The sequence below is a fragment of the Narcine bancroftii genome, chromosome 5, assembly GCF_036971445.1.
Source record: "Narcine bancroftii isolate sNarBan1 chromosome 5, sNarBan1.hap1, whole genome shotgun sequence".
Taxonomy (NCBI): domain Eukaryota; kingdom Metazoa; phylum Chordata; class Chondrichthyes; order Torpediniformes; family Narcinidae; genus Narcine; species Narcine bancroftii.
The window spans coordinates 43795195-43939373 of record NC_091473.1 but is presented as its reverse complement, the minus strand read 5'-3'; the positions used below and the strand labels follow the sequence as shown (position 1 = coordinate 43939373).

The 144179-nt window shown below is 43.4% G+C and overlaps 3 protein-coding genes across 3 annotated transcripts; 1 reads left to right on the top strand and 2 right to left on the bottom strand.

The window, feature by feature from the left end:
• The first annotated feature begins 29609 nt into the window (after positions 1 to 29609).
• Positions 29610 to 67994, top strand: oxtra (oxytocin receptor a). The gene is made up of 2 exons (XM_069937288.1): positions 29610 to 30550; positions 65709 to 67994. Exons 1-2 carry the CDS (start codon positions 29650 to 29652, stop codon positions 65972 to 65974), a joined length of 1167 nt encoding a protein of 388 aa, XP_069793389.1. The 5' UTR covers positions 29610 to 29649; the 3' UTR covers positions 65975 to 67994.
• A 2258-nt stretch (positions 67995 to 70252) lies between these two features.
• On the bottom strand, positions 70253 to 90597 carry cav3 (caveolin 3). The gene is made up of 2 exons (XM_069937289.1): positions 90334 to 90597; positions 70253 to 75058 (listed from the first exon to the last, which is right to left on the bottom strand). The coding sequence occupies exons 1-2, from the start codon at positions 90442 to 90444 to the stop codon at positions 74717 to 74719; spliced, it is 453 nt and encodes a 150-aa protein (XP_069793390.1). The 5' UTR covers positions 90445 to 90597; the 3' UTR covers positions 70253 to 74716.
• A 22417-nt stretch (positions 90598 to 113014) lies between these two features.
• On the bottom strand, positions 113015 to 134902 carry LOC138762667 (caveolin-2-like). Its single transcript, XM_069936268.1, has 3 exons — positions 134639 to 134902; positions 118312 to 118499; positions 113015 to 113463 (listed from the first exon to the last, which is right to left on the bottom strand). Exons 1-3 carry the CDS (start codon positions 134777 to 134779, stop codon positions 113313 to 113315), a joined length of 480 nt encoding a protein of 159 aa, XP_069792369.1. The 5' UTR covers positions 134780 to 134902; the 3' UTR covers positions 113015 to 113312.
• Positions 134903 to 144179: the final 9277 nt, after the last annotated feature.

Here is a 144179-nt window from a genome sequence, read left to right as displayed (position 1 = left end):
TTGTGGGAAAACCTAACCAGGGTCCTTCAGTAACTCCATGGCAACCTATTCCTGTTTTGGGGCACACTTAACTTGGGTTTTTGTGCATTGTGTGGGTCCCCTGCCTAAAACAAAAGCTGGGAATCAGTATTTGTTAACAATTATATGTACGGCATCCAGATTTCCAGAAGCTCTATCATTGAGGAATATTAAAGCAAAAACAGTTGTAAAAGCTTTGGAAAAAAAATTCAATTTCTGGGTTACCTTAAGAGACCCAGAGTGATCAAGGAACTAACTTCATGTCTGGGTTGTTTCAGTAGTTGATTTATGAGTTGGGAATTAAACAGATCACTTCATCTGTGTACCATCCTGAAACTCAGGGAGCTTTGGAAAGATTTCATTCTACTCTTAAAAATATGATGAGAATTTATTGTCTGGAGAATGGAAAAGATTGGGATGAAATTATTCATTTATGGTTATTTGCAGCAAGAGAGGCTGTGCAGGATTCATTAGGTTTCAGCCCTTTTAAAATTGTGTTTGGACATCAGGTTAGTGGACCTTTAATGCTGATAAAAGAACAGTGGGTTAATGAGGATGTACAGTTGGGCTTGCTGGATTATGTTTCTAAATTAAAAGATCGGTTACAAAAAGTGTGGACTTTGGCTCAAGAGAATTTAGAAATGGCTCAAGGTAAAATGAAGAGTTTATTTGACAGGAAAGCTCAAGTGAGGAATTTCAAGACAGAAAATTGTGTTAATTTTGTTCCCAACACATGACAATCCTCTTAGAGTGAAATTTTCTGAACCATACAAAGTGAAATCAAAACTAAATGATGTCAACTATGTTGTTAACACTTCAGATCGTAGGAATAAAACTCAGTTTTGTAACATAAATATGTTAAAAGCTTATTATGAGGATAAGGGTAGTGGAGAACAGTCTGTGTCAGAGGTGTTGGTTGTTGACAGAGTTGAGGAAGTTATAGATCATAAGAATATGAAAACAATCTTGTGAGGGTAACCTTAAAGAAACCATGGTTCCTGTGCACCTGTCTAACTCAACAATTTTGGAAAATCTGAAGGAAAAGTTTGGCAATCTTAAATCACAAGAACAGAAGCAGTTTCTTGTATCAAAAATTTTATGTGTATATATAAATATATATATATATATATATATATACATAAACCGGAAACACTAAATCATTAAATTCTTTATAAAACTCTGTTGTAAACCCATCCTCTCCAGGAGATTTCCCTTCAGGCATTGATTGCAATGCTTCTTTAAGCTCTAAATCAGTAAATAAACTATCTAAATCTTTAATATTCATCTCATTCAACGATTAGGGTTAGCAGTAGCAAGAAAATGTATAGCTGTTACAAAGAAAAATTATATAGAGTTGAATATACAAAGATGGCATAATGAATTACAATCATGTTTATACATGGAAAAAAATAACCTATAATTTGTGAAATAATTATTCTTTTTTTTTTGTACAGAGATATGTACAGAGTTGGGATACCAAGCAGTCAATATTAAATACCCTGAATTTTTTTAAGGCTCCGAGGGGGGTGTGGTGGGGTGGGTTGGGTTAAATGAGGGGAGGAGGGGGAGGGGAGTTTTGCTTTTCTTTGTATTTTATAATTTTCTTGGTTATCTTTATAGTTTTGTAAAATCTTTAAATAAAATTTACAACAAAAGAACAGAAGCAGAGGAAGCAGTTGCTTTTGAAATATGCAAATTTGTTTCCTGATCTGCCAAAAAGGACAGAAGTGATTTGTCATAATGTGGACATGGGAGGAGCAAGTCCCATAAAACAACAACCATTTAGAATAAACATTCAGAAGAGTAAAATCATGGATCAGGAAGTTGAATATATGTTGAAAAATTATATTATTAGACCTTCAAACTCAGATTGGAATTCTCCTTGTATTCTGGTACCTAAAAAACAGATGGAACTGTTAGGTTATGTACAGATTACAGGAAGGTTAATTCAGTAACTAAAACAGTTGCTTATCCTATTCCAAGAATAGATAACTGTATTAATAAAATTGGGAAAGCTAAATATCTTACTAAGGTGGATTTGTTGAAGGGTTATTGGTGAGTGCCACTAACAGATAGAGGAAGGATTGTTTCTGCTTTTGTGATACTATCTGGTTATATGAATATAATGTGCTACCTTTTGGCATGAAAATCCCCCTGCAACATTCCAAAGGACGATTAATTCGGTAATCAAAGGTTTGATACATACAGATGCTTATATGGATGACTTGATCACAAAAACTGACACATGAGAAGAACATCTGAGGGAATTGGACAAATTGTTTGCAAGATTATCCAAAGAAAACTTAAGCTAAAAGTGAATTTGGACATGCTATTGTGACATATTTAGAACATTTAGTTGGTCATGGCAAAATTGCACCTATTCAAGAAAGCAGTGAGGTTTTTAGGATATTATAGGAAATTAAACAGAAATTTTGCTGTTTTTTAACCAATTTTTGAAGGGGGAGAAATTTGTGTGAACAAAGTTTTGTCAGAGAGGTTTAGAGAATTTAAAGGAGATGCTATGCCATTACCTGGTTTTAAAATCTCCTGATTTTGACAAGCCATTTTCTTTAGCAGTAGATGCCAGTGAGGGGGCAGCAGGTGCAGTTTTATTACAAAAACATGATGAAATTGACCATCCAGTTGCCTACTTTTAAAAAAAATTGCATGTTGATCAAAGCAACCATTCCACTATTGAGAAGGAACTGTTGTCTATAATACTTGCTCTGCAGAATTTTGATGTGTATCTGGGTACCACTTATGAATCAGTTGTGATATTTACTGACCACAATCCTCTGGTGTTTTTGAATAAATTGAAGATTAAAAACAGAAGATTGTTAAACTGGAGTTTAATATTATCAGAATATAATCTACAAATTAATCATAACAAAGGTACAAATAATGTAATGGCAAATTGTTTGTCAAGATGTTAAAAATTGAACATGTAAGGAAATATAAACTCTCAAGATTGGAATACATTGTTGTTACATGTTATATATTGTGTATTATCACTGTAGTGATTGTAAAGTTAGTTTAGTGTTTCAGAGTATTTAGAGGTGGTTTGGGAGGAATTGTTGGAGGAGGTTGCACACATACATATTAAAATACAGAATTTGCAGGACTTTTGCAGAATACATTTTGCAAAAGAGCAACAAAGTATTGACATACGGCTTGCCTGGGAGGGCATGTGATTTTTGCAGGCAGAGACTGAACAGTTTTGCTCTCAGAGAGGGAGGGTATGAAAACAGAGAGAGAGGAGACAGAAATCAGTTCCAGAAAGATAAAGCTGGCAAACTCTTGGAAGATTGTCTCGTCAAAGGAGAAGGCTGTCTGTCTACCTGAAAGAAAGAGGATCATCTGGAGAACCCTGAAGGGGGCAAGTTTCATCAGCAAGACTGATTGAGAAGGAATCCATTGCGAATGTCCTGGAAGAGGAATCTCTCTCTGAAATCCAGCAAGAACCCTCCTGAGTGGTAATCATTTGCCTGTTAAGCACCAAAGACTGGCGAACTTTATTAATGATAACTTCTGTGCACAGTACAAGAATTGCCTGAAACCAGTGAGATTAGACTGTGATCCAAAGAACTTTTCTAATCTTAAATACACATTACACACAGCTGCGCTTAGTATTAGAGGGGAGATTAAGTAGGTTAAGTAGTTTGAGTAATAAGTTAAAGTTTAATTCTGTTTTCTTGTTCAACTATAAATAAAAACTAATTTTTTTTCAGTAACTCTGTGTTGTGATGCATATCCATTGCTGCTGGTTTTTGGGATCCTCTAGACTCCGAAACATTAGTTATAACAGAATTTTAACTTGAGTTAAAATTTCTTTGTAGGGGATAGTGTTACAGTTATATTAGATATTATATATTAATGTTTTTAAAAGAGATAGATTGTGGGGGTTTAGTGTAGGTCACTTCACAAACACATACTTACACTTCACATCTCATTTAAAATACAAGAGCTTTGCTGAAGCCAGACATTCAGGCACCAGTAGCTTTGCAAAAGACAATGGAACTACTTTGGAAGGAACTCCAGAAGTAGGTGCAAATGGAACAAAGCCCGGGCTCAAATACTGATAAAGATATTTCAAGGATTGGGTTTGGACCCTTGGAAGAAGTTGTTTTTTTTATAATCAGAGAGAGAGGGGAAAGAAAAAACAGGATTTCACTTAGAGGGAGAGAAAAGTCAGTTCTATAGTGGCTTTTGAGGCTACAACACAGAAGCCTGGCAAAACCCCACTTTGAAGATGAGTTGTGAGTTCTGAGTTCAGCCTGTTCAAAACCCTTGTAGTCCTTACAAGAGGAAATGGCTGGCTAGAGTGTTTCTCCTGAAAGAAGAGGAACTCTGGTGACCTGGATGAAGAGGTTATCATTTGAAACACCCATGATGGGGCAAGTTCCTTTGGCCAGATACTAAAGTGACTGATCAGAGGAAATCAGTTTGTGTGTGTCCAACGAGCAACAAATATCTCTCTGAAACCAACAAGAACCTTACTGAGAGTAACCACTTAACTTTAAGCACCAGAGCCCAGTGAAAATTCATAAATGTTAAATTCTGTGCACAATATAAGAATTGCCTGATACCATTGAACTTGGAGAAGAGAATGAATGGACAATGAAACGCAGAACTTTCCTGAACATATACATATTACTTACATGGGCGCTTAGAATTAGAAGGGGGTTAAGTTAATAGTAATAAGTTAAAGTTTGATCCTGTTTGTTTTAATGGTTAAAGGAAATTAAAAGGAACTTTTGTTTAAGAAACCATTTGTCTTGGTGAATTTCTATTGCTGCTGGGTTTTGGGGTCCTCTGGCCTTGTAACAATATGAAAGCATTTTCTTTAAGTGGAATTAAAACTGAATGGGAGAATTATTTGAATATCTCTTTCTCACAGGAAGAATGGACTTCAATTTTGGGCCTGATTTATGATTCATCATTGTGCACTGGGCATCGTCTTATTCAATTCAAAGTGCTACATCGTGTACATTTCTTCGAAGTCAAACTTGCTCGAATTTATTCTGATATTAGTTCAGTTTGTGACAAATGTAAAATATTCCATGCCTCTTTGTTATATATGTTTTGGACTTGCCCTAATTTGCAAAAATATTGGACCGACATTTTTAGAATTTTTCAACCATATTTAAGATCACTTTAGATCCATGTCTGGTAATTGCACTATTTGATTTTTGTAAAGGTGCAAATATTATTTTATCTTCTATTCAAATACAGGTTGTAGCATTCTGCACTCTATTAGCAAGAAGAGCAATTATGATGAAATGGAAAGATGAGCTCCCACCTACAGATAATCAATGGCTATTAGATGTTATGTCCTTATTAAATCTGGAGAAAATTAGGCATAATGTCACAAAAAATCTAAGACTTGGGGCCCATTTATACCTCACTTCCATAATTTGACTAATTAAATGGGATGATGAATGTTGTTAGGCCTGCTTGTTTGGATCCCTTGAGGCTATTTGTTCAGATTTAACACTACACACAGTATGAAGTTTAACCTTGATTGTTGTGGGTTTGAATTTTTTTTCTTGTCTCTTACAATATTGTGTGTTTTATCATTTATTGGATTTAGAATTAAGTAGTATTACTACTGTACCATATATTTGTAAATCTGCAAAGATTTCATTGCAAATGAATTATTGCTTTTTTTTGTTTTTCTGATAAAACTTAATAAAAATAATTTTAAGAAAGAAACTTAATCATTTACCCTAATTAAATTTTTACAGAAGAATAGCTTCTTCTGTCAGGTAAAAGTGTAATAATATTAATGATTTATCTCAGATATTCAGTGCATTATGCATATTAATCTTGTCTTATCAGAGAATGATTAGAATCTGCTGCAGGAAAATTGTTGAAACAAATAGTATGGATGAATTAAGAGAGAGCTGGATAAATGAGTGAGGGAGAATCAAATCAAATGATATATTGACTTGAAATAAACTGTTTGGGATCTTAAATACTTGCAATGAATTTATGAACCAAATAATCCATTTCTTTATTGTAAAATTCCATGTAATTCAAGCCTTTGTATGAATCATTCATTTTATCCAGTCCCCGGACCTTTAGCCATTTCCTTCAAAAATTACAAATATTTACTTCCTCTGTTGTCTAACAATATCATATAGTTTGCAAAAAAAAAAATTATCTCATTTTTAATCTTTGGTGATAATCTTTCCATAAGTCCAAGGAGCAGAAGCAGGCCATTTGGCTCATCGAGCCCACTCCCCCATTCCAACATGATTTGATCCATCTTCCCACTCAACTCCACTTCCTGGCATTTTCCCCATAACCTTTGATGCCCTAGCTAATCAAGAACCTATCAATTTCTTCTTTAAATACACCCAATAACTAGGCTTCCACCATCGCTTGTGGCAACAAATTCTACAGACTTACCACACTTTGACTGTAGTGATAGGATGCTATTGACACTCCTGATCACTAGAGGGAGTCTGAGGCTATTTGGTTGTAGCATGGTTGGACTCAAGTGGATGCTTCTACACAGTATGTACTTTAGCTAATAAAAGTACAGTTGTTTAAAAAGAACCCAAGTTTCTTTATTACAATAAAGAAACATTGCATGTCACCAGGACTCAGAAGCAGTTGAAATGGAAAGTGTGAAGACTCCTGATGCTGTAAATTGGATTGGAATTGTCCACCATGAGTGGAGATTATTCAAATAACAATTCATGCTGCTCCTGTAAGCTATTGGACTCAATAGAAAACCTGATGCATGGACGATTGCACTGCTACTTACCATGATAGGACCTAAAGCACTAAAGGTTTTCAATACATTTGTTTTTGCCAAGGCAGAAAACCAGGGCAAGTTCAACAAGGTTATTGAGAGGTTCGATGAATATTGTTCACCAAAGAAAGATGAAATCTTCAAGAGGTATGCATTTCACTCACACATGTAGGTGCAGGTTAGAGAGCTTTGATACTTTTTTAATGGACTGGAAATTAAAAGTAAGAACATGCAATTTTGGATCACTGTAAGATTCAATGATCTGTAATTAAATTGTGTTTGGGATTATTGATAAGAAAGTGAGAGAGAGGTTTCTGTGAGGGACAGAGCTTACCTTAGCTGGAGCTATGAAGATACACCATGCCAGTGAAATAGCTCGGCAGAACAAGAAAATGTTTGATAGTGCAAAAGCCAGTGAAAATGAAGACATAGTCTTAGCCACAGTGCCTGGTTACACACATAAACAAAACATGAAACATAGGAAACAACAAAAAGATGGAGAGACATTCAATTATAAATGATGTGGCACTAAATATGCACCAGAACAATGCTCAGCTTATGGAAAACTCTGTAATAAGGGCAAAGAGCAGAATCACTATGCAATGATTTTCCAAAGGGAAACAACAGAAGTAAAAGTGTGCACACCATAGAAGCAACTGCTCTCAGCGACACACTTTTTATGCGCATGGTAGTGCAGAAAGATTCTAAACGAACAGACACTGAACAGCCAAGCATGAACAGAGTTGAGCAGGACTAGTGGACTGTGTCATTGCATATAAATGGAGTAAATATTCCTTTCAAGCTAGACAAGGGGCAAGGTCAATTTAATATGTGAGCACAACATCAGGATAATGAAGATAAAGCCGTACATCCATGCAAATCGTGTAGAGATCAAAGCCTACAATGGACAGTGCATTGACACAAAAGGTACACGTAAACTCAAGGTGAAAGATAAAGATAAAGAGCACTACCTCAGGTTCACAGTAGTCCCAGGTGGACATGAATCACTGCTTGGTGACAATGCATGTGAAAATTTAAGCCTAGTCAATAGGGTGTATCATATTAATAGTGACCATACACAGAACAGCATAGAGGAAATACTGGATTAATCTCCAGACATCTTCAAGGGGTTTGGAGTTCTACCATTCACCTATAAAATACAGTTGAAGATGGATGCACAGCCAGTCGTCCATGCCCTGAGGCTGGTTCCAACACCACTCAAAGAAAAGCTCAAACAGGATCTCAACCTAAGGGGTCATAAAGAAAGTGGAGGGGCCCACAGAATGGGTGAATTTGATGGTGTGTGTCAAAAAGAAGAATGGTGAGCTATGTGTGTAGATGGTCCCAAAAGACTTGAATGCCAATATAAACAGAATATTATCAAATTCCCATCAGAGACGAAATTACAAGTGAGATTGCCGATGCAATGTTTTTCACTAAATTGGATGCATCCCAGGGCTTCTGGCAAATAAAACCACATGATGATGGCACAAGATGTTGTACATTTAATACATTGTTTGGCCGATGCTCCTGTCTGAGGATGCCTTTTGGAATTTCCTCAGCTCTGGAAGTGTTCCACAGGACAATGGAGCACATTATAGAAGGCATAAATGGGGTGCATGTATACATGGATGACATGATCCCATGGGGATCCACACGAGAACAACACAAGAGACTCAGCAAAGTGCTACAACATATCCAGAAATATGGATTAAAGTGAAACACAGAAAAATGTCAGTTTGGTGTGAAGGAATTCACCTTTCTGGGAGATAAACTGTCAGTGGCAGGTGTGAAGCCAGACAAGAGCAAGGTGAAAGCAATTCTAGAGATATGCAGACCCACTGACAATAAAGGTGTATTGAGAGTGCTGGGAATAATCAATTTCATTGGTAAATTCATACCAAACCTGTCTTCCAAAACAATATATCTAAGGAAGTTGTTACAGGACAAAGGTGAATTCAAGTGGACAGACAACCATGAGGAAGAATGGGGATGAATGAATACTATTCTACCTACAAAACCAGTGCTTTTCACATTCTTTGATGGATCCAGAAGGATGAAAATATCTAAGGACACTTCAAAAGATGCCGTACTACCTCAGGCTGTGGGAGAAAATTGGAGGCCAGTAACATATGCATCAAGGAGGATGAAAACATCTGAATGTTGACATGCACAGATAGAGAAAGAGTGTCTAGGTTTGGCCTATGGACTTGAGAAATTTCACAGATATGCGTATGATCTATCAACATTCATGGTGGAGACAGACCACAAGCCATTAATACCAATAATCATGAAAAATCTCAGTGAAATATCACCAAGAATCCAAAGCTACAACGTTATTACTTTGAATTGATGTACACACCAAGGAAACTTATTGTGTTCACTGATGCATTATCCAGGGCAACGACACAGAGTGAAACACACAATGAGAGTTCCACTGAGACTAATGTGAATATCCGTGTGAACCTGACCACTGAATCTCTTCCCGTACCTGACATGAAATCCAAGCAGATCATAGCAGAAACAGAAAAGGACACAATTCTACAGAAGGTCATCAAGAATCTGAATGAAGGATGGCCTAGAGGTGAATGTCAGCCATACTACAACATCAGAGCTGAGCTGAGTATTGTCAATGGACTTTTACTCAGACAGAGCAGAATTATCACTCCTCAATCACTGCAACAAGAGATGCTGAAAAGGGTGCATGAGGGGCACCTTGGAATGTAAAAATGCAAGAGGAAGGCCAAACCTGCTGTTTATTGGCCTGGGATAAATGCTGGCATTGACAGGATTGTTTCAAGCTGTGAGACCTTTTTGAAACATCACGCAAAGCAGACAAAGGAACCCATGATAATACCTGCCTTACTAGCAGAAACATGGCAGAATGTTGGGATTGATCTGTTCCACATGGATGGAAATAATTACTTGCTGGTTATTGGTTATTGAACTATCTGGACGATGTGCTGCTTCCTAACATGTCTGGTGCTTGTGTGATCAAATATATGAAATCAATCTTTGCAAGACATGGAATTCCTCAAATTGTCTACAGTGACAGTTGACCATGCTACAGCTGTAGAGAATTCCAGAATATTGTAGAAGTGTATGATTTTTGACATGTGACTTCATTTCCTCTACATCCACAAATAGTAAAGCAGAGAAAGGAGTTCATATAGTTAAATAGTTGCTCAAAACAACAATTGACAGTGGCTCAGATCCATATCTAGCTCTCTTGAGTTACAAAGCTCCGCCACTTGAACATGGCATATCACCCGCTGAGCTTCCAATGGGATGTAGACTAGGCACAACACTTCCTTACTACGTAGACCAAAACAAGAACAGAGATGTCGAAGATGTTGAATGGAAACAAAATCACCTGCAATGGAGACAAAAAGCAAACTATGACAAGTCAGCGAGAAGCTTAGGGCCACTGCCACAACATGACACAGTGAGACTCAGAGATTCTAACACTTGGGACAAAAAGGCCACTGTTGTGGAGGAAGTAAATCCAAGATCCTACACGGTGAGAACAGAGGAGGGTCAAATACTGAGGAGGAATCGAAAGAGCCTGCTGAAAACACAAGAGACACTGCAGGAACAGACAAATGCAGAAGATCCAGTCCGTACAGCAACATAGGAAGCACCACCAGTGCTAGACAGCAATGGACCTGCAGAGCCGACACAAGCACCTATGTTAAGAAGATTATCATTATCAAAGCACCTGACAGACTGAATTTCTAATGGAGAAGAAGAGCACACTTAAAACTTTTGTGCTGCTGGTGCTTGTGATTACGTTTGTGTTGAACTTTAAATTAAAATGAATACTGTAATAGTGTGAAATGTTGTGAGATTGAACATCTCAAGGAAGGAGGATGTAGTGATAGTGCTGATGACACTCTTGATCACTAGAGGGAGTTGGAGATGAGTTGGTTGCAGCTTGGGTGGGATTCAAGATGGATGCCTCCACACAGTGTATATTTTAGCTAATATAGTTGTTTTAAAAGAGACCACCTTTCTTTATTGCAATAAAAGAAACATCACACTAACAAAAGAAATTCCTCCGTATCTCTGTTCTAAGTGCCACCCCTCAATCCTGAAGTTGTTTCTTCTTATGCTAGACTCTCCCATCACAGGAAACAACCTACCGTTGTTGATGGAGATCTTCTCTGTCTGTGCCATTCAACATTTGAAAAATTTCAATGAGATCCCCCTTCTTTTTCCTAAATTTCAACAAAAACAAGCCAAGAGCAATCAAATGTTCCTCATGTGATAACCCTTTTATTCCCGGAATTATCCTTGTGAATCTCCTCTGAACCCTCTCTAACATAAACAGTGGGAATGACAACCAAGGCAGGCGAATACTTCTCTTGCAAAATATGGGTCATCAGGGAAAGTCAGTAATATCCTTGATGACTTCACCTGTGAGAAGTACATCCAGCTGCAGGTCCTGATCACCCGAGTTAAGGAATTGGAGCTGAACTTAGATAATCTCTGGATCTATTGGAAGGCAGAGGGGGTGATGGACAGGCGTTACAAAGACACTATTACACCTAGGAAGCAGGAGGAGGGTAGATGGGTGACAGTCAGGAGAGGAAAAGGGAACAGGCAGACAGTGCAGGGCACCCCATGGCTGTTCCCCTCAATAACAAGTATACCATTTTGGATACTGTTGTGGAGAAAGACCTACCAGACACAAGCCACAGTGATCAGGACTCTCGTATGGAGTCTGGTTCTCTGCCTAAGAAGGGAAGGGAAGAGAAGAGGCAAACTCTAGTGATAGGGGATTCCATAGTTAGGGGGACAGATAGGAGTTTCTGTGGAAGAGCTGTTGAGGAGGGTTTAAACTAGTTTGACAGCAGGGTGGGAATCAGAATATGAGTGCAGAGATTAGGGAAGAAGGGAACCAGGGTGTAAGGGTCGAGAAAGAGGAAATTAGAAAAAATTCAAAAATAATGTGCAGCAAAGAAGACAAAAAGGACAGGCGGTGAAAAGCCATGATAATTTGCTGGACAATAGAAACAGCAAAATCAGTAATAGATTCTAGTCTAACGGTACTGTCCTTAAATGTACAGAGCATTAGGAATAAAGTAGATAACCTAGTTGTACAGCTACAGATTAAAAGATAGGGCATTCTGGCCATCACCAAGACATGGCTTAATAATGGTTGTGACTAGGAGCTGAATGTCCAAGGGTACACAGTGTATAGGAAAGATAGAGGAAGTGGAGTGGCCCTGATGGCAAACAATGATAACAAATCACTAGAAAGAAGGGACAAAGGATCAGAAGTGGTCGACTCCTTATAGGTTGGACTGAAGCAATGGCAAGGGCAAAAGGACCCTAACAGCAGTTATATACAGGCCTCCAAACACCAGGACTACAAGTTACAGCTGGAAATAGAAAATGCGTGTCAGAAGGAAAATGTCAAAATAATTATGGGGGATTTTAACATGCAAGGGGATTGGGAAAGCCAGGAAGGGACTGGATCTCAGGACAGAGAGTTTGTAGAATGCCTACAGGAATGCTTTTTGGAGCAGCTTGTCGATAAGCCCACCAGGGGATCAGCAGTTTTGGATTGGGTGATGTGCAATGAACCTGAGATGATTGGGGAACTAATGGTAATGGAATCCTTAGGAATTAGTGAACATAATATAATTGAGTTCAGTTTCAAATTTGAAAACGAGAAGCTGATATCAGGTATTTCAGTGGAACAAAGGAAATTACAATGGTATGAGAGAGGAACTGGCCCAAAGTTGACTGGAAAAGTAAGCTAGATGGAGGGACAGCAGAGCCAAATTGGACAATATTTCTACAAGAAAAAAGGAAAGTGCAGGATAGATATATTTCAGGATAAAATAAAATTATGAATGGAAAAATGGCACAAATGTGGCTAACAAGAGAGGTTAGGGCTAAAGAGAAGGCAAAAGGGATTCAAGGAAGCAAAAATTAGTGGGAAAACAGAGGACTGGAAAACTTTCAAAAATTTTACAGAAAGAGACAAAGAAAGTCATTAGGAAACAAAAGATGAATTGTGTAATGAAGTTGGCAAATAACATATGAAAGGATACTGTTTTTTTTATATATATATATAAAGAGTAAAAGAGACATGGACCAATTAAAAATGATAGTGGAGAAATTATAATGGGTAACAGAGAGATGTCAGAGGAACTAAATGAGTATTTTGCATCAATCTTCACTGAGGAAAACAATAGCAATATACCTGATAGTCAGAGGTCTCAGGGAATAGAATTAAGAACAGTCAAGATTAAGCAGAATGGACTCAAGATAGATAAATCTCCTGAACCAGATGAGGTGCACCCACAGGTTCTGAAGGAGGTAGCTTTGGAGATTGTGGAGGCATTGGAAATGATTTTCCAGAAATCAATAAACACTGCATGGTTCCAGATGATTGGAAGGTCAAAAATGTAGTTCTGCTGTTTAAGAAAGGAGGGAGGCAGAAAAAAGGAAATTATAGGCCTATTAGTCTGATGTCGGTAGTTGGAAAGTTAATGGAGTCGATCCTCAAGGATGAGGTTATGAAATACCTGGAGGTGCATGACATGATAGGTCCAAGCCAGCAGGGTTTTATGAAGGGAAAATCCTCCCTGACTAATGTATTGGAATTTTCTGAAGAAATCTCAAGTAGGATGAACAAGGGAGAGGCTGTGGATGTTTTGTATTTGTATTTTCAAAATGCCTTCAATAGGGTGCCACATAAGAGGCTGCTTAATAAGATGAGAGCCCATGGAATTACAGGAAAGATATTAGATTGGGTGGAACATTCTCAGGTAGGCAGAAAGCAAAGGATGGGAATAAAGGAATCCTGTCCTGGTTGATTGCTGGTTACTTGTAGTGTTCCACAGGGGTCAATGTTGGGGCAGCTTCTTTTTATAATGTATATTAATGATTTAGATTATGGACCAAATGATTTTGTGGCTATGTTTGCAGATAACATCAAGATAGGTGGAAGAGCACGAAGTGTTGAAGAAATCGAAAAGTTAGAGATACTTGGGACAGTTTAGGAGAGTGGGTAAAGAAATGGCAGATGAGATACAATGTTGAGAAATTTAGTTGTACATTTTGGAAGAGGAAAGAAACAGGCAGATTATTATTTGGATGAGGAGAAAATTCAAAATTCAAAGGGACTTGGGAACCCCCATGCAGGATAACCTAAAAGTTAACCACCAGGTTGGATCGGCAGTAAGGAAAGCAAATGCTATGTTGACATTCAAGAGGAATAGTGTATAAGAGTAAATAGGTGTTGATGAGGCTCTATGGGGGCACTGGTGAGACCTCATTTGGTGTACTGTGTGCAGTTTTGTGTCCCTTATCTTAGAAAGGATGCATTGATGTTGGACAGTACAGAGAAGATTTACCAGGATGATTCCTGGAATTCAAGGGCTAACATATAAGGGACATTTAGTGGCTCTTGGACTGTATTCATTGGAGTAAAGAAGAATGAGAGGAGATCTCATAGAAACATTTTGAATCCTTGGAGGGTGAATCCAGGACAAGAGGTCACAGTCTTAGAATTAGTAGGTACCCATTTAAAACAAAGATGAGGAGAAATTTCTTTAGCCAGATGGTCGTGGATTTGTGGAATTCATTGCCACATACAGCTGAGGAGGTCCGAGCATTGGGAAAGTTTAAGGGGGAGATTGATAGGTATCTAATTAGTCAGGGTATCAAACAATATGGGGTAAAGGCCGGAATTTAAAACTAGATGTGAGAACAATTTAGCTCCGGGTGGATTTTGGAGCTAACTCGAGGGAGAAAATGGCCTACTTCTGTTCCTTTATCTCGAGATCTTGAGATCCCAGATGGTATGTTGCCTCCCTGGTGCCAGGTCCGAGATATCTCAGATGGAATTCACAGCATTCTCAGGAGGGAGGGTGAGTAGCCAGATGTCGTGATCCATATAGGGACTAATGACATGGGTAGAAAAGGTGAGGATGTTCTACAAGGAGAGTTCAGGGAGTTAGGCACAAGGTTGAAGGACAGGACCACTGGGGTTGTGATCTCAGGATTGCTAACCATGCCATGTGCTAGTGAGGTTAGAAATAGAAGGATAATGCAGCTTAACACATGGTTAAAGACATGGTACAGAAGGGAGGACTTCAGGTTTACATAAAAACATAGAAAAATAGGTGCAGGAGTAGGCCATTTGGCCCTTCAAGCCTACACCACTGATACATTGGTCTCTCTTCCAGGGAGGGTGGGACATTTTGCATCTGAACTGGAGAAGGACTAACATCCTTGCTAGTTTGGCTCCAGTGGGTTTAAACTAGATTTGAAGGGGGATACGAGACCAGATAGAAGAGTGGAGAAGGGAAAAGATTATATGAAAATTACATGCACTGTTGGAAGACAACAGGTTGTACATAGTGGAAATTTTCTAAAATGCATCTATTTCTATACAAAGAGTATTGTAGAAAAAGCAGACAAGCTTAGAGCATGGATTAGCATGTGGAATTATGGCATCTTAGCCATAAGTGAAACCTGGTTGCAGGAGGGGCAGCTCAATGATCCAGGCTTCCGTTGCTTTTGATGTGATAGAACCGGTGGGTGGAGGTGGGGGTGGAGGATGAAAGGGAACTATGCAGTTCATCTCCCTCTGGAAGAACGAGAACTCTTTGCTGAGTCCGAACAGGAAGCGGAGGAAGTAGTAGAGGTGGTCGTTCATCTCAAAGGCAGTAGTTGGTAATTGGTAGTTGGTGATAAGCCGACTTGAGGTTGATGGTCAAGAAAACCCAGAACTGGGTGATCTCATTGACCATCTCAGCGATGCAGGGGAGTGGGTAGGTGTCTAGTTGGGTGAAACAGTTTTTGATCTGACTGTAGTCAATAATTAAGTATTGTTACTCTCCGCTCTTCACCACCACAACTTGGGCTCTCCTTGGGCTGGTGCTGGGTTCTCTGACTCCTTCCGCTAAGAGTCGTTTGAACTCTGCTTTAGTGAAGGCTTTGTCCCCAGAGCTATACCATCTGCTCCTGGTGGCTACTGGCTTGCAGTCAGGGGTGAGGTTCTCGAACAGGGGTGGTGGGGGGGTCCCAGAGAGTAGAGAGGCTGCAGGTCATGTTCGGGGGGGTCGGCTGGTGCTGTTGCAAACCATGGGGAGAGTAGGTGTGGGCCGTTGAACTGCACACAGATGCTCTGTAGCTGGCATTGTAAATTCAGTCCCCAAATTACTGCCATGCAGAGGACTTTAAAATTCCTGTACTCGGTGCCCCGCACAGTCAGCGTCACAGTACCACTGATATCAGCCGAGTGGGATTGGGAGGCCAGGGAGACTTTACATTGTATCGGGTCACTACAAGGGAGTATTGATGTACAATACCCGGGTGGATGAAGCTCTTGGTGCTTCCGGTATCAAATAAACAGTTTGTAGGGTGGCTGCTTACCTTGACATTCATCATGGCTTTGGCCAGTTGTTGCAGGCTGCCTTGATCGAGGTTGACAGAGGAGAGCGTATGGTTGCTGTCCGAGTCGCTGCCGTGTTGGTTTGGGGGGTGCTTCCCAAGATAGTTGTCCCCATACCACACCTGCGGTACTGTCCTATGTCGCCGGAAGTGGGGCATTCCAAGATGGCGAAGGCTTTCAGTTGCACACCATGCTGCTGGGAGAAGGTTGGGACCTACACACTTTCACAAAGTGCCATTTCTTCCCACAAGCAGACCATGTGGCACTTTGGGTTAGGCAGCTCTTCCGGGGGTGCTTCCTGTGCCCGCAGAAATTGAAATTCTGGCGCTCGATGGCAGTGGGAGTGACATAGGACCCTGTGTCCCAAGATGGCTGCTCTCATGTCACCCACAAAGTGGCCACATTACTGGAAGAGAATGCTTCGGTATTTCGCTGCGCTGTCTCCAGTGATTTACCCAAGTCCACTACCTCCTGCAGGCTCCAATTGCTCTTTTCTAAGTAGCCTCTGTCTGATGTAGCCAGAGCTGAACCCAGTCACACACATCTTTTGCATTAGGCCTTCGAGGTGGGCAGCCACAGACTTGCCCTAGCTGCCACAGTGCTCGAATGTATTCATCAATCGAATCACCTGTCACTTGTTTTTGGCTGCCCAGGAAGAATCGTGCATGTATGACGTTTGTTGGGGCCCGGTACTACTTCAGCAGGAACTCCATCGCCTCAGAGTAAATAGCAAAGTCTCTTATCACTTGGAAAACCCGGTGACCGACAAGAGCGAAGAGCACTTCCCTCTTATCTTCTTCGCTCTGCATGTTGTTGCACCTCATGAATTCATTGAGGCAGTGCATCCACTGGTCAAATTTAGTCAAGGCATCCGGGTCCTTTGGGTCGTTGTCTAATCTATCTGTCCGATCTACCTTGACCATGTTCTAAAATTAAGGTGATTAAATTGTACTACCAATCAACAACAATCAGACATTGAATCGTGATTAATAGGCTTTAATCACCTTAAAGTGTCAGCACAGCTTGCATGTTGCTGGCTTGGTTCAAAGGCAGGTCCTGAGGGAGGGGTTTGAGTGTGACAGCCTTTACGGGGTAATCTGGGAGGAAAGAGTCATGGGTTCAGGGGGCGGGCCAGCCCATACAGCACCTATGTATATCTATATACAATAGTGGTAGCACCACAAGAGGCATTTAAAATTATGAGGGGGTAGACAGAGCAAATGTAGATAGGCTTTTTCCACTGAGGGTAGGTGAAATACAAACCAGAGGAAATGGGTAAAAAATGAAAGGGGAAAAGTTTAGGGGGAATGTGAAAAGGAACTTCTTCACACAGAGAGTGGTGGTGAATGGGGGCTCAATTTAAACATTTAAGAAGAATTTGGATAGGGTACATGAATGGGAGGGGTATGCAGGGCTATGGACTGGGTGCAGGTCAGTGGGATGAGGCAAAAAAAATGGTTCAGCACAGAGTAGAAGGGCCAAAGGGGCCTATTTCTGTGCTGTAGTGTTTTATGGTTCTATGGCTTTATCCTTTCTTAAAAAAACTGCTTACAATACTCGAAGTGAGGCCTCACAGCCTTGACATCACATCCCTGCACTTATATTCTATTCCTATTGAAATGAATGCCTGCATTACATTTGATTAGAGGGATCGCATTTTCCTTGTCAAAAATCTGAATTACATTTGGCAGCTCTAAAAGCACCTTCTTGATTAAAATGAATGGAACATCAGTATCCTACATAACATTCACATGCTTCTTAATGGACTCAGCTCTGGAGACAATGCACTAACCCAATGACTTCCACAGTTGCAACCCCAAAGGTCAGATAGATTTTAATAATTTGTACATTGGAATTCCTTACTCTTTTTGTTTCTCTATTATGATAAGTTTTGACAGTTTCATTATTTTCATTCCAAAATGTATCAATTCACAATTCATTCACTTAATTTTAAGCTAATTTGAATTCTAATCTTCCCAATCATCCAATGTCCTCCTATTTTTCATAATTAAGCACATATTGTCCTCTTAGTCTCTCCATAGTTTTGGAAGGCAGAGCCATCCACATAGATGTCACATAACATTGCTTCCCTTGAGGACAATCCAATAAATGTACAATCCCCATGACTGTGACCAGCTTTATATTCCCAGTTTATTGAAGGATCAAAGATTACATTTCCTAGCTGCTGTGTGAACCTGTCTCTTGATCTCAATCTCAAGCATGTGAAGGATATTTCAGTATGAGCAATCATATTCTCTTTCATCACTGCAACCGGGAGATTTGAAGAACACTTAATTCGCTGTGATTTATTCAGGTGATGAATGGTTTTATGGGAACACGCATTTCTAGCAGGGTCATCAGAGTGAAATCCTGTGGGTTTTAATGCACAAAAGCCACATTATGGCTTGCTAAAAATTTGTTTTTAAAAGGCAAATTTACCTTTAATGCTGAGGACAGAAAAGGCAGATAACGCAGTCATTTTATGTAGCCCAGACCAGCGCGCCAGCTTCCCAAGGCAAAAGGGGACAGGATGCATAGCATAGCAGATACCCTATGACAACCCTGCCACCCCTCAGCCTGAGCCCCACTGGCTGACAGCAACCCGCCCCGCTGTTTGACAGCCCTGACACCCTACTCCCTTCCTCCTCCATTCCCCTCCCTCCCCAACCCCCTCTCTCTCTTCTATTTCCCCCTTCTTCTTGCCCCATCTGCCCCATACCAATCCCACTGCCCTGCTCTATCCTGACAGCCCCGTCGCCCCGCTGCGCAGTTCATGGAATCTGCAAGCTCCGTACAACCAGTGTTGAATGAAGAGGTCCCTCTACCAGGAGCCTGCAGAGTCCCAGCCATAAGGTCCAAGAGGTGGAGTGAGGAAACAGGTGGCATGAGGAAGGGGGCGGAGTGAGCGAGCACAGCCTGACAGCTCCACCTGGCATTCTGTGGCAGTACAACTGGGCAATGGGATTGTCAGCGCGATGCCAATCATCTCACCTTCCTGTTTGGTGCTGCTTTCAGCGGCAATCCTTTTAGCAGGAGGTGGAGCAAATTCGATCTACCTCTGACACTACCACCTTAGGCGGAGGGAAGCTGGAGCTAGTTGGACCCATCAATCTGCCTTTGGATCTTTTATGCAGGTAAGTGGAGCATCTTAAAGGCAGAGGAAACTTGTCTTTACAGATCACTAATTTTCACTATAAAAGGATTGTTATCTATATAAATTACTTAGATGATAATGTGGTGAATTGGATCAACAAGTTAGGTGATGACTCAAAGATAGGAGGCGTAGTGGATTGTGAGGAAGATTTTCAAACCTTGCAGAGGGATCTGGACCAGATGGGAAATTGAATTGATGGAATTTAATGCAGATAAGTATGAGGTGCTGCACTTTGGAAGAGTGAATCAGGGTAGGATGTACACAGTAAATGGTAGACCATTGAGAAAAGCGGAGGAGCAAAGAGATCTGGTGGTGTCGCATGTGGACAGGGTTGTAAAGAAAGCATTTGGAATCTTAGCCTTTATAAATCAAAGTACTGAATATAGAAGTTGGAATGTTATCTTGAAGTTATTCAAGTCATTGTTGAAACCACACTTGGAATATTGTGTGCCTTTCTGGTCGCCCAGCAGCAGGAAAGATATCAAGATTGAAAGAGTGCAAAGAAGATTTACTAATATGTCACAGGATCTTCAGGAGTTGAGTTACTGGGAAAGATTAAACAGGTTAGGACTATACTTGGAATGAAGAAAAATGGGGGAATCTTGATAGAGGTTTATAAGATTATGAGGGGTATAGACAGAGTAGATGTGAGTAGGACGTTTCCATTTAGATCGGGGGAGATAAGTTCGAGAGGTCATAACTTTAGGCTGAAAGGGGAGAAGTATAAGGGGAACATTAGGGGAAAGTTTTTCACTCAGAGAGTGTTAGGAGTGTGAAATGAGCTGCCTTCTAATATAGTGAATGCAGATTCAATGTTGAGTTTTAAAAATAAATTGGATAAATACATGTATAGGAGTGGTCAAATGGCCTGTTTATCTGTCCTGTTACGTTCTATGGTTCTTATGCACACTCCTGTCTCCACTCCTCTCTTGTTCCAGCTCCTCCTTCACCCCCCCCCTCCCTCCCCCCTCGGTCTTCCCCCTGCTTCACACCTTCAGCATACAAAATACTGAACAAGGGCAACACATCCCCAGGCCAATACAGAGAAGATTACCAAACAATGATCAATAACTCACCATGTAGGAGGGTGTTATAGAGATGAGCAAAACATTTTCCAGTTAGGTAGGTTTCAAGAGGCATTTGAAGGGATAGTGAACAGTGAATGAGTCAGGTTTAGAATGGCCAATGTGTTCAGAAAGCAGCAGCTTGCAAACCCACAGCACAGTGCAAGTCAGGCTTTGGAGAGCAATTTTGGATGAGCTTATTTATGGAGTTATCCCTCCCAGGTTTCCCTTCCTCATTCTGCATCCTTCTCTTTTTGTTTAGAATGTATAAAAATTTCTTCCACCTTCTCTCATTTGTCATCCCACACTCATGTCCCTCTTCACCTCATGTCACTGTCCGCATCTCCCTACCTCCTGTTTTTCCTCCCCCTCACCTTTTCATTCCCTGTTCATCCACCCCTCCTCTCTTCCCTTCTCATATCTCTCCATACCCTTCTCTTGCTCCTCTCACCCTCTCCTGTCCTTCTCTCCTCACCTGAATCTATTCTCTATCTCTCTTCTGTCTCCCTCCCCGTCTTCCTCTCCCCTCTCCTCAATCTATTTCCCATCTCTCCCCCTCTCCTGTTCCACTCCCCTCTCTCCTGTTCCACTCCCCTCTCTCCTGTTCCACTCCCCTCTCTCCTGTTCCACTCCCCTCTCTCCTGTTCCACTCCCCTCTCTCCTGTTCCACTCCCCTCTCTCCTGTTCCACTCCCCTCTCTCCTGTTCCACTCCCCTCTCTCCTGTTCCACTCCCCTCTCTCCTGTTCCACTCCCCTCTCTCCTGTTCCACTCCCCTCTCTCCTGTTCCACTCCCCTCTCTCCTGTTCCACTCCCCTCTCTCCTGTTCCACTCCCCTCTCTCCTGTTCCACTCCCCTCTCTCCTGTTCCACTCCCCTCTCTCCTGTTCCACTCCCCTCTCTCCTGTTCCACTCCCCTCTCTCCTGTTCCACTCCCCTCTCTCCTGTTCCACTCCCCTCTCTCCTGTTCCACTCCCCTCTCTCCTGTTCCACTCCCCTCTCTCCTGTTCCACTCCCCTCTCTCCTGTTCCACTCCCCTCTCTCCTGTTCCACTCCCCTCTCTCCTGTTCCACTCCCCTCTCTCCTGTTCCACTCCCCTCTCTCCTGTTCCACTCCCCTCTCTCCTGTTCCTCTCCCCTCTCTCCTGTTCCACTCCCCTCTCTCCTGTTCCACTCCCCTCTCTCCTGTTCCACTCCCCTCTCTCCTGTTCCACTCCCCTCTCTCCTGTTCCACTCCCCTCTCTCCTGTTCCACTCCCCTCTCTCCTGTTCCACTCCCCTCTCTCCTGTTCCACTCCCCTCTCTCCTGTTCCACTCCCCTCTCTCCTGTTCCACTCCCCTCTCTCCTGTTCCACTCCCCTCTCTCCTGTTCCACTCCGCTCTTTCCCAAATCTATTCCCCAGGTTTTCCCCTTCTCCTCTCTCCTAAATCTATTCCCCATCTCTCCCTTTCCTGAATCTATTTTCCACCTCTCCCCCTCTCTTGTTCCTCATCTCCTCCCTCCCCTCCCACTTTCCTTCCCTTCTATCATCTCTTCCCATTCCTTGTCCCTCTCCCCATCTCTCCCTTCTTCTTCCCTCATTATAACATTCCACTCCATCCCTTCTCCTTTCCCACTCCATCTATCCTCTCCTTTCCATTCTCCTTCCTCATTCCACATCCTTTGCTACACTTCCAATTTATCATTCCTCCTGTGTTTTCCCCTCCTCTCCTCCTCCTCTAATTCCTATGCCTCTATAACCATCCTTCCCTCCTAAACCCCTTCCTGCTCACCTCCCTCTCCTCCTATTGCCCCTGCTCTTTCTCCTGCCACTCTCTTCCATCATTCTGCTCCTATGCTCTCCCCTCTCTTCATCCTCCCACTTTCCCACTTGCTACTATCTTGAGACCGGTGTCGGACGGAATGTGGGGAGGGGCGGAGAGCCCTAGTTCTTCTGTTTTCTTCTAGAAAACCCACCGCCCGTATCCGTCATCAACCAACCTTGAGGTGGGAGGAGTCATGTGATGGAGTAGTGACCATTCGGGAAAACCAGCCATCTCCAGAAAAATAGGAAGAAAGTTAGGAAAAGACAAAGCACAACAAAAATAAAATAGAAGATAAAGTTACAGAGAAGAGAAAGAAGATGGCACCCAAGAAGGAGAAAGTAAAAACAACTGAAAAAAAAAGTAGAAAAGTCGCCGGAGAAGAAATAAGGCCTTACCTGCACGAAGGAACAGGGAGCTGTGGTGGCAAGGAGCGCCCAATCCCTGAGTTTAGTGCCTGCCCTGCGGAGTCGCTATCACCCGACCGGTGGACTTCAAAAATGGCTATCGGAGCCAAACAAAAGTGTACAGTGCACAATCAAAGCAAAAAGAGGACACCGACGTGAGGGGGGCTCAGCAGAGGAGCGGGCAGCCACAGCGCAAACAGCTGAGGGACGCCCAACACCAGGGCGCTCAGCTGGAGGACAAGGAAGGCAGCAGAGGAGGGAGCAAGGAAACAAACAAGGGAGAAAGACGGAGGGGTGACCGACAAGAGGATCAACGACATGAGGCCCGACAAACGAGCAGCCCAGGAGGGGAGGACCAACAGCAAGAGGCCCAGCAAGAGGAGGACCGACAAAGAGATACAAGCAGCTCATCAGGAAAAACAGAAGAGACACAGAGACATAGAAGAGAAGAAGAAGAAGAAGACACAAACACAGGAACAGACACAGAAGAAGACCAAGATCTTCACAGAGAAATAGAAAGTAAAACTGATGGACAGAATATAGATAAAGCTTTTTTTGAAAAACAAATGAGATCATTAAATGAATGGTTATCATTAGAATTTAGTGCAATTAAAAGGAAAATGAAAAGAGCAGAAGATAAAATGCAAAGTTTAGAGCTGGTCATGACAGAAATAGGGAAAAGAGTAGAGAATGTGGAAGAGCGGGAAACGGCTGTAGAACTGGAAGTAAATGACTTAAGAGAAAAATTGGAAGAAAGTGACAAAAAAATTAAAGAGACACAAGAGTTGTTATCTCAGAAAATTGATATGTTGGAAAATTATGTAGGCGAAACAACATAAAAATAGTGGACCTGAGGAAGGTGAAGAAAGCACAGACATGAAGGAATTTATAAAAGAATGGATCCCGAAGGACCTGGGAATGACAGAAAAATGCAGGAAGAAATGGAAACAGAAAGGGCACAGAGAGCACTAGCTCCGAAACCGCAGTCACATCAAAAACCAAGGTCCAGCTGAGTAAAATTTTTGAGATATACGACAAGAGAAAATATACTGGAACAGGCAAGGAATAAAGTTAGAGAAGATAATAAGCCATTGGAATGCAAGAGTCAAAAAATAATTTTTTACCCAGACATAAGTTTTGAATTCTTAAAGAGGAAAATGATTTTATGGAAAAAAGGTTACAAATTCATGTTAAGGCATCCAGCAGTGCTTAAAATACTTATACGGGGGAGTAAAACAGACTGTTCTCGGATCCGGAGGAAGCATAAGAATTCGCAGAACGTTTGCAGGACAGAAGAAGAGATGAAGAGATGTAACAAGAATGAAGAATGGTGATAAAGCATATATAAAGATGTAAAAACAATGTATATGTAAAGAACTAAAGAGGGAAAAGAGAAGGGAAGGAAGGAAGGAAGTAAGGGGAAAAAAAAGAGAATGCTTTGTTATATGTGTGAAAAAAAAGTGTTTTCTGGGGGGGCTGGGGGGAAGAGGGAATAACCGTCACTGCAAAATCAGTTGACGCTAGAGAGCAAAATCGCAATCCAAATTGAAAGGGGAGTTGTGGTTGCCCGGCAAGGGATAAGGGGCAACTCAGGGAGGGGGGGAGCATTTGGAGTTAAGGTATTATTGGGTGTGGGAATTTTTGGGTATTTTATGTTTTAAATATGTTGTTGAACATTGAGTTCAATAAGGGAAAACTAAGAGAAGAAAATGGGAAAAAGGGGGATGGAGGTGGCGAGGAGGTGGAAAAGAGGTGTAAGCAAGATATAAGATGGCCACATTGAACTATATGACTATAAATATTAATGGAATACATAACCAAATTAAAAGGAAGAGGCTACTAAATTTATTGAAGAATGAAAAAAAAGATATAGCATTTGTGCAGGAAACACATCGAACTGAAGTGGAACATAACAAATTAAAAAGAGACTGGGTAGGACACGTAACGGCAGCATCCTATAATTCAAAAGCTAGAGGTGTAGCCATATTAGTTAACAAAAATGTACCATCAAAATAGAGGAGGAAATAATAGATCCAGCAGGGAGTTATGTAATGATGTGTCAGATATACTCAGAATTTTGGAATTTGCTCAATATATATGCGCCTAACAAGGAGGATCAAAAATTTATTGAGGATATTTTTTTGAAGATTGCAGACACACAAGGAAATATATTGATAGGAGGGGATTTTAACCTTAATTTGGACCCAATGTTGGATAAACTGGACAAAAGACAAGCAAAAAGAATAAAGTAGCCAAATTTATGGTTAAATCGATGCAGGAAATGAAACTTATGGATATATGGAGGAGGCAACACCCAAGAGAGAAGGAATATTCATATTATTCAAGTAGGCACAAAACATACTCGAGGATTGATATGTTTTTGTTGCTGGCCATATTCAAGGGAGAGTTAGGAAAACTGAGTATAAAGCTAGACTACTATCAGACCATTCACCCCTGTTATTAGCAATAGAACTGGAGGACATCCCACCAAGAACATATAGATGGAGATTAAACTCCATGCTACTTAAAAGGGAGGAATTTAGAGAGTTTACTGAAAGCCAAATTAAAACATATTTTGAAATAAACACAGAATCAGTGAAAGACAAATTTATATAATGGGATGCAATGAAAGCCTTCATTTGAGGACAGATAACAAGTTATGTAACTAAGATGAAAAGGGATTACAATCGGGAAATAGAGTAGTTGGAAAGGGAGATGGTAAGTACAGAAAAGGAACTAGTAAAAAGGGATGATATAATGAAAAGGAGAGAATTGGCGGACAAAAAAATAAAATATGAAACATTACAAACATACAAGGTGGAGAAGAACATAATGAAAACAAAGCTATAGTATTACAACTGGGAGAAAAAACACATAAAATATTAGCCTGGCAACTTAAAATAGAACAAGCTAAAAGAACTGTATTGGCATCAAGGAAAAAGGACAAACAAATTACATATAACCCAGCAGAGATTAATGAAAACTTTAAGGAATTTTATGAACAATTATACAAAACTGAGAATGAGGGGAAAGATGATAAAAAAGTGGAATTTTTAGCTAAAATTGAACTGGCGAAATTGCAAGAAGAAGAACAAAACAAATTGATAAAACCATTTGAAATAGAGGAAGTACAGGATATATTAAAAAAAGTTGCCAAGCAATAAAACACCAGGAGAGGATGGATTCCCAATAGAATTCTATAAAACATTTAAAGAGCTATTAATTCCTCCTCTCCTGGAAGTAATGAACCAGGTGGAAGAAACACAAAACTTGTCAGATTCATGTAAGACACCAATAATTACAGTAATACCAAAGACGGGGAAGGATCCATTAACACCATATCATATAAACCAATATCTCTACTTAACTCAGATTATAAGATAATTGCAAAATTATTAGCAAACAGATTGGCCAATTGTGCACCAAAAATAGTAAAACTAGATCAAACTGGATTTATTAAGAAAAGACGAACAGCGGATAATATCTGTAGACTTACTAATCTAATTCATGCAGTTCAAGGAAATAAGAAACCAACAGTAGCTGTTGCTTTAGATGCAGAAAAAGCCTTTGACAGAATAGAGTGGAACAACTTATTTAAAGTATTGCAGAAGTTCAATCTACCAGAAAAATATATAAATTGGATTAAAGCATTGTATAATGGACCATTGGCGAAGGTAGCAGTAAATGGATATGTATCAAATCAATTTAAATTAAGTAGGTCAACTATACAGGGATGTCAATTATCCCCCTCATTGTTTGCCTTAGCAATAGAACCTTTGGCGGAACTGATAAGAATAGAAAATAAAATAAAATAAAAGGGATAAAAATAAAAGAGAAAGAGTATAAAATCAGCTTATTTGCAGATGACATCATAGTATACCTAACAGAACCAGAGATATCAATAAAAGAATTACATAAGAAATTGAAGGAATATGGAGAAATATTGGGGTACAAGATCAATGCAAATAAAAGTAAAGTGATGCCAATGAGTAACGTGGATTATACAGAATTTAAAAAAGAATCACCATTTAAATGGCAAGCACAAGCAATCCGATACCTAGGGATCAGGTTAGATAATAATTTAAGAAACTTGTACAAACCAAATTATCAGCCACTAATAAAGAAATTGCAGGAAGACTTAGAACATTCAAAAGTATTACCGCTAACATTGCAGGGTAAACTGCATTGAAATGAATGTGTTCCCAAGGATGCAATACTTATTTCAGACATTACCAATTCCCTTAACAGAAATTTTATTTAATGAACTAAAGAGAATAATAAGGAAGTTCTTGTGGAAAGGGAGGAAACCGAGGGTAGCGTTGGATAAATTAACAGAGAGGTATAACCAAGGTAGTTTGCAGTTACCAAACTTTAGAAATTATTTTAGAGCCACACAATTAAGGTATTTATCAGATTTTTATCAGACAAGGGAAAAACCAGACTGGACAAAGATAGAACTAGATAAAATAGGGGAGAAGGTACTGGAACATATACTTTATAAATGGGATGAAAAATTGGTGCAATATAAAAGCTCACCAGTATTGCATCATTTACTTAATACATGGAAGAAGATCCACATAGAAAGGAAAAAAAAGAATTACCAAATATCAAAATTATTATTGACACAAAATTCACTAATCCCTTTTACAATAGATAACCTTTCCTTCAGAGAATGGGAGAGGAAAAGGAATCAAAAGAATAGAAAATTATTTTTTGGGAAATAATTTATTAAAATTTGAACAAATGAAGTACAAATATGGAATAACTCATGGTCCAATGTTTGCATATCAACAATTGAAAGCTTATTTAAAGGATAAATTGGGAAACAGACCGAGATTACCTGAAGGAAGCAGCTTTGAATATGTGATTACAGACACAATGATAATTAAAAGATTTATAACGAACATGTACATTAAGCTGCAAGATAAGGAAAATTATGAAATAAGCTGTAAACCTAAACAGAAGTGGGAAAAGGATTTAAACATAAAGATAAAAAATGAAGTATGGGAAAAGTTATGTTCTGGAACTATGAAGAATACAATAAACACAAGGTTACGCATGATACAGTATAATTGGTTACACAGGGTACATATCACTCCTCAAAAATTAAAAGAATGGGATTCAACATTATCAGATAGATGTTTTCGCTGTAAGAAGGAAATGAGAATAACAGTACATGTAATTTGGGCATGTACAAAAGTGAATACGTTTTGGGAAGAACTAAATCAGATATTAAATAAAATTACAAAAAATCCAGAGATCTTTCTTTTAAGTAACATAAGAAATAAAGAATTGGGCCTCAAATTGGATAAAGCACAAAAAAAATTCATTATGATAGCTCTAGCAGTAGCAAAAAAATGTATAATGTCAACTTGAAAAATGGAAGAGAGCATGAGAATACAGCAATGGTACATGGAAATGAATAAATGTATTCCATTGGAAAAAAATAACATAATTTTAAAAATAAAGTCACATCGTTTAAACAAATTTGGGAACTATACATGGAACCTATCAGAGAGAGCTTGCCTACAACCTCCATCCCCTAAAATGAAAATGCTAAGAAGACAAAACGACTAGATTCAGTGTGTAACAAATAGATGACGCATTTTTCTTGTTTATTTTCCTTTGTGTGAAGATATTGTTTTATGGTTTTATTGTATTGTATATGTTGAATATTTATGGGTTTTGGAGGGGGGTGGGAAGAGGGGAGGGAGGGAAAGGGGGGGAAAAAGGGAGAAAATGCCACAGTGTAAATTTAATGAGAGACGTTTGTACATATTTTGGTTCATATGGTTCACAGAGTGAAAAATTTAAATTTTTTTTTTAAAAACCAACCTTGGGGTGCTCTCATCCCTGTCTCTCTCCATTCACTCCTTCACCACGACCTTCCCTCCTCAGTGGTGCTCCTCGCCCCCTCCTGGTATCCTCTCCATTCTTTCTTCGGCCGAATTCCTCCCGCTCCCTCCTCCTCTCTTGGACGAACCGAAGCACCAGTGTCCCGGACCGGCTTCGTCTTGCTCTTGGCTCCCCCTGTTGATGGTCGCCGCACCGGCACCGCCGACCAGTGTCTCCTCCCCATCTCTCCCGAAGCCGCTACAGTATATATTTCGGAGCTGGAGGCTCAGCAGGGCAGTCTAATTTGGTTCCAGCTTCACAACAAACTGAGAACAAAAGTTAATCTCTGCCAAACCCAAAAATAATCGGCTATGTTTGATGTGAAGTGGCCCCTGGTCGGCAAGTCTCTGTGAATCGCCAACTCGCCACTCACTGGGGCTTGGGGGTGCAGGTTCGAACCCCACGCAGTCCCTTCACGCCTCGAGTCGCCACAGGTAGGCACGTCTTAAAAGTGTGCCCACTTTCGTTTCTTGTCACGATTAAACCTTTTTGGCAAAGTTCCTTAGTCATTTTAGGACCCTTGATGTTCGTTCCTAAAACCTGCGATAACGCCGCACGAATCATGTCCCAAGTTTGATTTAAATTTAAATGATTTCCAATGATGTGGGCTTGTTTTATTCCGAATGCTAACTTGCATCAGTAACGTGGTTCTGGCATTAAAGGCAGAAAACAAACATTTCGGGCCATCGGATTTAATCTTTTGTTTTCATCTGCAAAAGTGCTGAAGAACCTCGGCGTTCTTTGCAACAAATACAACGTTTCGTGCCTGGCACCTTCGGCCAGGTCGGGCTCGGGCCCGTTTCGGTGAGATTGCGGGACCTGATGGGTTTCTCCAGCACTTTTGTGCATTGAACTCCAATCACGGCGTCCGCCGGTCCCTTGCTCCAGGGTCCGGGCGAGTGTTGGCTGCGGCGTTGTCTCCTGAGTGGGTCAAACCGAATGACAGCGTGTTTCGTTTGTTTAGCCTCCCTCCCCCCCACCCCCACAGGACGCGCCTTGGTTGACATTGACGAGACGCGAGAAGGAACCCGCCGGCGATCCCGGGAACCCGGTTTTACAAGCGAGCTCGTTGGATCGAGGGCGGTTGGCGGCGTCGAAGATGCGGGGATAAAGGCGGTGGCGTTGGAGGGTGAGAGGGATGGGCGCCGCCTGCCAACAGCCGGGCGGCGGCCTGGCAAATGCTTCGACCATGGTGCTGGTCAACTCCACGGCGTCTGGCAACGGCTCGGCTGGGGTCCCTCAGAGAGACGAGCTGGTGGCGCGGCTGGAGGTGGCCGTGCTGGTGGTCATCCTCCTCCTCGCCCTGAGCGGCAACATCGGCGTCCTGTTGGCCATTTACTCCAACCACCACAAACCCTCCAGGGTCTACTTCTTCGTCAAGCACCTGAGCATCGCCGACCTGGTGGTGGCCGTGTTCCAGGTGCTCCCTCAGCTCGTCTGGGACATCACGTTCAGGTTCTACGCGCCCGACTTCCTGTGCAGGCTGGTGAAGTACTTGCAGGTGGTGGGAATGTTCGCCTCCACTTACCTCCTGATCGTCATGTCCATCGACCGCTGCATCACCATCTGCCAGCCCCTGGCCTCCCTCAACCAGCGCTCCAACCGAAGCTTCGTCGTCGTCTCCTGGCTCATCAGTCTGCTCTTCAGTCTTCCCCAGCTCTTCATCTTCTCCCTCATGCAGGTGAGCCCCGGCGTTTACGACTGCTGGGGTCACTTCGTGGAGCCGTGGGGCGCCAAGGCGTACATCACCTGGATCACCGTCTCCGTCTACATTGTCCCCATCATCCTGCTCACCGTTTGCTACTCGTTGATCAGCTTCAAGATCTGGCAGAACGTGAGGCTGAAGACGCGCCGGCAGGACAAGGGCTCGAGCGGGGCCGGGATGCTGTCCCGGGTCAGCAGCGTGAAGATCATCTCCCGGGCCAAGGTCAGGACGGTCAAGATGAGCTTCCTCATCGTCTTGGCGTATGTCGTCTGCTGGACGCCGTTCTTCGTCGTGCAGATGTGGAAAGCCTGGGATCGCCAGGCTCCCCAGGAGGGTGAGCTCATGGCAAAGGGCGTGACAGCCGGGGGTGGGGGGTACCCGACACCTCGTGGATGGCGGGCCAAAGTGAGGAGGGGGGGGAGGTTAACGCCGCACAGGGGGGGAACCAACCAACCATTGAATAGTCAAAAAAACACAGGGAGGCTGGAGGGAACTCAGCGGGTCTGGCAGCGTCCAGAGGAGGGAAAGATTAGAGAGCCGACGTTTTGGGCCTTCCTCCAGGCGGTGGAGAAGGAGGGGAGGAGGAGCACAGACCGACAGACACAAGGTGGTAATGGGGTATGGATGGGAGGACAGGGGAGGGTTGATGGGGGGGGGGGGGGAAGGAGGCAGAGAGGTAGATGGGGACAGGGGTGGGGGCGAACAGGAAGCCGAGAAGTTGATGTTAATGGGTCTCTCTCTCCTTTCCCCCCCCCCTCTCCTTTCCCCCAGCTCTACACTCACAGAACAACCCCACCCCCTTTCCCATTCAATTCTTATGCATTGTCTCTCCTGTCCTCCCATCCATATCCAATCAACACATGCTGTCCATTGGTCTGTACTTCTCCCCACTCTTTCTTTCCTTATCCCCAGTCTCTTCATTCAGACTCCGCCAGCTTTTTACTCATACCTTGAAGAAGGGCTGAGTCCTGAAACTTCACTGATATTTTTACTTCCTATGAACGCTGTGAGACCTGCTGTGTTCTCCAGCATTTCTGGGCTTTTACTGCAATCACAGCATGTATAGACAAACCATTGAATAGGCCCACCACGTCTATCACTTTATCACCTCTTCAGGGAACCATGCTGACCCTTGTCTATAACGGTCAGTATTTGTACATTACAAATTTTGTCAAGTTGCAAATCAATTCCTTGTGCAGTGAGAATGTCACAAAAGTTGTCCAGATCTCCTCACGGTAATTACACTAATTGTACTATTCATTATAGTACATTACATTCACAATTATATTTTGACTATTCTGTATTAATCAAATTTAGTCCATATTATGGTCCAGCATTAATTATTCTGACAATTGTAGATTAGCTGTCCTCCCACTTTGTTTTATTATTATATCAACAATTTATTGTAAATCAACTGCATTATTTTGCCAGTTGGGTATTCTCTCATGTTAATATCTCATGGAATGTCATAGCACAGCTCAGGCCTTTCAGCCTACAATGTTGTGCTCATAATGTTAAACCCACTCAATAATCTAAACCTCCCTAGCTCACACTCATAACTTAATATGACATTTAATATACAAGCAGTCTGAGATTTATTTTAGCGAAGGTCTGAAGTTTATTTTAGGTAAGGTTGTTGGTTATACGTTACCAATTCAGATGAAATTTTCACGTGAACTGAATACATATTCATTACATATTAGTTATATAGCACATTTAAAACAATGCACATTGACCAAAGTGCTGTACAGATCACAAATTATATCTTAACTTAAGCAGCTATTTAGAGCCCAGCATAAAACAGATACCTTAGGTTCAGAATTGTACATGCAAAGTGATAACAATGAGCAATCATTTCCAAACACTTGTAAGTAAAAATAAAAATATATTCTCACATTACTTACTGCCCACTTAACATGTACACCAGTCCATTCTATGTTGTCTTCCAGCCAGCTCTTTATTGATTTGTTATCATGGTACACCGCTTGAAATGATGCATCAAAAAGTGAATGTCAAAACTGTACAGCCAGTGTAGACTGATTGATTGCGATAAATACTAGTTGATTGTTGTGGAATGTAGTCAAGAAATTGAGCACAAATTGTGCTCTTTTTACTGGTGAAAGTGTACTTCAGTTTTCCCCCAAATTATTTATGTAATTGCAAATGTAAAATCTTTTATAAAGCACTGCACCCAATCTCTCTTAAAATAACATGATTACTTATTACTTTTCCTTTCAATTATTTGGGTGACATATTTTAAGTGATATATTTTGGTAGGTCAAACTTGAAGGCAGAGTATATGGTTAATGACAGGATTTTTAACAGGGTGGAAGAACAGAGGGATCTTGGGATTCAAATCCATACATCTCTCAAGGTTGCTGTCCAGGTTGATAGGCTAATTAAGAAGGCTTATGGTATGCTGGCCTTCATTAGTCAGGGAATTAAGTTCAAAAGTCATGAGGTGATGTTACAGCTCTATAAAACTCTGGTTAGACCACACTTGGAATGTTGTGTCATTTCTGGTCATCTCATTATAGGAAGGATGTGGAAGCTATGGACAGGGTGCAGAGCAGATTGACCAGGATGTTGCATGTATTGGAAAACATGTCTTATGAGGCGAGGTTGACAGCGCTAGGGTTATTCTCATTGGAGCAGAGAAGGATGAGAGGTGAAAAATGAATGTTGATAAGATTATATGAGACATAGGATAGACAGCCAGGACCTTTTTCCTAGGGCAAGACTAGCAAACACCGGAGGACATCTGTACAAGGTGAGTGGAGTAACGACGAGGGGAGACATTGGGGGAAGTTTTTTAAACCAAGAGTAGTGGATGCCTGGGATGCATTCTCAGAGGAGGTGGTATAGGCTGGGACAAAAGGTACTTTAAAAAGGCTAATGCAGACACATGGATGCAATAAAAGTAGAGGGTTATGAGTGTTAGGTGGGGATATTTGTTGAGTAGGTTTATATAGGTCATTACAACATCTTGGGCTGAAGGGCATGTAGTGCACTGTAGAGTTCTGTATTCTATGTTCTAGAGTTAAGGTTGTGAAGTTTCTTTGGAACATGACATTAGATTATCACAAACATTTGAGCACTTTAACTAAGCCCTTCCGATTATCCACTATTAGGTCTCTTGATATAAATCTCTGCTCGCATTTTTGTTGTATTCTGCCATTTCCTCACTAATTCTTTTTTTAATGACCCCTCTTGTTGACTGCACATCTAAAACATGATGGACAGTTCTACTGGTAGTCCCATCAAATGAACAAACTTGACTAAATCACTTCAGTCTCATTGTTACGATAATAATAATAATGTTTAACAGAAACATTTAAATATTAGTGGCTTACATCGCACATAATGTTTGACTATTGAATGTGGTAAATATGATAGAGGAATTAGGGGATATGGGGAGATGGCAGGTAGGTGGAGTTAGGTCATAAATTAGATCAGCCATGATCTTATTGAATGACAGAGCAGGCTCAATGAGCCATTTTTGGCCTACTCCTGTTCCTACTTCCTATGTTCCTTTTAATCAGGATTTATGGTCATGAACAAGTCATGAAATTTGGTGATACTGAGCAGTTGTAAATTAATTTCCATGACCATAAAATGTAGGAGCACTGAGTCTGGACCACCATGTGTTAATCCATTCTCCCACTCTGCCTCATAACCTTTATTCCCCGATTATTCAGATAGCTATCAATCTATGGCCTCCATTTTTTAAAAATATTTTATTTTGATTTTTCAAAGGCTCATGCAAATCCAATAAACAAAATATTACATTCTCTTTCCATACCAAATAATTTCAGAGTTCTTATTTCCGCCCCCCCCACACCCTTCCCTCCCCTTCCTATCCCTTAAATTTTACAAATACCAAAATCTAAAAATACAAACGTACAGAAACCACCTAAATACCAACAAAGAGAATGATCCTCCTTGAAGCTAGAGGACCTCCGATATTAAATAAAAACAGGTATTGGTCTGGCCTCCATAGTTTCCCATGCAGCAAATTCCAGAGGTTCACCACTCTCTGGCTAAAGAAATACCTCTTCATCGCTGTTTTAAATGGGTGTCCTTCAATCCTGAAGTGTGCCCCTTGTCCTTGACTACCCTACCATGGGAAACAACTTTACTACACCTACACTGTCCAGGCCTTTCAGCATTTGAATTGTTTCATTAGGTCACCCCTCATTCTTCTGAACTCCAAGGAGTACATCCAAGAGCTGTCAAACTTTCCTCGTATGCTAATCCCTTCATTCCAGGAACCATTCTCGTAGATCTTCTCTTAACACTCTCCAATGCCAGCTGATCCTTTCTTAAGAAAGAAGCCCAAAACTGTAACCCATACCTTATAAAGCATCAGTATCATACCCTTTCTTCTTATATAAACTGGCTAATTATATATAATACATGCTGTCACCACAGATGAACAGGAGGTGGCAGGATGGTGGAGTAGTTAGAGCTGTTGCTTCAGATCCAAAACCTTGAATTCAATCCTGATCTCCAGTACTACTTATGTGGAGTTTGCATGTTCCCCTGTGGTATTGTAGCTTTCTAGGGGATGCACTGGTTTTCTACCACATGCCAAAAGATATGATATTTGATTGATTAATTGGCTACTATGAATTGTCCTTGGGGAATGGGAGGCAATTGATGTTGATAGGAGGGGAATAATGAGATTAGTGTCGATGGGAGCTTGATGGATGTAACAATTATTTGAAATAAAATCAGCTGAAGTGCGATTCTTCCAACCACTAACCCTTCACTTCAGAAGGCAATGAAATTTTACTATGGCATTTATTAAATCATGAAAAAAGGAAAGAAAAATTAAACTAATCCTATGACAACTCTTTATTTGTTTTAAGGTAATGACATTTAAAAATTATCTCAAGCTCAAGCTTGTTTCCAAGCCTACAGAAAACAATCAATCATGCTCAACTCATGTTTGAATTATGACCATCTGTATCATTCGTGAAGTTACAGCTTTGTGTTTATCTATAAGCATTCATCTTTTTCAACAGAGCTGCTAGGAATAATTTCCATTAAACTGTAACTTATTAGAGGAAAATTAAGAAACAGTGAAATGTTGACACCAAATAGGAAGAGGTGGGACATTTTTTGAACTCATGACTATCTGACTATCTATCTCCAGTTTCATCCCACATTCCAAAAAAAGGTGGGTTGGTAGATTGTTTTGACCACATGAAATTGTTCCTGGTGTGTAATTAAGTGGGAAGAATCTCTGGGGAGATGATGGGATTGTGGAGAAAATAAATTATTACTATTGTTGGAATAATAAACGCCACCGATAAGTAGAAATTCTCCCTGGCCCATAGGAAAAATAATTTAAGGGTTTTATGCAAAGTCATGTATATGCTCTGACAATAAATCTGTACTTTGAAGAGTGCTGATGGTTGATGGGCAGTGCAGACACAAAGGGTCGAAGATCCACTCAATCTTCTGCCTCAGATTCTATGACTTCAATGTATTGACATTCTTTGGCTGACCGATGAAAACATTGTTTGAAGATCAAACCTCAAGCCCTGTGAAGACCTCATGGTCGACTGGGTCACAATGATACCTGTTTTCCTATATGCTTCTGAAACCTAGACCTGCAATAGCAGACACTTCAAGGCATTCAAGAAATATCCAGTATATCTAGTACAAACACATGAGAAAACATAGGAAAATCAGGAGGGATCTCATTGAAACATTTCAAATATTGAAAGGTATGGACAGAGTAGATATAGAAAGGTTGTTTCCCATGGAGGGAGAGTCAAGGACAAGAGAGCACAATTTCAGGATTGAAGGGGGTCCACTTAGAACAGAGATGCATGGGAATTTCTTTAGCCAGAGGGTAAATTTGTAGAATTTGTTGTCACAGGTGGATGTGGACGTCAGGTCATTGGATGTATTTAAGGCAGAGATTGATAGGATCTTGATTAGCCATGGCATCAAAGATTATGGGGAGAAAGCCAGGCAATGAGGCTGAGTAGGAACATTGATCAGCTCAAGATTAAATGGTGGGGCAGAGAAAATGGGCTGAATAGCCTATTTCTGTTCCTATCTGTTTCAGTCTTCTGGTCTTATAGCACTGACTGAGACTTAGATTGACTGGGTGTCAAAGTAGTGTGATGCATGTCAATCAAACTATTTATTTGCCCCCAAACCCAGAACTTAAACTGTGCTGAGCTCTGTTTGAAGAGTATCATGCCCCTTTAAATTGTTGGCATGAGCTGCTATAAAAGCTGCTATAAAATGGAAGACAAAAGCCTTTATGTTCTTGCGAGTTATTGACATTGACCCGCCATGTAGCAAGCTTCAGGTTTACACACATTTTATTGCAATGTCAGCCATGTATGGTCTGCTGTTCTCAAGGCTTAGAACCATTGTTTGTGGGGTTTAGTCAAGCAAGTCATTGAATGCAAAATCCAGCGCACTTGGTGCTGCACTGAAGGACTACGCACTGTTGGAATTGCTCACGTTTCCACAAGAGGTTAGACCAAGATTCACCCTTTTTCTCAGCCTTTCTCCGATTTGTCCCAATGCTTCAATCTCATGGGTGAAAGCAATCCCCCCTATTGCCCTGCTCTTCGCTCAACTCCCACAGTTTATTGCTGTTGATAAGCAATTGCCAGTATGGGCATGCATCCTTTGAGCTGAGGGATGTGAGGCTAGGTCAAATTAACGCAATCATTGGTCAAGTGCCTTGTTTAGGTAGATCCCGGCTGGATATAAATTATGCTGAAAAAAAATGGATTTATCTTCCTGAACACCTTTGGGTTTATTTTATGCATTACAGGCTGCTGATCATGAAAAACACCTTAAAAATTTTCTATCGTGTAGTTTTTTAAAAAATATAACCTATATTTTGTGATTTCCAGTCATATTTTGTCTACTAGTATATTGCCCACAAAGCAAGCTGTTTTGGTCAGTCCAAGCAGGCCTGGGCATGCACTCAGAGCAGGTGCTATGCAAATGTTGTCTTAGGCCTGAGCATGCTTAGTCAGGATAGATGCAGACAAGGTATAAAAGTAGCTTACATATACAGATGCTGTGCATTACATTGATATAGATTGAACACATGTTGATGCACATGTTTTTCAGGCAATAGCATAGTGAATGTACTTAACAGTAGCATTTATTGTCTTAAGGAAGATTCAATACTGCAGAAATGTCTCATCAATGTTGCAACAGCTACAATACATTCTGTAACATTTGTAGCAAGTATACCTTAAGGCTCAAAGACGCAGCATAACTGCACATTTCACACATTCAAAAAGATGAAGTGCAACATGTCATTGAAAATTCATTTTCTGCATTTTCTTGGACGTCTTCCCTGCTGATCTTGATGCAATCAATGATGAATATGATGTAAGGTTTCACCAGGACATTATGACCATAGAAAAGTGGTATCAGGGTAACTAGAATCCATCAATGCTAGCTGACTATTGTTGGACACTGATAAGAGAAGCATCAGATGCTGAGTACAAAAAAAAATCAGTGGCAATGCAATGAATTAGCATAATAATGTGATTAAACATGCTAAATTCAATAAAAGTAAGAAAAAGCAAGAAAAGGAGAAAAAGATAAAGAAAAAGAAGCAGAATGGATTGCTGAAAAGTGTCGCACACTCCACGGATCATAAATTGATGTTCTATTTAATTTTCTCTGGAGAAGATAAATGCAGGTCTCAAGGGTTAGGCAATTATAGATTTATATCTGTATACCCAGCTTAAACCATCCACGAAAAGCAGAATCTTGCACAGAAGGTGGAAAAAATAATTAAATAATATAGGGCTAGCAAGTAAAAATGTATGATATCCAAAAAAAATTTCAAAATTGAAACCAAATTCTCAAAGCATGCTTAATGCAAAATTATCAATTAACTTGGAAGAAGAAAAAGGTAAAGGTACTCCAAGTATCGAAATAAGAGAAGATTTTTTAGTAGAGTTCATTTCTAAATTAAGCAACTGTTCTATGCTTAAAATGAATCCAAAAAATGAGAGATCTAATATTAGCTACCTAATAATAAAAATCTAAAATTATGAAAGGCCAAATCACCTTTCATTTTAAGGTTTTGAAGGAAGACTTTATGAAGATGAAGATGCTTATCTTTGAGGAAATAATTGAGTTAAATGAATCAAAAAAAGTTTTGGGAACCAAAACAGGAACAGGTTGGAAAATGTATTAAAACCTGGGTAAGATATTCCTCTTAATAACATTAAGTCATCCAATTATGGACGCAAATTTGATATTATCTTTGTGTTCAGCTTCAAGTTGTCTATCAATCCCCAGTTTTTTTCAGGAAGAAAACCTTTTGAAAAATGAAGATTGTCCAGTTGTTCCCTTGCATTTCAGGTAGATTTCTCGTGGGACCACGTTACACCAGATGTTTACTTGCTCGCAGATATGATTCTTCCAGTCACTAATCACGCAAAAAGATATTTGTGCATCTCATAAATAATTCATTATTTTTAATGGGTCAGTAAAAAGGAATAAAAGGGGAGGGAGCGGCCAGCGAGGAGCAGCGCACTGAGTGAGTGGGGCACTGAAGGAGTGGGACTTCCAGCCTTTGGCTCAACAGGCTTAGGCAAAAGCAGGCGAGGAGAAGGGTAAGTGGCATTATTTTAGCTCAGTCATGCCTATGGTATTAGTGCTTTGTACTGGATGTCAGATATGGGAACCATGGGTGAGTCCCACCCTCCCAAATAGCCACATCTGCGTCAGGTGCACCGAGATGCAGTTCCTTAAGGACTGAGTTGGGGAACTGGAGCTACAACTTGAGGACCTACGGCTGGTAAGGGAGAGTGAGGAGTTGATAGATTCAACTTTCAGGGACATAGTTACCCCAAGACCAGATGTGTCAGGTAAGAGGGTAACTGTCAGGGGTGGGAAGAAAAATACCAGGAAAATGGAGAGCACACCTGTGAATATCCCTCTCAGTAACAGATATATTTTGTTGGATGCTGTTGAGGGAGATGACCTGACAGAAGCTGGCAGCAGTGACCAGGTCGCTGGCACTGAGCCTGGCATGGTGGACCAAAAGGTAAAGAGGAATGCAGTGGTCATTGGGGACTCCATTGTCAGAAATACAGACAGGAGATTCTGTGAGCCAGATAGGTATGCCCGCATGGTGTGCTGCCTCCCTGGTGCAAGGGTGCGGGATATCTCAAATCGGGTCCAGGGTATTCTAAAAGGGGAAGGCGAACAGCCTGATGTCTTGGTGCATGTGGGTACCAATGACTTAGATAAAAAGGAGGAAGTACTGAAAAAGGATTACAGAGAGCTAGGACAGAAACTAAGAAATAGGACAGCCAGGGTGGTGATCTCTGGTTTGCTACCTGTGCCAAGTGCAACTGAGGACAAAAATGGAAGGTTAAGAAAAATGAATGTGTGGCTGAGGGCTAGTGTAAAGGACAGGGTTTTGGCTTCTTGGATCATTGGGATCTCTTTTGGGGAAGGCATGACCTCTACAAGATGGATGGGTTACACCTAAACCCAAAAGGGGTCAATATATTGGCATCTAGGTTTGGTACAGCCGTCGGGTGCGGTTTAAACTAATTTGGCAGGGGGGTGGGAACCTGTATGATAGGGCAAAGGACAGAAAAGATAAAACAGGAAAAGTTAAGATAGGCAGCGAAAGTAAAAAATCAGAAAGAGCAAGGAGGGTGAAAAAAGCAAATCTGAAGGCTTTATATCTTAATGCAAGAAGCATTCGGAACAAGGTAGATGAATTAGCTGTGGAAATTGAGATAAACAAATATGATTTGATTGGGATTACAGAAACATGGCTGCAGGGTGGGCAAGCCTGGGAACTTAACATCCCGGGGTATACGATATTTAGGAGGGATCGGCAAGAAAGAAAAGGGGGTGGGGTAGTATTGATGGTGAGAGAAGGGACCGACACGATTGACAGGAAGGATATTAACTTAGAAGATGCGGAATCTATATGGGTAGAACTGAGGAATAGCAAGGGGCGGAAAACGTGAGTGGGGGTGGTATATAGGCCTCCAAATAGTAGTGTAGAGGTGAGGAAAGGCATTAAAAGAGAAATTAGAAAAGTGTGCAATAAGGGAACAGCTGTCATCATGGGAGACTTTAAATTGCATATAGATTGGACTAGTCAAATTGGTAAAAATACAGAGGAGGAGGAATTCCTTGAATGTTTACAGGATGGTTATCTAGACCAATATGTCGAGGAACCAACTCGGGAGCAGGCCATTTTAGATTGGGTATTATGCAATGATAAGGGGCTAATCAGCAATCTTGTTGTGCGAGGCCCTTTGGGTAGGAGCGATCACAATATGATCGAATTCTCACTCGACATGGAGAGTGATGAAATTAAAACCGAGACTAAGGTCCTGAATTTAAATAAAGGGAATTATGATGGTATGAAACGGGAGTTGAGTAAGATTGATTGGGTGGTGTTTATGGGGGAGTTGACTGTGGATAGACAATGGAAAGCATTCACAGATCTAATGGAGAAATTGCAAAAATCGTTTATACCGGTTTGGCATAAAAATAAACCAAAAAAGGTGACTCAACCGTGGATAACAAGGGAAATTAGAGACATCATTGGGTCCAAAGAGAGAGCATATCAATTGGCCAAAAAAAGTACCGCAACCGAAGACTGGGAGCAGTTCAAGATGCAGCAAAGGAGGACAAAGGGATTAATCAAGAGAGCAAAAATAAATTACGAAAGTAAGCTTGCGGCAAATATAAAAACCGACTGCAAAAGCTTTTATAAATATGTCAAGAGGAAAAGATTGGTGAAATCCAGAGTAGGTCCTTTGCAGTCGGAATCAGGGGAATATATAATGGGGAATAAGGAAATGGCAGACCAATTAAATTCTTACTTTAGTTCTGTTTTTACAAGAGAGGATACAAATAACCTCCCAAGGATGTTGGGAAACATAGAGACTAATGCAAGGGAGGAACTGAAAGAAATCAGTATCTCTAAGGACATGGTCTTGGGGAAATTGATGGGATTGAAGGCAGATAAATCCCAAGGGCCTGATAATCTACATCCTAGGGTACTCAAGGAAGTGGCCATTCAGATAGCAGATGCTTTAAGAATTATTTTCCAGAACTCGATAGACTCAGGATCAGTACCCATGAATTGGAGGGTAGCTAATGTTACCCCACTATTTAAAAAGGGGGGTAGAGAAAAAGAGGGGAATTATCGGCCTGTGAGCCTTACATCAGTAGTGGGCAAAATAATGGAATCCATTATTAAGGATGTAATAGCGGAGCATATGACTAGCAGAGAAGGGATCGGATGGAGTCAACATGGATTTACAAAAGGTAAATCGTGCTTGACAAATCTATTGGATTCTTTGAGATGGTGACAGGTAAAATAAATGTGGTGTACCTGGACTTCCAAAAGGCCTTCGATAAGGTCCCGCATAAAGGACTGGCTTCCAAAATCAAGGCTCATGGGATTGGGGGCAAAGTATTGGTGTGGATTGAGAACTGGCTGGCAGGTAGAAGACAGAGAGTTGGGATAAATGGCTCGTTTTCTGAGTGGCAGGCGGTGACCAGTGGGGTGCCACAGGGATCAGTACTGGGACCCCAGCTGTTCACAATTTACATTAATGATCTGGATGAAGGGATTGGATGTAATATCTCCAAATTTGCAGATGACACTAAGCTAGGAGGGGTTGTGTGCATGGAAGAGGGGGTCAGGAAGCTCCAGTGTGATTTGGATAAATTGAGGGACTGGGCAGATACATGGCAAATGTATTACAATGTGGATAAATGTGAGGTTATCCACTTTGGTAATACAAACCGGAGGGCAGATTACTATTTGAATGGCAATAGATTAAGAGATGGGGAAGTGCAGAGAGACCTAGAGGTACTTGTACACCAGTCTCTGAAGGCGAGCATGCAGGGACAGCAGGCGGTTAAAAAGGCAAATGGTATGTTGGCCTTCATATCAAGAGGGTTTGAGTATAGGAACAAGGATACCTTACTGCAGCTGTACAGGGCCTTGGTGAGACCACACCTGGAGTATTGTGTGCAGTTTTGGTCACCTTATCTAAGGAAGGATGTTCTTGCAATGAAGGGAGTGCAGAAGCGATTCACCAGGCTGATACCTGGAATGGCAGGCATGACTTATGAGGAAAGATTGCGCAAATTGGGATTGTACTCCCTGGAGTTTAGAAGATTGAGAGGGGATCTCATAGAGACATATAAAATTCTGGCAGGACTGGACAGAATGGATGCAGATGGGATGTTTACAATGATGGGAAAATCCAGAACCCGGGACCATGGTTTGAGGATAATAGGCAAACCATTTAGGACCTAGATGAGGAGGAATTTCTTTACCCAGAGGGTGGTGAATCTGTGGAATTCATTGCCACAGATGGCAGTAGAGGCAGGTTCATTAAATATATTTAAGAGGGAATTAGATCTATTTCTTCAGTATAAGGGTATTAAAGGTTACGGAGAGAAGGCGGGGACGGGGTACTGAACTTTAAGATCAGCCATGATCTCGTTGAATGGCGGAGCAGGCTCGAAGGGTCGAATGACCTACTCCTGCTCCTATCTTCTATGTTTCTATGTTTGCAGTAACTTGTAGAATTTTGGGACTGCCGCAAGTGCAGGAAAGCGAAAATAAAAAACCCGTCAGCTTTTTGTAAAGAGAAGCAAGCCATGGCTAGACAGTGTTTCTCAACCTGTAATCCTTCGACCACTAGGGGTTCGAGGGGTTTGTTACATGTGGTCTGTGAAAATTTGAACAAGACAGAGATTAACCAAGGTTAATAACTAATTTGTAAAATCAAAGTTGATAATTTGACAATAAAAACAAATGTTTACACAACAACAAAAATAATCCAACCAAAACAAAACAAAACTCCCATTGGTGTCCTGGAAAAGGACTTGAGCTTGTGTGCATTCCCCACCCGCCATCACTGATGGTCTGAGGGTCCGTGAGAAATGAAAGGAAACTTAAGGCAGTCTGTGGATGAAAAACATTTGAGAAACAACTGGTTTAAGATAAGTATTTTTTTAGATGCTCATGAAAGGGGAAGAAGAGGATGTTGCTGCAGCCAATTCTGTAATGTCATGTATGCACATGAATCCTATAGATAGTAGAAATAAGGGCCTGGATTTCAAGGTGACTGTAATGAACCAGGATATGATGCAATAAAGAGAGGCAGCTCGATCCAGGGGAACGAAGACCAGGTTCAACATTATAATCTGCTTAGCAGACACATAAAGAGAGTTGATGGAGATTGCATTGTGGATAAGAGTTTGATAGTCAAAATATGGTCTTCACTGACACCCACACAAGGAGGTAGAAGATACCTCTTTGACGTTGCCTCTCTGCTAATGGTTCTTGCCGCATGATGTAGCAGAGTTGCTGGATTTTGACCAAAGTTGGATTTGAGGAGGTGAACAATCAGAGCAATCTGAAAGGGGACTTTTCACAGATATTGCTTGACTGGCTGAGTTCTTCCATCATTTCTGTTTGTCTTTCAAATTCCAAAAGCTGCAGTTTTATTTATCTTCAAAAACAGTCTCATTCCAGTTAATTCTTAAAGCTGCAAAGTCAGAGTTAACACAAGAGACAGAGTGAGAAAGTATGTTCCAGAAAAAGGACAGATTGTGGGGGTGGGGTTGGGGTTTGGGGGGGTGGGGGGTGCATTGGAGTAATGTGGAATTTTGAAGCAGATAAAGTTAATACAGTGGTCAAACAGGATTCTGTTGACACCATGGTTAAGTGAAAAATCACAAAAGCTGGAGAAACTCAGCAGGTCAAACAGTGCCCTTATGTAGCAAAGGTAAAGATACATGACCAACATTTTGAGGTTGAGCCCTTCATCAAGGTGTGGGTGAACATGAGAGATGTCCGAACTAAAGGGGGGGGGGGGTGGTGAGGGTGGGAGATGCTAGGTTGGGGGGGGGGGGGAGAACTGCAGGAAGTGGGGTAGGAGTTTAAGCTAGGTGGAGAGAGAAAGGAAGAAGGAACTGGAATAACTAGTTACAGGAGGGGGGGGGGAAGCAAGCTGATTAGTGGAATGCAGTGAACTCAGTGTTCATGCCCTGGGGTTGGAGGGTGCCCAGATGAAAAATGAGGCGTTGTTCCTCCAATCTGTGGGTGGTCAGGGTAGGGTAGTGTGAAAGGCCATGGACTAACATGTGAGTTTGAGAGTGTGACTCAGAATTTAAATGGTTGGCTATGGGGAGGTCGCTTTTGTTGCGGATGGAGAGGAAGTGCTGGGCAAAGCGATCTCCTAATCTATGACCCATCTCTCTGATGTAGAGAAGGCCATAGAGGGTGCACCGGATACAGTAAATTAGTTCTTTGGAGGTACAGGTGAAGAGTTGCTTCACCAGAAAGGTCTGTTTGGGACCTAATGCCATGGTGAGGGAGGAGGTGTGGGTGCAGGATTTATACCTCCTAAGACCATTGTGGAAGGTGCCGGGGGGGGGGGGGGGGGGGGATAGTTGGTGGGGTGTTGGTTGGTGGGGGAGGTGGTGATGGGTGGGGAGGGAAGAGTGCACAAGGGAGTCAAGGAGCAAGTGGTCCCTACAGAAGGATGAGAGGGGAGGAGAAGGAAAAATGTGCCTGGTGGTGGGTTCCTGTAGTAAGTAGAAATTCCTGTAGAAATTCCTGCGGATAATGTGTGCATGCAGAGGCTGGTAGAGTGGTAAGTGAGGACGAGGTGGATTCTGTGTTTATTGTTTCTAGGGGCCAGGGGGGCTAGGGCAGATGAACGGGGAATGGAGGAGATGAAGGTGAAGGCCAAGTTAATATTGGTGGAGAGGAAACCATGTTTGTGGAAGAAGGCAGACATTTCAGAGGCTCTGAACTGGAAGACCTCATCTTGGGAGCAGATGCGGTGGAAATAGAGAAATTGAGAGAAGGGGATGGAGTCCTTGCAGGGGACAGGGTGTGAGGATAGTTGTGTGAGTTGGAGGGTTTGTAATAAATGTCAGTAATAGACAATAGGTGTTGGAGTAGGCCAATTGGCCCGTTGAGCCAGCACCGTCATTTATCAGATCATGGCTGATCTTTCGCTTTCAATAACCAATTACCAGCCTTAACACCATAACCCTTAAATCCCCTGCCCACAAGAGCCTTATCCAACTCTCTCTTCAATCTATCCAGCGAATCCGCCCCCACTACCCTCTGTGGCAATGCATTCCACAGATCCACAACTCTCTAGGTAAAAAAATTCTCCTAATTTCTGTCTTAAGTGGCCTTCCCTATATTCTTAAACTATGCCCTCTAGTCCTAGTCTCTCCCATCATTGGGAACATGTACTCTGATTTCACCCTGTTAAGTCCTTTGATAATCCTAAATACCTCAATCATGTCTCCCCTCATCCTTCTAAACTCCATCGCATATAATCCCAGTCTTTCTAACCTATCTGCATATGTCAATCCTGCCATCCCAGGAACTAACCTTGTAAATCTGCGCTGCACTCCCTCTATAGCAAGTATGTCCTTTCTTAAATATGGGGACCAGAACTGGATGCAATACTCCAGGTGAGTTCTCACCGGGGCCCTGTACAACTGCAGGAGGGCTTCTCTATTCCTTTACTCCAATCCCCTCTTTAGTGAAAGCCAACATACCGTTCGCCTTCTTCACTGTTTCCTAAACTTGCACACTAGTTTTCAATGACTGGTGTACAAGTACGCCCAGATCCCTTTGCATTACCCCACTCCCTATCTTAACTCCATTTAAATAATACTCTGCTCTCTTGTTTCTGCCTCCAAAATGGACAACCTCGCATTTACTCACATTAAATTTCATCTGTCATTTCTCCACCCACTCCCCTAACCTGTCCAAGTCCCCTGCGATTTCCTGACATCATTCTAGCACTTCACACTACCACCCAGTTTAGTGTCATCTGCAAATTTGCATATTTAGTTATTAATCCCCTCATCCAAATCATTTACATAAATGATAAACAACTGAGGGACCACACTTAACACATTCTGCCCTCCAGAAAATCTCCCGTTTATCCCAACCCTTTGTTTCCTATTTCTCAACCAACTATCTATCCATGACAGCTCCCTACCCCCGATACCATGCTCCTTGATTTTGCAAACTAGCCTCCTGTGTGGGACCTTATCAAAGGCTTTCAGGAAGTCCAAGTATACCACATCTACTGGCTCTCCCGAGTCCACCCTCCTTGTTATGTCCTTGAAAAATTCCAGATTAGTTAAGCAAGATTTTCCTTTAAGGAACCCATGCTGACCAGCACCCATACAATTATTCCTTCCCAAGTGTTCATTTTATTCCTTATAGTCCGTGCATTCATATACAATACCTTGAAAGTGTACCACCCTGCTCTCTCCAAAATGCTGCCTGACACCCTCTCTGAAACTCTCCTATCCCTCTTTGCTCCCCCCAGCTTTGAGATTTCACAGTCTATTGGAGCTAACCCTATGTTCTCCTTCATATCCATTTCCCTATCAGTCTGGTTCCCCTCCCCCTGCCAATTCAGTTTAAAACATATCCAATAGCATTGTTAATCCTTACTGCAAGTATATTGGCCCCCTTTGGATTCAGGTGCAATCCATCCTTCCTGTAGAGGTCATGTCTACCCCCAGAAGAGATCCCAATGGTCCATGAACCCAAAACCTTGCACCCTGCACCATTCCTTCAGCCATCCATTTAACTTCCTCATTTTTTCATTTTTGCCCCGTCCCGCACACAGCACAGATGGCAACCCTGAGATTATGACCCTGGTGGTCCTGCTTTTTAATCTCCGTCCTACCTCATGGTACTCCCTCTTCAGGATCTCCTCCCTCAATTTGTCTGTCATTGGTACCCACATGTACCAGCATGTCCGACTGCTCACATATTCCTCTCAGTATACTATGAACCCTGTCTGAGATATTCCGCACTCTGGCTCCTGGGAGAAAACATACCGTGCGGGAATACTTGTCAGGTGTACAGAACCTTCTGTCTGTTCCCCTGATGATGGAGTCCCCAATGACCACCTTGTCCCTCTTCCTTCCATTCTGCACCGCTGGCTCCCTTGGTCCAACCTCAGACTGGTCATCTTCCCCAATATCATGCAATACAATATATTTGTTGCTAAGAGGAGTAGCCACTGGAGTGCTCTCCACTGACTAAGCAACTTTCCTTCCACCTTTGACAATCGCCCACTTACCTGACTCCTCCAGTCTGGGGGTAACCACATGCTTGAAAGTCATGTCAATAACTTCCTCACTTTCCCTAATAAACCTCAGATCATCAAGTTGCAGGTCCAGTTCCTTAATTTTATCCTTTAACCCTTGTGTCTCCTGAGATTGAGGCAGAGAGATCCAGAAAAGGGAGAGTGTTATCAGACATGGACCAGGCGACCTCCCCGAGGCCAACCATTTCAATTCTGAGTCACACTCTCAAGCTCACCTGTCTGTCCATGGCCTTTCACACTACCCCACCCTGACCACCCACAGATTGGAGGAACAACGCCTCATTTTTGGTCTGGGCACCCTCCAACCCCAGAGCATGAAGATTGAGTTCACTGCATTCCACTAATCAGCTTGCCCTTTCCCCCCTCCATCCCCCCCTTTAACTAGTCTTCCCAGTTCCTACTTCCTTTCTCTCTCCACCTAGCCTAGACTCCTCTCCCCTTCCTGCAGTCCCTTTCCCCCCCCCCCACCCCACACACCTATCATCCACCCTCACCAACCTCCATCCCCCTTTCCCCCTTTAGTTTGGACATCTCTCATGTTCCCCCACATCTTGATGACGGGCTCAAGCCTGAAACGTTGTTGATATATCTTCACCTTTGCTACATAAAAGCACTGTTTGACCTGCTGAGTTTCTCCAGCATTTGTGTGTTTTTTCAAGTTAATACAGTGGATGAATTAGTGTTTCAAAAGCCCTGACCCTATTGCCCTGATACTCACACGACCCAGAAGCAGCTCAAGTAATGGAGGTTATAACACAACAGGAACAGTGGTTACTAATAAGTATCATTTATCATATAACATAACATAACAATTACAGCACGGAAACAGGCCATTAGGCCCTTCTAGTCCGCACCGAACCAAACACCCCTTTCTAGTCCCACCTCCCTGCACAATGCCCATAACCCTCCATCTTCTTCTCATCCATATACCTGTCCAACCTTTTCTTAAATAATACAATTGACTCCGCCGCCACTATTTCTCACGGAAAATCATTCCACACGGCTACCACTCTCTGAGTAAAGAAGTTCTCCCTGATGTTACTTCTAAACCTCTGCCCCTTAATTCTTAACTCATGTCCTCTTGTTTTAATCTTTCCTCCTCTTAACAGAAATAGTCTATCCACATCCTCTCTGTCTATCCCTTTCATAATCTTAAATACTTCTATCAAATCCCCTCTCAACCTTCTACGCTCCAAAGAATAAAGACCTAATCTGTCCAATCTCTCCCTATACTCTAGATGCTTAAACCCAGGTAACATTCTGGTAAACCTTCTCTGCACTCTCTCCACTCTGTTTATATCCTTCCTATAATTAGGCGACCAGAACCGCACACAGAACTCCAAATGAGGCCGCACCAACGTCTTATACAATCTCAACATCACCTCCCAACTCCTATATTCCATGCAATGATTGATAAAGGCCAGCATACTAAAAGCCTTCTTCACCACCCTATTCACGTGAGTTTCTACCTTCAGGGAACGATGTACCATTACTCCTAAATCTTTCTGCTCTTCTGTATTCCTCAATGCTCTCCCATTTACCACGTATGTCCTGTTCTGATTCTTCTTACCAAAATGAAGCACCTCACACTTATAGTAACAGAGGAAAGAAAGCCAATTATATTACTTCATTTGGCACTAAATGGGATAAAGTAAGGAAATTAATAAACCAAATATATTCAGACAAGCTTCTTCAATAACAGTTCAGTGGAAGTTAGAGTGCTGAGTGGAAGCATTGTCAAAACCAAAAAACACAAATAGCTAAAATACAATCCGAAATCAATCAATCAATAAACAAGTCTGTGGTCAGGTTATGAGGAGTGACAAGCTGTCCTGAAGAAGCACGAAGACCTGTGAGCTGCAGTCATGAGTGAGACCATTGCATGAAAGAACCAATCAGAGAAGTTTTTAAAACTATGTGGCTGAGGCAAGCAAGCTGTTGAACAATTTTCCAAACAGGAAACTAACACATTGCCAACATATCTTTAGTATTTATTATCTATATTTCACATATTGTGTACTATTGGGTTTTTTTTTAAGTATCTGTTGGGCTGCAGTAAGTAAACATTTTGGTGCATCTGGACATTTTATAACGTGTATTATCTTGTTATCATTTAGCACCATCCATAATGGTCAATCCTAACTAATCGATGCTCAAAATTTATTAAACTCTTGCTCATTAAGAACTATTAACATTGAGTGTGAGCAAGAAAAGTAAAATTCCAAGAATTAGTAAAGAAAAAGTAAATGGGAAAAAATACTCACTTTAAATGAGATGGAAGATCAAACAGACAGAGTGAAAGCAAGTAAAGCTACAACAAAAGGGCAAAATGTGTGGTAATTTTGTTGACATATTTATCACACACAATTTATATATATAAAGTGCTCTCCATAATGTTTGAGACAAATACACGTTTTCCTGTATTTGCCTCTGTGCTCCAGTTTTAAATTATTTATCAGGCAATTCTCATGTAATTAAAGTGTGTGTTCCAGATTTTATTCAAGGTTATTTGTGTATATTTTGGTATAACCATGTAGAAATTACAGCACTTTTTATAGATAGCCCCCTCATTTCAGGGCACCACAGGTGTTTGTGAGCACTCCGGTATGTTTAATTGCTTCATTGGTGCAGGTATAAAAGAGCTGGGCTTGCTTCTAAGCTTTTGATCATCTTTGGAGTCTGTAGTTGCCATTTTTCCACATGAGAACCAGAGTTGTACCAATGAAAGTCAAATATGCCGTTATGAGGCTGAAAAACAAGAATAAAACTTTAAGAGACCTTGCCCAAACCTTAGGATTAACAAAATCAACAGTTTGGAACATCATTAAGAAGAAAGTGTACTAGTGAGCTCAGTAATCGCAAAGGGACTGGGCGACCAAGGAAGATCTCCACTGCTGATGACATCAAAATGAAGAAAAATCCCAAATGTTTGTCCCAACAGATCAAAAAAACTCCTCAGGAAGCATGTGTCAAAATGACACTGTCTGCAGAAGATTTCATGAAAAGAAATACAGAGGTATATAAAATACAGAGATACACAAGAAATACATATATAATATATATATATATACATACACATGTTGGTAATGGACATAGGGAGCTGAAAGGCCTGTTTCTATGCGGTACAAAATTATGCTAAGCTATGATTATTATTTTGAGAGGGATAAAATAATGGAGAAAGGAGTAGCAGAAGATCACATTTCCCCTTTACCCTGTGAACAAAATCATATTGCAGCTATATATAAAACTTTGGTGAGGCCACACTTGGAATACTGTATGCAATTCTCGTCGCCCCATTACAGGAAGGATGTGCAGGCTTTGGCAAGGATACAAAAGAGATTTACCAGGATGTTGTCTGGATTAGAGGGTATGAGCCACAGGGAGAGATTGGACAAACTTGTGCTGTCTGCTGTCTTTCTCTGGAACATTGGAGGCTGAGTGGAGACCTGATAGAGCATTAAAAAATGATGTGAGGCATGGATAGGGTAGACAGTCAGAATCTTTATCTTTGCCCAAATGTGGACATACTTTTCACCGTGATAGCCCCTTCTAGCCCACAAGCCCATGCTGCTCAAATACTCCAATTAATCTACAACCACCATTGGTTTTGAAGGGTGGGTGGAAACCAGACCACCTGTGTAGTGATAGTGATCATGGTTTCAAGCAACTAGCAATGCCTTACTGTTTGATTATACTTGGCTGCCAGCAGGGGACTGACACGGAGCAGGAGACACACAGTGTGCTGAGCTGTAATGGAGACTTGCCGCCTCATGGTGCTGTTCATATCCATTTTAAAGTAAAGAACCTTTTCCTTCATCCATGTGTTGTCTTAAGAACTCACACATACGAATACAAGATGGAACAACCCGGAGGAAACCCAAGGGAGAACATACAAACTCTTTACAGACAGCAGTGGAACCAAACCCATGTTGCGAGTGCTGTAATAGTGTTGCACTAACTGCTAGACTAACCAGGCCACCAATAATAATAAATTTGACAATACATCACTAGCCTACTGGACTATGTCACCATCTGCGGCCATGACCATGATGCCAACCTGGAGAGATTTCTCCATTCAGCCGAGGAGCTTAACTTAACTTATAACAAAGCGAAGCGCGTGTTCAGCACCACCCGTCTCGCCATCCTGGGGCACATCATGGAACATTGGCCCTGATCCAGAGCACATGTGCCCATTAATGGAGTTACTCCTCCCACACATGCTCAAGGCCCTCCACAGCTGCCTTGACCTCTTCCCTTACTACTCCCAGTGGGTTTGCCGCTTCTCGGACAAAGTCTGCCCACTGGCCCAGGCCACCACCTTTCCCCTCTCACCCAAGGCACAGGCAACCGTTACCTGCATCAGGCAGGACATCGCAGACGCCATGATACATGCAGTGGATGAGGACTCCAATGTGGCCCTTGACGCCACCCTCAACCACGAGGGGTGACCCATCACCTTCTTGTCAAGAACCCTCCATGGTTCTGAGCTCCGGCACTCCGCCATTAAAAAGGAGGCCCAAGCGATTGTGGAAGCAGTCCTGCACTGGCCGACCAGTGACCAGTGTACAGTGGCATTCATGTTCAGCACTATCCACAAAGGCAAGATCAAAAATGATAAGATTTTGTGCTGGAGAGTTGAGCTAGTTCACCCATGACCATCCAGTACCAACCGGGGAAGTTCAACGATTCCCCTGACGCCCTATCCCAGACCTGCGCATCGGCTCAGGCCAACCAGCTGCAGGCACTCCATGAATCCCTCTGCCACCTGGGCATTACACGCCTCTACCATTTCATCAAGTCCCGGAACCTCCCATACAGGTCTGCGCAGAATGCAAGCCCCGCTTGTTCCACCCACCCCAGGTCCATGTTGTGAAGGCCACCTGGCCCTTCGAATGCCTCAGTATTGACTTCAAGGGCCCCCTGCCTTCCACGAACTGGAGCGTCTACTTCCTCGCAGTGATAGACAAGTACTCCCATTTTCCCTTTGCCATTTCATGCCCAGACACTCCACAGCCACCATCATCAGGGCACTGACACAGGTCTTCACTCTGTTCGGCTACCCCAAGTTCATCCACAGTGACCAGGGGTCCAGCTTCATGAGTGAGTAACTGCGCCAGTACCTGACAGCAAGGGGCATCACAACTAGTCACACGACTAGTTACAACCCGAGGGGCAATGGTCAGATGCACTGTGAAAACGGAGTAGTCTGGAAGGCAGTCCTCCTGGCCCTTAATTCAAAAGGCTGGCCCTCCCAAGGCCCTCCACGCCATCAGGTCACTCCTGTGCACGGCTACCAACGAGACCCCTCACGAATACCTGTTTTCATTCCCTAGAAAATCGGCGACTGGAATCTCTCTCCCAGCGTGGCTCACGTCTCCGGGACTGGTGCTCCTGCATAAACAAGCACGGGCCCACAAGGTCAACTCCCTGGTCGAGCAGGTGTTCCTCCTACACGCCAACCACAACTACGACTACGTCAGGTACCCCAACAGCCGGGAGAACACCATCTGTTAGATCTGGCCCCAGCAGGAGCACCCACCTCAACACAGCAGCCTCCACTGCCCCAGGACCATGATGCCAACCTGGAGAGACTTCTTCAGGTCAGCCTGATGCGTCTTCCCCATCTCGAACACTCATTGCACACCCACGCCGCGGGCGATGACCCTTCCCCCCACCCCTCCAACACCTCACACGCTTGCTGATCCAGGCCACCCTGGCCACCCCACCACACTATGCCATGCAAACACCCTGGCACCCACTCTAGCCACCCCATATAGCCTCAGACACCCAGCATGCCCTCACCAACCTTTGACCAGGAGCCAACCCTGCAACGGTCACAGACTCCGATGGCCACCGGACCATCTAAACCTGTAAATACACATACACCTAAGAATGTTGCTAAACCACCCTCCCCCCCCCCCCCACCGGACAATTTTAAAGAAGGGGGTGAATGTGGTGATACACCACTAACCTCCTGCAAGGAGCGAACTCTGTACCTGCAGGAAGATCACCGAAGGACAGACCACACCTAGCCGGCTGTCCATCAGCCAACCTGAATAGACCAAACTCCACCCGTCCCGCTGTCAATCAACCGCCCAGGATATAATACTGAGCCGGCCCCTCCCAAGTCAGTCACTCAGGAGTCACCAGTACAGCTACTACTGTAGCAGAGACTTTTACATAGGAAGTAGGAACAGGAGTAGGCCAAAAATGGCCCATCAAGCCTGCTCCACCATTCAGTAAGATCATGGTTGATCTAATTTATGACCTAACTTCACCTACCTGCCTTCTCCCCATATCCCCCAATTCCTCTATCATGTAAAAATTTATCTAACCGAATTTTAAATAGGTTTAATGAAGCAGCCTCAACCACTTCCCTGGATAGAGAATTCCAAACATTCACTACTCTCTGGGAAAAACTATTTTTCCTCATCTCTGTCCTAAATCTACTCCCCCGAATCTTGAGACTGGGTCCTCTCGTTTTAGTGTCATAGGTGTCATAGCCAGCTCAAAAAAACCTTCCTACATCTATCCTATCCATACCCTTCATAATCCTATATGTTTCTATATGATCTCTCATTCTTCTGAACTTGAGCGAATACAATTCTAGACGATTTAATCTTTCATCATAAGTTAACCCCTTCATCCCAGGGATCAACCTAGTAAACCTCCTCTGGACCGTCTCCAAAGCCAGTATATCCTTCCTCAAATATGGAGACCAGAACTGGACACAGTACTCCAGGTGCGGTCTTACCAGTACCTTATACAGTTGCAACATTACCTCCCTACTCCTAAATTCAATTCCTCTAGCGATAAAGGCCAACATTCCATTTGCCTTCTTAATAACCTGCTGCACCTGCCACCTAACTTTTTGCGATTCTTGATTTTAACTGAATAAAGCCTGTTGTACAGTCTTTCTCGAGTTTTGTGACTGCTTACTGCTGCAGCAGCGCATCACAGTCAAATACTAGAGAAACCATCCAGCAAATTCATGGTGCAGTAGTTTTGTTCCTGGACAAACTACCCAAGGACACAGTTCTTAAGTGTGTTCAGACATTCAGTGTAAAACAGGTGAAAAGTAGGAGATTGTCTCACAAGTCTCAGAGTTTTACACTGGTGCCTGGAATGAGCTATCAAGGGTAGTGGTGAAAGCATACAATAGTAGCATTTAAAAGGCTTTTAGATGGGGGAGTCACATGATGTAGTGAGAGATCAGACGTGAACTCTCAGCCCTCTCAGAATTTGTTTAAAAAAAAGACATTTAACATATTAATTTTTTATAACTTTCATTGTCTAAATAATATCTGAACCTACTTTTTAATGGGTTCAAAGAAGAATAAGACGTGTCTGGCAGCCTCTGGATCAAGTTGGCAGAGGGAAGGTATAAGGGTGCAAAGGCCCTCACACAGCAAGTTGTTGTCCCTACCTCCCAATTGGAAACATCTCTTCCTGGCTGCAGTGCTGCAACCTCAACGGTGATGGTGATGAAAGAACCTGCAGGGGGAACTTGACTCAACGCACATGTGCATAATTATATGCATGCGTGACTCAATGGATTGACTGCAAAAGTCTGGAGGTTCTTTGATATTAGATGGTCAAGGTGTCCAATGGTCATTGAATTCCATCATCTGCAGCATTGGTTGGAGTTCCTTGATATTAGATGGTCAAGGTGTCCAATGGTCATTGGATTCCATCATCTGCAGCATTGGTTGGAGTTCCTTGATATTAGATGGTCAAGGTGTCCAATGGTCATTGAATTCTATCATCTGCAGCATTGGTTGGTGTTCCTTGATATTAGATGGTCAAGGTGTCCAATGGCTATTGGATTCCATCATCTGCAGCATTGGTTGGAGTTCCTTGATATTAGATGGTCAAGATGTCCAATGGCCATTGGATTCCATCATCTGCAGCATTGGTTGGAGTTCCTTGATATTAGATGGTCAAGGTGTCCAATGGCCATTGGATTCCATCATCTGCAACCTCTGTTGCTGACTCGGTTCTCCCATGCCTCACCTGGATCCATCAACCTAGACTCACTTCTCACATGCCAGCTCCTCTACCACCCCTTCCCCCTCACCTAGATAGATTGGTTCTCTACCTTTCACAACATCACTCCTGACCTGAAACATCAAATGTCCCTCTGTCTCCACAGTTGGTGCCTGACCCGCTGGGACCCTCCAACAACTTATTTTTTTAGCTCCAGAATCAAGAACAAAATGTTCCTAACTTCCACATTCTAATTACAGCAATGAAATAAATGCTAGGTGGGATAACCAGCTTTGGTCATGAGAAGAGCTTGAACAATACCTTTCTGATCTGGTGCTGCTGACTGATGTTAAAGCAAGTTGGAGGCCAGGTGGTTTGCTGCCCTCTGCTGGCTGTCCTCTCATAAACGGAAGCATATCTGTTGGAAGTCCCCTCATGTACAACACATCTGCAGGCAGTTTCCTCATGTACAGCAGCACATCTGCTGGAAGTCCCCTTGTGTACAGCAGCACATCTGCACTCTGCACTGAATTGGATGCTTGGGATTCACGCTGCAATGCCTATTCCAACCAGGGGTCTCTATCTTTGGGTGTGCAGTTGAACTGATTTCATGTGGCATCGATCATTAATGACCTTGTGCAATAGAACAACTGCCTGACATGTGTGATATTCATATACGGATGCTGGAAAATAAAAGCCTGAAAATTGTGGTGGTGTCTCACCATATGAAGCAAAGGTCAATGACCTTTCAACAGCACTGGGATGAATTAGTCCTGGGGAAAGTGATGAGAAGGAGGATTCATCCAGCATGTTCATAGTGCAGTAGTTTTGTTCCTGGACAAACTGCTCAAGAACTCAGTTACTAATTGTGTTCTGGTGTTCATTATAAAGGAGATGCCAAGTGGGAGCTTTTAGGAGTGGATTAAATCAAATTCTGATTCCAGTAAATGACAGTGGGTATAAATTGTAGATCCCTCGACCTGTTCCTGCTCCTCATCTCTGAATATTTATACCCTACAAAAATCTATCCAGTATTCATTCCTAAACTTTGATTGAGGAGTAATTCTGGCTTTATTCCCTGGTAGTCAATTCTTAAGTCTAAAGCAGCCAATCTCAACTTTTAGTCCCCTTAGGACTCTGCTTAAACAGTCAAGTTTAGTTGGTTTCTTCTGTACTTCTACCAACTTGGGGGGGTGGTCAACATTTTTTTTTAAAACATATTCCACCTTAAGTATTCCTTATTCCATCAATGCTCTGTAATTAGTAAGAGATTGCTTAAGGCAGTCTGTGGGTGAAAAGAAAAAGTTTGAAAACCACTGTTTTAATCATACCTAATTGACTCGCTATGTGCATGGTTTCATAACACCAAAGGAATTGGGCCAATGACAATTTTTCTCAAGCAAAATATTTCAATAACAATTGGGTCTCGAGCAGTGATTCTCAACCTTCTCTTCCCACTCACTAATCACAATCCCTTACTAATCACAGAGAACCTATGGCATAGGGAATACTTAAGGTGGTGGAATGTGAGTTAAAAAAAAGGCTGCCCATCCTGGACTACATAATAAACATAAAAATATTTAATTATTTCAGTCCATGGCCCCGCCCCCACCACCAGTATAGCCCCTGTTCAGGATGGCTGGTCTAAAGCAGCCATTGTCAGCCTTTATTCAGCTATGGCTCCTCAGGACTCTGCTTTGAGCAAAGTTTATGCGCCCCCTTCCCTGTGAAGCAGTCAAGTTTTGATTTCTTGCGTACTTCTTTCCCACTGACTACATAACAGATATTTTAAAAAATTTATGTAACATGAGGTGAAAAGAAAACAAGACTTTTAATTAAATGTGCTGTGTGGCCCGGGGAGGGGGTGGGGGGAGGTGGAATTGGTCCCCCATTGAGAATGCTGGTCTAAAGGATTGCTCCTTCTGTTGACTTCAACATCATGGTTTTTATTAGCATTTTAAAGATCCCAGATAGATCCCTCCCTTCTTTGTCTCCATCTCACCAAATTGATCTAAGTGTTGTTAGAGTTCAAAGATTGTACCATGAGGTTGATAATGGTGTGTCCTTAGCATAGCCCCTTCTGTTATTCTCTGCATCAGGCAACCATGAGAGGGCTAGGATGCCTGCATACAGTCAGCATACGGAGACGCTTCCCTCAGCTCTACACTTTTGGTACCACTGAACTCAGAACATAAGAAACAAAGGCCACATGGTTCATCAAAGCTGCTCCATCAGGCAAACAAGGTCAGGATGAAACTACTCGTCCACCTTTCCACCTGATATTCTCCCCATGGCACCTCAACCATGACCAGATCTGTCTTCAGTGCTGACGCAGCACATTTTTGCACCAGAATATTGATCATTTTTATTTTCACTCCTTTTTTTATTTATAATCTCTTTTTATGTGCTAATTATATTAAAATTATTGTTAGTATATTTTATGCACCTGGGAACCTTCATCAAGTAAGTCTTTCATTGTATCTATATTCATTCATTCTACTTCCTCTGATACCAGTTGCATCCAAACTCCATCAATTACAGCCCTGATTATAGTCAGGGACCAGCATGACAGAGAATTCCAAAGTCAGTTAAAATCCTAGGAGTAAACTTCTCCAGTGACCTTATGGCAGACTAAAGGCAATTTCATGTAAATTACATGACAATAAATCGTATCTAGGTTGTGAACTCTCGGGTCCCATCAACAGCAAGGTGCTATTATGATCAGATGGCTTGTTCTTAGGCAGATTGCCCAAAATCCCAGGAATAACAATCTAGTCGCCTTCCAAAGGATCTGTAACATTCACTTGAGAGTCAGGTGAAGCCTCCACTGGATGCCTGATATGACCTCCAACTATACAGTGCTCCCTCAGTTGTGCACCAGCTTCTGTTGTGCAAGCCAGCACAGCACATTAGGGCCTGAATTTTGGGAACATTGAGGTCTTGGGTGTATGAATGACTGAGGGAGATGGCCCTCTTAAATACTCTGGAGTTTGCAGAAGCTTGATGTGACATTGAAAGCCTTGGCAAACTTCTACAGCTGTGTAATGGAGAATGTGCTGACCGGCTGCATCACAGGTTGGGATGGGGGCACCAGTAATTGAATGGGAATCCCTGAAAAAGTGGACACAGCCCAGTATATCACAGGCAAAACCCTCCCTACTATCAGGAACACAGAATGCAGCTATCGGAGAGCAGCAGCAATTATCAAGGATGTGCACCACCCAGAAAATTCTCTGTTTTCACTGGTGCCATCATGAAAGAAGTATAGGTGCCACAAAATGCATACCATACCCCTCCACCATCAGACTCATCCACAACAAACTCAAAGACTCTTACTTTGCACTTTATTTATTCCTGAATATTTATTTTCTGCATTGCCCAGTTTGTTTGCATTTCTTTCTTTGTTCACATTTCTCTCTTTTAGATATGAATCTTTTCCTGTACAGTTTTTTTTGCACTATTGATATGTAGAAATTCTGCCTGGCCTGCAAGAAAAGGAATCTCAAGGTTGTATGTGATGTCATGCATTTACTGACAATTAGTCTAAACTATGAACATATTGAACTTTCTTGGCTATGGAGTTTGTGTTAAGGGACCAGATGAGATTAGACAGGGATGTAGACAACAAATTACAACAACAAATAGAAAAAGATGTATCAGAAGGGCAATGTTGTGGTAGTCATGTGGGATTTTAACATGCAAGTAGATTGGGAAAACCAGTTTGGGACTGGATCTCAAGAAAGAGAATTTGTAGAATGCTTACGGGATGGCATTTTAGAGCAGTTTGTTGCTGAGCCCATGAGGGGATTAGCTGTTCTGGAATTGGGTGTTGTGGAATGCACCAGAGGTGAGTAGAGTGTTTATAGTAAAGGAACCTCTATGGAACAGTGATCACAATATGATTAAGTTCAATTTGAGATTTAACAAGGAGAAACTGAAGTCAGATGTGTCCGTATTTTAGTGGAGTACTTTATAGAGAATTACAGTGGCCTGAGAGAGGAACTGGGCAAAGTAGATTGGAAGAAGGTATGTGTAGGGAAGACAGCAGAGCAGAAATGGATGGAGTTTCTGCACGAAATGAGGAAGGTGCAGGATAAATACATACCAAAACAGAGGAAATATTTTATTAGAAAAATGTCACAACTGTGGCTGACAAGGGAGGTCAAAGCCAATGTAAAAGCAAAAGAGAGGGCATACAAGGAAGTAAAAAATAGTGGGAAGATAGAGGATTGGGAAGCTATTAAAAACTTGCAGAAGTTAACAAAAACTCATAAGGAGGGAAAAGATGAAGTATGAAAGTTGGCTGGCAAATAATATCAAGGAGGATACAAGGAGCTTCTTCATACATAAAGAGTAAAAGAGAGTTGAGAGTAGATATAGAACCATGAGAAAACGACACTGAAGAAATAAATGAGTTTTGCATCAGTCTTCCCTGTAGAATACATTAGCAGAGTGCCAGATGTCTAAGTGTATCAGGGAGAGGAAATGAATGCAGTTACTATTACAAGGGAAAGGGTGCTCAGAAACCTGAATGGACTAAGGGTGTATAAATCTCCCAGACCCGATGAATTGCACCCTCAGGTTCTGAAAGAAGTAGCGGTAAAGATTGTGGAGGCATTGGTAATGGTTTTTCAGGAATCAATAGATTCTGATTATGGGCCTGGAGGTCTGGAAAATCACAAATGTCACCCCCACTATTCAAACAGGGAGGGAGGCAGCAGAAAGGAATTATAGACCGGTTAGCTTAACATCAGTGGTTGGGAAGATTTTGGAGTCGATTGTCAGGGATGATGACGTGGAGTACTTGGAGGCACATGAAAAGATAGGCCAAAACTAGCATGGGAAGTGCTTACCCCTGGATTGGGGGGGTCAGGTATGTGGACTACTGTCAGGGGAGGGGGGGAAAGTTGCTAGCTCTGTGGTGAGCACCCCAGTGGCTACTGCTCTTAGCAACAAATAGTGCATTGGATGTAGTTGGGGAAGATAACCTGCCAGAGGTTGCACCAAGGGAACCGGTGGTGCGGAAAGGAAGGAAGGGGAACAATGTAGTCATTGGGGACTCCATCATCAGGGGAACAGACAAAAGATTCTGCGAACCTGACAAGTGTTCCCATATGGTGTGTTGCCTCCCAGGAGCCAGGGTGCGAGACGTCTCGGATAGGGTTCAGAGTATCCTTGGGGGGGGGGGGGAGGTGAACGGCCAGAAGTCCTGATACATGTGGGTACAAATGACATGGATAAGATGAAGGAGGAGATCCTGAAGAGGGACTACCGTGAGCTCGGAAGAAAGTTAAGAAGCAGGACCTCCAGGATTGTAATCTCAGGGCTGCTACCTGTGCTGAGCGTGGGTGGGGGCAAAAATAATAAAATCAGGAGGTTAAATGTGTGGCTGATGGAATGGTGCAGAGTGCAGGGATTCAGGTTCATTGACCATTGGGATCTCTTCTGGGGAAGACAAGACCTCTACAGGAGGGATGGTTTACACCTGAATGCAACGGGGGCCAATATACTGGCAGTTAGGTTTAAAAATGCTGTCGGATTTGATTTAAACTAATTTGGCAGGGGGAAGGGAACAGGACTGATAGGGAACCAGATAGGAGAGTGAATATAGGGGTGGTTCCGTTAGACGGTGAAACAATAAGGAAAAAGGGAACTATAAGTGATAGGAGAGTAGGGACAAGTGTATCGAGAACAAAGGTGGAGGGAGAAAGGAGATATGGTATCGAGGTATTGTGTATGAATGCACGGAGTGTAAGGAATAAAATGGATGAGCTTGAGGCGCAAATGGCAATGGGAGGTTATGACATTGTCGGAGTAACGGAGACATGGCTGCGGGAAGGGCAGGATTGGGAAATAAATGTTCCCAGATACACGTCCTATAGAAAAGACAGAAAGTTAGGAAGAGGAGGTGGGGTAGCTCTGTTGGTAAGAAATGAAATTCAGGCGTTTGAAAGGAAAGACATTGAAACAGGTGGGGTAGAGTCTGTTTGGATAGAATTAAGAAATTGCAAAGGCATGAGGACCATAATGGGGGTCATTTACAGGCCTCCGAAAAGTAGCTCAGATATTGGTAGAAGTATAAATCAGGAATTAAGAGTGGCATGTCAAAGTGGTAGCAATACGGTAGTTATGGGGGACTTCAACATGAAGGTGGACTGGGATAATCAGACGGGGGCAGGAACACAAGAGAGTGAGTTTATTGAATGTCTACGAGATACTTTCTTGGAGCAGCTAGTGGAGGAACCTACCAGGGGGAAGTCGATTCTGGACTTGGTGCTGTGCAGCGACGCAGAGTTAATAAGTGACCTCGATGTAGGGGAGCCATTAGGAAATAGTGACCATGGTATGGTTACTTTTGAGCTGCAATTAGAAAGGGAAAAAGAAAGGAAGTCGGAAGCATGTGTACTGCAGTTAAATAAAGGGGATTATGCAGCTATGAGGGAGGAGCTAGCCAAAATAAAATGGAAAGATACACTAGCTGGGAGGACAACTGGGAAAAAATGGCAGGTATTTTTGGACATTTTTCACAGGATTCAGGACAAATTTATTCCAAAGTGGAGGAAAGGCTCTAGGAGATGCAAATGGCAGCCGTGGCTAACTAATGAAATCAAGTGCTATATCAAATCCAAAGGGAGTAAGTATAAGATAGCGAAGTGGAGTGGGAAGTTAGAGGATTGGGAAACCTTCAAAGAGCATCAGAGGGTAACTAAGAAAGTCATAAGAGAGGGGAAAATGAAGTACGAGAGGAAATTAGCAAATAATATAATGGAGGATAGCAAAAGCTTTTTTAAATATGTGAAGAGGAAGAAATTGGTTCGGTCCAAAATTGGTCCATTAAGAATGGAAAAGGGTGGAATTATTACTGGAAACAAGGAGATGGCTGAGGAATTTAACAAATACTTTGCAACTGTCTTCACCAAGGAGGATATAGGTTATGGTCAGTTAGGGGGTAGTGGTCATGCGGTATCAAGAGACTTGGGGAACTTTCCTGGGGAAGTAGGGGATCTAATGGATATCTGGATCCAGAAGCAAGAGGTTGTGAGTAAATTGTTGGGACTGAGGGCTGATAAATCCCCAGGGCCTGATGGGCTGCATCCCAGGGTGCTTAAAGAAGTTGCTATGGAAATTGTGGAGGCACTGGTCGACATTTTCCAAAGTTCCATAGATTCGGGGGAGGTCCCTGAGGATTGGAGAGTGGATGATGTGGTGCCGATTTTTAAGAAGGGAGGGAGGGAGAAAACGGGAAATTATAGACCGGTTAGCCTGACATCAGTGGTGGGGAAGATATTGGAATCTATCATAAAAGGAGTAATAGCAGAACACTTAGGCAGAAATAATAGTATAAGGGCTAGTCAGCATGGATTCCTTAAGGGTAAGTCATGCTTGACTAACCTTCTGGAATTTTTCGAGGATGTGACAAAGAGGGTGGACTTGGGAGAGCCAGTGGGTGTGGTGTATTTGGATTTCCAGAAGGCCTTTGATAAGGTACCGCACGGGAGACTAGTGGGCAAGATCAGGGAGCATGGTATTGGAGGTAAGGTGCTGACGTGGATAGGAAATTGGTTAAGAAATAGGAGACAAAGGGTTGGAGTAAGCGGGTCTTTTTCAGGATGGCAGGATGTGACGAGTGGAGTGCTGCAGGGATCAGTATTGGGTCCTCAGTTGTTTGTAATTTATGTAAATGATTTGGATGAGGGGATTATTAATAACATGAGCAAATTTGCAGATGACACTAAACTGGGTGGCGATGGGGTGTGAGGAGGATGTCAGGAAAATGCAGAGGGACTTGGACAGGTTGGGGGAGTGGGCTGCTGAATGGAAGATGACGTTGAATGTGAGCAAATGTGAGGTTATCCATTTTGGGGGCAATAATAGGAAAGCTGAGTATTATTTAAATGGAGATAAGCTAGGGAGTGGGGAGGTGCAAATGGATCTGGGTGTACTTGTTCACCGGTCACTGAAGGCTAACATGCAGGTTCAGAAAGCTGTGAAGAAGGCTTTCATAAAGAGGGGATTGGAGTGTAGGAACAGAGATGCCCTTCTGCAGTTGTACAGGGCCCTGGTAAGACCCCACCTGGAGTATTGCGTCCAGTTTTGGTCTCCAATTTTGAGGAAGGACATACTAGCTATAGAGGGTGTGCAGCGCAGATTTACAAGGTTAGTTCCAGGGATGGCGGGGTTGACATATGCTGAAAGGCTAGAAAAACTGGACTTGTATCCGATGGAGTTTAGAAGGATGAGGGGGGACATGATTGAGGTATACAAAATTATCAGGGGGATAGACAGGGTGAAGTCGGATTACTTGTTCCCAATGATGGGGGAGACAAGGACTAGAGGGCATAGTTTAAGAATACAGGGTAGGCCCTTTAGGACGGAGATGAGAAAACATTTTTTTACCCAGAGAAGTGTGAATCTGTGGAATGCTCTGCCATAGAGGGTGGTAGAGGCAGATTCGCTGATTATGTTCAAAAGAGAGTTAGATAAGACTCTAGTGGGCAAAGGAGTTAAGGGTTATGGGGATAAGGCTGGAAAGGGCTACTGATGGTAATGATCAGCCATGATCTGTAAAATGGCGGTGCTGGCTCGACGGGACGAAGGGCCTACTCCAGCTCCTATTGTCTATTGGTTTTCTTAAGGGAAAATCTTGCTTGACAGACCCATTAGAATTCATGAAGTAGTGACAAGCAGGATGGGTATATGACATGCAATGGATGTGCATTTGGATTTTCAGAAGGTCTTTGACGAAGTGCCACATATGAGGCTACTCTGCAAGATAAGAGCCCATGGTATACCAGGAAACATACTAGCATGAGTAGAGCATTGGCTAGTTGGCAGGAAGCAGAGAGATGGAATACAGGGATCATATTCTGGTTGGCCACCAGTTGCTAATGATGTTCCACAGGGGTCAGTGTTGGGGCCGCTTCTTTTTATGCTATATATGAATTATTTAGATTATGGCCAACTTCCCAGATAATACTAAGGTAAGGTGGAGGAGCAGGTAGTTTTGAGGAAACATGGAGACTGCAGAAGAATGTGGACAGATTAGGACAGTGGTTCCCAACCTTTTTCTTTCCACTCACATACCACTTTAAGTATTCTCTATAGCATAGGTGCTCTGTGATTAGTATGGGATTGCTTAAGGTGGTATGCGGGTAGAAAGAAAAAGGATAAGAACCACTGGATTAGGAGAATGGGCAGAAAAGTGGCAAATGAAATACAATGTCAGAAAGTATTTGGCCATGCATTTTCATAGAAAAAAATAAACGGGCAGACAATTTTCCAAATGGGGAGAAAATTGAATATACCCTGATACAAAGGGACCTGGGAGCCCTCATGCAGGATAACCTGAAGGTAAACTTGCATGTTGATTCAGTGAAGAAGGCATTTATTTCAAGAGGAATAGAATATAAGAGCAGGTATGAGATGTTGAGGCTTTATAAGGCACTGGTGAGACTTCATGGAGTATTGTGAGCAGTTTTGGGCTCCTCATTTAAGAAAGGATATGTTAACATTGGAGAGGGTTCAGAGGAGGTTCACAAGGATGAAAAGGTTCTCATATAAGGAGTGTTTGACTGCTCTTGGCCTGTATTCTTTTGAATTTAGGAGAATAAGAGGGAACTCATTGAAACATTTCAAATGTTCAAAGGAATGGACTGAGTAGATGTAGAAAGGTTGTTTCCCATGGTGGGAGAGTCCAAGTTTGAACAGCATCCACTTAGAACAGAGATGAGAGGAATTTGTTTAGCCAGAGGGTGGTAAATCTGTGGAATTTGTTGCTACAGACGGTTGTGGAGGCCATATCATTGGGTGTATTTAAGGCAGAAATTGATAGGTTCTTGATTATCAAAGGTTATGGTAAGAAGGCTGGGCAGTGGGACTGAGTAGGAAAATGGATCAGCTCATGATTGAATGGTGGGCAGACCTATGTCTTATGGGTCAGGCAGAGAAATGGTCAGTCAACGATTTGGGGTGGAATCTCTTTTGAGTCTAAGGGTGAATGACAAGGATAATAAAAAGAGGGGAGTGGGGAGGGGTCAGGGAAGGGCCAGGAGTTAATGGGACAGGACAGATGAAGGTGGGAGATGTAGTGTGGGAATATGGTTCAGAAAGGGGGCAGGTCAAGGAGAAATGGAACCAGTGGAAGCAGATGGGGTAAGGGTTACCTGAGACTGTAAAATGTTTATCCCATTGGGCTTCAGGCTGGAGAATGTTCCATGGGTGTCAGGTGTTGGTTTGGTCTTTTCCTGCAGTAGATTACTTGTTTGTGTGGCAGTGGGGAGAGTTGCTGATTGTTGGTCTCCTTCTTCCCCCCCCCCACCCCCCCCCCACCCCCAGATTGGGCCTTTGTTATTGCCATGTTGCTGGCAAGCCTCAACAGCTGCTGCAACCCCTGGATCTACATGTTCTTCACCGGCCGGCTGTTCCACAACCTGCTCCAGCAATTCCTCTGCTGCTTCAGCCGACCTGGCAGAGGTGAGCAGCCCACCGGCGAACTGACCTGCAGCAAGAAAAGCAACTCCTCCACTTTCGCTGTCAGCCTCAAGAGCTCAAGCAGTCAGAAGAGCATCTCAGTCCAGCAGCAGCAGCAGGAGGAGCAATAAACCACAAGGGGTTCTGACCCCAGCACTGTGTGGACATTCTTTTTTGTTCCTGCTGTCCTTCCTGGTCCTGATAGATGCTGAATTCCACATCCTCTCCAATGTCCTTTACTGCACAGATTGAGCTGGGCCTTTACAGTTGCGACTTCCTTTCTCACAATTGGCAGGTGAACAGAGAGAGCAGGGAGCCATGGTCTGTGCTCCAAACCGGCCTGCATTGTCTCCACTTGAAGGCACATCCCACGCTTTGACAAGACCAGAGTTGATCGAAGAAGGCACCAAGGGAAAGGCATGTGGGAGGTTGCAGGTGTTTGAACCCAGAGCAACAGTGAAACTGCTGGAGGTGGCTCAGTGGATGCTGCTTGACCTGCCAAGTTCCTCCAGCAGTTTTGTTTCTGGGCAAGAAGAAATGCTCACAGGCTGATTCCATTGGTCGGGTGTATGAAGTGGGCCTGCATTTTGGGAACATCTAAAATGCCAGCTTCACTTACTGGACGGGCACGAAGCTCATCTCCATCCACACCTTGCCATTTTCCAATTACCTTGTCATCAATGAAGTAAAGCAGGCATTGGCTGGTGAAAACACGATGACTATTGAATTTTGCTGGGATGTTTCCATGTGAAATTTGTTGCACAATCTTCTCTATTTATTTTGTTGCTTTCTCAATATGTCGTTGAGACCTGAAGCTGATGACTTTGCGGATCCATTCTACTTCCGAATTCTTGTTGGATTGGAATCCCTCACAGTTACTGAAGTGCTCCTGCATTTGCGGGCAAGATTCCAGGGTTTGACTGGATCCTTGGAGTGGCATTTCAGTTTGTTGTAGACACCAGCAATGGCTTGCTCACCTCATTTGACTGGTCATCTGAGTTGATGACAGATTATCACTGTTACTCACTTAGGGAAAGAGCAAGCGACAGAGGGAATATCAACCCTCTACTGGGGCAGAAGGGAGGAACCCTGATTCACCTGATGACAACCTGAAATGCATCGGAAAACTTCACTGAAAGGGTGCCGTGACCGTCGGATGAGTACCTTCGCGGGAATCACAAAGATCATACCACTCACCACTGATGTCGAATATGGACAAAAGATTCATTGGTTTTGCAAAGCTTTGAAATGTCCACTGGGTTTTATCGTGGTTCCTGATAGAGTTTCACTCTAATCTGACAGGTCAAAGGAGGCATGGAACAGTGGTGGAATCAGATACAGTATCATTTAAACAGACTATTAAATAGGCAAGACACAGATGATCTGGTCCAAATGCTCACAAATGGGATTTGTGTAAATGGACAAATGGACAGCATAGGCGTGGAAGGCTGAAGGTCGTGTTTCTGTGCTATATAATTCCATGACTTGATCTAGGGCTCTCATAATTTCATTCACCTTGAGTAAGTCTCTCCTCTTGGCCTTGTCCCAAGGAACATAACCCAGCCTAGCCAAACACTCTTCATAACTAACATTCTGTTGTAGAGGCTGTATCCTCACAAAGCACCACTGCATCTTTGCTGGTGCAATGAGATCCTTCCTGGAACATGGTGACCAGAACTGTACACAGCTCTCCAGTTGCAGCCTAACTGGCATTTATACAAATGTAGCCTTGCATCCCTGCTCTGTCCCAGGTCTTGTCCAAAGGCAGTTTTTTTTCTCCACATTGCTTACCTGATCTGTCACTTTCAGTGATTATAAACTCCAAGATCCTCCTCTTGCAGGTGTGAACATGAATTAGGTGCAGGAGGATATTCTCCCCCAAGCATGCACCATTTGATAAGATCATAGATTTTCTGATTGTATCTGCATTCCTGGCTACCCTCCTTGCTTACCAAGAATCTATCTACTTCACCTCCAAAATACGCAAGAACTCGGGCACCACCCTATGAAGGAGAGAAATGTTGAGGCTCATGACCCTCTGACAGAATTGACCATTTTAAATGAGCAACTCAATGAGAGACTCAGTGACTCTGAAAGGATTCTCTTTTGCTTCTCTTTCTCTTACTGTAAGGGGTGCCGGGTGACATTAATGGTGACTCTTTGTCTGCCTTACAGCAGGCAGAAGGCAATTTTGTGTAATATTACATGTTCTGTACTATTACATGTCAATAAAAGAATCTTTATCTTTAAAAACAGTATCTCTAAGTTGTAGATTCTTCCACAATAAGAAACATCTTCTCCATATCCATCCTGTCAAGGACTCTTCGGATCTTAGATGTATTCACCAATTTGTAACACTGCAGAAGATTTAAACTTGGACTGCCAAAATTTGCTCCATTGACAAACTCCCTGCTCTGCTCATCCTGTGTTTTCTTCAACCTTTCCTTAATGATAAACTGCCCTATTCAGGTGTTAGTCCAGTATTCTGCCCAACCTTTCCCCAATGACCAACTGCCCCAACCTGTTTGTCCAGTATTCTCCTCATAAATGCCTGAACGACAAACTGCCCCATCCAGGTGTTAGTCCAGTATTCTCTCCAACCTTTCCCCTACGATGAATGGCCCCATCCAAGGGTTAGTTTAGTGTTCTCCCCAATGACAAATTACACCAACTAGGGGTTAGTCCAGTGTTCTTGCAAACCTTTCCCCTACGGCAAACTGCCCCCGTCTAAGGGTTAGTTCAGTGTTCCTCTAACCCTTTTTGTTCCCACACTTGTATTTAGCTCGCTCATTTTCCTTCTCCTCATGCATTATTCGTACTTCAGATTGACTTTATTTCCTACATTCTTTCTGCCAACATGACCAATCTATTAATACTTTCCTGCAGCCTGGACCTGGGCTGTTCATTCCGCCCATTTTGGTTACATCATGGCTTCAATATTTATGCCAAAGTCATTGACCTAGCCTGCAAATCAGAGTGCAGATCTCCACTTGCTAAAATCTCCTATCACTTAAACTCCAATCAACTAATATATTTTGCTTCTGTTCCAAATCCAATTTTGGGTCCAAATTCCTCAAGTCTGATAGTGATCAGTTCCCATATTTGAACTCATCAAAATTACAGTACTGCCAATGCCTTGCATGGCTCCATTACAGTTGGGTTTATAATATACATGGACTTGAGTGAGATGTCACTCAAGACAACTGAATGTGACCATTGTAATACCGATGTCCATCTTCTCCTTGATTAACAGGGCTACATTAGGCAAGGGGATTCTAAGTGATCAAATACCTCCATGCTGCTGCCCCTTTTTCTTTTTACTGCTGTGTCCTGGTTGTTCCCCACATAGGACTTCATTGACATATTATTCAAAACAAGAGATTTGGTCATTTGAATTTACATTCCATTCAAAGAGATGGAATGGTCTGTATGAGCTCATACCATGTCTCGTTTATTGCTCATTCTCTATTTATATTTTCACATATGCCACAGGATGAATAAAAGAGGGTATGGGGTGTTCCATCTGATAGGATGCAGGTTCCCTGAGTGTTTCACCACAACCCATTCTCATGGTTTTAGCTTAGAGTCCAATCCAGTGTTTCTGCTTGCCCTATCTGTGGCATTTGCCCACTGATAAAGTAGGAGGCCCATGAGGTGAACTGCCCAAGGTATGTCCTGATAGAAGTTTGGGATGGACATGAGAGCCTCAGTTTCAAAGAGGGAGAAAGGGAAATAAAGTGTGTGAAGCTGGTTCTAGGCACTAACTACTCCCTCTCCTTGCCACACTCACACCAGTCTCTTGTGGTTAGGGAGAAATAGTTGTTTTATGAGAAGATTACAGCTCTGTGGCTGTTCTGTCCCCTGGCACCGGATCACATTAAACACATAGAAATGCTAGAGGAACTTAGCAGGTCCTGCAGCATTCACGGGAGGTAAAAATACATTACTGATGTTTCAGGCTTGATTTAAAAGGCCAGGGAAGGAGTACAGACGAACAGGCAAAAAGTGTTAATTGGATATGAATAGACCTGCAGACTCTTGTATTTCACTCCAGGATTACATTACTTTGTCTCACAATCTCCCACTCAAGAGGAGTGTGGCTCTTGTTCAGCTCTATAGCTTGCTACAAAGATATGAAATGATCCCAAGGTGTTCATGTTGGTGGTGGTGGCAGCCACAGGTATTGTCTACCAGTTTGTCCTGACTAGGTGAGGGAGGGAGGGAAACTCTGTTGTTTGAATACCACACCGCTGAATCCCAAGATGTGAAGGGAATATAAATTCAAATTTCAGTTTATCATATGCATGAATTACAATGAGAAGCTTGCCTTTGGTTTCCCCACAGCAGCAAACAAATTGAGACACCAAGCTTCATTGCTATTGTTAAGCAAGTAAAAGGGAAGCAAGACATCAAGAGGTCGTGGATTTAATTTAGACATACAGCACAGTAACAAGCCCTTCCAGCCCACAAGCCAGTGATGCCCAAATGCCCCAATTAATCTACAACCACAGCTGGTTTTTATTTGAGGGTGGGAGGAAACCAGAGCACTGGAAGGAAACCCATGCAGATACAGGGAGAATGTACAAACTTCTTACAGACAGCATTGTATTCAAACAGGAGCTTCTGTGGTTCACTGCAACCAATAGATGTAATTGGTGGTGGAGGAAAGGAGGTGAATGGGTGGAGCTCCTGTGGTTCACTACAGCCAATAGGGGGTATGACTTCTGGTCTCCAAGCCAGCTATATCTGAGCAAAGTGAAGCCATCTGCAGCTCTTGATGGACAGGGTCAAGCAACTGGAGCTGCAGTTGGATGTACTTAGGATCGTCTGAGATGCTGAGAACATCATGGATAATTATTTCACTGAGGTGGTCACACCCAAGAGACAGCTGTCATACAGATGGTTGGCCACCAGTAGAGGGAGTAGACAGTGCTGGGTTCTCCTGTGGCCATTCCTTCACTAACAGGAATGCAGCTTTCATGCTGCAGGGGGAAATGAATTTTCAGGGTCAAGCAGCAGCTGTCAGATTAGTGACAGTGACTGGATCTGAGACTCAAGAGGTAAGAGTGCAGGCATGCAGGATAATAGTGATAAGAGACTTGCCAGTGAGGGGGACAGACAGAAGATTCTGTGTCTGTCGGGGGATGGAAAGGAAGTTCTGTGGCTGAGTAAGAGATGCTGGGGTAGTATGTTGCCTCCTAGGTGCCTTAGTCAAGGATGTCACTGAGCAGTTTGAGGACATTTTCAAGGAGGAGGGTGAATTGCAGAGGCTGTTGTGTACATTGGTACAAATGACAGGTAGAGCAAGGGATTATATCCTGGACTACAATTATAGGCAGTTAGGTAAGGAGTTGAGAAGCAGGACCTCACGGATAGTGATCTCTGGGTTACATGTGACATGTCAATGAACTTCTCCTTCTAAAGTAGCCTCTATCCTCAAATACCTCCACCATCCAGGCCATGCCCTGTCCACTCTGTTATCATTGGGAAAAAGGTACAAGAGCCTAAAGATGAGCACTCAACGGGACAAGGACAAATTCTTCCCCGTTGCCATCAGATTCCTGAATAATCAATGTACCAAAAACAGTGCCTTACTTTGTGTGCACTATTATTTATTTTTTAAATGTTGCAAGATGGTTATAATATGAATGTTTGCACCATGATGCTGCCACAAAACATTGAATTTCATGACTTGTCATTGACAATAAATTCTGATTCTTCTTTCCCCTGTCACCTTTCTCCCAGATTTCTCTTCCCTTTCCCCCCATCTCATTTCATAGAACCAAAATCTATTCTCACCTCTTTTATCATATCCATTCAACACCTTTTGTTGGTCTGCACTCCTCACCTCGCCAGGCTTCAGTTTTTATTCTGACACCTTACTGTTCTTTGCTTATACCTTGAAGAAAGGCTCAGGCCCAGAATGTCAGTAATGGTTACTGCGAGACCGGCTCTTCCTCCAGTATTTCAGTGTGTTTTTATCAGGGAAGAGGTGACATGTTCAAGAGGGCTGGGTTGTACTTGAACCAGAGAAGGACCAGCATTTTGGCAGGCAGGTTCACTTATGCTGCAAGGGTGGGTTTAACCCAATTGGCAGGGGGTGGGATCATATGCAGGTCAGAGTTAGGTGAGAGGGTAGATGTTTAAATAGAGGATGGAAAAGAGAAAATGCAGGGAATGAGGAAGGACTGTTGGTTTAAATTATGCCTTTTTTAATGCTGGAGACTTGTTGGGCAAGATGGATGAACTTGGGGCAAGGATAAACGTGACTGGTTATGAAAGGGGCAAGATTGGCAGCTCCACATTCCAGGCTACAGTTGCTTCATGAAAATTAGGTGGGGGAAAAAGAGGAGGGGAATTACATTTTTGGTTCAGGAGGATATCAAAGCAATGGTTAGAGGTGTCATTACAGATAGGTCAGCTAATGAACCTACTGTATATGGGTGGAGCTGAGAAACAAGAAAGGTATTGTTGGGAGTGTACTACTGTCCCCCAAATAGTCAATGAGAATTAGAGGAGAATATATGCCAGAAAATTACTGCCGGCTATAGGTCAAAGAAGGTTGTCATAGTAGGGAATTTTAAAGTTTCCAAATATTTAAAGGGGAAAATCTTTGTGTGAAAGGCAAAATTTGTCAAATGTGTTCAGGAAATTGTCCTCTGGCAATGTGTAGAGTGTCCTGCAAGGGAGATGGCAATGCTTGATCTAGTCTTGGGAAATTGGGAAGAATAAATGGATGAAGTGTTTTTGGATGAACCTGTGGCCAATGTTCTATTAAGTTTATGGATAAATTTGGCACATCACTGCAAGTTAAAATTTGGAATTGGGGCAAGGCTGACTTTGAAGGTACAAGACAAGAAGTAGCTCATGTTAATAGGAAAAGGTTGTTCGAAGGAAAGGGAATGTTAGGAAAATGGGATGTCCTTAAAAGTGTGTTGACAAGAGTCCAGGACCTGCAGGTTTCTCCAAGAGGAAAGGGTCAGACTTCTAACCAAAGAGAAGCTTGGATGATGAGGGAAATTCAGGTTCAAGAGTCAGGAGAAGGCTTGGGCAGATATACCATAAGCAGCTTGGATCAAGTGTTACCTGTAAGAGTTTCAGGAACTGAAGAGCAAGCTTAAAAGGAAATCAGGAGGTAAAAAGGGGGCAGATAACATTAACAATAATCCAAGAGATTTTGTAAGTACATAAAGGAATAACAAAAGAAAATAGGACCATTCTGGAATCAATATAGTCAACTCTGGAGCCACAGGGGATGGATAAGGCCCTTAACACTTCTGTGTTTTACTGTGGATAAAAATGAGGACTGGGAAACTTGGGTCAGTCAAAGGTGATGGTCATGAGATCAGTCAGTATTACAGTCGAGGAGCTGAAGGCCCTGATGCACATGTAGGTAGATACATCATCTCAGCCTGATCAGATCTATCAAAGGACACCGTGGTAAGCACGGAGGAAATTGCAGATGCCTTAGCTGTGATTTAACAGTCATCATTATGTACAGGTGAGGTGCCAGAAAACTGGAGGGTGGCAAATGTTGTGACTCTATTCAAAAAGCAGGAAAATAAACTTAACATCTGTGTTTGGCAAGTTACTAGAGAATATTCTGAGGGAGAAGATTTATGTGCACTTGGGTGGACAAGGCATTCAGTAAGATTCTGCATGGTAAGCTGTTCTGGAAGTTTAGATTGCAGGGGATTTAAGGAAAGATGACAAAATGGAGGGAAAATTGGTGTTGGTGAGGCCTCATTTGGATATTGTTTTCAATTTTGGTCACTGTGCTGCAGGAAAGATGTTTTTAAGTTGGAGAGGGTGCAGAGAAGATTTACAAGGATGTACCCAAGACTAGAGGTGTGGCCTGAGCTATAGGGAGAGAGCAGGCGAGGGCTTTTATCCTTAGAGCACAAGAGAATGAGGGGTGATCTAGTAGCGATATACAAAATTATGAGAGAACTATATCATGTAAATGCAGAGATAGGGGAAATCAATAACCGGAGAACATAGTTTTAAAATGAGGGATGTGAGATTGAACAGGAACTTGAGGCATAACTGTTTTATATAAAGGGTAGTGGGGGTTTGGAATGGGCTGCCAGAATAGGTGATTGAGGCAGGTTTTATTGCAAAGTTTATGAGAAAACTGAATGACTTCATGAATAAGATGCGCTTTGAGGAATACGAAGCAAATACAGGCAGATGGGACAAGAGTGGGTGGGACATTTTGGTCAGATTGGGCAGGTTGGGCTGAAGGGCTTATTTCCTCACTGTATGACTGCCAAATGATGTGCAAATAGCTGACACAAAATTCTTGGACAGCTTCCTAATGCAAATGTGGAACAATGTCCCTGCACCCACACCCCCATCCTCCACTTTAGTATGCAGAAGCTTGGTTTCTTTCTGAAGTGGGCAATGCAGTGGTTAGCATTCTTCAACAGACAAGATGAAAAGTTCATCCTTGGCATTGCACTGTGCACAGAATCTAAACCCTCCAGCATCTGTAGATGAGCATGGAGCTCACATCTGGATTATACAAAATGCCAAGGTTGCAAATAACCTGATTTTGCTCAAATAGCAAACTAGAAAAAGAATGGAAATGTACTTGGGTGGCATTATTAAGCTTTGAGCATTGATTATAATGATTACGGGCTTAATTATAAGTAGACATGCATGAAAAATGACGCAGACAACTCTTTATCATTGAACACTGAAACTTTTAGAACTTCTCAATGATCAAAAGTGGAAGCCAGTAGTGAGGTGAAGCTACGACCATACCCACAGTTGAAATGAAGTACAATTATATTGGCAAAAGTTCTGAATAAAATCTGGCAATTGAGCAGACAGCTTTTCAGTCAGTTTGTTATTAAAGCCGCAGGGAGAAGTTAAACTTCCTTGTGCAAATTGACACGAATGTTGCTGAATATTTTCCCCAGGGCTTCATAGAAGGGGTCACAAAAGGTGTGAATGCACAAGGAAAAGATTCTATTGATGCATTGGATCTCGATCAGGTAGCTCTTGATGCAGGGCACAATAGCCCAGATGTGACAGAAGGAGAGACATGCAAAGTAGAACCCCCAGATCAGTGACAGGGGGACCCCAAAGAGAGCAGAGAGTATTCGGTAGCACCAATATTTGGAGACAGTGAAGACTGTGAAGCTGGTTTTCCACACACCGTCAAAGCTGTAGGTCCCCTCAGGCTCTGCAATCACGTCTTCGAAGTCCACCTGTGGGACATAACCAAAGTCATACTTCAGGCCTCCATTCATGTCAGAGAACCACCCTTCATCCTTCTTTATTCTATGAAAGGATGAAGAGAATGCATACATGGTTGTATTCCAGTGATGTTTGGTTACAGCTAAAATGTCAGGTTTTCTCAACAAAGTTTCTCACTACACCTCGGTACAGGTGGCAATAAACTTGAATGTTTATTTGTGGGTACACAGTGTGAAATTCTTAGGAGTGGAAACTTTCTTGGGAAATTGGAGAATACTTGATTCTAGTTCTCTGCTAGTCAAATTATGTTTTGTGCAGTTTAAAATTTCAGGAGGGGTTGGAAGGGCATTGTAATCACAGATTAAAACAGAAGCCAAACTGTGTCTAAACTGCCATACAATAAGATCAAAGCTGATAATTTAAGACCATAAGACATAAAAGCAGAAATAGGATATTTAGCCCATCAAGTCTGCCCTGCCATTTAATCATGATCAGATCCATTTTGGCACTCATCCCCACTCCCTGCTCTCCTCCCAATACATTTTGATGCCCTGGCTAATCAAGAACCTATCAATCTCTGCCTTAAATACATCCAGTGACTTGACTTCCACAACCACCTGTGGCCACAGATTCCACAGATTTACCACCCTCTGGATGAAGAAATTCCTCTGCATATCTGTTCAAAGTAGATGCCCTTCAATCCTGAAGTTGTACCCTCTTGTACCATTGGGGAAACAACCCTTCATCAAATGTGCACTAAGCCCACATTTTCCTAATATCTAAAGATCTGGTGATCTCGGTCTTGAATATATTTAGCTACCATTTTCTCCACCACCCTTTGGGTGAATGGAGAATTACAAAGTTTCACTGTCTTCGGGGTGAATAATTTTCATCTCATCTCTGCTCTGTATGACTGAGTCCTTATTCTGGGAGAGTGTGATGATGTACATATAGAGAAATTGTTTCCTCTGGTTGTGGAATCTGTCAAGGCAACATAATCAAATTAAACATAAGCTATTAAATAGAACCATAGAACTCTACAGCAGAGAAAACAGTCCATTCTGCCCTTCTAGTCTCTACTGATCATTACTCTACTAGCCCATTATCCTGCTCCCATCCTATTCCATAATCCTCCAGACCGCTCCCATCCATGTATCTATCCAATTTTAAAACTTAAGATTAGGCGTGCATTCACCACAACAGATGGCAGCTCATTCCACACTCCCACCACTCTCTGATTGAAGAACTTTCCCCCTAACCTTTCCCCTGTCAGCTTCAAACTATGACTTCTTGTATTTATCTCACTCAATCTAAATGGAAAAAGATTACTTGCATCAACTCTGTCAATACCTCTCATAATCTTGTAAACCTCCATCAAATCTCCCCTCATTCTTCTTTGCTCCAAGGAATAAAGTCCTAACCCATTTAATCTTTCCCTGAAATTCAACTCCTGAAGACCTAGCAACATCCTAGTAAATCTTCTCTGTACTCTTTCAATCTTATTGATATCCTTCCTCTAGTTAGGCACCCAGAACTGCACAGAATATTCCAAATTTGGCCTCTTAAACAACTTCAACATAACATCTCAACTCCTGTACTCAATAATTTATGTAGGTTAAGATCCCAAAATCTTCCTTTACAGCCCTGTCCACCTGTGACACCACCTTCAGGAAACAATGTACCTGTATCCTCATATCTTTTTGCTCCCCCACACTCCTCAGTGCCCTACCATTTACTGTGTACATCTTATCTTGGTTTTCACTTCCAAAATGCAACACTTCACACGACTGCATCTACCATTTTTCAGCCCATTCTCCCAGTTGGTTCAAATCCTTCTGCAAGCTTTGAAAGACTTCCTTGCAGTCCACGCTTCCCAACGTTTTGTCATCAGCAAACTTGCTGATCCAATTTACCACATTATAATCCAGATCATTGATATAAACCACAAAACAACAATGGTCCCAACACAGATCCCTGAGGCACACCAAGAGTCACAGGCCTCCAGTCTGAGAAACAACCATCCACTACCACTCTTTGTTTTCTCCAACACAGCCAATTTCAAATCCAGTTTTCAACTTTTCCATGGATACGTAGTGTCTTAACCTTTTGAACTAACCTTGCATGTGGGACCTTGTCAAAAGCTTTATTAAAGTCCATGTAGACAACATCCACAGTCTTTCCTTCATCGACTTTCTTGGTAAACTCTGAAAAACTCTACAAGATTCATTAAACACGACCTATCATGCACAAAGCCATGCTGACTGTCCTGAATCAGCCCATGGCTATCCAAATAGCTATATATCCTATCTCTCAGAACTCCTTCCAATAATTTACCTACTACTGATGTCAGACTTACCAGCCTATAATTACATGGTTTATTTTTGGAGGTTTTTTTAAAAAAAAAACAATGGGACAACATGAGCTACCCTCCAATCCTCTGGCATATCTCCCGTGGCATTTTAGCTATATCTGCCAGGGCCCCTGCAATTTCTACACTAGTCTCCCTCAAGACCCAAGTGATTTATCTAACTTTATTTACTGTAAGGCAGTAATCCTTCCTCCTTAATCTTCTGTTTGTTTTCCTTCCTTCCTCATACACTATGCCAGTTTCCTGATTAAACACTAATGCAAAAAAAAACTGTTTAAGATCTCCCCTATTGTGTGAGGCTCCACACATAGATGACCACTCCGATCCTCTAAGGCACACACGTCAAACTCAGGTCCACGGGCCAGATATAATTATATTTGGCCTGCAAGATCATATCAAATATGTATTAAAGTTGGCCCGCTGGCCGCCGCGCCAGTATAGCGCATGCACAGTTAATACTACAAATCCCAGAATGCTTTGCAAATGCGTTGGCGCCAGCCCGCTAATCGCCCCCACCTCCTCTCTTTACTTTCATTAGCATCTGCGACCTGTCGCCCAACTCACATGTAATAAACCCCTTACGAAAAATGGCCAAACCAAAGAGAAAACAGGACCTTTCAAGACAGGTGGGAGGCATTTTAAAAGACAAACCTGTTGGTCAATGAAGCAAGTTGTTTTTTTTTTGACTTGTTGGCTTGTGAAAAAAAAATACATTTAAAAGGAGCTTAAAGGCTATAGAGAAATATTATTTATTGAATATTTTATTTCTCATTTGTTAATGCTTCTTCTGGGAAAGAGTTTAACCAAAACTATTATTAAACATTTATTTTAATAAGAAAAAGTTTAACATTACATATGTTGAAAGAAGAGAAAACATGCAGATGTTGTTGAAAATTTTCAATAAATATTTAGTTTGCCCCACGACTTAGTCCAAGTTTTTAATTTTGGTCCTCTGTGAATTTGAGTTTGACAGCCCTGCTCTAAGGGATCAATTTTGTCCCTTACTACCCTTTTACCTTTAATATACTTGTAGGAGCTCTTCAGGTTTACCTTCATATTATCTGCCAAAGCAGCCTCATGTCTTCTTTTTGCCTTCCTGATTTCCTTATTGAATATTTTCTTGCATTTTCTATACTCTTCAAGAACCTCATTACCTCCCTCTTCTTCTTAACCAGATCACCAATATCCTTTGAAAACCAGGGTTCCCTATAACTGTTAATTTTATCTTTAATCCTGACAGTAACATGCAAGCTCTGCACTCTCAAAATTTCACCTTTGAAAGCCATCCACTTACCGAACACCCTTGCCAGAAAACAACATGTCCCAATCCATTCTTCCTAGATCCTTTCTTATTTCCACAAAATGTGCCTTCCTCCAATTTAGAGTTTCAACATGAGAAACAGACTTATCTTTTTCCACAGTTAACTTGAAGCTAATAACATTATGGTCACTGGATCCAAAATGTTCACCCACACATACTTCTGTCACCTGACCTGTCTTGTTCCATAATAAGAAATCAAGTACTGTATCCTCTCTCATTGATACCTCTATATATTGATTTAGATAGCTTTCCTGAATACGTTTCACAAACTCCAAGCCATCCAGCCCTTTTACAGTATGGGAGTCCCAGTCAATATATGGAAAGTTAAAAATCTCCAACTATCACAACTTTCTGTTTCTTACATCGGTCTGCTATCTCTCTATATATTTTCTCATCCAATTCTCTGACTATTGGGCTGTCTATAAATTATCAGTGTGATCATTATCTTTCCCATTCCTCAACTCCACCCACTGGCATCTATAGACAAACCCTCTTGGCTGTCCTGACTCTGCACAGCTGAGATATTTTCCCTGATTAACAATGCCACTCCTCCCCCTCTATCACATCTGAAACAACAGAACCCCGGAACATGGATCTGCTAATCCTGCCTTTTCTGTAATCAAGTCTCACTAATAGCAATAATGTCACAATCCCACAGGTCAATCCATGCCCTAAACTTGTCAGTCTTTCCAACAATACTCCTTGCATTGAAATAAATTTTCTATCATGTACAAACCTTTGATTTCAGTCTATAAATGCAGTCCTTGCATGACCTTTATCCTCCTCCTTCTCTCCAACTGCTCTAACATACTGGTACCCCTTACCCTGCAAATCTCATTTAAACCCATCGGGGTGAGACTAACAAACCTACCCACAAGGATAGTAATTCCCCTTCCAGTTCAGTTGCAATTTGTCTCATTGGTACAAATCCCATCTTCCCTAGAACAGAGCCCAGTGATCTAGAAACCTGAAGCCCTTCCTACTACATCATGTTGTCAGCCACATATTAAGCTGCATTATCTTCCTATTTCTGACCTCTTGAGCATGTGGCATGGGAAGCAATCCTGAGATCACTACCCTGGAGGTCGTCCTCTTCAACCTAGTGCCTAACTCCCTGAACTCTTCTTGAAGGACCTCCTCACCCTTCTTATTTGTCATTGGTTCCTACATGGATCATGTCATCTGGCTGATCACCCTCCCACCCAAGAATGTTGTGAACTCAATCTGAGATATTCTGTACCCTGGCACCAGGGAGGCGACATACCATCCGGGATTCATAATCTCCTCCACAGAACCTCTCATCTGTCTTCCTAACTATGAAAACTACAGATCACCTCTTTTTACCCCTTCCCTTCTTAGCCACAGTACCAGACTTCGTGCCACAGACCTGATTCTCATGGCTTGTACCCGGAGGTTAACCGTCTCAACAATATCCAAAATTGTATACTTGTTTTTCAGGGGAACACCCACGCTCTGCCTGCCTGCCTGCCTGTTCCCTCTCCCTCTCCTAACTGTAACCCATCTACCCTCGTCCTGTCTCCTCAGGATAATAGTGAAATCAGCAACTAAACAGGGAGCTAAAAGTTAACAGTATGTCCCCCAAAGGCTGTGGGTGCTGGGAACTGCTTGGAGTTATTAACAAGACTGAAATTCAACAACTTTTATTAATTGATCAAATAAAAGACCAAGGAAACAACATGGAGGGGTCAAATGAGCTCCTGCTGTTGTGATCTCAGATTGCAGGACCACGTAACAGTAAAATATGCAATGTTATTTCTGCCTTGCTAATCAGAGGGAAAGCAGAGATTCTTATTTTTGTTTAAAAGCAGAGTGGTGTCACTATCATACATCCAAATCAGCAAGAGCTTCAAAGTTCCCTCAGACTTGAGAGAAACTTGATACCATCTGCAGTAACAGCTTCTGCATTAGCCATTATCACAGTCCATTTAGTTGCAGTATGCCACTTTAAAAGTTTAACTAACAGTAACACCCTTGGATGATGTGTGAATGGAATGGGCTGCTGGAGGAGGTGGTTGAGGCCGGTATTGTTGCAATGGATACCTGGATAGGATAGGTTCAGAGGGATGTGGGACAAATGCTGGCAGGTGGGACATTTTGGTCATCGTAGGCAGGCTTGTCTGAAGGACCTGTTTCCATGCTGTGTGACTCTGTGACTAAGCTGTAAAATTATACTGAGAAGATTCTACTCTGAGTATCATCCCACCCAAAATCAAACTCAGTTTCGAAGGTGTGAGAACTCATCGCTCATGAAATTTGAAGACTCCCATTCATTCCAAGCATGTACAGGTGTTCATTTAGCTATTCACTGGGAATAGGATTAAGAGAGCAGGAGCACTGTGTCATGGGTGGGATGAGATCAGGAAGGACAGAAGGAGGGATGGGAATGAAGATGGGTAAAGATGAGCTCGGAGCTGGAGGCAGCCTTCAGGCCAAGGGAGGGACAGGATGTTCCCAGTTTTAGAAACCAAAAGTCCATTAAGTCATTGGTGTTTCTGCTGAAGGTGAGGGAGGAGAAAAAGGAGGCATATTTTGCAGGGAAGAAGTTGGGAAATAGCTCTGCCTTCCAAGGTGACCCAGGAACATGGAGCAGACCTGGCAGGTAACTCTGGCCTGGGTGCTTCATGTGGCTGAACTGATTGACCATCATATCTAATCATGAAGGTGACCAAAGGAATGACTCAAGGTGTTTGGGGAATAGGAGGAGGGGGCAGGATGGAATGGTGAAAGGGGGCCACTCAATGCAATTGTTTTAATTGCCTGGACCATTCGCAGCTCCCTGGAATAACGGGAACAAATTCCGAAGCTGAAGCGAGGTGACCTTCTCCAAGTAAAAACGAAAAGGATGTGGAATTCTTTCAGCTTAATGGAGAATGTCTCACGCACTCAAAGCATAATGTCCAGTCTGTAATACAAGCTGGCCCTCTCTAGACAGTCTGCTTTACTGAGGAAGCACTGAACTGTTGGCTTTTAATTGAGACCTTAAAATAAGATCCAATCTCTCAGCGATATATAATAGATCCCTTCGTACTCCTTGCAGAAGAGCTGGAGTGTTCTCCCATTGGCTTGAGAAATGTTTATTTCTTAACCAATGCCATCAAAATTCACTGCACGCCTGCTGTGTTCCTTTTCACTGATGTATTTCCTACATATTCTCAGTGGCTAAATCTCATGCATATTTTCAGAGATACACAATAAATGTAGGAATCTCAAAATGACTGTCAATTTCTCTCCATGACCTTGCTGAGTCTCTCCAGCCTCCCATTTGATCAATACCACGATAGCTGTGCAGTATTTTGGCAAGTTTGAGGTTCTTGGATACAAGTTCACTTTTTTCCTTTATTACTTTGTGCAAGGGAAAGCAATCAGAGAACACCATTTTGGCCCCCTTAGGACTCTGCTCCATTTATGGGCCCCCTTCAGTGTAAAACAGTCTGGTTTATTTGGGTTCTTCCATACTTCTCTCCTACCAACGACGTGAAAAACAAAAAAAAATTTACAGGTTTTCAGTCCAGAACCCTTAAATGTGCTGTGGCCCCTGTTGAGAATGGCTGACCTAGATCCTGGACTGAATAGTCATGCTCCAGCTGATATCTGTGACTTCTCTCTCACTCCAGCAGCCTTTGTCCCTTCCCCATCTCAGTCGGGCTTCAGTGGTGAGGTGGCCAGTGGGGAAAGGCGAGGCAGAGAGGAAGTGACCTACTCTCCCACTATCTGCATTCACAAGTGTCTGGGTCAAGTGGTACAGACCAAATTATGCAACTTTGGCAAGGTGTAAAAGAAAAAACATAATTGATGGCCCCTCTCAAAAGTCACCACAGACAATTAAGAATCTGTGCCTGTAATATTGCTACATTCTATAATTAATTGTGTGGATTTGACCGCTGAAAATTAATGCAAGAGCATTCAAGTGATCAAAACAGATTCATAAGCGACAAGTCGCTTCATTGCCAATGTTATTTAATCATTTCTGGAGATAAAAGAGTTGGAATTTATTGCCCATCATTGATTACCCTTGGGCAGCACATCGGCACACCTAGTACTGCGGTTCAGCCTTGCTGCTCCACTGACACAGGGTAGATCCTACTTTCCGCTGCACATTCCATGCCTGGTTCAGTTTAGACCATAAGATATAGGAGCAGAAATAGACTATTTAGCCTGACATTTTCACATGCAGCCCCACTGCCCGGCCTTTTCCCCATAACCTTTGATGCCCTGATTAATCAAAAACTTATCAATCTCTGCCTTAAATACAAAACTCCCTGTGGCAAAAAAAAATCCACAGATTCACCACCCTCTGGCTAAAGAAATTTCTCTGCATCTCTAGTCTAAATGGACACATAGGTGAATAGAGCCAGAAGAATTGCTAGAAGGTACAAGGTATAAGGTACACCTTGAAGAACCAAGGCCCACATATTGGTTATGTATATTTACCTCCGAAGGTCGCTGCAATTCCTGCCGAGTTCCTCCAGCATTTCTATGTTTTTACTACCATCACAGATCTGCAGACTTTCGCGTTTCTTACCTCTGGGCAAGTTATATTGCAGTTTTGGTGTTCCTCCAATTTAAGCTTTAGTCCATACTCTGGATCTACAATTTGGAGTTCTGGAAACACCAGAGGCTGCAGATGCTGTAATCTGGTACAACATTGAATCTGCTGGAGGAACTCAGCAGGTCTTGATGAAAGGTTCCAAACCGAAACATCAAACATTCTTTTCTCCCACTGATGCTTCTTGACCAGCTGAGTCCCTCCAACAGATTGCTCCAGATTCCTGCATCTGCAGTCTTCTGTGCATCTTCAGTCAGTAGGCCAAGAAGCATTTGTTGGGAAGGGGGCAGTTAAACTGTTGCCCTTTGGGTTCAGACATTGTGTCATGGCTAAGAGTATGGAGTTTTCCATCAGCGGGGAGACTCCACACGGAAGTGTTCGCTGAGGTACAACCACGGACCCAGGAGAGACTGAGGTTACTGGAAGCTGAGCTAAAATAATCTGCTGGAGGAACAATAACCCAGCAGGTTAGCCAAAGTTTAGCCACAGAGCCAATCTTTATTTTAAACTTACAAGCAAAGATTGGTGGGCAGAATTACTCACTTTGCATATTTTCAGAGATACACAATAAATGTAGGAATCTCAAAATGACTGTCAATTTCTCTCCATGACCTTGCTGAGTCTCTCCAGCCTCCCATTTGGTCAATACCACGATAGCTGTGCAGTATTTTGGCAAGTTTGAGGTTCTTGGATACAAGTTCGCTTTTTTCCTTTATTACTTTGTGCAAGGGAAAGCAATCAGAGAACACCATTTTGGCCCCCTTAGGACTCTGCTCCATTTATGGGCCCCCTTCAGTGTAAAACAGTCTGGTTTATTTGGGTTCTTCCATACTTCTCTCCTACCAACGACGTGAAAAACAAAAAAAAATTTACAGGTTTTCAGTCCAGAACCCTTAAATGTGCTGTGGCCCCTGTTGAGAATGGCTGACCTAGATCCTGCTCTCTTGGTCCCAACACAAAAGTATCAACCATTCTTTGTCTCCCACTGGTGCTGCTGAGTTCCTCCAGCAGACTGGGGATTTTTTTTGTGTGATCCCAAGGCCGTCTGTTGCTATGCCACACAAACATCAGCAAAAGTGCTGAGCCTCTGCTCCAGAAACAGCAAATCCATTGGATTCATCCCACCCTCCTGGGCACTACGGATTCCCTTGGCTCACTGCTGCAGTGCTGGCCTGTGCAGAGAGCGTGTGAGTGAAACATTCCATCAGTGCAAGCGACATTCTATAGAGAGCTCCACCGACTGTCAGCCACTGCTTCTGTTTATTGATTTGCCTTAGCAAATACCAACCTACCCTACCTTACACCCAGACCCTCATTGCAGAAAGCCCCACTGAGAGAAAAGTGATACAAAGTCTGGAGGTCTGGATGTATTTTTAATCATTCTTGACTTTAAGCACTATTTAGCATGGCTAAGGTGCAGGAGTCATATCTCAAGAAACATGAAAATGGACACCAAATAGTCTTCTGGAGGAACTCAGCGAGTCAAAGGAACAGTCGACATTTCAGACCAGAACCCTTCATCGAGGCTAAGAGTGCAGGAGAGAGCTAGCTGGTACAATGTGTACAGGGTGGGAGGGGTTAGATAGGGGTCAATGGGGATTGGTAACCCAGGGAAGAGTGAAGGATGACAGACAGAAGCAGTTGACTGGCAGGTGCCAAACAAAGCAAGAGAAGGACAAGCATTTAAAAAAAGGGAAACAGGTAGAGGAAGGTGAGTCACACAGGGTGGACCAGAGTGAAATCACCACAAGACCACAACATGTAAGCAGAAATAGAGTATCCAGCCCATCAAGTCTGCCCTGCCATTTAATCATAGACTGATCCATTTTCCCACTCAGTCCCATTGTTTGTCTGTCTCCTCACAACCCTGGCTAATCACAAACTTATCAAACTCTCTCTTAAATAGACCCAATGATTTGGCCTCCACAACTGCATGTGCCAACAAATTCCAAGGATTCACCACCCTCTGACTAAAGAAATTCCTCTGCATCTCTGTTGGGTGGACACCTTTCAATCCTGAAGTTATGCCCTCTTGACCTCACCTGAACTCACCCACCATGGGAAACCAATCTTCCTACATCTCTTTCAACTCTATCCATGGGGGAGGGAGTGGGCGGGGGAGGGGGGAAGGGGAGGGGGGAGAGGGAGGAAGAGGGGAGAGGAAAGAGAACTCACCTTTGGTGGGGGGGGGAGAGAGGGAGAGAAAAAACCCCACCTTTGGGGGGAAGAGAGAGAGAGAGAGAAAAAACCCCACCTTTGGGGGGGAAGAGAGAGAGAGAGAAAAAACCCCACCTTTGGGGGGGGGGAGAGAGAGAGAGAGAGGAGAGAAAAAAACCCACCTTTGAGGAAGGAGAGACAGAGAGGGAGAGAAAAACCCCACCTGGGGGGGGAGAGAGAGGGAGAGAAAAAAACCCACCTTTGCGGGGGGGAGAGAGAGAGAGGGAGAGAAAAAACCCCACCTTTGGGGGGGGAGAGAGAGAGATGAAGATAAAAAAAAACACCTTTGGGGGGGAAGAGAGAGAGGAGGAAAAAACCCCACCTTTGGGGAGGGGGAGAGAGAGGGAGAGAAAAAACCCACCTTTGCGGGGGGGGGGGGAAGAGAGAGAGAGGGGGAGAGAAAAAACCCCACCTTTGGGGAGGAGAGAGAGAGGGAGAGAAAAAAACCCAACTTGGGGGGGAGAGAGAGAGAGGGAGAGAAAAAACCCCACCTTTGGGGGGGAGAGAGAGAGATGAAGATAAAAAAAACCACCTTTGGGGGGGGGGGAAGAGAGAGAGGAGGAAAAAACCCCACCTTTGGGGAGGGGGAGAGAGAGGGAGAGAAAAAACCCCACCTTTGGGGGGGTAAGAGAGAGAGGGAGAGAAAATATCCCACCTTTTAGGAGGGAGAGAGAGACGGAGAGAAAAAAACACCACCTTTGGGGGGGGGAAGAGAGAGAGAGGGAGGGAGAGAAAAAACCCCACCTTTGGGGGGGGGGGGAAAGAGAGAGAGAGAGGAAAAAAAACACCACCTTTGGGGGGGAAGAGAGAGAGAGAGGGAGAGAAAAAACCCACCTTTGGGGGGGAGAGAGAGAGGGAGAGAAAAAACCCACCTGGGGGGGGAAGAGAGAGAGAGAGGTGGAGAGAAAAAAACCCACTTTTGGCGGGGAGAGAGAGAGAGGAGAGAAAAAACCCACCTTTGAGGAGGGAGAGACAGAGAAGGAGAGAAAAACCCCACCTGGGGGGGGGGAGAGAGAGGGAGACAAAAAAAAACACCTTTTGGGGGGAAAGAGAGAGGGAGAGAAAAAAAAACACCTTTGCGGGGGGGGGGGATAGAGAGAGAGGGAGAGAAAAAACCCCACCTTTGGGGAGGGGAGAGAGAGAGAGAGGGAGAGAAAAAAACCCACCTTTGGGGGGGGAGAGAGAGAGGGAGGGAGAGAAAAGCCCCACCTTTGGGGGGAGAGAGAGAGAGAGAGGAAAAAAAACCCCACCTTTGGGGGGGGAGAGAGAGAGGGAGGGAGAGAAAAGCCCCACCTTTGGGGGGAGAGAGAGAGAGAGGAAAAAAAAACCCCACCTTTGGGGGGGGGAAGAGAGAGAGGGAGAGAAAAAACCCCACCTTTGGGGGGGGAAAGAGGGAGAGGGAGAGAAAATATCCCACCTTTTAGGGGGGAGAGAGAGAGACGGAGAGAAAAAAGCACCACCTTTGGGGGGGAAGAGAGAGAGGGAGGGAGAGAAAAAACCCCACCTTTGTGGGGGGGGAGAAGAGAGAGAGAGAGAGAGAGAGAGAGAGAGAGAGAAAAAAAAACACCACCTTTGGGGGGGGAGAGAGAGGGAGCGAAAAAAACCCCACCTTTTGGGGGGGGAAGAGAGAGAGAGGGAGAGGAAAAAACCCCACCTTTGGGGGGGGAGAGAGAGAGAGGGAGAGAAAAAAACCCACTTTTGGGGGGGGAGAGAGAGGGAGATAAAAAAACCCACTTTTGTGGGGGGGATAGAGAGGGAGGAAGAGACAAAATCCCACCTTGGGGGAGGGAGAGAGAGAGAGGGAGAGAAAAGAAACCACCTTTGGGGGGGATAAAGAGAGAGGGAGGGAGAGTAAAAACCCCACCTTTTGGGGGGGGAGAGAGAGAGAGGGAGAGAAAAAACACCACCTTTGGGGGGGGGAGAGAGAGAGGGAGAGAAAAAACCCCACCTTCGGGGGGGAGAGAGAGAGAGGGAGAGAAAAAACCACCGGGGGGGGAGAGATGGAGAGAAAAAACCCACCTTTGGGGGGGGAGAGAGAGGGAGAGAGAAAAAACCCCACCTGCGCGGGGGGGAGAAAGTGTGCGTGGAGGGAGAAACATTTGTGAGTGTGCAAGAGTGTGAGGCAGTGACTGCGCGTGCACGCGAGAGCATGTGTGTGCAGGCATGCACTTGTGTGAAAGTGTGTATTTGTGTGTGGAAGGGGTGTGCTGAAGGGTGTGCACAGAAAAATATGGAATGTTATAATTGAGTTCAAAATGAACTCATTGATCCTATTTGGAGATCTCAAATGTTTATTTTGCTTCTCGCCTCATCAGCACAATGCCAGCCTGATGAGTATTTCAAACAGATGGAAAGTGGCAGCTGTCCAGCAGCTATAGTGGGGTTGTGGGGGTGGGGTGGGGGGAGAAAGAGGATGGGGGTTGGGTACAACCAGCCAGAAATCCGTTCCCCGTTTTTAACAATGGTTTTGATGACATATCAAAGTTTGATGATAGTCCAAACTAGGTGCCAATGTAATCTGTGAGGAAGATGCAAAGAGTTTTCAGGAGAATGTGGACAGATTATATGAAAGGACAAGGCAAGTAGAGTATGACATGGAAAACTATAAGACCATCCACTATGTAGGAAAACAGAAAGGGAGAGTATTTTTAAAGTGAGAGTTCAAAAGGAGTTAGTCAGAGGGATCTGGTTGTCAGAGAAAATTAACATGCATGTACAGCAAGCAATTAGGAGGACCAGCATTATGTTGGCAATTATTTCAAGAGGATACAAGTACTAGAATAAAGACATCTTGCTGTGGTTATGTACAACCCTGGTGAGGCCACAAAAGCTTGCACAGAGGAGTAAGCACAGTCCTTGGAGAAATTGCAAACTCCACAGGCAGATTAAGGGGTCCCATGGTGTTTCTCGTGGAGGATGTAATACTGCTCACTGAGGATTCAATCATGCTCCTTCTGTATTCTCAAAGAACAGTGTTTAACTTGTGCCAGAGGACCTGTGCAAGATCCACAATCTTGTCCTTTCCAGACACAGATAGAATATAGGAAGAGGAGCAAGTCTATTAAGTCAGTTCTGTTATTCCTGAAGATCATAGCTGAGCAGAATCTTAACTTCATGACCTGTTTTGCTTATGCTAACCTTGGCAATCTGCTTGATCCTCAGTTAAAATGATGTGGTCCCCACCTTCTTGTTCATCCACAGGATCCAGCAGGTTTGAAATGGGCAATTTGGAGAAAGAGTGGAGTTTGAGTAGATTAAGTAAATCCCTGATTTGTTACGTCCAACCATTGGTTTCCACCCGGGCAGGTCAAGTGAAAAACAACCCCTTGAAGTGTTTGTAAGCAAACAAATATTTAGCAACTTTGTGGCACAAGGCACACGAATGGAATTATAGAAATAACACAGAACAATTTTCTCTTCACAAAAGCACAAAAAACACACTAGCAGAAAAACTTGGGCCAATATTTAATAGCTGAAAAATAAATTGAGAGACTTCCTTCAAACTTCTGACTGCTTATCTCAGCAGGAAATGTTTCTGTTTTCAATTTACAGCAATTTGTACATTTCATCAACCATTCATGACAATGTGCTTGGATTAGCTGTATTAATGAAGATTTCCAACCTGACTTTCTATTGAGTATCTAACCATTCAATGTCTCCCAGTTCATCCTCAGAGACATATCACTACATTCTCCAACTTGCTATCCTTGTGCAGTTAGTTATGTTCTTGTGAGATTAGATACAATATACTGTGCATCAGCACACATGAAGGGCAAAGAAAGGGAAGCTGGAGAGAAATGGTCAGCCAATGTTTCAGGTCAGGAGTCTCTAAAAGGGGTCCCAATCCAAAACATTGACCAACCATTTCTACCCATGGATGCTGTCTGACTTGCTGAGTCCTTCCAGGTTCTCTTTGCTTGCTAAAGATTCAAGCGTCTGCTGTTCTTGTGTGTCTCTGTTACTTGTCTCTGGGTCAAACCCCACTTCATTGATATGAACAGAATGACAGCGAAATGGTTTTTCAATGTTGCTCTAGAAGGATCGCTTTGCATGAGATGTGAACCCATTCCCTTTATAGCTGCAGGTAAAAGATACCATGGATTGAGGGGATAAGGATTGGGAGAGTTCCCTAATGTCCTGGACAACATCTACCTTCAGGGGAAAAAAAAACCGAACAAATTAAATGCTAATTTCCTGCGATAGAATCATATTAACCTTGTTTCTGTTGATTGTCAAAGGCCAGGAAACATCTCAGGATGTCAAGGACTCACTGTATAGTTTTTTTTTGTTTTATGCTGAGTTTGCAAAACTTCTTTTCTTAAGCATCTCACCTTCCATTTTCAGACACATGGAGGATAAACTTTGAAGATTTTGCTTCGCGAATGAGTTTTGAATCGCAATCCGTACGACACTTAAATGCAACTCAACGCCGAGTCCTTACATTCATAACAGGAGCACGACAGGATAAATATAGAGTGGTTGTCAGCACATCGAGGCTCGGGATACTTAATGCAAAAATGATTACACTCCCCCCCCCCCCCCCAAGAAAGATCGGGGTGGTGGGATACAGTGATGGACTTCAGAAATTGAACTAAACTTTCAGGTTGAATATCGAATGAAATATATAATGCAGCGCTATTAAATGACATTTACATTCAAGACTGCAGACACGCCTGTCAGTTAATAGCACTGCATTAGATATTTAAAACATACACGGGTTTAGCTTTATTTCTAAAGGTCATTCCGGTCCCCCTTCCCCCCCGGTACGAGAAACAAGCTTCCACGCCGTGCAGGTTACAAAAGCGCTTCCTACCTTGACCACATCCTCGTTGATGCGGTTGGGGTCGCGGTTTACCAGGTCAATCTCTTTCGTGATGCCGCCTTTGAGCTTCGGCTCGGCGCTGTTGGGTTTCGTCTCAGCCATGCCTCGCTCGAACTCTCCCCGCCGCTTGAAGTGGCTGAAGGGTTCCCGTCAAATCGACGTCAAGTTCAAATGTCCCTGGGTGGCGAAGGGGAGGAAAAGGTCGGTGGTAGGAAGCGCTGCCGAGGATATCTCCAAAAGAACCCCCCCCCCCCCACCCCCACTCACTCTCTCTCTCTCTCTCTGTCTCCAGCACCAAGTGTCGGCCCCACCCGGAATGTCAATCTGCAACCAAACTCCTCGGAGACCTGCAGCCCCGCCGTCCCACCAGTCCGTCCGTGGCATCCCGACTCCCTGTTTTAATACTTCGACAAGGGGAGAAGGAACATCACCCTCAATTAAACGCAAAATAGCCCACCTCAGCACCCCCCCCCCCCCAAAAAAAAAACAACGAACTCTTTGGATTAGAACAGAGGGGGATGTTGGAATTGCTTTGACTTTAAACATAAACAAGGAAGTATCACACAAAGACCACGTTTGAGAAATTACTTTTCCCCATTAACAATAGTCATTGTCCAGGGATGCAAGTTCGTCTGGACTCTCGCTTGTACTTCCAACCGAGTGTCCTGCTGGCGTGAATGTGGCTCAGACCCTTCCCCTCCATCTACTCTTCCCACTGCCCCGGTAAAGCAGCCAACGTCCTAAAAGACTCATCCCACCTTGGCCATACACTCTGCACCCTCCTCCCGTTGGAAGAAGATTCGCGAGAGTGCGGTCACGCACCTCTGGATTCAAGGACAGTTTCCGCTGTTATCAGACGAACGAACAAAAGTATGTTCCCTTCGCTCTGTTGGAACACATCTCTTTCAGTACCCCTACTGTTCACCTGTTGTATGCGTTGGTGGTGGGCTGTTTGCAGAACCAACATTGTACCGTGGTACACGTGACGATAAACTTGATCAAATTGCATTGTGTTTCCTCTATGTTGGAGAAACCAGGTGTGGATTGGCTGCCTTCTTAACAGAGCAAATTTAGTCAGTCAGTGGTTCTCAACCATTTTCTTTCCACTCCCATGCCACTTTAAGTAGGGTGCTCTGTGATTAATAAAGGATTGCTTAAGGTGGTATGGGAAGGGAAAGATGAGAATCACTGCTGTAGACCCAATGGCTACTGAAATATTTTGCTTGAGAAAAATTTGTCATTGGCCCATTTCCTTTGGAGCTATGAAACCATGCACATAACAAGTCAATTAAGTACAATTAAAACAGTGGGTTTCAGTCATTTTCTTTTCACCCACATACCACCTTAAGCAATCCCTTACTAATCACAGAGCATTGATGGCATAGGGAATACTTAAAGTAATATGTGAGTGGAAAGAAAAAGGTTGAGAACCACTGGTGTAGGTCTTAGAGCAGTTCACAGTATTCCTGATGTCATCTCACTAGGGATTCTTGTGCTTAACCACCCTTCTCCCCTTTTCCTGTCTCTGAAATCTCTCTACAGATGCTGCTTTACCCACTGAGAGTTTCTAGCATTTTATGTTTTCATTTCCAATTGTATCCCAATACTTTGTGATATGAGGAGCATTACTGCCTGTTTTTAAAAAATCAGAGGTATCTCCCTTTTGTTCATGGTTAACATAATGGTTAGCACAACATTATTACTGCGCTAGCATTCAATGTTCAAATCTAGTGCTGTTTGTAAAGAGTTTGCATGTTCTTCCTGTTACCTGCATGGGGTTTTACCAGGTGCTCTGGTTTCCTCCCACCCTCCAAAATGTAAGAGGCACAGAATGAGTTTCATGGGCCGAAAAAGGCCTTCTACTGTGTTGTGTTGTTAACCTGTCCAGTCTTTCATGTGGATTGATGGCACTGTTTTTTTTTAATAAGACACATCAAATATACACTTCTGTACACACTGCAGAAAAGATCCCTGATGTATAGTACTACACAACTAAACCATCCAAGGCCAAGTCACAGGTGACACAAGGCAGAGAGCAAACATACACAACTTCCAATCAAAGAACCTTTGACACTCTCACCATCAGTATGAAGCAGTGAGGTTGACTGGTGCCCTATGTCTCCAGGTGTGAAGGTGATTGTGGCTCAGCCCATTGTTGGCAGAAGAGGTGGAAAGGACCGGGGCAAAGATTGGTAGCCATCCTTCCATCACTTGGTTCTAAGCTACTGGATCATCAGCTGCATGCGTCCCAGACTATTAATCAGGCTGAACATAATACGCAGTGAAACTCTGATTTTTCTTATCCAACAATGGGGAAATGCTGATGGTTTGGTATTTGACTTACAAGATACTGTTTCCTTCCTGCATTTCCATTAAACTTACACTATTCACTAGAAAATTCAGTTCCATACAGTGCAATATATTTCAAAAACTGGATTCAAAGCATCTTTTCATTTTAATTTAGATATACAGCATGGTAACAGACCCTTCCAATCCACAAGCTTTCCTTGCCTAAATGTACCTGTGTGACCAATTAACCTAGTAACACTTGTATGTCTTTGGAATGTGGGAGGAAACATGTGGAGAATGTACACACTGCTTACAGACAGCTGTGGATCTGAACACGTATTGCCGGTGCTGTAATAGTATTACACTAATCGCTGTGCTAACTGTGCCATCCTTTATGGGGTATTAAGAACAAATAACATCCGATAGTCCAAAAAAATCTGTTCAGTTTCGCCTTTGTCCTGAGTATTCTGGTCTGTTGCGGTTTTAGTGTCTGCAGCATCTGGGTTCTTATCCACATCACATGCTTAACACCCCATCTAATAATATCTCCACTTGCATGGTCAGGAATTTGGGTAAACAATGTCAATGGCACAGCCATTGTCAGATCTTCCTCCAATTTCTGCGTCTGGTGAAACAAAATAAAGTTGTGCTTGAAATACCCTTTTATTATCGGACCCTAGTTTTCTGAAATTCATGAAGGATAAAATCACCTTTTTTTTAGTAAAAACTCCTCTCCTGATGTTTCTGTTTTAGTATCCTGGGATGCTATTAAAGCTTTTATCAGCAGTCAAATAATTTTATTTATGGCTAATGTTAAAAAGAAGGCTAATTTTGAAAGAGATGATCAGCTGAAGTGTATTGATCAACAACGTAACTCCAAAACCCAAGCTTTTTAAAAGACGGGTTGAACTTCAAACTAAACACGACTTGCTTCTTACATACCCTATACAGATCCAACTTTTAAAGAGTTCTACATGCATGGAGAAAAGGCTGGAAAACTTTTAGCTAGTCAAATTAAAAATTATACAGCTAAACAGCTTATTACTGAGATTCGTAGAGACGACGGTAAGATTACTAAAGAGTTCTTCTTTGGCTTGGCTTCGCGGACGAAGATTTATGGAGGGGGTAAAAAGTCCACGTCAGCTGCAGGCTCGTTTGTGGCTGACCAGTCCGATGCGGGACAGGCAGACACGATTGCAGCGGTTGCAAGGGAAAATTGGTTGGTTGGGGTTGGGTGTTGGGTTTTTCCTCCTTTGCCTTTTGTCAGTGAGGTGGGCTCTGCGGTCTTCTTCAAAGGAGGCTGCTGCCCGCCAAACTGTGAGGCGCCAAGATGCACGGTTTGAGGCGTTATCAGCCCACTGGCGGTGGTCAATGTGGCAGGCACCAAGAGATTTCTTTAGGCAGTCCTTGTACCTTTTCTTTGGTGCACCTCTGTCACGGTGGCCAGTGGAGAGCTCGCCATATAATACGATCTTGGGAAGGCGATGGTCCTCCATTCTGGAGACGTGACCCATCCAGCGCAGCTGGATCTTCAGCAGCGTGGACTCGATGCTGTCGACCTCTGCCATCTCGAGTACCTCGACGTTAGGGGTGTGAGCGCTCCAATGGATGTTGAGGATGGAGCGGAGACAACGCTGGTGGAAGCGTTCTAGGAGCCGTAGGTGGTGCCGGTAGAGGACCCATGATTCGGAGCCGAACAGGAGTGTGGGTATGACAACGGCTCTGTATACGCTTATCTTTGTGAGGTTTTTCAGTTGGTTGTTTTTCCAGACTCTTTTGTGTAGTCTTCCAAAGGCGCTATTTGCCTTGGCGAGTCTGTTGTCTATCTCATTGTCGATCCTTGCATCTGATGAAATGGTGCAGCCGAGATAGGTAAACTGGTTGACCGTTTTGAGTTTTGTGTGCCCGATGGAGATGTGGGGGGGCTGGTAGTCATGGTGGGGAGCTGGCTGATGGAGGACCTCAGTTTTCTTCAGGCTGACTTCCAGGCCAAACATTTTGGCAGTTTCCGCAAAGCAGGACGTCAAGCGCTGAAGAGCTGGCTCTGAATGGGCAACTAAAGCGGCATCGTCTGCAAAGAGTAGTTCACGGACAAGTTTCTCTTGTGTCTTGGTGTGAGCTTGCTGAAATAAATCATACATTTTCTCAATTTTACTCAAGTATACAGTTCTAATTGGATCAAAGACTGAACTGCTACGTTGCATTTTCTATTCCCACAGTTTCTTCAGAAAATAAAATAAATCTGGAACAGCCTATATCTGAGCAGGAGATTGCAGTAGCTATTAACTCTTTGTAGTCCAATAAGGTCCCTGTCCCGGCAGCTTCCAAGTGGAGTTTTATAAAACATTCTCCCATTTACAGATACCTCATTTGGATTTGGTCTTTACTCAATCGTTAATTGGTGGTCTTATTGCTAAAAAGAACAAGGACCCATTAGACTGTTCCTCTTGCAGACCAAGTTCCCTTCTAAATATTGCACTAAGATACTGTCCAAGATTTTAACCTGAAGGTTAGAAACTATTATGCCTTTTATTATCTCTGAGGATCAAACTGAATTTATTAAGGGACATTATTCACACTTTAGTATTTGTCATTTGTTATATATTCTTTACTCACCTGCAGTTTCATCCTCTGAATGTATTAGTTCTTTAGACACTGAAAAAAGCTTTTGATAGAATGAAATGGGAATATTTATTTAGTATGGTAGAAAAATTGAATTTTGGTCCCCCAATTTATCAACTGGATTAAATTGATATATTTATCTCCTACATCTTCAATTTTTACTAACTCAATTAAATCTAAATATTTTAGGTTGATTCATGGAACCAGACAAGGTTGCCCTTTAAGCCCATTACTATTTAATTTGGCTTTAGAACTGCATGTGGTGGCCTTTCAGCAATCAGCTGAAATCTCATGAATCTCTAAGGCTGGAACCATCCATAAGGTGTCTCTTCATGCAAATGATGTTTTGATGAATATATCGAATCCTGAACAATCAATTCCATCTATTTTATTACTTCTTTATCAATTTCAAGTTATAAATTAAATTTGCATAAAAGTGAGATGTTCATTTCGCTCTTTAGACTCCATTATTCTTTTTAAAATTGTTAAAATCATTGTAACTATCTTGGTGATCCAGGCTGAGTCAAGTCAAGTCACTTTTATTTATCATTCATACCATGCTCGCATGGTAAAGGCAAAATAGTGTTTCTCCAGCTCCATGGAGCACATTTACATATATGTAAGTTAGAATAGAAGTTAAATGCATTAAAATATTAAAATGTATACAGTAAAAGTCTTCTGGGAGTTCAGGAGTCTGATGGCTTGGGTGAAAAATCTATTGCCCAATCTGGATGTAAGGGCCCGAGTCCTACCAGTTGGCAGAAGGGAGAACAATTTACTGAAGGGTACATGGAGTCTTTAACAATGTTTATTGCCTTTTGCCTGAATCCAATGTTGTAGATGTCTGCTATGGTAGGAAGAGACCCCTAATGATCTTTTCTGCTGACTTCACTATCCTCTGCAGGATCTTGAGGACCGAGGAGGTACAGCTTCCAAACTAGGTGGTGATGCAGTTGCACAGGATGCTCTCAATGCATCCTCTGTAGAATGTAGTGAGAATGAAGGGTGGGAGAGGAACTTCCCTCAGCCTTTGCAGGAAATAGAGGGGCTGCTGGGCTTTCTTGGCTATGGAGTTTGTGTTAAGGGACCAGGTGAGATTCTCCACCAGGTGCACTCCAAGGAAATTGATACTCTTGATGACCTCAACAATGAAGCCATCAATGGTCAGCAGGGCATGGTCCTCCCAGGCCCTCTGAAGTCAACAACTAGCTCTTGTTTTTTTTTTAACATTCAGATACAGGTTGTTAGTTGTGTTAGGGATTGCACCTCACCTCCATGGTCGTGTCATCAGTGAACTTGATATGGTTCAAGTTGTGTTTAGCTGCACAGTCATGGGTCAGCAGAGTGAAGAGCAGTGCACTCAGCACGTAGCCTTAGGGGGCTCTTGTACTCAGTGTGATGGTCTTGGAGGTGCTGCTACTGATCCGGACTGCTTGAGGTCTCCCTGACAGGAAGTCCAGAATACAGTTGCAGAGGGAGAGCCAATAAGATTGCACCTGTTGTTGAGTGATTGTGGCAGTGCAGTGGGTTCAGGTTTTTACTTAGGTGCGTTAATTCTAGCCATGATCAACCTCTCAAAGCATTTCATCACAGTAGAAGTTAGTGCTACTGGGTGATAGTCATTGAGGCAGCTCACTCTGTTCTTTTTGGGCACATAGATGATTGATGCCCTTTAGAAGTGGGTGGGAACATCCGACTGTAGCAATGAGAGGTTGAAAATGTCAGTGAACACTCCAGCTAGTTGGTTGGCACAGATTTTCAGTACCCTGCTAGGTACACCATCAGGGACTGATACCTTACGAGAGTTCATCCTCTTGAAAGATGTTCTGACATTGGCCTCAGAGCAGATTTCACAGGGTTGCCAGCTTCTGCAGGGATTCTCATTGGTACCATTGAATTTTCCTTTTCAAAATGAGCATAAAAGATGTTCAGCTCCTCGGGTAGTGAAGCATCACAGCCCTCCACAGGCCTGCAAGCCCTGCCATAGCTGGCAAATACCTGATTCTCTTTCTAGCTTTACTTAGAATTGCCTCTTTGCTGTTAAGATAGCCTTCCGTAGGTCGTAGCTGGATTTCCTGTAGAGATGTGGACCAGCAGCCTTAAACGGCTGGCACATAAACCAAGCTCACACTTGGCTGAGGGAACAATTGCTGAAAGTCCTCATTGTTTAGTAGCTGTGCAGAAGGAAGGTAGATGACCATTCATCAGAACTGGAAGAACTGAGAACCCAAGTGTATTTTAAGTGGAAGGAGTGACTGGAAGTTAGAGGAAATGAGGGGAATGCTTGTAATAGCTTGGGGACAGAAGAGAGTGAATGACGCACATAGTGGTGGTGTTGCCTGAGAAAAGGTGGTGAATGTTTGTGAAACCAAGCTGATCTGTATGGAGGAGGTGAATTGACGGGAGATGAATGATGACAGGGAGGAACAATATTGCACAAATGAGGTGTTGACCACAGCATTTGCTATGCATTGGAAATTAATGAGATTATTGGAACTGCTCAGCAGGTCGCCTCTGTGGAGAGGGAAAGTCCAAGCTAACTCTGCAAAATGATGATTTCCTAGCATACTATCACACTGAGGATTGGCTGGTACTGCCAGGCAATTAGTTCATGGAACTATTTATCCCTCAATAAATACCACTGAAACATGACCTCGTCACTGTCACGTGGCTATTTATGGGAGCTTGCTGTGCGCAACTTGGCTACTCTACCCCCTACATCACAATCGTGACTACATTTCAAATGTCATTTGTTGTCAGGAGAGCATTCCATTATATCATGAGACCAAAAGCCTCCATATAAAAACCATGGCCATAAGATATAGGAGCAGAAGTAGGCCAATCAGCCCATTTGGTTGCTCTACTGTCCCCCATGATCCATTCACCCACTCAACCCAACTCCCCTTCAATACCTTTGATACCCTGACTATTCAGATATGTATCAATCGTTGCCTTAAATATACCCTATGAATTGGCCTCCACAGCTGCCCATGGCAGCAAATTCAGAGGTTTATTACTCTCTAGCTAAAGAAATTCCTCCGGATCCCTGGACGCCCTTTGATCCTGAAGTTGTGCCCTCTTGTCCTCTATTCTCTTTCCATGGGAAATAACTTTGCCATGAAGTCCACTCTTGAATAACTCTTGCATGGCAAATGAGATGTTTGTTTGTGAAATGTGACCTGACAATGAAACCTCACCATCTTACCCTTTTAAGATATATTTAATCATAATTTTATTAACTTATTCCGTAACAAATTTCAAGAACATTTGGTGAGTGCCTTTTGAATGTCCACCTTCGATCAATTGGTGGATCATGATGACCTCGTTTTGTCCACAACCTCCACAATGAAGATAGAAGGATTGGCTTCTTCCTCTAGTCAACAGGACTAAATGGAACTTATTGCACCTTGTGAAGCACCATCACCTTATCAATTGAAGATAACTGAATTAGAACAGCAAATGGCAGCACTGACTATGCAGGTCCAGGCTTTGGGCACACATCGGAATTCCTTCAGTCAATCTGGTTGGAATCGTGGTGGTCGAGGACATGGTAAAGGTCACGATGGTGTATTTGTTGAAAGCATCGAAGATTTGGTGCTGCCGCCTGGTCCTGTCAACCACCTTGTGATTTCTACAAACGGCAGCTGGGAAACGGCCAGGCACGGCAATAGAGGCAACTATTATCTTTTCCTCACAGACCTTCTCTCAGGTGTTCAATTTCTTGTTGATTCTCGTACAGAGATTTCAGTTGTCCCTCCAACCCAATATGTCATAGGTTCTTTCAATCGGGGATGATTCTCATATTCAAACATATGGCCAAAGGTCGCTGGATTTCAGTCTTAGCAAACCTTTTCAATGGGTTTCCATGGTTGCAAATATTGCAAATTCCATTTTGGGAGGGGATTTCTTGTCACATTTTTCTTTGTTAGTGGGTATGAAAAATCACTGTGCCATGGACTGCAGTTCTTGTATACAAGTGAGCTGCATCTGTCATCCCTCCAAAGTCGTCAGCTGCCTGACAAGTCTTCAACCTGGCTCCTGCCCTTTCTAACCTTTGTGCAAGTGTTTCCCTCGCCTTGTGACCCCATTGTATCATCATACAGATGTTAAACATACAGTGACCCACCATATAGAGACACTCAGATCGTCTTAAATCGCAAAATCGGAATTAACATAACATAACATAACATAACAATTACAGCACGGAAACAGGCCATTAGGCCCTTCTAGTCCGCACCGAACCAAACACCCCTTTCTAGTCCCACCTCCCTGCACAATGCCCATAACCCTCCATCTTCTTCTTATCCATATACCTGTCCAACCTTTTCTTAAATAATACAATTGACTCTGCCGCCACTATTTCTCCCGGAAGATCATTCCACACGGCTACCACTCTCTGAGTAAAGAAGTTCCCCCTCATGTTACCTCTAAACCTCTGCTCCTTAATTCTTAACTCATGTCCTCTTGTTTTAATCTTTCCTCCTCTTAACGGAAATAGTCTATCCACATCCATTCTGTCTATCCCTTTCATAATCTTAAATACTTCTATCAAATCCCCTCTCAACCTTCTACGCTCCAAAGAATAAAGACCTAATCTGTCCAATCTCTCCCTATACTCTAGATGCTTAAACCCAGGTAACATTCTGGTAAACCTTCTCTGCACTCTCTCCACTCTGTTTATATCCTTCCTATAATAAGGCGACCAGAACTGCACACAGAACTCCAAATTAGGCCGCACCAACGTCTTATACAATCTCAACATCACCTCCCAACTCCTATATTCCATGCAATGATTGATAAAGGCCAGCATACTAAAAGCCTTCTTCACCACCCTATTCACGTGAGTTTCTACCTTCAGGGAACGATGTACCGTCACTCCTAAATCTTTCTGCTCTTCTGTATTCCTCAATGCTCTCCCATTTACCACGTATGTCCTATTCTGATTCTTCTTACCAAAATGAAGCACCTCACACTTATCAGCATTAAATTCCATCTGCCATTTTTCAGCCCACTTTTCTAAGCAGCCCAAATCCCTCTGCAATCCTTGAAAACCTTCTTCATTATCCACTATTCCACCTATCTTAGTATCGTCTGCATATTTACTAATCCAATTCACCACCCCATCATCTAGATCATTAATGTATATAATGAACAACAATGGGCCCAATACAGATCCTTGAGGCACACCACTGGTCACCGGCCTCCATCCTGACAGACAATTATCCATTACCACTCTCTGGCCTCTCCCTTTCAGCCAATATTCAATCCATTTGACTATCTTAAAATTTATACCTAAAGACTACACCTTCCTAACTAACCTTCCATGTGGTACCTTATCGAAGGCCTTACTGAAGTCCATATAGACAACATCCACTGTGCTACCCTCATCCACATTCCTAGTCACCTCTTCAAAAAATTCAATCAGATTGGTCAAACATGACCTTCCTCCCACAAATCCATGTTGAGTGCTCCTGATCAGACCCTGTCTATCCAGATGTTTATAAGTACTATCTCTAAGAATTTTCTCCATTAATTTACCTACCACAGACGTCAAACTTACAGGCCGATAGTTGCCAGGCTTCCTCCTTGAACCCTTTTTAAATAACGGAACCACATGCGCAATGCGCCAATCCTCCGGCACTATCCCCATATCTAATGACATTTGGAAAATTACCGCCAGAGCCTCTGCTATTTCCTCCTTCACTTCTCTCAATGTCCTGGGGAAGATCCCGTCTGGTCCCGGAGACTTATCCACCTTTATATTCTTCAAAAGCCTTAAAACTACACCTTTTGTAATCTCTATATTCCCTATATTTACCCAATTTGCTTTTTTTATCTCACATCTCCCAATATCCTTCTCCTTAGTGAATACCGAAGAAAAGAAACTGTTCAATATCTCCCCCATTTCTCTAGGCTCCACACACAGTTTTCCGCTCTGATTTTCTAAGGGACCAATTTTGTCTCTAGCTTTCCTCTTACCATTAACATATTTGTAGAACTCTTTTGGATTAGTTTTCACCCTGCTTGCCATAGTTTTCTCGTACCTTCTTTTAGCTTTCCTAATTCCTCTCTTAAGATTCCTCTTACATTCAATGTATCTTTCAAACATCTCCTTAACTCCATGCTTCTTATATCTAATGTACGCCTCCCTTTTTCTTCGAACCAAGTTTCCAATATTGCTTGAAAACCACGGCTCTCTCAAACCTTTTGCCCCTCCTTTTAACCTAACAGGAACATAAAGCTTTTGCACTCTCAAAATCTGATCTTTAAAAGACTTCCATCTCTCTACTACATCCTGCCCATAAAACAAATTGTCCCAATGCACACCCTGCAAGTCCTTTCGCATCTCCTCAAATCTAGCTTTTCCCCAATCAAAAACCTCAATCCTTGGCCCTGATTTCTCTCTTTCCATAATGACATTGAAGCTGATGGCATTATGATCACTGGACCCGAAGTGCTCGCCAACACTAACCTCTGTCACTTGACCCATCCCATTTGCCAACAGTAGATCTAACACTGCTCCTTCTCTGGTCGGCACCTCTACATATTGTTGTAAAAAACTATCTTGCACACATTTCACAAACTCTAACCCATCCAGTCCTTTCACAGAATGTGTTTCCCAATCTATATGTGGAAAATTTAAATCTCCCATAATTACAACCCTGTGCTTATCACAAATATCTACTATCTCCCTACAGATTTGCTCCTCTAGGTCTCGGTCCCCTCCGGGTGGTCTATAATACACCCCTACAAGTGTAACCTCTCCTTTCCTACTCCTCAGTTCCACCCAAATAGCCTCCGTGGATGTGCCCTCTAATCTATCCTTCCTAGGCACCGCTGTAATATTTTCCCTGACAAGCAATGCAACCCCACCTCCTCTTGCCCCTCCAACTCTATCACACCTAAAACAACGAAACCCAGGGATATTCAGTTGCCAATCACATCCCTCCTGCAATCATGTCTCACTAATCGCTACCACATCATACTTCCAAGTATCAATCCACACCTTCAGCTCATCCACCTTTTTTACAATACTCCTGGCATTAAAATATATGAATTTCAGAAATTTCCCAATTTTTAATCCCTGTTTTCCCTCATCTTTAATAACAACATTATTTACTTTTCCTGCCAATTGCCCTTCATCTTCTTCCAGAGCATTTCCCTTCTCTATCACCTGCCCATCCATATTCAAATACTTACTACAAACTTTCTTTGTTTGCATTCTAACCTTCTCCTTACTGCTCTGTACTATTTTGTTCCCTCCCCCCAACCATTCTAGTTTAAAGGATCCTGAGTAGCCCTAGCAAATACCTCTGCCAGGATTCTGGTCCCCCTGGGATTTAAGTGTAACCCGTCCCTACTGTACAGGTCACATCTCCCCCAAAAAAGGTCCCAGTTATCCAGAAACTTAAAACCCTGCCCCTTACTCCACCCCTTCAGCCACGTGTTAATCCTCCACCTCATTCTATTTCTATTCACACTGTCACGTGGCACAGGGAGTAATCCAGAGATTACCCCCTTTGCAGTCCTTCTTTTTAACTCCCTACCTAACTGCCTGTACTCACTTTTTAGGACCTCTTCTCTAATTCTCCCTATGTCATTGGTACCTACATGTACCACGACCTCTGGCTCCTGTCCCTCCCACTTTAGGATATCTGGGACACGAGCAGCAACATCCCGGACCCTGGCACCAGGGAGGCAAACCACCATCCGGTTCTCCTTGCTGAGTCCGCAGAATCCCCTATCCGTCCTCTTAACTATGGAGTCTCCTACCACAATTGCCCTCCTCTTCCTTTCCCTCCCTTTCTGAGCTACAGGGGCCGACCTCGTGCCGGAGGCACAGCCACTGTCACTCCCCCCAACCTTGATGTCCCCCTCAACAGTGCTCAAAGAGGCGTACTTATTGCTGAGGGTTACATTCAACCACATGCATGGGCATAGTCTGCAGATCTGACAGCTGCTGAGCTTCACTGTTACATATGGTTCCAAAAATCAAATCTCTTGGGGATTGCTGGCCTTGTGGTGATTATTGTGCCCTGAAAAATTCTAACGTGCCTGACCAATTTACAAAACTTTTCAGCATGGCAAACATGTATGTGCCAAAATAGATCTAGTACGTGCTTACTATGAGAATCCAGCTGAGCCTTCTGATGTCACCAAGATGGGAGTAATGATCACTTTAAGTACGTTTGAGTTTCTGCGAATAATGTAGCTCAGACATTCCAGTGGTTTATGAACCACGTACTCATCAGCCTTGATTGTATTTGTTTATATCATCGATATTCTGGTTACAAGTGTTGATGAAGAAGAGCATAAGCGCCCCCTTATCACATTGTTTCAGAAACTTGATGGATTTGACATTGTGATCAATCCCAGTAAATGCATTTTTGGCACTGCTAATCTTATGGTTTTTGGACATAGAATTACACAATGTGGTATTTTGCCTGGTGAATCAAAATATAAATTTTTAAAATTTTTAAAGTGCAAGAGATTTTAAAATTTCCTACACCCATTACATTTGGCCAGTTGCAACGTTTTTTAGACATGATGAATTCCAAATGCTGCAGCAACTCTATTACCCCTTTCTGAACTACTAAAAGGAGCCGATCAGTCCGTGTCCAAAAGACCATTAACTTTGGGAGATGATGCTCTGTGTGCTTTCAACGATGTGAAGACTGCGCTTGCGAATGCCAAGACGCTAATACATCAAAAACCCGACGTCTTGCTCTCTCTTACCACAGATGGATCTGTCAGTGCTATGGGAGCAGTGTTAGAACAACAAATCAGTGGTCAATTGGAAACTCTGCTGTTTATTTCAGCCAAGCTGTCACTCGCTCAGGCAAAGTATAATATGTTTGGTCGAGAACCCAGTGAAACATTTCCGTTTTATATTGAAAGGTCGCTCTTTCAACATTTATACAGTCCACCAGCTTGTTTCGCATACTGTGTGTACAAGCACACATCTCTACTCACCCTGAGAAATTCGACACATGGACTTCATCCCACAATTTTCATCAGACATAGGCACATCTGAGGAAAAGTGAATGCTGTGGCCAACACCCTGTCCCGCATGACATTGTCATGTTACATACAACTACTGCCATCGATTTCACTACCATGGCTTGTGCGCAGCTCATTGATCCTGATATCATCTGGTATTGCTGGATCAACTCTGGTCTCCATCTTCAAAATCTGATCCTGATGAATCAGGTGACGTTTAGTCTGCATGTTTTCCACAACAAGCTACTTCCTAACTTTAAGAATTATTATCAAATGGCTCAAATGGGATTTTTTTACTTTTTTTGAGGGATTAGGAAAACCGGCACATGTCAAAATAGAGTTGGATGAAATAGGAGGAAAATAGCAGAGGAATTTATATATAAATGGGATTCAAAGTTAATAACCGGTGTGAAAGAAGCACCATTGTTGAAACATTTGATTACTATTTGGAATAAGATAAATAACAAAATTGGAACAAAAGGAAGTTTATCACCTAAAATGCCTTTGATTCAAAATAATCTTATACCTTTCATTAAAGGTAATGAATTTTTAAATATTTGGTTTCATAACGCCATTAAAAATATAGAGGATTGTTATGAACAAGGTCAAATGATATAATTTCAACAATTAAGGAATAACCACAAATACACTTTTTTGCTATCTTCAACTGAGAGGATATCTTTTTCTGGAAAAGTTGTAACTGGCTTGTAGTGAGTTGGAAATTCTTATCAGGAAAGGCAATACGAAGAAATTTATCTCTGCAATGTACCTTTTATTACAAGCAGGCACTATTAAACAGTGAGTCCATAAATCTGGACAGGAATGGGTGCCATATCTAAATATTACAATTGATGAGAAAAGGTGATCAGATCTTTGTCGAGATTGTATGCCCAATACTATAAATGTAAGGGTTCAATATAATTATCTGCATCAATTATATTTAAAGCCACAAAAATTGAATAAAATGAAATCAGATTTTTCAGATAAATGAATTAGATGTGGTGAAGAGACAGGAACCTTTTTATACTCTATTTGGTCATTTTCTAAAGTAAGGTCTTTTTGAGTGGGCTTAGGAATTTTTTTAGAACAAATTACTGGTATCGTATTTCCACAAAATCCAGATCTTTTTTTATTGGGAAATACAGAAGATATCATTTTATCAAGTGAAATTTATTAAAATAGCTTTAGCAGTGGCAAGGAAATGTATTGCAGTGTCTTATAAATCAATGCATATTTAGGTATGGAGAGATGGAATACAGAAATTCAAAGTTATATTCCTTTGGAGAAAATTACATATAATTTAAGAAATAAATTTTTACAAATTTGGAGCTCATAAATGCAAAGTTTAGGAGTAAATATGTAAACATGTACTTCTGGCCTCTGAAGACCTGTGTTAATCTTCTTCCCTAAAATGGTTGTATAAACACTGTAGGATCCTAGTGTGCGAACCAACCCTTCACACAATCCAGGAAAATATTTTTCTTTCTTTTCTATATTTTACATAACTATAAATTACACATGTTTTTTCTCTTTGTATGATTTCTGATTGGGAGGGTGGTATAAAAAGGAAGGGAGGGGAGGGCAAGGATGAGGTAAAACCAGCAAGTAATCATTGTAAATTTAAATTCAATCCATATTTGTTTATTTGAAGTTTATTAATTACATGTTTGGGAAAAAAATTAAATAAAATATAAAAAGGCAAAAAAAAAAGGAAGGCCTAGACCTTTTGTGCCGGTGGCTATGAGGCGAGAGATTTTTGAGACTCTTCACAATCTATCACATCCTGGTAGAAGAACATCAATCAAACTAGTTACAGAACATTTTACCTGGCCTCATGATAAATGGGATGTTGGATTATGGACAAGTACCTGTTTGGTGTGACAATGCTCTAAAGTCTCCAGACACACGAAAACCAAGCTGAGGGATTTTGTTGTTCCAGATTCCTGTTTCCAGCTCATGCACCTAGACTTGGTAGGCCTGCTTCACCATCTCAGGGATATACCTATTTGCTCACATGTGAAGACTGGACTACTATGTGGCAGAAGGCTATTCCTATCACTGACAAATCTGTGGAGACAGTCATTAGGGCTTTCATGGATCATTGGATTCCATCTTTTGGTGTTCCAGTCTCAATTTCAATGGATCAAGGGTCTCAGTTCGAGTTGGCGTTGATTTGGTCTCTCACTATTTTTCTAGGTACTACCCATATTCACACTATGGCTTACCATCCGCAGGCCAACGGCCTCATTGAGCATTTTCATCTACAATTGAAGACAGTATTAACAGCAGGAGGTGATGGTTCTACATGGAGTGAATGCTTCCCCATGGTTCTGTTTGCATGTGTGCTGCCGGTAAGGCAGATCTTGGATGTTCAGTGGCAGAGCTGGTATATGGCCAGGCAAGTTTGTGAATCTGAGTCCAGGCACAACGCTCTATGATCTGGTTAGTTATGTTGAGCGTCTTTGGGAAAACATGAGATTACTCCAACATACTCATTTCCTTGCATGACTTGAAAGCTGAGGGCTGGGGGCTGTCGCGGTTGTTTTCTTACCTTCGTTGGGAGTGATGCCAACCACCACTGATGACATAAGCGGTGCGAAGTGCAGGGGTAATAACATGCACGCACGGGTGTGTTAAGTGTCAGAATATGGGTGTTGAATTTCAGATGCAAGAGGAGGAGAGTGAGAGGGTCTGGATCACCAGTGTGGCAGTGAGCCAATGAGAAGGTCAGAGGAGTTTAGCTGGGTGGTGTTTGGGGTGTTGGTGAATAATAAAAGAAAGTCGACTTCATGGTGTGTTGAAAGGAATGAGAGAGTATATTTTTTGTTTGTAAGCTGTGGGAAATCAGTGTTGTTACATGTAAAATTAGTGCCAATGGGTGGTTGATGATCGGTTTGTACTCAGTGAGTCGGAGGGTCTCTTCCCATGGTCTTAGGACCTCTTGTTCTTAGTAACATTCTCACCTCACCAACAGGACGTTGTGACTCACCTTAGCATTGACATTCTGGTGCAGTGCTGACGGAATGCTGTATAGTTAAAGTCCATTGGTGTTTGGATGAGACATTAGTCCTGGGCCCTGAATACTTATTTGAGTGGACTGAAAAGGTTCTTTGGCACTGACTTGAAGAAGAATTGGGGAATTAATTTTTAATTAAATTTAATTTGGAGACACAGCACTGTAACAGGGCCTTCCAGCTCACAAGCTCGCGCTGCCTAAATATACCCACGCGATCAATTAACCTGCTCACCCTGTACGTCAATCATAAACCAGGTAATTTGGTCATTATCTTTGTTCCATTTTCTGAAGTTTCATTCCCCAGAATAGTGATGTCACTTCTGAAGCATTTCACAGACTGCATTGACATGCTGAGATTATAGAAGTAAATTAGGTACATCTTTCTTATAGAGGCAGACATCTTGCTGCAATGTGTTACCTAATGTGTTACCAATATCACATCAGCATTACAAATTTGTTAAAGCAGCAGGTCTTGGGGTTATTATAGTAATCAAAAAGCAAAAGGAAATCTTAAAGGAAGAAAAAGAAATTCAATAGGCCTGGAAACAGTTGTGGAGAGAGAAACATTGCTTTAATTTCAGGTTTAAGACCATTTGTGAGCAAAGCTCATCAATTTGAAACTTGACTCCAAAACGGTTTTCCTTTTCTGCAGATGCTGACTGGCCTATTGTTACTCCAGCATTTCTGCCTTGTATATGGATGTGCATTGTGTAAATATCAACAATCCAGATTGATTAAATGGGTGACCTTAAGAGAAAAATAACAATGATCTTTTAATAACTACTTGTGGTGAACTGCTGTACACTCTTCAATCTGGCTCCGCCCTGTCCTGTGGCTCCTCCCCCTTGACCATGTATAGAGGCTCCAACACCACAACCCCTCCCAGAAAGCCTGGGTCACAGCAAAGAATGACCTTTAAGTTTATTATAAATAAAATCCTGCAGTTCTGTAACTCCAGTCTTTTGAATTATTGATAGTACTTCAATTTTATTTACAATTTTTTTTCCAACAATGGAACAGTTCTTGAAGCCCAATGAGCTGGAGATTGACCCAAAATCGCCAGAAACCTCAGTCTGCTTTAAACTCTGGCTAACGCTGCATTGAGCTCTTTACAGAAGTCCACCTGAGCCATGACCATGGAGGCAAACAAGCTGCTAACATACTCAAGGACCAGAACAGCGAGAAAGGTAATGAGGTAAATGCTGGTAACCTGCAGACAGTGATTGGGTGAATTGAGCAACAAATTCCTCTGGGCTCTACATGGACTTGCATGAATGTGCAACTTCCAGTCGGTGTTGGCCACCCAGAACACGGAGGACATGATCTGGGACACCTATGTTGCAGGTGTCAGGTCAGTCTACGTGCACTAGAGGTTACTCGAGCAGAGTAAGTTAGACTTAAGAGGGGTGATGAACCTTGTGCATTCTCTGGAAATTGCCCTCCGTAACAATGGAAGCATACCCGGTGAATGGCGCGGGGTCCATACAGGGGCTGCCATCTTGGGACTCGGGTCCACAGGTTAGCAGTCTGCTACTGTGTTTGATGAGTGAACCCACCACAGCTGCATTCTCCCAAGAGCACCCGAAGGGCTACTTTTGTGGTCAACCATAGCATCCCCGAAAATGCTGCCCGGCGTAAGGCGCTATGTACTTGGTGCAGAAAGATGTGGCACTATGTGAAGGTAGGTCCAGAGCTGTTGCATGTGCAGCATGGGAGCCACCATCTTGGCTGCCGTTAGCTTCTGGGGCGACCACGCTGCGACACGGGGGCCACCATCTTGGATGCTGCGAACTTCTGGGATAACCACGCTGCCGCTTGGGTATGTCATTATGTTCCCAGACCACAAGTCAACACAGGCCAGACAACCAACTGACACTAGCCACTGTGGTGCTGGACCAGTACAGTCCCCATCAACTCTCCTGCTCTACGATGGATATTTCAATAGATGATCAATTGGCAAGATGGCCTTTTGATAGCAGGAGCACTGAGCATTTTATCCACCCCAATATGGTGCAGCATTACTCCCTTAAAGAAAAGCCAATAAGCTATAAAGTCACCCTGGCCTCAAAGACCAAGATCTGCAGCTACACCACTCTGACACTGACCATGTGGGGCATGAATTACAGGAACTTTAAACTCTTCATCATGTCACAGCTCTGCGCACTAGTACTGTTGGGGTTGGACTTTCAGTGCCACCTCAAGAGTGTCACAATGCAATACGATGGTCCCCTTCCCCTCCCCCGCCCATGGTCGGCAACCTGCAGTTTGTCAGCACACCGCCCCCCCCACCACCCACCTCCCCCATCGGCCCAACCGACATGTGGTCTCTCCACTCTCCGTATTGAAACCCCACCACTGTTCACCAACCTCACCCCTAACTGTAATCCAGTCACTACAAAAAGCATGCGATACAGTGAAGGGGACAGGGAGTTTTTTAAAGCGGAGGGCCAGAGACTTCTGAATGAGGGGATCATCGAGCCCAGTATCAGCCTGAGGAGAACCCAAGAATGGGGGTAAACACAGGATGGTGATTGATTATAGCCAGACTATTAACAGCTATACACAGTTGGATGCATATCCCCTCCCTCACATTGCAGTCCACATCCTTCCCCCCAACAAAAGAGGCCTCTGCAGCCTTCAGTCAGATAAAAGAGGACATCACTAAAGCCGCAACATAAGCGGTGCATGAATCTGTCCCATTTTAGGTCGAGAGCGATGTGCTCAATTTAACCCTGGCCACCATCCTGAACCAGACAGGTTGGCTAGTGGCCTTTTTCTCCTGTACCCTCAAGGGCCCTGAAATTGGACACTCATCCATTGAGAAGGAGACTCAGGTAATAGTTGAGGCAGTGCCGCACTGGAGGCATTACCTGGCCGGCAGACATTTTACGCTGCTCATGGACCAATGGGCCATGGCATTCATGTTTAACAATAAACAGTGGGATAAGATAAAGAATGATAAAGTTTTGAGGTGGAGGATTGAACTCTCCACCTATAACTATGATATTCTATATCAGCCAGGGAAGCTCAACAAGCCCCCTGACACCCTATCCCGAGGGACATGTGCCAATGCCCAGATAGACCACCTAAAGACCCTCCACAACGACCTCTGGCACCCCATTGTCACGAGATTTTTCCACTTTATCAAATCTATTAATCTGCCGTACTCCATCAGGAATGTCAGAGGCATGACCACGGACTGTCGGGTCTGCGCGGAATGCAAACTGTACTTCTACTAACCAGATAGGGTTCACCTGGTGAAAGAGACATGGTCATTTGAATGCCTGAGTATGGACTGTCAAGGGCTCCCTCCGCTCCACCAACCACAACATGTAGTTCCTCATGGCCATTCATGTTTCCCCTTTGCCATCCCTTGCCCAGACATGACCATTACCACAGTCATCAGGGCACTGCACAACTTGTTCACTCCATTTGGGGACCTGTCATACATCCTCGTTCATGAGTGATGAGCTTCACCAATACCTGCTAGCCAGAGGTATTGCCAAAGGGAATGGCCAGGTAGAGAGGGAGAACACCACCATATGGAAGGCCATTCTCCTTGCCCTTAAGTCTAGGCGGCTCCCTGTCTCTCATGGCAGGAGGTCCTTCCCGAGGTGTTCCATGCAATCAGGTCGCTGCGATGTACTGCCACCAAATTTTCTCCTTCCCAGGAAGTCCACGACAGGGACCACCCTGCCATCCTGCTTGATGTCCCCAGGGTCATTCTTGCTACTGAAGGATGTGAGATCCCATTAAACTGACCCACTGGTCGAAAGGGTCCAACTCCTCCATGCAAATGCCCAATAAGCATACGTGACCTACCCAGATGGCCGCAAGGAAACTGTCTCCATCTGGCATTTCACACGTGCAGGGGCACACGAGGAGAATACCCAGCAAACAGCACCCTCCCCTCCCAAGGACACACACTACATACCATCGCACCCTAGCCCTGCCCCCACTCCAGTCACTCTGGTCGAACTGCCACACCCCCAGCAAGTCCAGGAAGAATCAGCGGCCCCAGCTACAGCAGAGCAACTGACTCTCCGCCAGTCTCAACGGAAGACCAGGCCACCGGACAGACTTAACCTCTAAGACTTTTGTAAAACTTTGTCCCCACGTCACCCCGCCAGACAAAAAAAAGCAAGGGGTGAACGTGATGAACTGCTGTACACTCTTTAATCTGGCTCCGCCCCATCCTGTGACTGTACCCGTGGCTCCTCCCTCTTGACCCTGTATAAAGGCTCCAACACCAAAACCCCTCCCCAGAAAGCCTGGGTCACAGCTCAGGATGACCTTCAAGTTTATTGTAAATTAAAGCCTATAGTTCTGTAACTCCAGTCTTTTGAGTTATTGATAGTACATCACTAGTCTTGTGGGTAAATGAGGAATAAAGTTATGTTCTTCAGGCTCAATGAGCCACTGTTGGTTTAAAAAAACAGAATGGAAGAGAGCATTCAGCCCATTCGTTGCTGAGTGGAAAGCACTGCATGGCTCTCTCTACCAGGATGTGCAGAGTTGAAATGGATTATAGAAAGTGCTGGCAGATGTTTCCATAAACAGCAAGGCACCTGGCAGCTGGTGTAATGTTACCGTATTTAAAGCAACCAATCAATTTGAGTTTACTCCCTATAAAGCCTCAATGACTTCAAATGTTTGAGCTGGTTACTGATGCTAAAACTACAATGTATAAAAAGGACGCAAATAGAACTTAGTTGAGAGCTGCTACAATGTTCTCTCCCAAAATAAAAATCAGAAATTAAAAGCATACATTCTTTTGCTTTTCTTCCTCTCTACTCTAAGGGGCGCCAGGCGACAGTAATGACGAATCTCTGTTTTGTGTAATTTTGTGTAATATTACATGCTCTGTATTATGACAGCCCCCCCACATCTCCATCGGGCATACAAAACTCAAAACGGTCAACCAGTTTACCTATCTCGGCTGCACCATTTCATTGGATGCAAGGATCGACAACGAGATAGACAACAGACTTGCCAAGGCAAATAGCGCCTTTGGAAGACTACACAGAGTCTGGAAAAACAACCAACTGAAAAACCTCACAAAGATAAGCGTATACAGAGCCGTTGTCATACCCACACTCCTGTTCGGCTCCGAATCATGGGTCCTCTACCGGCATCACCTACGGCTCCTAGAACGCTTCCACCAGCGTTGTCTCCGCTCCATCCTCAACATTCATTGGATCAACTTCATCCCTAACATCGAAGTACTCAAGATGGCAGAGGCCGACAGCATCGAGTCCACGCTGTTGAAGATCCAACTGCGCTGGGTAGGTCACGTCTCCAGAATGGAGGGCCATCGCCTTCCCAAGATCGTGTTATATGGCGAGCTCTCCACTGGCCATCGTGTCAGAGGTGCACCAAAGAAGAGGTACAAGGACTGCCTAAAGAAATCTCTTGGTGCCTGCCACATTGACCACCGCCAGTGGGCTGATATCGCTTCAAACCGTGCATCTTGGCGCCACACAGTTCAGCGGGCAGCAACCTCCTTTGAAGAAGACCACAGAGCCCACCTCACTGACAAAAAACAAAGGAGGAAAAACCCAACACCCAACCCCAACCAACAAATTTTCCCCTGCAACCACTGCAACTGTGTCTGCCTGTCCCGCATCGGACTTGTCAGCCACAAACGAGCCTGCAGCTGACGTGGACATTTACCCCTCCATAAATCTTCGTCCGTGAAGCCAAGCCAAAGAGAGAAGAGAGTATTATGACATGACAATAATAGAATTTTGAATTTTGAACTTTCAGTTTATTTCAGAATGTACAAAGTCTTACATAACTGCACACATTTTTCAGCTTTTCTTTAAGTTGCATGTTTGCATAAGTCACTTAATACAAAAGAAAATTGAAATGCTGCCATTGAAATGGAGCTTTTTGAAGATGCCTGCCATAGGAAATAAGCAAGGGCTTTGGAACCCACAGCTTTGTACAATTTCTGTACAGCGATGGACCCTGGTCAGAATAATCGATGCAGAATCCAGTCTGTCAAGTCAATTAGATAGACTATTTACGACGGTGAGGAATTTTAATCTCGTGCAATGTGCAGATTGATGCCACTGAAACATTTCCCCATACTTTCACAGCAAGGAGCAATGACCACATCCACAATTGTGCTCCAGATGGCCTGTATTGAAGGCATGTTCATCAAGAAGTTCTTGATACAAGGCACGACACACCTAGGTAAAAGGTAATGATATGGAAAGAAGGATTAGAAAAACAAGGCCTCACACTGTATATTTTGCAACAATACTATTCATCTCACACCTCAAACATACTAAGTGGCTTTTTGGGGCTATTGAATGGAGTTGTTGCATTGTATCACTCAGGATCTAATGCCTCACTTATTTATTGTTAACTAATATCAAACTACCACCAGTGTGGACCCAGTAGAGTGGAGAGCAGAGACTGCTCCAAAAAGTTAAACTGCCCGGTCCTGATGCCAGCAGCTCCCTACAGTCATCAAATGGCCTGTTAGAGCAGCCGACATTATTTTTAAACAAAAATCTGGCTGCCACAGTGGCCAAGATGGCAGTGCCTGTGCTTGGCAGCGGGACTGGCACAGGGCACCAGAAATGGGGAGAACACGCCCCACTGAGAAGGACAAGTTGAGGAGATGACCCAATAGAACAGTGACCATGGCAGCAGACTAATGAGAGGCTCAACAACTGAGGAACCCACATGGACTGTGGGTGACTTGCAGTCAGAGGACCAGCACAGGCTGGGGGGCTGCTGGAGACTGGCTCTTAGGAATCAGATATTGGAGCCAGGATTTGTGAAGGTGCTGAAGGCAAGAAGGGCTCCTGAAGGGCCTTGAGCACTGAAGGCTTCCTCATCATGTCAGAGGTTTGGATCTGGAGCTCGGGTTGTGGATGAATTAAACAGGAGTCTGGGTGGCTGCGGCAGCGCTGGAGGTTCGACGACTGAAGGGACTCTCTTTGGGTTCTCTCTCTCTTGTACTATAAGGGACGTCGAGTGACCCTAATGGTGACTCTTTGCATGCCTTAAGGCAGTCAAAAAGAAATGTTATGTAATATTACATCTTCTGTAAAATTACATGACAATAATGGAATCTTGAATCTTGAATAATGTAATGTTTGGGCACCAAAATCCTGGCCAAATGGGTAAGTTTTAAAGGAGAGGCTCTGATCAGGGAGAGGTACATTCCAGGAGGGAATTCCAGAGGTGAGAGCGTCACTGACTGAGGCCTTAAACTTGGGAATTCACCAGCAGAAATTAAATGAGGGGAAGTGCAGGAAGGTACAATTGGAGGAGTACAGAGATTCATTGATACTGTGGGATTGCGGAGGTAATTAGGTGCAAAAGTTGACAAAATTAGAAGCAAGTCATTCCTGGGCAAGAATCAAAGGTTAATAATGCAAGTTAGGCATGGCTGGATTAACCATTAAGCAAAATAAGCATGTGCTTTGGACACCAAGGGAAAGGGGACACCACAGAGTTTTTTCCAGTGCTGGATTTGCCACGGTGCAGTTGAACTAGGGCTCCACCCCCCCTCCCCCCCCCCCCAACAATAAATGAAAAAGAAAGCATACAGTATATATACCCTGTTCCTCTGCGATAAGTAGAGGTATGCAACAGTCTGTGTCACAATATAGCTAATGAGGCTATTTTTAATATAGTCGTGGAGCCTGACCTGGAAGAAAACTGAATTTTTTATCTATTATTTCATATTCAGCACTGAGTCTTAACATCTTGTTAGTTAGACAATGGAAGGGTCAAGGCTGTGCATAGGGGTTCAGTTGGCCTTAATCCTGCCCTGAAGTCAGGGGTTATAAGGGAACAGAAATTTGAATGATGAGTTTATGGTTGCGACTGAAGGAGACCTGGGAAGACTTTGTTGCAGTCCATGCCAGGAGAAAAGGCTTCAAGTGTCAAACCTGCTGTTGCTAAGCAAAGAGGGATAGACACTGTCTCTGTTCCTACTCCATAGGCCTGGCTGAATGACTTTTATGAGGAGCAGCAGGTAAGAGAGAATAAAGATATCAAAAAGAAAATGTACAGTAAAGATAAAATCCAGATATCTTTCTTAAAGGGTTCAAATGTTTTACATTAGCCACGTGGCAGAACCAAGAACCATCTGATTTTACTGGCAAATGCTAACAGTTACAAACAGAACCAGCAGAATGCATCCATTTAAATAGAAGTGTGGGACTTTGTGAATACATAGCCCCAAATAGGAGTCCCAGCACATCCCAACACATCCCAATTTCAAGGCACTGGGCTGGGATAGATTTGGCTCTGGGTCCATTACCTCATTGATTTACTTCTTTGATGAGAAAGTGAATTAGAAAATGTTCTTTTGAACAATTTGATTGGTTTAAATTTTGAACTCCACATTTTCGGGCAGCCTTTAGTTAATTCAATTTTATTCTAAAATAGAAAAACTTAATTTTTACTTTTGCTCCCATTTGTGGCTGTTTTTTATGCTTCGCATCTCTGAGATGTTCCACATCTGGACATGGTGACCTCAGGCAGTGAGAACAGCACTCACTGGACTGAATTTGTTGCAAATACCACAACAGATGCAAAGGATGAGTATAGCATAGAGTATAGGAGCTGGGAAGTGATGCTGCGACTGTTTAAGGCGATGGTGAGGCCAGGTTTGGAGTATTGTGTTCAGTTCTGGTCTCCAAATTATAGGAAGGATATAGATAAGGTGGAGAGGGTGCAGAGAAGATTTACCAGGATGTTGCCTGGCTTAAAATACCTAGAGTACAGAGAAAGATTGAAGAGGTTAGGACTTTATTCATTGGAATGTAAACGGTTGAGAGGGGTTTTGATAGAAGTGTTTAAAATTATGAAGGGAATAGATAAACTAGATGCAAGTAGACTCTTCCCCCTGAGAGCAGGGGAGGTTGAAACAAGAGGACACAAGTTGAGGGTAAGGGGGAAAAATTTTAGGAGAAACATTGGAGGATGTTTCTTCACTCAGAGAGTGGTGACTGAATGAAATAATCTTCCGGAGGAAATAGTTGAGGCAGAGTCAATTCTTTAATTTAAGAGGAGGCTGGATGTAGACATGGATAAGAGGGTTACGGGCGGAGAATAGGCAGGAGGAGCTAACGGAGTTGTTTGAGTGAACTGGCATGGACTTGTAGGGCCGAGATGGCCTGTTTCCATGCCATAAATTGTTATATGGTTATATGGATGAAGTCTGATCTGAAACCACAGTGATTTTCTGAACTGTCTCTGAGGCAGAGTAAAGAAACAGAAGCAAGAGTAGGCCATTTAGCCCCTTGTACCTAATTGCCTTTCTATAATCACATGTGAAGGTGAAGGAACTGTCACAGCGCTGCTGGTGAGAGAGATCCAGTGACAATGAAGGACCTTGGAGCGGGACCGCATTTTGTCCATACCTTGATGAAGGGCTCAAGCCCAAAACGTTGGTTATGTATCTTTATCTTTGCTATGTAAAGGACATTGTTTGACCTGCTGAGTTTCTCCAACATTGTGTTTTTACTTCAACCTTCAGATGGGGCTGTTCTCACATGTCTGCGGACTCTCAGTGGCCGAGGTTGTTGGAATAGCCTGGATAGGTAACAGCAAGTGCTTCTTGTCGATGGAACGCACTTAAACCCTGTGGTGCTTGTAAGTAAATGTCAACTACTACTTCACTTTGTTGAAGATTCAGGGTAGATTGAGTGAGTGATAATGAATGGTATTAGATCTGCCCTGATGTTGAAGATTAGTATTTTGCATATTGTCAGGTAACTCTATCACACTTACTGCACTGGAAGTTCTTGGTTAGAAGCATATCATCTGCAGATTCAGAGGGATCTGGGTATCCGATGCATAATTCACAAAGTATTACTGGGACTTGGATGCTTGAGTTATAAGGAGGCGCTGGATAGGCCTAGAGCATTGGGAGACTGTACAGAGGTTTATAAAATCATGACAGGTAAGTAGCCTCAATCATTTTTCCAGGATAAGGGAATTGGAGGGCACAGATGGGATAGATTTAAAAGGGTCCTTTTTCACCAAAGGGTTAGTCTGTATATGGAATGAGCTGCCAGGGGAATTGGGAATGGTGGAGAATTGTAATGTTTAAAGATATTTAGATGTACATAGACAGGAAAGGTTCAGAGGGATATGGGCCAAGCACAGGAAAATGGGACATAATTATGTTTCAAATTTGGTTAGTGTGAGTAAGTTGGATCAAAGGGCCACAGTTCCACACCTCCAGGTCCTGCTTTGTGCCCCACACTATTGAAATGGCCCAGACGCTTATTCCTCCATGGGGGAATCCGAGGGGTATGTGGGTAACAGATCGCACTAAGCAGGTCTGCACCCGATCCCCCCCCCCCCAGATCCTGTCGTACAAAGCCACCTGGACCAGCACCACCTCAATTGGACTATTCACTGTGACCCTCCAATGGACCGGTGGGTGGAGGCACTTCACAGTGAGGTACTGGTACATAGGCGGAGTGGTTAGTGTTGCAGTTAGCTCAATGCTATTTCAGTGCCAGCAACCCGGGTTTGAATCTGCTGCTGTCAGTAAGGAGTTTGTGTGTTCCCACTCTGTCACCGTGGGTTTCCTCCGGGTGCTCCAGTTTCCTCCCATCCTTCAAAAATGTACAGGAGTCATAGGTTAATTGGGCTATTTTGGTGGCACAGGCTCAACTTAAACATGCTGTGCTGTATGTCTACATTTTTGTTTAAATAGTCCAGAAAATCTTAGCATTGATAACTGTGGCAGTAGTTTGATGTAACAATTGATGGTGCTGAGGTACTAGGGTTATTGGGAGAAAGAGGTGGTAATGATGAACCAAGCAGAGGGAGGTCAAAAGGAAACAGGTGGCCCAGGGATCAAAATCAGAAAGAGAAAAGGCCACAGACCCTCATGCCTCCCCCATTATTCAATATGGTCTTGACTGATCTACCCCAAGGTTCAAATCATCTATGTAGCACCTGTTGAATCACACTGTGGTGAATATTCACAAACTTCAGAAGCTATTGAACAGGAATCACCAAAACAAAGCAATGAATTTAAAATTAGTTGAACTTACCAGATGTGTAGGCAACTTATAAAGGCGAAGATAATTCCAGAGATTAAAGACACAGGTACCGCAAAGATGAGAGAGATAATTCTATAGCACCATAATTTGGATACTTCAAATAAGGCATCACTCCAAATCCAGATTTTGTCAAAACTGTGGACCGAATCAGGCTCTGCAATCACGTCTTCAAAGTTCACCTTTAAGGAAATAAATGTAACAAAGGCAATTAAGGAGATCAATAAAGAGAGGTAGATGTTATCCAAGGGGACTTGAGTAAGGCATTTGGCAAGGTCCAGTGTGTTCATCTTGTCTAAAAGGTTAGGGCATCTATGGACAAAGGTGGGCTGGGCTAATTGAATCCACAATTAGTTTGCAGAACAGAAACAGGCCTCTTCGGCCCTTCTAGTCTGTGCCAAAACATTATTTTTGCCTAGTCTCCCTGACCTGTACTCAGTCCATAGGCCTCCATACCGCTCCCATCCATACACTTGTCAAAATTCCTTTTAAATGTTAAAACTGACCCTGCATTCACTACATCATCTGGCAGCTCGTTCCACACTCCCATCACTCTCTGTGTGAAGAAGTTCCCTCTCATGTTCCCCCTAAACTTTTCCCCTTTCACTCTTAATCCATGTCCTCTGGTTTGAATCTCTTAGTGGAAAAAGCTCATCTACATTTATTCTGTTTATCCTCCTCATAATTTTAAATACCTCCATCAAGTCTTCCCTCATTCTTCTACGGTCCTGGGAATAAAATCTTAACCTGTTTAAACTTTTCCTGCAACTCAGTTCCTGAAGTTTGGGCAACATCTTAGCAAATCTTCTCTGCACTCTTTTTATCTTATTGATTTAGAAAACTATCCTGAACACATTTGAAAAACTCCAAGCCATCCAGCCCTTTTAAAGTATGGGAGTCCCAGTCAATATGTGGAAAGTTGAAATTTTGAAATTTCCTACTATCACAACCTTATGTTTCCTGCAGCTGTCTGCTCTCTTTCTCTCTTTCTCTCTCTCTCTCTCTCTCACTCTCTCTCTCTCTCTCTCTCTCTCTCTCTCTGTGCAGATTTGCTCCTCCAATTCTCACTGACTAAGCATAAGACATCGAATATAAAGATTAGGATGTTGCAACTTTACTGCCGGAGCTCAGCGCCACACTACAGGATCTTCATAATGTTCTGCTCACCTGACTTTTAACAGTTTAATTTTGGTGTTTGAATCTTTTCAACTCTTAATCTTTAATGAGTCCATGCCTCCACCAACTAAACTGTTCTGCTAATCTCAGTGTTGACCACTCTTATTCTCAGCCTGCTTTTGACCACAGGTTGATTCCTGGGATAACTTGGTTAATTCCTGGAATGTGGGGGTTCATGAACAGCTCAAGAACTTGGAGCGATATTCCTTGGAGTTGAGAAAAATGTAGGGTAAACATAGAATCATATAAGTATCATATGAGGTAGACGATGAGTCATTGTGGGAGAAATTTCAGGTTTCAGAAAGAGGGAATACCATTACAAGAAGCAGTAATTTAAAATTGCTGTGGCAAATCTCTGGAATTCTCTGCTTTCAAAGCTGTGGAGGATAGATCATTCAAAGTACAAAAAAAGGAAGGAGACACGTTTTTGAAAGATCGGGGGATTGAGGGCTGTGGGGAAATAGCACAGGACTGGAGCTGAGGTCTGGTGCAGATCTGCAATAATCTTCTTGAATAGCAAGATAGGTTTAATTTTTTTAAATATATTTTTTACCTTTAAGTATACAACATGGTTGAAGACCTTTCAGGCTCGGAAACACATGCAGCACAATTACATTAAATTATGCTACCTACCCTATATATATTGGAGAGTGGGAGGAAACCAGAGTTCCCGGAGGAAACTCATGCAGATCACAGGGAGAATACAAAAACCCCTTACAGACAGTGGCAGACTTCAACCAGGTCGCGAGCCAAATGGCCTCCTCATGCTTCCATTTTCTAATATTCCTATCTCTTCAGCCATTTGACTTGTGAACACAACTGGTGACTGATCCCACAGGGACATGTATTCTGAGAGCTTCAGTATTGATTCGTGAAGCTGCCCAGTTTCTGTTAACAGTGCAGAAGGTACCACATGCAAAGCATAAATTACCATTCACTTCTGGATGATAAACATGCTCAGATATCATGTCTGTGCCTGCTATTTTAGTGGAGGTATTATCCTGTTTAAAATAAATTGCTCTCAGTCTGAATCGAAAAAGCCCGGAGAAATGTCACATGAATCAGATGTGAGTTTGCACTGCAATACTTTCAATGCAAACTTCTTGTCTGTGTTTTACCTTCTTTAACTACAGTTGTTGAATATTCCACATGCAGCTCTGAACAAAATGCTGTGTTAGTCTCACTGGAAGGGCTGATATGATCAGGGTTACTGGCTCCTCTCATGATGTGTTGGTACTTTTATTTCGCACAAATAATTACTATTTCCCAGCGACACAGGGATTGGTGGTGCTGGGGGGTGGGGGGGGGGGGGTGGCGCAGGAAAGGTCAAATAAATCCTCCCACTGGCCACCTAAATGGTAAATCTGAAAACTTTTGATACAACCATGGCACGGTTAGCGTAGCAGTTAGTGCAACACTATTACCTCACTATTACCTTAATAGACTAATACCTAGTGTTGCCGAAAATGTCCTCCCAGAATCACAGTGTGGCTTTTGCGGAAACAGAGGAACTACTGACATGGTCTTTGCCCTCAGACAGCTCCAAGAAAAGTGCAGAGAACAAAACAAAGGACTCTACATCAACTTTGTTGACCTCACCAAAGCCTTTGACACTGTGAGCAGGAAAGGGCTTTGGCAAATACTAGAGCACCTCGGATGCCCCCCCAAGTTCCTCAACATGGTTATCCAACTGCACGAAAACCAACAAGGTCGGGTCAGATACAGCAATGAGTTCTCTGAACCCTTCTCCATTGACGTGAAGCAAGGCTGCGTCCTCGCACCAACCCTCTTTACTATCTTCTTCAGCATGATACTGAAACAAGCCAATAAAGACCTCAACAATGAAGATGGTGTTTACATCCGGTACCGCACGGATGGCAGTCTCTTCAATCTGAGGCGCCTGCAAGCTCACACTAAGACACAAGAGCAACTTGTCCGTGAACTACTCTTTGCAGACAATGCCGCTTTAGTTGCCCATTCAGAACCAGCTCTCCAGCACATGACGTCCTGTTTTGTGGAAACTGCCAAAATGTTTGGCCTGGAAGTAAGCCTGAAAAAAACTGAGATCCTCCATCAGCCAGCTCCCCACCATGACCACCAGCCCGCCCACATCTCCATCGGGCACACTGAACTCAAAACGGTCAACCAGTTTACCTACCTCGGCTGCACCATTTCATCTGATACAAGGATCAACAACGAGATAGACAACAGACTCGCCAAGGCAAATAGCGCCTTTGGAAGACTACACAAAAGAGTCTGGAAAAACAACCACCTGAAGAAACACACAAAGATCAGCGTGTACAGAGCCATTGTCATACCCACGCTCCTGTTCGACTCCGAATCATGGGTCCTCTACCGGCATCACCTACGGCTCCTAGAACGCTTCCATCAGCGCTGTCTCCGCTCCATCCTCAACATTCATTGGAGTGACTTCATCACCAACATCGAAGTACTCGAGCTGGCAGAGTCCACAAGCATCGAATTCATGCTGCTGAAGACTCAACTGCGCTGGGTGGGTCACGTCTCCAGAATGGAGGACCATCACCTTCCCAAGATCGTGTTCTATGGCGAGCTCTCCACTGGTCATCGAGACAGAGGTGCACCAAAGACGAGGTACAAGGACTGCTTAAAGAAATCTCTTGGTGCCTGCCATATTGACCACCGCCAGTGGGCTGATATCGCCTCCAACCGTGCATCTTGGCGTCTCACAGTTCGGCGGGCAGCAACCTCCTTTGAAGAAGACCGCAGAGCCCACCTCACTGACAAAAGACAAAGGAGGAAAAACCCAACACCCAACCAATTTTACCTTGCAACCGCTGCAACCGTGCCTGCCTGTCCCGCATCAGACTTGTCAGTCACCAACGAGCCTGCAGCAGACGTGGACATACCCCTTCATAAATCTTCGTCTGCGAAGCCAAGCCTAAGTGAAGTGAAAGTGATTACCTCACCAGCAAATCGGGGTTTAACACCCCACTGTCTGTAAGGATCTTGTACATTCTCCCTGTATTTGTGTCAGTTTCTTCCGTGTGCTCTGGTTTCCTCCCACCCTTCAAAAGTGGAGCATTTGGATGCATGGACTCGTGAACTGGAAGGGCCTGTTATCATGTTGAACATCCAAATTTAACATTTCAACCATATATATTAGAAACATCCACCTTGCATGTCACAAAAATATTTGGAAACTAAAACAGTGTTGACAGTGAACATTTAGAATATAACAAAAGATAACCAGAAGCTTGGTAAAAGAAGTTTAATAGAGAATCTTAAAGAAGATTCAGAGAAAAGGAGGGAGGGAGACAAAAGGGAGAGAAAAAATAGAGGGGAAAGAGAGAAAGAAAAAGAGACAGAGGAGATGTTGCAAGAGATGAGAGGGAGGGTGAGTGAGAGTGGGTGTGGGAATGAGAGGAGAGATAAAGGTAAAAGGTAAACATTACATTATTGTCATGTAATACTACACCAAAGGAAAACAGACACAATGCAGTTTGGGGCAACACAGCTTTATTCCACTCACATAAAGATAATTGCAGCAGTGATCCCGGGGAGAGAGAGAGAGAGAGAGAGAGAGAGCACATGGCCCGGGCCTCGGCTTTATACCATGGGCCCTCTAGGGCCACCTGGTGGTCAGATGTCATTACAGGGTGCCGTGTCTCTAGGCCACCTGTTGGCTGAGTGACATACCGCAGCGTATCATCACACTACTAAAAGGAAGACAGAGAGTTATCACTTTGTCCAGTGCCCCTCACAGAAATTATGCCCCAGCAAGGAACAAACTCGTGACCCCTGGCTTACAAAACCAGTGCTCTAACCACTGAGAGGGGGAGAGAGTAAGAGAAGAGAGGGACAGATAGAGAGATAGAGAAAAAGGGGTGAGAGAGGAACAGAAGGAGAGGAGAGAAGGACAAGGGGCAGAGGAAAAGAGTCTGAAAACCAAAGGAGTGGGAGAGATAAGATGGAGTGAAGAGGGAGAGAAAGAGGTGGATGTTTAAGGAGTGAATTCTGAATGCATGGAACTAACGATGCTAAAAATGTCATGATCCACAAGAACTTGAGCACCGCAAAGTTCTCGTTCATGAATGAAATTGGAAAGGATACATAAATGTTTTTACATATGTACTCATAAAGTGAGATGGCATACAAGAGAGGTAAAGCATCCATATCAGAACTATTCCATTGTTTTCATGCTCCAACATGTCCCTTACTCTCCCATCACTGGTCCTTTTTCAATGAAAGAGTGGGAACGGTCACATCAGGAGCAGTGTTATGTTAACCTAAAAACTGCTGAAACAATACAGGACACAAGTTAGCAAACTACAGAAGCAGCATGCAGTAGACTGTACATTGTGCGCACCAAAGCCTATTGTAAATAAAAATTAAATATAAATTATGAAAACCATAGAACTTTACAGCACAGTAAACATGTCCATCCCCACCAATTTCCACCATCCCCCCCCCACAGGAGGTGCAACATGAGCATCCACACTTCCTCCCTCACTACAATCCAGGACCCCAATCAGGCCTTTCAAATGAAGCAAGACTTCACTTATGTATCTGCAGGACTGATTTACTGCATCCGGTGCTCCCTTTGTGGCCTTTTCTACATTGGACAGACTGGGCACAAATTGAGAGATTGCTTCGCTGAACACTTCCACTACAGCAACAGAGACCTCCCTAGAGCCAACTATTTCAGTTCTGTGTCTAACTCCCACACTCTCATGTCTGTCCATAGCCTTATGCACTGTCCCACCAAGACCACCCACAAATTGGAGGAACAACACCTGATTTTCTGCCTGGGCACTAACCAGCCAGATGGCATTAACGTCGACTTTTCTGGTTTCTGCTAACCTGCTCCCCTCTTCCCCTTCACCCCCTTCCCTTCCCCTTTCCCATTCTCCTCCCTTCATCTCATCATCCATCGACCCCTTGATCTCTGTTGTCCCCTCCCTCCCTTCTCTACTTATCATTTCCTGCTTTGCAATCACCCCTTCCCTCTCTTCCTCTTTTGTTCAGACACTTTCCAACATTTTCCAATACTTTGATGAAGTGCCCAAGCCTGAAACATTGGTTTATGTATTTTTACCTTTGCTATATAAAGGACACTGCTTGGCCGGCTGAGTTTCTCTAGCTTTGTGTTTTTATCTGCATCCAGTGCTCCCATTGTGGTCTCCTCTACATCGGGAGACTGGTCACAGACTGGGATATCTCTGGGTTTTTTAAAAATATTTTATTTAAAATTTTCACCCTACATGTAGTAGTCAAAGATTAATATAATAATACAAATTTCAAAAAGAAAACAAACTAGAAACTACATACATGATCGTATATATTTCCCCTACCCACCCCTCAACACCCCATCGAAAATGATTCAGGGAGAGTATGAGTTTCTGAAGCCTGATCTTCCATAAAAATACTAATTAATAAATCTTTAAATTCTTTATAAAATTCAGACAGGAATCCATCCTCTCCTGGAGATTTATTACTCTGTAATGAACTCATAGCCTCGCTCACATCTAACTGAGTAAAGGGAGCTCTCAGTTCAATTTGCTCTTCCAAACCTAATCTATGCAAAGTTATCTGCAATAAATATCTATTTATTTTATTTTTGTCTTTTAAAGATTCTAAACTGTACAATTTTGAATAAAAATTCTTAAAGGATTAATTTATCTCTTGAGGCTTATGTAATAACATTAATATCCTTTTTAATTGCATTAATTGTTCTTGCGATCTGCTCTTTTTTTAAATTGCCAAGCAAGTACTTTATGTGACCTTTCACCTAATTAATAATATCTTGTTCTGTTCTTCTAATTGCTTTCACTGTTCTGTAAATTTGTAATGTATTATACTGAATCTTTTTTAATTAATTAATTGTTTATGTTTATCAACAGAACCTTGTTTTTGAAGATAATTTCCCGAAACACTTAATTTTCTTTCTAACTGAACAATCTCTCTCTGATATAAGCTTTAGTTCTAAAATTAAAAAGGAGTCCTCTTAAATACTCTTTCAAAGCATTCCATATAATAAATTTACATTTAGCGAGTTCAAACTTATATCACAATATGTCTCAATTTGTAATCTAACAAGCTCACAATTTTTTTTTCTTTTCAATAATAATGAATTCAATCTCCATCTATAAATTGTTTTCTCCATGTCAGGATTTTCAATCATTATTAATAAAGGTGAATGATCAGATAAGATCCTCACTTGATAATCAGCTTCAAGAATCCTAGTTTGCATTTGTGCTGAAATTAAAAATAAATCAATTCTAGAATAAGAATCATGTCTACTTGATTAAAATAAATAATCTTTCTCTCTCAGATGAATCCTCCTCCATACATCTATTAAATTCAAGTTTCTCATTAATACCAATGTATCTTTTGCTGCTTTTGTTCTCGCTGCTACTTGAGTGGATCTTCTATCAATGGATCTAAACAGAAATTAAAATTCCCACCTATTAAAATATTTTCATGTGCCTCTTCTAAATTAAGAAATGTTTCTTGAATAAATTTCTATCCGCCAATATTTGGAGCATACAAATTTTAAAAAGTTGTGGCAGTACACCATTAGGCAGGCAAACCGGCCCCACTTGTCATGCATGCAGCGGGGCTGCCGGCCAAAATGGAGCCATCGGGGGTTTCCTCCCGACCTCAGCACCGGGCTCAGAAGTCCGCACTTGGGGACCCACGTGACGCCCTGGTGACGTCGGCCCCCCCCCCAGCGCGGTTCTCAGCCAGGTCCAGGCTGGGAGTATAAGACCGCAATAAATCAGTTTTTGCTCACTGAACTCAACCCGTCCGTTTGTGCGATCCTTCAGTTAGCAGTGTAGCCGCCACTACAATTGGTGACCCCAACAGGTTCAAATGTCTTTGAACCCAACATGAATGACCCGTCGATCAATGCTATAGCCATCAAGCTTCCTGACTTCTGGGTTCAGGAGCCGGAGACCTGGTTCAGCCACACAGAGGCTCAGTTTCACCTCCGCCAGATTTCATCAGATTCGACCAAGATTTACCATGTGGTCGCCACCCTGGACCAGGCCACTGCTAAACAAGTGCTGCACCTCGTTCAGCACCCACCAGCGGAAGATAAGTATGGGACCATCAAGCGGGTGCTCACCAGCTCCCTTGGCCTCTCAGGCGCCAGCGTGCTGCTCGGATGCTGCGCCTTGATGCCTTGGGGAACAGAACTCCAATCGAATTGATGGACAAGATGCTTGCACTCATGGGCAATCACACCAACTGCCCACTCTTCGAGCGCATCTTCCTTGACCATCTGCCTGAAGACATCCGGCTGTTACTGTCCCAGGAGAGCTTCATTGACCCTAGGAAGGTCGCACAAAAGGCTCAGGAGCTATGGCTTGAACAATTCCCGGAGGGCTCTGCAATCCAGCAGGTTACGAGTCATGGGCATGACCATGCCAAGCCTTCCTCTGATGCTGCAGTGGAACACCCGGCCCCTGCAGGGACCTCAAAGAGCATAGCCAGAAGCAAGTCAACCACTTCAGGCTTCTGTTTCTTCCACCAGTGCTGGGAGCCAAGGCTCGGAAGTGTCGTCAGCCCTGCTCATTCCAGGGAAACGAGCAGTCCGGCTGCTGTTAATGGCTGCAGCGGCTGGCCAAGAACACAGCCTTCTCTATCTGTGGAATTCAGTCAGCGGCTGACGTTTCCTTGTTGACACCGGGGCCCAGATTAGTGTCATCCTGGGCACAGCCATCGAGGACCTCTCCTCCATGCAGCCAATTCAACGGAGATCCGAACGTATGGAGACAAGACCGTCCACTTCCAGATCGGCCAGCAGAAGTTCTCGTGGAGGTTCACCATTTCGTCCCTTCCAACCGCCATCCTGGTTGTCGACTTTCTCCTCACCTATGAAATCCTGGTCGACATTTGAGGTAGGCGACTGGTAGATGCCCGTACTTTCTAATCCGTTTGCCTCAACGCCTCCCGCACAGAGCAGCTGCAGATGGCCATGGTCAGCACACCCAAGGACGAGTTTCAGCATATCCTGGACAAGTTTCCGTCCCTCCTCAAGCTGCAATTCTCCACCGTATCACCCACACCATGGGATGTTTCATTACATCCCCACCCAAGGCCTGTTGGTCCATGCCAAGGCACGTCGGCTCCCGCTGGATAAGCTCCAGATAACGAAGAAAGAGTTCTTGCATCTGCAGGAGCTGGGGATCATTCGATGCTCCAACAGTCCTTGGGCCTCACCAGTCCACCTGGTCTCGAAACCCTCCGGCGGCTGGTGCCCCTGCAGAGATTATCGATGGCTTAACAACGCGACAGTACCTGACCGTTACCTGATCCCTCACATCCAGGACTTTAAGGCCAACCTGCATGGCGTGAGGGTATTCTCCAAGGTCGACCTGATGCGTGGGTATCACCAATTTCCTGGTGCACCCCGAAGACATACCCAAAATGGCCATCATCACCCACTTCGGCTTGTTCGAGTTCCTACACATGCCGTTCGGGCTCAAGAATGCCGCCCAGACCTTCCACCGCCTTATGGACACAGTGGGCAGGGATTTGATTTTTGTATTCATTTACCTGGACAACATCCTTGTCACCAGCAGAGACCGGGCACAACACAAGTCTCACCTGTGCACCCTTTTCTCCCGATTGGCCGACTTCGGCCTAACAATCAATCTGGCCAAGTGCCAGTTCAAGAAAGAGTCCATGCAGTTCCTGGGCCATACCATTACGGCCGAAGGAGCCACACCTGCCGCTATGAAGGTCACTGCAATCAGGGAGTTCCCACGCCCGGACAACTTCAAGGGGCTATATGAGTTCGCGGGTATGGTCAATTTCTATAACCGTTTCATTCCAGATGCTGCTCACATCATGCAGCCTCTCTTTGCCCTCATCAAAGACAAGACACTAGCCTGGACTCCAGAGGCCAGCAGGGCATTCGAAGCCATGAAAGATGCCCTCACGAAGGCTACCTGCTCGTCCACCCCCACACCAACCTGCATATGGCGCTTTCTATGGATGCCTCTGCCACAGCCGTCAGCGCCATCCTGGAGCAGCAGGTGAACAGACAGTGGAAACCACTGGCATTCTTTAGCCGACTTCTTCGCCTGCCAGAGCCCAAGTATAGCGCTTTCGATCGTGAGTTGCTAGGCATGTACCGGCGGTGCATCATTTCCACTATTTCTTGGAGGGGAGGCTTTTCATAGTTTTTACTGACCACAAACTCCTCACTCAAGCGCTCGCTATGCAAGAGATGCCTGGTCGGCCTGCCAACAGTGTCACCTCTCCTTCGTGTCGGAGTTCACCACCGACATTCGGCACAAGGCAGGGAAAGACAACGTGGTCACTGACGCACTCTCACGACCAGCCATTTGCACGCTGACACCCAGACTCGACCGACCAGCTCGCCCGGGACCAGAAGTCCAATAAGGAAACGCGGGCCTTCAGGACTGCTATCACGGGCCTACAGTTCCAGGACCTCCCAACTCCTCACGGTGTGGGCACTGTCCTGTGCGATGTCTCCATGGGCACCCCGCGACCAGTGGTTCCCCAGCAGTGGCGCAGGCAAGTCTTCCACCATATCCATGACCTTTCCTACCCTTCGATCAGGTAAATGGTCTGTATGGTGGCAGAACTTTTCATCTGGCACAGGCTTCAGAAGCAGATTGCGGACTGGGCCAGAACTTGCACCAATTGCCTGCTTTCCAAGGTACACAGGCACACCAGAGCGCCCGTACAAGGTTTCAAACACGTCCGGAAACGATTCAACCACATACAAGTGGACATCGTTGGACTCTTTCCCATTTTCCGAGGTAACCGTTACCTTTTCACAGTGGTAGACTGCACCACTCGTTGGCCGGAGGCGATCCCAATGCCAGATGCCTCCACGGACTCCTGCTCTCGAGCACTTTTGAACAGTTGGGTTGCCCGGTTCAGCGTCCTGAACCACCTCACCAGTGATCGGGGTGCCCAGTTCACCTCTGTGCTCTGGGCACAGCTCGCCAACAGGCTAGGGATCGAGCTACATCACACCACTGCCTATCACCCACAGGCCAATGGGCTAGTTGAGCGATTGCACCGCCACCTTAAGTCAGCACTTATGGCTCGCCCCACCGGCACCGAATGGGTGGCCAAGCTGCCTTGGGTGCTCCTGGGCATCCGCTCAACACCTAAAGAAGACCTACAGGCGTCATCAGCCGAGCTGGTCTACGGTGCACCACTAGCCCTACCCGGTGAGTGCGTCAAAGTACCTCACAACCCCCAGCAGTCACCGCATGGTCTACTTCCCTGCCTCTGGGCCCAGTTGGATTCCTTCACACCCCCACCACCGCCCAGACATGGCACACAGGCCTCTTATGTCCCCAGCGAGCTGTACTCTGCAGAGTACGTTTTTATCAGGCGGGGCCCATCCACAGTACTTCTACAAAGACCATACGAAGGGCCGTACAAAGTCGTCCAGTGTTCAGGATCCACTTTCACACTGGACATTGGTGGTAAGAGGGAAATGTTTACGGTGGACAGGTTAAAGCCAGCTCACCTCAACCCCACCGAACCAGTAGTTGTGGCCCAACCCAAGAAGCGAGGCTGCCCGCCAAAAAAGGACTGGCGCCAGTTCTGGGGGGGGGGGGGTCTGTGTGGTAGCGAACCGGCCCCGCTTATCACACATGCGGCAGGGCAGCCGGCCAAAATGGTGCCGTCGGGGGTTTCCTCCCGACTTCGGCACTGGGCTCAGAAGCCCGCGCTTGGGGACCCACGTGACACCCCGATGACATCGGGGCCCTCCAGCGCGGTTCTCAGCCAGGTCTGGGCTGGGAGTATAAGACCAGCAAGGCAGCCTGCAATAAATCAGTTTTTGCTCACTGAACTCAACACGTCTGTTTGTGCGATCCTTCAGTTAGCAGTGTAGCTGCCGCTACAAAGTCCACAATTCAAAATATACTTTACAATGTACATAACATATCTCCACACAGGATCCCTCACAACATTTTGAATTTTATTTGGAAGATTCTTTTTTATCAAAATTGCCAGACCTCTTGTCTTAAAATTAAATGAAGACACTACATGTCCAACCCAGTAGAGATTTATTTGTTGAGTATTTTTGCTCTGACTGCCATAATAGCATGGATTTCCCAGTGATCACCCATTTCAGTTCCCCACCCCATTCCCTTCCTAACATATTTGTCCATGGTCTTATGCACTGCCAGACTGAGATCACCTGCAAATTGGAGGAACAACGGTCATCTTCTGCTGGGGAACCTCCAACTGGATGACATTAACATCGACTTCACCAGTTTCTGTCAACGCCCCCATCTTCTTCCCCCCATCTCCTTTACTCTCTCTCTCTCTCTCTCTCTCTCTCTCTCACACACACACACACACACACACACACACACACACACACACACACACACACACACACACACACACACACACACACACACACACATACTCTCCCTTCTGTCTCCTTTCACAAAGCCACATCAATTTTCTCTTTCCTCTTATTGCATCTGTTATAGAATATGCTAGAGATAGATTGTGGGGGTTTAGTTTAGGTTACACTTCACAAACAGAGTAACACTTCACAAAAGACATCTCATTTAAAATGCAAGAGCTTTGCTGAAGTGAGATATTGCGTCACCAGTGACTTTGCAGAGACAATGGAACTGCTTTGGAAAAGTCTTGAAGGAGGTGCAAAGGGAAGATAATGTTGATCATATCCAGGCTCATGGTGCTAAGATTTTTCAACTATTGGGTTCGGAGCCCTGGACAAGCAGAGAGAGAATAAACAAACAGGTGATTTCTCTTTTGCAGAGAGAGAGAGAGAAGTCAGTTCTACTGTAGCAGTTGAAGCTGCAAAATGGTAAGCTGGCAGGTCTGTTGAAAAACCCCATTTTGAAGACAAGTTGTGAGTTCTAAGTTCAACCTGTTCAAAACCCTTGTACTCCTTACAAGAGGAAATGGCTGGCTAGAGTGTTTCTCTTGAAATAAGGGAAACAAGAGGAACTCTGTGGTGACCCAGAGTAAGAGGTTATCATTTGGAAAACCCATGATGGGGCAAGTTTCTTCAGCAAGATACTGAAATGACTGATCAGAGGAAATCAGCTTGTGTGTGTCCAACGAGCAACAAATATCTCTCTCTCTCTCAAACCAACAAGAACCTTCCTGAGCGGTAACCATTTACTTTTAAGCACCAGAGCCTGGTGAAAATTCATAAATGTTAAATTCTGTGCATAGTATGAGAATTGCCTGATACCGGTGAACTTGGAGAAGTGAGAAGTGAATGTTTGGACAGTGAAACAGAGAACTTTCTTGAACATATACACATTACATACACGTGCGCTTAGAATTAGAAGGGGGTTAAGTTAGGTTAAGGTAATAGTAATAAGTTAAAGTTTGATCCTGTTTAAAGAAAATTAAAAGCAATTTTTGTTGAAGTAACAATGACTTGGTGAATTTATAGTGCTGCTGGGTTTTGGGGTCCTCTGGGCTTGAAACACATCCACATTTGTTCTGTACTCCTCCCCCTCCCATTCCTCCTTTCTTTCCACAGCCTTTAATTCAGACATTTACTCATACCTTGAAGAAGGGCTCACTCAGGCCTGAAACATCAGAAATATACCTCTTAGAGATGCTGTGAGAACAGTTGAGCTCCTCCAGCATTTCTGTGTTTTGACTACAATCACAGCATCTGCAGACTTTCATCTTTCACTCTAGGTTTTTTTCCAGACCAGTCATTCTCAATGGTCCCCCTAGGGGCCACTGAGCATTTATATTTAGCATACCTCACATAACATCAATCTTAAATTTTTTAAAAATGTAGTCAACAGGAGAGAAGTACAGAAAAAAACAACTAAACTTGACTGCTTCATGTGGATGTGGGGGGGGGGGGTGTGGGGGCATAAATTTTGAGTAGTCCTGTGGGGTGCCTTGGCAAAAAAAGGTTGAGAATGGTTGGCCTAGACTCTCTTTACTTTTTCTCCTCAAAAATGTTTGCTTAATATTCTTATATGAATAGATTCTGTTACCAGCACCACGTTTGGGATGTTTTACTTCAAAGGACTGATTGAAGAATCGACCACTGAGGTCAACACACTCTGGTCAGAAAAAATACCCCCCCCCCCCTTCACCCTAATCACACTGTCTTCTTGCTGCTACCTTCAGGTCCAGAGTCTGACAGCTCAACGCTCAAGAACAGTTTTTTTCAACTGCTACGAAGCTCTTGATACACTCTGTCCTATCCAAACTTTAACACCTTTCCAGGACAACCAAAAATGGGCCTGCACTATTGTAACATCACATTCTATGCTGCATGAACTGTGCCCGTAAATATTTATCTATCTTTTTCTATTTATTATTTGTTTCCCGCTCACATGGTAATTTCTTATTGTTTGTTCATGTATTTCACCTGAGTTGCTGCAGAGAGCAGTTGTAATTTGCATCTATGTCTACAACAGTAAACTCTCATTTCATCATAATTCTCGACATTAAAGAAGCACCTGTGGTCATGCTAGAGATAGATTGTGGGGGTTTAGTTTAGGTTACACTTCACAAACAGAGTAACACTTCACAAAAGACATCGCATTTAAAATGCAAGAGTTTTTCTGAAGTGAGATTATTGTGTCACCAGTGACTTTGCAGAGACAATGGAACTGCTTTGGAAAAGACTTGAAGGAGGTGCAAAGGGAAGATAATGTTGATCATATCCAGGCTCATGATGCTGATAAGATCTTTCAACAATTGGGTTTGGAGCCCTGGAAGAGGTCATGTGGTTTTCACAAGCAGAGAGAGAATAAACAAGCAGGTGATTTCTCTTTTGCAGAGAGAGAAATCAGTTCTACAGTAGCAGTTGAAGCTGCAAAATGGCAAGCTGGCAGGTCTGTTGAAAAACCCCATTTTGAAGACAAGTTGTGAGTTCTGAGTTTAACCTGTGGTTGCACCTGTGGTCATGAGAATGTGAGGGTCTTCCTGCAGAATGCATGGTAGCCCCAGGAATAAAGCTAAGGGTGCAAACCTTGGAGAGGTGCGGACAGAATATGGCATCTCTGACGAGTCGATAGGAGTGGGCTCTCCTGAGGTGGATGTGCATTGGCCTCCTGACCCCAAGGATTCACTACCACCCCGTCCACTCCGAGTGATCAATTTTGGCTGCAAGGTAGCCTCCAGAAAGAAATGCTGCAAATGAAGTTGGTGTAGAATGATTTGAGTGCAATGCACAGAAGTGCTGGAGAAACTCAGCGGGTCACATAGTGTCCATTGGAAGGGTAACCAATATTTCAGGCTTCAGCCCTTCACCAAGACATGAGGGACAAGCAGGTAGGCACCTGAATAAAAATGTTGGCAGAGGGGAGGAGAGAAGGGAGGTAGGGACAGGGTGAGGAATACAGGCCAACAAATAAGAGGTCATAGATGAATATGGGTGAGATTGTAGAAGAGGAAAAAGCTGAGAAATGATGGAAGAAGGGATAGCTCTGATTGCAGACAGAAGGGAAGGGGTGGGGATCTGGAGGAAAGGGGGAAGGGGGTAAAGAAAGAGAGAGACTCAGGGGATGGGTTTAATGGAAACTGGAAAATGGTGTCTGGTTGGTTGGAGAGTGCCTCCGATTGTTCCTCCAATTTGCGAGTAGCCTTGGTTTGGCAGTGCATGAGGCCATGGATAGACATGTCAGAGTGGGAATGATGGTTGACCATTGGCAAGTCCCTATTACTGCAGTAGACAGAGTGAAGGTGCTGAACGAAGCGATCTCTCAATCTGCGTCCAGTCCCTCCGATGCAGATGAGGCCACAACAAGAGTATTGGATGCAGTAGATGACCCCTGCAGATTCACAAGTGAAATGTTGCTTCTTTTGAAAGGGCTCTGCATGTTGGTGAGAGAGATGCAGGTGCATATAGCATTTCTTGAGGTCACGGGGTAGGAATCAAGTGGACGATTCATGGAAATGATTTGAATCAGGGATGTGAATAGATCATCTTTTAACCTGGATTCTCTTCAAGCTTGAACTCCCGTCCAGAGAGGTGGGGTTTCTGAACATATGCATTCTCTATTTTCTTAAAGGGGAGTCTTACTTAAACAAGCCTATGGTTAAAGTGAATTCCCTGTTTGCACAGTGTGCTTTACCCTTCCCACTCTGCATTGCAGCCTTGCTTCCACATGTCTTAATAAGGTCAAGCAGAACTCACCTTCAAGTGGGCATTAATGCCTTGAGGGTCCCGGTCTTCCAACGACGAGACCTGACCTTTGGACGACGGCTCATCTGGATCTGGTCGCCCTTGCTCGTCGCCAAGGTCAATTTTGGTTTCACTCTGCTCATCGGTGAACATGTCTGCACATCTGACCACGGAGCGCCAGTGGCTGAGCAGGCGGTTCAGGCAGCAGCCGTTGCGGGGGCAGCACTGGAGCTTTGCTTTGGATTTGCAGAGGCTGCAGACCCAGCCCACGTAAACCTATAGCTCTGTCGGACAGCCCGCACTGTGTGATCAGAGTGTTTCTGGCATCAGCTGTTCCTAAAACATCAGAGAATATTTTGCCTCTGACATATCAGGGAAAGGAATGCTTGATTGCAATGCTGTGTGCCAACAGCAGCTGGCTTTGGGGGTTTCAGTCTGATGCTGAATAAATATGGATAGCTCTCTCACTAAATATAGCTTTCTTCCTGCAAGTCCAAATAAAAATGGAGCAATTCCACGAGAACCTGTCTTCAGGGCACGGAAGAGTGTGGTCGAGAGGTATCTGGGAATACAGATTTTTAATTCCCTTAAAGTGGCATCACAGGTAGATGGGGTGGTAAAGAGAGCTTTGGCACATTGGCTTCATAAATCAAAGTACCTGTACTGAGTATAAGATTTGGGATGCTCTGGTAAAGTTGAACAAAACATTGGTGAGGCCAAATTTGGAGTACTGGGTGCAGTTTTGGTCACCTAGCTACAGGAAAGATAGTAATACAATTGAGAGACTGAAGAGAAAATTTTCTAGGATGTTGCCAGGACTTGAGGAACTGAGTTACAGGGAAAGGTTAAACAGGTTAGGATTTTATTTCCTGAAGGGAATGAGGGAGATTTGCTCGGAATTTCTTCACATAGAGAATGGTTGGAGCATGGAACGAGCTACCACCTGAAGTGGTGAATACGGCTCAGTTTTAACATTTAAGAAAAGTTTGGACAGGTGCATGGATGGAAGGCCTATGGAAGGATATGGAATGATTCCAGGTCTGTGGGACTAGGCAGGGTAATGGTTTGGCAAAGACTAGAATGGCTGAAGAACCTGTTTCTGGGTTGGTGGTGGAGGCTAGTACAAATGGAACATTCAAAAGACAGATAGGCACATGGATGTATGAAAAATAGAGGGTTATGCATGTGAAGAAGGAAAAAATCAGATTACTGTGGGGTAGGTTTCCAAAGGTTGGCACCACACGGCTGAAGCCATGTACTGTAACGTTTGTCCAGAAATTCACCATGAGGGCAGTGCTCAGCTTGAGATGTGGTATTATCAGCTGGCCTCTGGATCTGAAATTCATCCTTTTGAAGGTGAGAGAATTAATTTCAGAGTGAAAGAGGGCACTTCTGTCTTGTGAAGAGTTGTGCCCAATATATTATGGTCAGTCATATCTGACAGGGATATCTCTCTGGTTAGAACCATCGAACATTACAGCACAGAAAACAAGCCCTTTGGCCCTTCTAGTCTGTGCCAAACTATTATTCTGCCTCTTCCCACTGACCTGCACCCAGTCCATAGCCCTCCGTTCCCCTCCCATCCATGTAACCGTAAACCCTGCTGAGTGCAAATTCGGGCAGTCCTCTATCGAGGTCTTGAGACATCAGATCAGTAGCCAGGGTGTCGTTCCATTGCCTAGCCAGGTGGAAACCATCCTTAACTTCACGAGGCCTGATATGATCAAAGGACTCCAGAAATTTGTGGGGATGGTCAATTTCTATCGTCGCTTTCTACCCTCTGCAGTTCATAATATGAAACTCCTCTTCGACTTCACATCCAGTGATGCCAAAGAACTTGAGTGGACAAAGGAAACCTTTACGATTGACCGACTAAAGCCCACTCATCTCAACCTTGATCGGCCCTTGCCACGAACACCAATGCGAAGGCGTGGATGACCGCCCAAGTGTGGTGGAGAGCAATGGCACCAGGGAGTTAGTCTCCTATTGCCAGTTCTTGTAGAGGCTCATTGGAGGTTTAATCAAACCAGCTTGGGAGGTTCCGAGCGACGTCATGACATCGCAATGCGATGTCATCATTTGGAACGTGCGGGGTTTTAAAAAGCTGCAGGTGACTGAGTGACAACTTTTACTGAATAAACTACATCTGATCATTCTCTCGTTCTTCATTTCACATTGCGACACAGTTGCTACAGCTTAATACTAAAATGAAAACAGAGAATAAAAAAGGTCAAGTATTATATTAAAGGCTGAAAATTACTCCTAAATGGACCCCCACAGCATTTGAAATCTTATACCTGAATTATTAATTGAATAAAAAATCTTTTCGAAGTTTAAACATGGCGTATTTCCAATTTAATTTAAAATTTCAAACACTGTGGGGACCCTTTTTGAATTACTTTCAAAATCTTGGATTTGGTATTAATCCAGAGGTGTTGACTAATAAGGCAATTTATTACCCTGATAAGGAATTTTTTTTCCTATCTTTACCAAACAGTTTCAATTTTGGTCGTGGGCTTAGATTTTTAAAAATAATAAAATATTACCTGTAATATAATTTGTTTGGTTGAGAATGCAGGGTACCTTGGATGAACTGGTGTGGTCTGTGTAATGTATTAGATTTAAATTTCAAATAAAATATTGAAAAAAAAAGAAACATGATACAATGTCTCTCAGCCACTGAGCATGAGTGGGCGGACAGCATCCTTCCATCTAAGAAATATCACTTGCCTAGCCAAAAGAGAAGCATTCAGGTTTGACATTTAATTGAAGTCAAAAGAACATCATTCTTTCCTGTTTTTAAATATATATCATGCTCTAATATATTGCCTTTTATTCCTTTCTATACACTTCTTTTTCTTTCATAGCTTTTTGCTTTTTTTGGAGTCATTTGTCCACGGACCGATAGCACCATCTGCTGGATATCATGGTCAGGGTCTAAATCAGTGGTTCTCAATCTTCCCTTCCCACTCACATACCACCTTAAGCAATCCCTTACCAATCACAGAGCACTTATGGCATATGGATTATTTAAAGTGGGATGTGAGTGGAAAAAGGTTGAGAACCACTGGTCTAAATTTAAAGCAAAGCTGTTTAAAAATCTGATAACCCAACATGCTGCCTCGGACTGGCAGATTTTCTGGACTGTTGAATTATTTTCTAAATAATAGCCCAACATATATTTAATTCAATTTTTATGTACAAGGCTGTGCCTGAGTTACAAATGCCCGACGTGGAAACCCCTTCATACCATCAAAGTTCTATAATATAAAATTCCCATTTAAAACAGTAGAGTAGATTTGCAGTGATCAGAAACAGGCTCCTCAACCAACATGAATCCCTCATGTCTGATTTACAATGATGTTGCCTGGATTGTAGAGCATGACTTAACCATAGATTGAGTAAACTTGGTCTTTTCTCTTTGGAGTGACGGAAAATGATGGGTGACCTGGTGGAGTTGTAGAGATGATGAGTCATTGATCGTTTGGATGGGCAATCAAAGAGCTGGGAAAATCACAATGGGGATGAATGTTCTATTTCAACCATTTATTATTCTATTCCACAGAAAAAGATCCTGTCTTGATATCTAACCTGGATCTAGCCTGCAACAAATTTAAAGATACAGTGGGAAACTTTTTCCCAAGGTAAAAACATTGCTTGCTTGAGGACATGAATTTAAGGTTTGGGATGTTTAAAGGAGATGTATGGGGAAAGATTTTACATAAAGATTGGTAGGTATCTGGAATAGGCTATCAAGAGTAGTGGTGGAAGCATATTGTAGCATTATAGAGGATTCTGGACAGACATTTGAATATGAAAGGAAAGGATAAGTACCAGGTGCAAGCAGCAAAATGTCAGCATACTGGCATCATGTTCAATGCAGACATGTGGGCCAAAGTACATGTTCCTGTGCTGTACTGTTCTATGTTCTAAGTTTTGGTCCCTGTACCTCCCTAATCTACTTAGACCATAAGAGCAGAAAGAGGCCATTCGGCCCATCGTGTTTTCTCTGTCATTCCATCATAAGCTGAAGGATTCTCCCACTCAGTCCCATTCCCCTTCCTATAACCCTTGATAGCCTTACCATTCAGATACCTATCAATTACTGCCTTAAATACACCCAAGGACCTGGACTCCACCATCTCCCATAGTAGTAAATTCCAGAGGTTCACCACTATCTGGCTAAAGAAATTCCTCTGCATGTCTAGGCACTTTCAGGTGCTCCAGGGAAGATCATGCGCCGGCAGTCGCGGCTGGGAGAGTGAAGCTGGCACATTCAGGTGGCCGCGGAGAGGACGCCTTTCTGTCACTTGAATGTGCCAGCTGATGGATAGCCGTCTACCAGTGATAGCTGGCTCCTCGGGACTATGGCCTAGTTCCGCCCACACTGCCATTTACAGCATGTCAAGGCATGACTGACAAACAACTTAGGCATGATTCCCGCCCAACTGTCTCTCCCCCCATCGCCCGCCTGACTCCCGCTGCCGGTCTCCTGCCCGACTCACGCTGCCGGTCTCTCCCCCCTTGCTTGCCCGACTCGCATTGCTAGTGCTGTGCATTAAAAAAACCCAATGAAACCCAGAGTCAATGGTTTTTGACATCACCAGTCTGCCCCCTGGAAGCCCGGCTGCTTTCAGCTGCCATGGGGGATACTCCAATTACCTACTCGAGAAGGGTTAGGTAAGTAGACCTCCTAGCTGGGTATTCCAGTTTCAGATGGTCACCTGAAATCCACACAGGAGTACAAAGTACGGCTTTACAGTCAGGTATTATGGCCATCTGAAAGTGCCTTCTGTTTTAAATGGTTGTTCTTCGATCCTGACATTGTGCCCTCTTGTCCTTGACTCTCCTACTATGGGAAACAACTTTGCCACATTTACTCTGTCTAGGCCTTATAACACTTGAAATGCTTCTATGAGGTCCCCCTCATTCTTCTGAACTCCAAGGAGTGTGGTCCAAGAGCCATCAAACGTTCCTCATATGCTTATTCTTTCATTCCAGGAATCATTCTCGACAATCTTTTCTGAACTCTCTCCAATGTCAGCATGTCCTTTCTTAAATAAGGTGCCTAAAACTATACCTCATACTTCAAGAGAAGCCTCACCAGTGCCTTCCATTACATTCTTGCTCTTGTATCTTGTACCTCTAAATATGAATACCAACATTGCATTCATCTCCTTCACCACCAACTCAACCTGGAGGTTAACCTTTTGGAGTATTCTGCATGAGGTCTCCCAAATCCCTATGCACCTCCGAATTTTGAATTTTCTCACTATCCAAATAATAGTTTTCCCTTTTATTCTTCTACTAAAGTGCATGACTGTGTGATGCGCTGCTGCAGCAGTAAACAGACTCAAAACTCGAGAAAGACTGTACAACAGGCTTTATTCAGTTAAAAGTCTCTGCTACAGTGGTAGCTGTACTGGTAACTCTGGAGTGACTGTTCGGGAGGGGCCAGCTCAGGATTATAATCCTGGGCGGTTGATTGACAGCCGGCCCGATGGAGTTAGGTCTATTCAGGTCAGCTGATTGACAGCAGGCCAGGTGTGGTCTGTCCTCCGGTTATCTTCCTGCAGGTATAGAGATCACCCCCTGCAGTCGGCTAGTGGTGCATCACCACAGACTGTACACTTTCCAACATTGTATTCATTTGCCACTCCTTTGTCCATTCTCCTAATCTATCTAAGTCTCTCTGCAGCCTCTCTGTTTTCTCCTCACTACCTGGCCCTCCACCTACCTTTGTATCATCTGCAAACTTGGCCACAAAGCCATTTATTCTGCAATCCAGATTATTAATAAACAACATAAAATGAAGTGACCCAAACAATAAATTAGAAACAGAATTTATTGTCATGAACATGTCATGAAATCTGTTGTTTTGTAGCAGCATCACAGTCCAAATATTTCTATAAAACCACCATACAAAATAATTTTTTTTTAAAGTGCAAGAAAAAATCAGACAGCATTTGTGGTTCATTGTTCATTCAGAAATCCCTGCGGAACACGACCATTAACTGGTAGCTAATGACTCTCCCACTCTCTATTTCTTGCTAATCAGCCAATGCTTGTATTTTTCATGTAATTCCATGGGCTCTCATTTCGTCAAGCAGCCTCATATGTGGCACCTGTCCTGGGTAAACTTGTACCTATCACTTTGTTCGTTTTAGATTGGTCACAGTGTTTGAGCTACCAAAAGAAAACAGTCACACACACCGAGAGCACTTCAGTTTATACAAATCTTTATTACTAAATCTAAAGCTGAATTCAAACTACAATATGCAAGCCCTTCCCAATTATACTTATCAACGCCTGGACTGGTCCCAACTGCCGAAGCGAGCCAACGACTGCATACTTGTAGTAGGTCATCGGGGCGCCGGTAGCAGCTTCTCCATCTCCTACGACCGGGACGTTGGTTGGAGTCTAGAAGTTCTTCTTGCTGAGAGATGTTGCCACCTCTCGGAGAGTCTCAAATTTCAGCAGTGGGACCATGGCTTATATTACCCAAAAATTGTTTACTTATAGCTTATCTCTTTGAATAAATGATTTAATTATCTTCAAGGTCTCCTGACAGTCTCCGACCAACAAAAGACAACTGCATCTCTGGGCCTCATGGTGGAAATTAGATAATGTCTACTGATTCATATGCATCCTGGGCCTCATGGTGTAAATTAGATTGTCTTCCTATTCAATTGCATCCCTGGGCCCCATGGTGGGATTTAGATTATGTCTTCTGATGCAACTGCATCCCTTCTTGCATAAGTTGGTCTAAATCCTCCATTACATTCCACCCTTTGGTCGCAGCCAGTCACTTATGAGATCTTACAAGCATTCGAGTACAGAAGAAGCGAAAACGAGAAACTAAAACTATAATAATCACAAAAATAAGCAATAATACGAGCAACCAACGGAGAATATTGTGGCCCAATCCCCCAAATGTACCAGCTAACCATGAAAAAGGATTCCAACCAAGGCTCAAACTATCCTTGTGGGCCACAATACCCAGACGCTGAAGCTCACAAACAGATTTTGAAACATGCTGAACAATATCAGATACATTAGTGGATACATCGGGAACATACGAGCAACATTCAGAACCAACAACAGCACATATGCCTCCCTGTTTTGCTAAAAGAAAATCCAGGGCCATACGATTCTGTAAAGCCACTGTCCTGACAGCAGAGAGGTCGTGATTAAAGTCATTAAGGCCCTGACTGACAGATAAAAGGGCAAAGGATGTCTCATTGCCAATAGAGCTCATCAGATCATATAATTTGTGAACCTCTTGAGAATTGCGAATAACGCCATAACCTGGGATCAAGGCGCCAAAGAAAATCTCGGCACCTGAGAGGGCACGTCTATGCCGAAGGACAGGGGACATAGGCAAAAGCAAGGGATGATCCTGTAAACGGGAAATATGATGCAGGTAGGCGATGGTGTTTGACAAATAGCAGCAACCACCCCAGGTAAGGGGTAACCATGCAAAGGCACGAGATCCACAAACCCAATAGGTCCCGTTGATAGGATGCTTGAAAATAAAAGGGGAATATGCCAGACAGTCACTGTATCCCAGTGCATCAGCAGGCCTATTGGGGAACTTACAAAAGCAGACAGAGCCCTTTACATGTTGAGAAACAACAAAATAGGGGGGGTGTTATATTATAACGGGGGGGGGGGGTTAGAAATATGCCATCCTCAAAAAATACCCAAAATGTCACTTAGACTAAAGAACTGGGCCTCCTCAGGTACAGGCTTATTAACATCAATGTGAACTCTGCCTTTGGAGGGATCAAAATATTTCCAGGCAGCAACCTCCTTTCGGGTGAAAGGAATGTGGATCATGGGAATGCCTGTACCGGTATGCAAAGGGTCTGTGGTACAAATCCAACAATCAGATATATTCAATCGGTGAGCGTACGCATAGCAAACATGGAGAAAGGAATTGTCGGACAAATCTGAAGGAATGTTAGATGGTGAAGTAGACAACCAACCCTCCACAGAACTGGAATCCTCCCACCACTTAGCGACAGGCGGTGCAGAGTTATCACAAGATAAAAAGCGGGTACAAAAACGACCATCACAGAAGTAGGGGCGACTCCTTCAGTTGGTCCATCCACAAACAGAATAAAGGAACCGTGACCGGCAATAACATATTTATATAAATAAGCTGCACCTTGAGGCGGGTGACCGAGTACCTCATTGATGTAATGCATTGGGCCGTGTCCCCCACGAGCAACTCCCTCGGAACGTCCTCGACATTACAAATCCAATTGTTGGCACCAAAGCAGCTGTTAAGCCAGATCAGCAGGAGCGCAAGATGGAGGACCTGGAACAAAGAAGCCTGACATATGTCACTTACGATGCCGTAAGCATTCAGTATTTAAACAAACTAAACCATCCTGTCCCTCAATAGCTACCCACCGAGTGTTACCCTGGGCAGGTGTCACTATTTCCCCTTTTACAGGAGGGCCACCCATACCTTTTGTCCGGCATTCTCTAGTTAGGGAATGGGGGGCAATGACTGTTTTTCCTCTGGAATAGGCTGTAGTTCAGAAGCGTGAAGAAGTTGGTGGAAAGGAATACCTCCCTTTAAAGGGCGATGATTCAAATTGTCGACAGTGGTGTTAACAAGCGAATTTGTTCCTTCAGTAAGCCATTCATTCATTCAACTAACCCGGCAGCCTGCGGGTAATAAGGAATATGGTGGACCCATAAAATACTGTTGTCAGCTGCCCAATCACAGATTGCCTTCCCGGAGAAGTGCGAGCCATTATCAGACTGAATCTCCTCTGGTACATCATAACGAGAAATTAAATGGTTTAGTCCTTGGATAGTGCTAGCTTGGTCAGCTGTCTTGATGGGAAAAGCAAAAACCAGGCCTGAAAAGGTGTCAACCATTACTAGCACATAACGTTCACCCATACAGTCTGGCATAGGGCCTATGTAATCAATTTGCCAGACCGTAGCTGAGCGAGCTCCCCGTCTTATTCGGCCATACGGACCAGGAGGAACGGTGCGGGACTTCACAAGCTGGCATGTTGGACATGTGTAACATGTGCAGATATCGTCCTGATGGACGGGTAAGGCATGTGTACAGGCCCACATAGCTGATCCCTTCTCCCCCAAATGGCCACTCTGTTCGTGTGCCCATCGAGCCAGGGGACGGTATCGGTGCGGCTGATAGTGGCAAGCTGATCTGCTACTGCATTATGTTGTGCCATATTAGTCGTCACATTGGTATAGGCATCAACATGATATACGGTTATCTCACGATGATGGGAAGCAACCCACAACAGCTGCCACAACTGTTTGCCCCATACTGGGTGGTCATGTACCATCCAGTCATTCTTTTGCCAATCAAGCATCCATACCACTAGTCCATTAGCCACAGCCCAGGAATCAGTAAACAGCCGAAGAGGGTGAACATGGGAGTCTAGTGGTAAAGTGACCAGCTTCAACTCAGCATACTGACTGGAGCCACCATCCCCCTCCTCCAATAAGTGAGTTCCTGACCTGGGATGGTAAGCCACCACCTTCCACTTCTGCTTTCCTTGCA

Coding starts and splice junctions, on each gene's coding strand:
- LOC138762667 (XM_069936268.1), bottom strand. CDS start 134,779: ATGTTCACCGATGAGCAGAGTGAAACCAAAATTGACCTTGGCGACGAG. Junction 118,500..134,638: donor GCATTAATGCCCACTTGAAG/GTGAGTTCTGCT, acceptor ATTTCCTTAAAG/GTGAACTTTGAAGACGTGAT. Junction 113,464..118,311: donor ATAAGTTGCCTACACATCTG/GTAAGTTCAACT, acceptor CCTTTTACCTAG/GTGTGTCGTGCCTTGTATCA.
- oxtra (XM_069937288.1), top strand. CDS start 29,650: ATGGGCGCCGCCTGCCAACAGCCGGGCGGCGGCCTGGCAAATGCTTCG. Junction 30,551..65,708: donor TCGCCAGGCTCCCCAGGAGG/GTGAGCTCATGG, acceptor CCCCACCCCCAG/ATTGGGCCTTTGTTATTGCC.
- cav3 (XM_069937289.1), bottom strand. CDS start 90,444: ATGGCTGAGACGAAACCCAACAGCGCCGAGCCGAAGCTCAAAGGCGGC. Junction 75,059..90,333: donor TCAACGAGGATGTGGTCAAG/GTAGGAAGCGCT, acceptor TATGTCCCACAG/GTGGACTTCGAAGACGTGAT.